At 43.1% G+C, this 144179-nt stretch overlaps 1 protein-coding gene across 2 annotated transcripts; it reads right to left on the bottom strand.

The window, feature by feature from the left end:
* Window positions 1-48574: 48574 nt before the first annotated feature.
* On the bottom strand, window positions 48575-136440 carry LOC116980779 (E3 ubiquitin-protein ligase DZIP3-like). 2 transcript variants are annotated; one of them, XM_033033363.1, is made up of 26 exons: window positions 136331-136440; window positions 126814-126859; window positions 121882-121916; window positions 117626-117675; window positions 113566-113880; window positions 111110-111415; window positions 109138-109788; window positions 108314-108361; window positions 100574-100621; window positions 99838-99926; window positions 96835-96888; window positions 95246-95313; window positions 90799-90869; window positions 77199-77359; window positions 75162-75215; window positions 74545-74694; window positions 72103-72242; window positions 64744-64812; window positions 62487-62583; window positions 62074-62177; window positions 61564-61654; window positions 60137-60235; window positions 58999-59126; window positions 54329-54431; window positions 51775-51870; window positions 48575-48805 (listed from the first exon to the last, which is right to left on the bottom strand). In XM_033033363.1, the coding sequence occupies exons 2-26, from the start codon at window positions 126844-126846 to the stop codon at window positions 48710-48712; spliced, it is 3156 nt and encodes a 1051-aa protein (XP_032889254.1). In that variant the 5' UTR covers window positions 126847-126859; window positions 136331-136440; the 3' UTR covers window positions 48575-48709. The 2 variants fall into 2 exon arrangements, with proteins under 2 accessions (XP_032889254.1, XP_032889255.1); XM_033033364.1 differs by lacking the exon at window positions 100574-100621.
* Window positions 136441-144179: the final 7739 nt, after the last annotated feature.

The raw sequence follows: 144179 nt of genomic DNA, 5'->3' as shown, positions 1-144179 counted from the left end.
TGAGGATTTGGTCCATTGGTACATCCAACTGTATTGCTGCCGATGTAGCTGCAGCCCTGGTGGAAAGAGATTTTAAAATATTAGTATCCACCCCAGCCTGTGTTAGCACCTGTTTCAGCCATCTTGAGATGGTCTGGACCGTCACTCTTGGTGTGGTTGCTAGTAGCTGACCAAAATGTGCCTTTTTCATTGCCTCTTAGGATATTCGTTTTCTCCATGTATAACGACAGATGTCTTACTATACACAGACGGTCATCTGTTGGGTATGACCTAATTGAATATTGAGGCCTGCTGATCCCTTTCTGTTCTGCTTACTAACTCATAAATATGAAACGTAATATTTTCTGTTGATGAAGTCATGTTGTCCAGTCTAGTTTTTGCAGTGACTGTATCCTCTGTGCCGTGACCAATACCATTAGCATGACTGTTTTAATGTCAGTCTGTGTAGGGACACACCTGTTGCTGGAGACCAATTCCTGAGCATCTGCAGGATTATTCTGACATCCCATATTTGGGAGTATCTGGTTCTTGGGGATAGTATTAAAAATTCCCCTCATAAGTTTTGTACCAGTGGGTGAGTCCCAACAGTGTAATGCTCTGTCCCCTGCCATAGGTAAGTCGATAGGGCACTTCTGGCGCAGTTGATGGCACTGTAACTGAGCCCCTCATCATAGTGGAGGCCTGCCAGATATTCCAGAACAGACGGGATGTTCATGTCTCTGATACCATGTTTGACGCCACTGGGAACCATGGTTGTGTAGACCAATCGGGTACTACCAATACCAGATGCAGAGTCTTGTTGTATTTCCTTAATACCCGACTGATGAGGCAGGAAAAGGAGGGAATGCGTAAATAAACAATCCCCCCCCCCCCCCCCCAATGCAGCGAACATGCATCTGTAGCCGCTGCCCGAGGGTCTGGTTCCCATGAAACATAATTTAATAACTGGTGGTTAAGTCTGGATGCGAATAAATCGATATCTGGTGTTCCATTTGATCAAGTAGAATGGCAGTATTTATACAAGGTACTCCAAAAATTCAATATGGGAGAGAATTTTATTAGATGGGTTAAACTACTTTACGATAGACCTACGGCAAGAATACTAACTAACAATACGCTATCTCCAAAATTTTACTTATCAAGGGGTAATAGGCAAGGGTGTGCCTTATCACCATTGCTATTTGCCCTTATGATAGAACCGTTGGCCAAAAAGATTAGAAATCACCCGAATATTCACGGATATAACACTAAGGACTCAAAGAATAAAATTTCACTATATGCTGATGATATCCTTTTATATATTACTAATACACAAACGAGTATACCCACCTTATTAACACTAATTGAGGAATTCGGCTCTTTTTCAGGATATAGAATAAATTGTAATAAAAGCGAAATTATGTCTTTAAAACCACAGGATTCGAAACACTTACTAAAATTCCCCTTCAAAATTGCAACAGAAAAATTCAAGTATCTGGGTATTCAAATTACGAGAAGACACAAATCATTATTTAGTGCCAATTTTATACCACTATTAAATAAACTGAATGATATGATTACATTTTGGAAAACGCTCCCGCTCTCATTGATAGGTAGAATTAACGCTATAAAAATGACTTTCTTACCACAATTAATATATTTGTTTCAAGCGATCCCAATATATATTCCAAAATATTTTTTCAAAAAACTAGATTCCACTATCACTAATTTTATATGGGATTACAGAACACATAGAATTCAACTAAAGCATTTGTGCAAATCTAAAGAAGTTGGGGGTTTATCATTACCTAACTTTATGTATTACTACTGGGCAGTGCATATTAAGAACATAATGTACTGGCTGGATAGTTCCACTCAGCAGTTGGAGTGGATAAGAATGGAGAAAGAGGAGTGCTATCCGCACGATATAGGAATGATCCTGCTCTCACCGATAAAATTGAATAGTATAATATATAAGAAGAACCCAATTATTCACAATATAATAAGAATTTGGAAACAAATAAAAGTATCCTTGAAATTAAATAATTTATCAGTACTAACCCCACTATTGAACAACCCCGCATTCAAACCTTCTCTCATCGGCAACACATATCAACAATGGGATAGACTGGGGATTAGGAAAGTAGGGGATATGTATGAATTGGGCAAACTGTTATCATTTCAACAATTAAAATTAAAATTTAAATTGAAGGATAATCAATATTTTAAATATATACAGGTATGTGACTTTATGAAGAAATATACACATAGATTTCAAACTATATTTTTAGACCCTTTAGAAGAAGCAATGAATATTAAGGCTGATTCACAAAAATTAATATCATACTTTTATAATAATATATTATATAGAGAATCACCCTCAACAGAAGCACTAAGGGAAGATTGGGAACATGAGCTAATGATAAAGATCTCGAAGGATAGATGGGAAAAGTATTTGATGAATACACATAACTGTTCTATTAATGCAAGACATAATTTAATTCAATTCAAATTATTACATAGACTATATTATTCAAAAACGAGGTTGAATAAATTTTATCCAAACGTCTCTCCCAGATGCGATAAATGTTTGTTTCAAAACGCTAATATAACACATTCATTTGTAGGATGTACAAAGTTGAATAAATTTTGGAGTGATATATTTGATATATTTACAAAGCTCTTCAAGTCAAGAATAGAACCCAAAATGGAATGGATTATATTTGGAATAATAGGAGAAGATACCAATTTAAATAAAGACCAAAATGTTTTTTTTTAATTATGGGTTAATAATTGGAAAGAAATTGATACTTAAATTTTGGAAAAATACAACCATACCAACTGTTAAAATGTGGATTAGGAATATGATGGACATAGCACGCCTTGAAGAAATGAGACTCCGACTAATAGATAAATATGACCAATTCTTAAGGAGTTGGTCTCCTTTCATCGACTTTTTGGAATCATGTGATGCAGCGGTACCATAAGGATTGCTGATTTCAGTTCATGACGTGGATAGATTTACATCTCCGAATATAGATTTGAAAAATTCTCTTTTAAGGGGCCTTCTCTTCTATTTCTACTTTCCACTTTTTCTTTTTTCTTTTCTTTTTTTTTTTTTTATATACACACTTCACGTTTTTCTACTCTCTACCATCTATTTTTCCACTTTTTCCCCTTTCTATCGTTTTCTTTTTCTTGTCTTGCTTACTTCCTTCTCATAACATAAAACTAGAGGTAAAATAAAAAAAATAAATTAAAAAAAGTCTGGATGCGAATAAATCGATATCTGGTGTTCCATATTTGCTGTGATATCAGCAAATACTATTTTATTCAACATCCATTTGGTGTTTTCATTAAATTTGCGTGACCTGGTGTCTGCCACTGAATTTAGTCTTCCTGGTAGGTAAGTGGCTAATATCCAAATATCTCTCTGGATGCACTATTGCCAAATTGTATAGCCAGATTGTCACATGATGTCGATTTGTTTCCACCCTGTGGTCAATGTATGCTACCCCGGTGGTATTGGTATTGGTGGCTCCCCACCCAAGTGCACTGGCATCAGTTTGTAGTACCATGGAAGGGTTACTGACAATGATTGGATTGGAACAAAGCCAGACGTTATCTATCCACCATTTTAGTTCCATTTTAGCTTGATTGGTAGTTTCACAGATCTGTCAAAGTGACCTGCATAATTTAGAGTGCTTGTATTTTGCTCTCTGTAAGTTTTGGTAATGTAGAGGTCCAAATTGTGTGGCTGGAAAGGCAGCCATCATTATGCCAATTACTTTTGCTACCAATCTGATGGATGGTTTGCTGATGTCAGTGAGGTTATTGCAAGCCTCTATTAAATCTCTAGCCTTTCCCTTAGGCAGAGTCACCGACATGTGAACTGAGTCAATGGTGAAACCCCAGATAGTCCATAGTAGTGGAAGGCGTTAGTTTAGATTTAACTGGATGAAAAATGAATCCCAGTTTTCCAAATAACATTTTTTTGTGGCTGTTACAGTTTGTTTGGCCAATTCCAAAGTTTTGCCCACAATGAGTATGTCATCTAAATATGCCATGACCATGTGTGTATGTTTCCGTAGAAACGCTAGGGCTGGTTTCAAAATTTTTGTGAAACAGCCTGGGGCTGATGATAACCCATTTGGCAGTGCTTTATACTGTCAGAGTTGTCCCATCCAGTTGAACTTTAAGTAACATCTGTGGTCACCTTGTATAGGCACTGAATAGTAAGCATCTTTTAAATCGATGCTGGCCATTGAAGTAACCTTTGGAAATTAATTGTTAAGCAGTAACAAAGGTATCTCTTTTGTCAGATCTATGATGATGCGATAACCATCATCTTTTTTGTTTTTGATAAATATATTGGACACGAATTCTAATGGTTCGTGTTGAGTTTTCTCAATTACACCTTTTATGTAAAGCCGCTTCAGTTCAGCTTGCGCTTTTGATTTTCCTTTATCAGAAGGCACGAACATTCGGTTCAGTTATCATGCTCCATGCATTCAGAAAAGAGTGTAATCTCCACCCAATCTCCGTGCTCCCTGTATATTGTAGGGAACCAGACCCACCTACCTCCATAGTTACCAGTGGCAGGTTTACTTTTTGTAGGTTCTTCGCTGCTGTTGTCGCGCTGGGTCTGGATTTTCGGTTTGGTTGGCGTTGGAGGTCCCCGCATCTTCCAAGAAGGCCGGCCTAAAAAGACTCATGTTTTGGGTACCGGACCTTCGAGCTTTCACCAGTTCTGCTGGTGGGTGCGTGGGGGTGCTGTCTTTGGCCGTAGTGGGTTCCAGTAGGTTCTCTTGTTCCTGCACCCCCTGCACACTTGTCTTTCCTTCTGCGGACCCCTTTTCCAGGTTAGCCCAGAACTGACCCGCAGTTCTCCCTTCTGATGAGGTAGAAGTACTGTGCAGCCCTTCAAGAGGTACTGCTGTGGGTTTATCATAGGGCCCACAGTGACCCGACTCCATCTCCCGGAGTCTGTCACATTGGAGCAAAGCTCCATACACCGCTCGATCCGGCCCCGGTGCTCACGGGCACTGGCCGCTCGCGGCTCCTCAAAGTCCGACTCATCTGAGTCCGGCATTCATGGGGTCTTTCTCTTCGCTTTCCCGCCCGGCCGAAAAGTGGATTTCGCCGTAGCGGGAGCGAAGTCGGGCACAGCTGACTCCAATTCAGGAGATTCCCGTGCCGTCGGCTGCTGCTGTTTCTGCTGGCTGACCGCAACTCCGCGGTTCTCCCCCGCCAGCTCTCCCGCAGCCTTCATGGATCCGGTTCATGTCTCCACCTAAAAGGTAAGTGGAAGGAACGCAGAGTCTTCTTACCTGCTGTTCCCGACTTTCAAATTCTGGAACGCAGAGTCTCCTTACCTGCTGTTCCTGGCTTTCAAATTTTGCCGCTAGGGGAACGTCGTTCCCCCTTGCTGTGACTTGCTGCAATGCGTGTAGCGATATGACATGCATGCGTCCTGGCGGGCTTCTTCACGTAGTCACTCACGTGACTCCGAAGTAAAATAGTGGGAATCGTAACCTCCCTCAACCTGGAGGAAGTATGAACCATACCTAACCCCCGATCTGGCAATGGGTTTATTCTGAATATTTGTACAGATTAATAGTTTGACCATCCTGCAGCCGCTAGGATGTGGTCCATAACCCCGCTGCTGAGGTATAGCGGTCCTGGTAGAGTGAGACTCAATTTCAATGTACACTCCTGTATATGCCAGACCCATTTAACCCTCTGGAGAAGGTTTGTAGTGATTACTTCTAACGAGGTTTTATGTAACTAACAATATTGCTAGTCAGAGTCTATGAGGCTCTTAGGGACCTTGACATACTGGTGTAAATGCGTGATCACATGCAACCCAAGGTCCATGGGATATGCAACATCTAGTTTGGTCTTTGTCCCTGTCTACTCTGCTTGACTAATCATAAACAAAACATGTTATTATAGCCCGCAGATATGATAATTCTATCCAGTGTAGCAATGACTGGACCCGTAGCCCTGTACTCAGCGCCATGGCATAACCACTAGTACGTGAGTTTGACCAAGGACAGGGATGTTGCTGGTGCCTATCGGCGAAGTGACGTAGCACAATGTTAACAACCCATATCTCTGCGTCCCTAGGCTAGGAGGTTTTTAGTTGACGATATCCTTCATAATCTAGACGTCAGAGGGTGAGACCGGAAAGAGTGGTTTATATTCTCCACAGCCAAATGATGAGGAGATACTTCAGGCACAGTAAATGGAATTTTAACTTGATGTTATAGTCCCATAAAACTGAATTTCAATGTGTCAGTCATCCGTGCCGAGTTAAACGTAAAGAAGAATAAACAATACTTCCCATCTCCTATGTGGTTTGCTGCTATTTGGTGCTATCCCTGCAATCTGCAGTGGGTATTCTTAATGCCTATGGTTTGACAGCCCGTGCCGCACGAAACGGTCTCTCAGAGTCTGTAAGTCTATGAATTGATTATATCATGCAGAGGATGGTTTCAACATCACAACTGAACCAGCATCTTTTTTGTCCGGAAATAACCATGTAAGGTTTTATGCTCATTCCCCACATCAGCGGGAATCATGGGTATATAACCCAGGCAGGCTCTATGAAAACCCGGAAGTGGGAATCTTGCTGAATTTTGCAAGACCCATCTATTGAGGCCAAATGGAGGAAGACATAAAAGAACATTCCTCCCATTCCCAGCGAGAATGCGCCCTTCCCCACTAATATGCCTCGTATTTTTTGCAACTGTAGATTGAGCCTGGATGCAAGCATCTCAATCGTTAGTGTTCCATTGATCCACAATGTTATTAAATGCTTTGTGATCACACATTCATTCTGTGTTGTCATTGATTTTGCATGATAATACACCAGTGCTAAATGCGGTTAGGTAAAACTATCACCGGATACTTTGATTTGATTGTACCTTTGTGATTAACATATACCACCACCAAAGTGTATCACCTTGGACTTGTGCATGCAGGTTATGCATATCCACATGCCCTTTAATGCACAGAATGCACCTGGTGTCCATTGGCAGTTGATACCATGACTTGATAACTCATGCTAATCCCATCTGCCTCCGTAACTAGAGATGGTATTAGTAGATTTCCCATCTTTGGGCAATAGCATCAGTTTGGAAATGACTGAAGATTTACAGATGAGAGGTTTTTAGTGGAGCAACGCTGAATACTGTTCGTCCATCAGGTGACTTTGTTAGTTTCAGCTGAGAATAGCAGAGGTCTAATCTTTTGTCTCAGAACTGATCCCAGACAAATAAATGGTTTGATTGTATCCCAATAATCAATAGTTTCAGTTGGTATCAACTTAATTTGAATTTAACTGGATGGGTGAGAACCTCAATTTCTCAAATATAGCTATGTGGCTGATAAGGTTAATTTAGTAAAATACAGTATGTTCAATATCATCTAGATCGGCCATGCCACTTATTTGTTAGCTCTGTGCAGTCGAAGCACTGATTGTAGTGATTTGTTAAATAATCTGGAAACTGAAGTTAGCCCATTTTGCAACGCCACTGAGTGTATCGTTGCCTCATCCAGTTAAATTTCAAATATCTTCAACCCTGTGAAAGGAAATGATCACATGGAAGTTATTCAGAAATGTCTATACTGCACATGCGGGTTGAGGCTGTTGGCAATGATCAGTCCACATCCCATATTATGAGCCTGCCTTGAAAGGCAACTCCACCATACCTGCTGTGCAGTATAAACTAATCTTATGTTATCCCAAACCAGTGTAAATATTCAAACCAGTTTAAGTATTGCCAACTTGTATCCGTGACAGGAGACATCATCGATGTGGCGCCATACCTTTATCGGAATGGGAGGACTTATGCAACCCGACCCAGGAGCTGCCTCAACCATGTGTGCATGATTTTGCACTTCTGCTCCTGGGAGGTAGAGGAGCTCGAGTACGGGGTTGGCGCATCTTCCAGGAAGGGCGTTCTGGGCTATGGCCTAAAAAAGACCTTTGTTCTGGTTGTATGGCCTTCAAGTAGCAATGTTACAAAATTTTGAGATTTTAAAAATCAAGTCTGTAATTTATCCCATCAGATAAAGCATAAAAATAAGTTTAATTTGACACCTAATTCACTTTCATATCTCAAGTATTTAAAAAGTTATGGCCATTTTCATACTCGGAAATGAGCATCTTGTTCCCTATTGATTTTCTATGGACATAACAAAAAAGTTGTGATCGTGAACAGTCAAAAGCCCATAACTTTCTTAAAAATTAAGAGAACTGAATGAAATTTTCAGTTATCATAGATTGAAGCATTCTGAAACAAATATAAAATAATCTTACTTGGATGACCTGAAATTAAAGCATATAATTAGTTAGTTACCTAATTGTAGCTAATTTCAGACTTCAATTACTAGATCTAAACATCTATCCATTTCTTAATAAATTATTAACATTTTTAAATAGCCTAAATGTCCAAATAATATTCACAAATAATTCACAATAAAACATGATTTTTAAATCTCATTTACATTAATTTATAGACCAAATGGAAGGAATTCAGTGTTCAATTGCTGTAAATAAATGCCCATTTAAATCAGCTTTCTAGTGGGTCCCTGTGGAACGCGCTGGTTTAGAACGTTCACATTGCGGTAGATTTGTGCCCCAAATGCCCAGAAAAATACTGCGCGATATAATGGGCCCAAATTGAGCTACTCGCAATATTAAATTTTGTATAAAGGGATCTTTAGAAGCCCTTTTTAATGTAAAAATATATAACCTACCTTCTGTGGTTTGCTTTATGAGACTCTGCGGTTGCTGGCGGTCGCGGGTTTAGAGATTGATTTTTAAACTACTATAACTATTATACGAGGCCTTTAAACCTAATAATAGCCTTTGCGACGGGGTCTTCCAGCGATTTTTCGTTAATAATTAACTAGGCTGAACATCTTCGATTTGAACAGCCTAGAGAAAATCGCGTTTTAAACCCGCCCCCTCTAAACGGCGCCAAAATCGCGCACACCCGCAACGGCAGATTTTCAAAGACGCTTCAGGTAGGCTTTGCAACATACCTACTTCAAGCTTTCACCAGCTTCAGTGCATCGTGGTTTGCTGGTGGGTGCATAGGGGTGCTGCCGCCGGAGATGTGAGGTCTTGTGTGATGATGTGGCCTTCCTGAGCCCGATGGCCCTCGTCGAGCTCCTGCTGCTGGTTGTGTTGTTCCTGCACCCCTTGCACACTTGTGTATCTTCAGCCAAACCCCTGTCTTCAGAGTCAGCCCAGAAGTGACTCCTAATGCTCCCCTCTGTCGAGGGAGATGCATTATGCAGCCCTCAATAAGGTGCTGCCTTGGGCATCCTAGGACCCCATGGTGACTAGACTCCATATACCGGAGCATGTCACATTGGAGCATCTGCTTCATCAACTGCTCCATGTGGGATATGCGATCACAGTGCTCCCGCCGGTGGTGAGTCTTCACAGCCCGACTTGACCGAGTTTTCGGGCCTGTCCGACTTTGCTTGGCCTTCCCGCCAGTCTGTGGTGTTGATTCCGACTGTGCAGGTGCCAGGTCGGAGACTGATGATCGATTTGCGGTCCAGGTGTAGCCAACCGCTGCTGACTGCCCGCACACCTGCGGTCCTCCGCAGTCAGTCTCCATTTGGACTTAGTCCATGGTTCCTTTCCTGTAGCACATCCTCACAGAAATAGAACTAAACAACCTGAGAGTAAAGAATTTACCTGCAGGTCCTGTTTTAAACCTTCTGCTGCGGGGCAACGCTCCTTTCTCCCCCCCTTCGAGCTTGGTCTCGAGGTCCTTGTATGCAGCCAGGGTTCCCTTGTAGTCGGGCCTTCCCCCCCGCAGTACTGGGTATCCCCGCGGTTCCTGCAGCAGGGATATCCCCGCGGTCCCTGTGAAAGGGAAAGCCGCGATATACATTGTTGGGTGGTATTCCCGCTGTAAAGGTGCCACTGGCACCAGTATGAAGCCGCTGGCTCCAATGCCAACGGCCCGAGAGACTTCTCCGCCGCCTGCTACCCATATTTCGTGGTCTTTCAAGCGGCTGTGTGTCGGGCTATCCCTGCTGTGTTTTCCCAGGTGCCGGTAATATGAGGCTGCTGGCTCCAACGCCAGCGGCTCGAGAGGCGAATTCACCGCCGCCCGCTCCTGCATTCCGCGGTCTTTAAAGCGGCTATATGTCGGGTATGCCTGAGGTCATGACCGGTATTCCCTTGACTGGGTCCTCCGGACTTCGCCCCGGGCTTTAACAGGATCTCTAAGTAGAGGTTCCTGCACGAAGATAAAACCTGGAAAAAGTTTAAAAAACTTACCTTCAGGTCTGACTGCTGGCAGGAGAATCGCATCCACCCTGCCAGTCGTACACGATGCGTTAGACGATATGACACGCATGCGTCCTGGCGGGTTCTTCACGTGGTCACTCACGTGACTCCGAAGTAAAATGAGTATTTTATTGTAATATGTATGTAAACGTAACAATGAAATTCTTAATTGCAGCAGGTTTGTAAACGCAGTATTCAATATATCATATAATAAACAAACAAAAAAGATCAATAAATAAAGAAAACCATATAGTGCCAAACAAAACATAGCCCAAAGTTACTAGTGTGACCAAGGCAGTTCGTAGTTCATAGTTTAGTTGCCATTCGTAGAGTTCAGTAATGGTCCTTGTGTGATTCTTATTGGAATGTTGCATCTGTGACTGAACTGAAAGAGTAAATGGTCTGTCCCACTTGGGCGTCATTTGCGCGTCACGCAGGTGGCGCGCGAAGATTGTGTGAATCCCCAAAATTCTGGGCGCCGCGCTCGACCACGCGTCACTGCCTACGCCACCACGCCTCACCACGCGCCATGCACGCGTAATGCACACCATGTGCGCGTCGTGCATCGTGACGCGTAAATGATGTCACGTAAATGACGCCCAAGTGGAACAGGCCCTTTATAGTTTATACCCGTAGATCTTGCAGATTCAGCTGCGGATTTCAAAGCAGCCAAGAACACCCTGTAATCGCCTATTGTCCTGAACTAAAACAGTACAGTCTAAGGTATGACCTTTAGTGTTTTGTATTGAGTGCAATGTGCATTGAAGCGTGAAAGCAACTTGTTGGAACTAAATAGGTTTCCTCTCAATTTCCACCCTTTTATTTTCCTACTTTGCTAGTGACACTGACTCTTGCTTAGGATCTACAAATGCCAGTAGGTCTCCAGTATTTCACCCATAATGAAAGTAGGCAGGCAACGTTCCACAGAGATTGCTGAAATAAACGGAATGATTTAAGTTACTGAGTGGGAAGAGCCCCATGCTGATGCCATGTCTTAAAAAAAGGAGCTATTTGGGGTAACGAGGTTTCTTGTCTTTTCTGTGGAACGTTTTCAAGTATATATCTAATTTCTGGTTAATGTCATTATGACTAAAATAAGACAAACGTAATTCCTCAGTCCAGATGTTCTGGGGTGACTTTCCTGCTGTTTGGGTCTCTGCAAGATCCAGGGGCAAATCTCGCAGGTGCAAGAGAGGTCTGGATTCAAGCAGCCTAACCCAGAGCAGGGGCAGGTTGGAAATCCTGATCCACCAGCCTACTGCCTAGCAACAGGGGTGCAGATGGCAAATCAACGGCAGAGCTTGCCCATTAATTGTAGGCATCTTGTGCCATGGGAGCTGTGGCAATGGTATTACATCCTGCTTTGTACCTGTGGGATTTTATCCGTATGATTGACCTGCTTTCTACTAGCTGGGCATCATAGATGCCACAAATTCAAAACAGAGGCAACAAAGGAAGTTGGACATGCACTTAAAGGAAAATACTTCACTCTGAATTAATTTTCAATGCTATTTACTATGGGTAAAACTGAAATTGGTTAACCTAAACTAAGGTACTAAGCATTGCAATCTCGAGGTAAACTCTATATTTTTTTGCATTGCCTTGCTGTTTCATTGTACACCTGTTCATTCGCTTTGCTGATTTACTTGGTCATGATTCTTGAAAACTTAATAAACCTGCAGCCATCTGTTATTTTGCATGTTTTCTCCAGGGATATTTCATTGTCTGCTGCACACAGCATCAGTGATTTCCCTGTACACAACAATGTCTGCAAGTGGGGGAGAGGGAGACAAAGAGCTAGATTACTAGATCGATGCCTTACCAGCTTGCAGAATGATTTCAGGTGTGTCCTTGTGCCAATACAGGTGTCTGTTTGCCTGTTGTATCTGTAAAACAAAATTTCTATTTAGCATTAATGATTTTCAAAGTAGACAATGTATACTGTGTATTACTGTATATTCTTCAATTTGAAGACTGCTTCCTGGACAGTCATTAAAAATAGCAGGAAAACTAAAGATGCTGAAAATCTGAAGAAAATTAGAAAATGCTAGAAAAACTCAGATTAGCCAGTTTCTGTGGACAAAAAAGGTTAATATTTTATCTTTAACACACTTTCAATGAACAGAAGAAGAAATAAAATAAGTTAGCATCTAATTACAGAATATCTGTGATCGAGTGAGGCCTAGGGATTAGGTCATTTGGTTGATAGTTTAGGAGGACATTTAGAGAAAGAGAGCACGACCCTTCCCTCACGATAAAATGAGGACCGTTAGAGTGAGAACAAAGATGAGGGGACGTGAGAGGGCTGCAGGGGGCGTTCAATTTTATGAACTTTACTTGCCCCCCCCCCCCCCCCACACACACACACACACTTGTACAAGACATTGAATAGGAAATTCTGAAGTCAATGGAAATGTTTAAAAAAAAAGCTTTTTGCTGGTATCAGGTGCAGTTGGAAGGTATCGATTGGCAAAAACCTTCCTGATCAACCTAAGAGAAGACAAGGAGCAACATGCACCAACTATTCTTTCAATGCTTCCATAATTTTTGTAATTTATTAGAGCCTTCAGGTCAAATTTGGATAGGTTGGAATAAAAGGTTCCTTTTAAGGGTAATGCCATCCTTTCAACCAGACCAGCCCTCGAGTGTGAGTGATAAAGTGTGTTAGCAGTTGCTATACAATTTACATAATTGAGCACATATGTATCCGCTTCATGAATCCCTGAGGATTCATTTAGAAACAATTGGCAACCACCTCTCTCATCTTTTTTTAACGAAATAATACTTACGAAGAACACTGGGATAAACAGTAAGCGGCATGCATGTGAAAGAATAAATATATAATCAAATTACTTCTATCCAATCTAGTTAACAGCACTACTTCATGTTCTGTTCACCTTACTTCTTTTAGGAAAGGTAAAAAAAAAATTGCAGCCAATTTAGAAAAGAAACAAACCAGAGATATTGCTTTCAAACATTCAACTGCACCTCTAGGTGATATGGGATTTATTTATCAAACATTTATTTATCAAACTGATGGCTCAGCCAGTTTTCACACACATTCACAAGGGAATACTTTTGGGACAACATGTCTCCATTTCAGCTTGGACAGCAGAAGATTGAAAGAACATAGTAAAGGGCATCTGGGAAAGTACCTTAAATTTCCTCTCACTCTGCTGTAATTCCCATGGATAATGAACACAAAATACTGGAGTAACTCAGCAGGACAAGCAGCATTTCCGGTTACAAGGAATGGGCGACATTTCGGGTTGAGACCCTTCTTCAGACTGAGTGTCAGGGAAGAGGGAGTTACACAGATAAGGAAGTGTAAGAAATCAAAAGGGATGCAGATCAAGGAAAATGTAGAATAGACCAGTGTTAGTTGGGAGAAGGTGACTCCAAAGCAGACTGAGATACAATGTAATCAGACAGACAGTCAGACTGGTTGGAGAACTGAGAATGGGAGGGATGGAGAGAGAGAGGGAAAGCAATGGTTACTTGAAGTTAGAGAAGTCAATATTCATACTGCTGGAGTCTTCTTTGGCGTGCACAGCTTAAGTTGTAGGTCAACTTGTTCTATTTGATCTTGTTTGTGCACGTCGGGTTGATTGTATTAGTCAAAACAGGGTGGACCACGTGAAGGTTGCAATCTCCCAAAGCTGTAAGCTGCCCAAGCGAAATATTTGCATGGGCCTCACTCTGACAGTGGAGGAGGCCCAGGACAGAAAGGTCAGTGTGGGAATGGGAGGGGGAGTTAAAGTATTTATCTACCTGATCTCCCCCTTCCCAGTTCTCTGACCAGTCTGACTGTCCCTCTGATTACATTGCATCTCTGTCTGCTTTGTTGTCACTTTCTCCGAGATAGCAATGTCTATTCTACATTTTCCTTGTTCTGCATCTCTTTTGATCTCTTATTCCCCTGTCCCACTTAGGAAACCTGAACGGAAACCTCTGGAGACTTTGCACCCCACCCAAGGTTTCCGTGCGGTTCCCGGAGGTTTTTGTCAGTCTCCCTACCTGCTTCCACTGCCTACAACCTCCGGAAACCACCTGCAACCTCCGGGAACTGCACGGAAACCTTGGGTGGGGCGCAAAGTCTCCAGAGAAAGCACATGGAAAAACAATACAAAAAGCTGAGGAGGAAATATGACATGGTGGTGTCATTTGTATGCTGAAAAGATAATTATTTCAGCATTCAAAATGTTCCTTGCCCCTGGCTGGTGGAGGTGTCAATTATCCAGCCCGCAGAGCACCTAGTAAAATGCACGGGAAACTGAATACCCAGACAATATTTAATTGTCCTGCTGGAGATTAAATAATGTATGTATTTTAAAACACATTAGCACAGTAACCTGACTCTCACGGGAAAAAATTAAGAAAAACATACAATGATCTTTAACATTATTGGCTATTATTTTAAGACATTGTTAAAAATACGTGAATAGGCTATTTTAGTCATGCAGAATATCAATCTGCAAAGGTCTGAAAAGCACTTGCACGTGGGATGGATTATAATTCTGTAGTGATTCAAGATCCAGACCAGACACACTAAACTCCAGTAAACTTCTTGTACTACAATTGAGTAGCTACCATCATCATATTTAATGTACTACAAACATATTCCCCTCTCTATAAAACACATGCATTCGGAAGTGAGTCTGGTGAACGGAGCACACTAGCAGATTTATGATGGGATTTAAAATTATAACTCCTAAGTGAAAACCATCTAAATGTATACTGATTTGCACTTTAATGATTCCTGTAAAAAGTTTAAAAGATTTATGACATGATAATTAGCATTAGACACTAAAATACTCCTTTGATTTTCTGTCTGATTATATTATCAATCCACTGAAATTCTAAAACAAAACTGAAAGCCTTATAAATATTGTAGCAAATGGACAATTTTTATTAGCCCAAATCAATTAGCACAGCTTCTGGTTTGAAATGAGCTAATGGTAGCTAAATTACATCCTGTCAATATCTAAAAGCTCAGGACACAAGGACGTGGATAAGAAATTAAAATAAAGTAAAACTGGATCTATATTACAAATAGACATTTAAAATGGCAAAATATCTCACTTCCTATATTCTTAGTTTACAGATTTTACTTAGAAGATAAGAATTAGTAAAATAGGAACTGTCATTTGTCATCAAAATTAGCAACAAAGATGTTTTGAAATGCTAATCAAATGGTTACAAGAAGACAATGTGAATTAGCAAACTAACACATCAAAGCATGGAACAGAGAAACTAGGTTAAAATGTTATTCAGATTGAAATATGATTTGTGCTATATATATGTTCAAAGGAAATTAAATCTTTTTATATCGGGAAGAGAACATGTGACAAGGAAATTTGTGGATCTTCCTCGGCAGACAGTTAAAAGACCACCACGTGGAGGGTGGAAACTGACATTATACCTGCTGTGGCAACATCAAGTGATAAAAGGAAAATACATTTAGTTTAACCCTATTTATTGGAAGGCAACTTTCCTCAATAGAAAACAAACTGCTAGATTGCATGACACCAATTCACCTCTACAATGGCGTTATGGAATGTTGGCCATCAGACCAACCACCTTGTCAGCACCATCAGGGGCAACAGATGGATACTCAACGTGGAACATCAGGAAAAACAGATGGGTGCCACTCAATAATTTTGAAGAGTCAGTTTGCTTCCTTCTGGCTACCCATAAGTCGTTTCCCCCTTTTCCCATCCCCCTTCCCACTCTTTATTTTACGATTAAATATAAATGTGCAAATCTAATGTCCACTTGTGTTGCTATGTCAACAGCCATTGTGCCAGCTGTTTGGCTACCATTTATACAACAGCAGGAAAATAATTACAGAACACATGGCAGCATACATAAACATGCATGAGTTCATTACATCAGGTTGATATAATGTATTCTTTATGAGTTCTTGATATATTTTAAAGAAACAAGCTATCCCAAATCCAAAATAATGAAAATGGCTCAAAATGTTACCCCTAAGTTTCTGTAGTGGCCCAGTGTGTACGTGTACAATGTGGTGTGAAGCCAAGGCACCCAGTCCAGTAATGTCTCATCTGTCATTCCCTAGGCTAGAAATAAGAAGCTTATTCCAAGTGACTTTACTGAGAATAGGATGAAAAGGCCCATTTCTGACAAGTCTGTCAGCACTCTCTATCCACACAACAATGCAAAGGACTACTTGAGAAATTACATTGATAGAACAGCATTGTATCTTGGTGCTTTCATAAGCTTAAAACTAAGAAAACACTCCTACCAACATCAATCAATTGATCAAAAAAGCCATGTGTTATTTTTTATTGGGTTGGAAGCTTTGCCTGTACTTTTCCCCATGTACGCTAATCTTGTTTTTTGACTATTGGTAAGTAACAAGTGTTAAGAATGTTATCAGCAAAGGAGACATGATAGTTATTTATAACCGTTCATGTAGTACTAAGCCATACAGCCCAAGATACACACTTGATTTTCAGGGTATAGCTGAATTTAAGCTGGGATAAGAGTGCTGCAGGTGAGAACAACTTCATTAGAGTCATAGTCACCCAGCACGGAAACAGGCTCTTCAGCCCAACTTGTCCATGCCAACAAAATATCCATCTAAGCTAGTCCTATATACCCCGTATTCAATACATCTTTTCTATCCATATATATTTAATGATACTGCTCTCCATCCAGACCATGAAGGAAAAGGTCAGTCAGACTTCCTAGTTCTGATCAGTGATGGGTCTTTACAATGTTTAGATGCTTTAAGAACAAGTACACCATTTCATCAATAGGCTCACCTGCTTTGGTTTTGGAACGTGGTCAACCTTTCAGTTGATCAAATGGAGAGTAACCAAGATTTAGAGCGTCACAGGTTTATGTCCAGGTGTTTTTTTCAAAACTTTTACGATTATTTTTTAAAGTACAATTTAGGGATTAAATAATTGAGATATTTGGTGCAAATTAGAGCAACCATAATGCAAGACAATAGACAATAGGTGCAGGAGTAGGCCATTCAACCCTTCAAGCCAGCACCGCCATTCAATGCAATCATGGCTGATCATCCACAATCAGTACCCCGTTCCTGCCTTCTCCCCATATCCCCTGACTCCGCTATCTTTAAGAGCCTTATAAAGCTCCCTATTGAAAGTATCCAAAGAACTGGCCTCCACCGCCCTCTGAGGCAGTGAATTCCACAGACTCACACCTCTCCGTGTGAAAAAGAGTTTCCTCATCTCCGTTCTAAATGCCTTACCCCTTATTATTAAACTGTGGCTAAATTTTTAGAGTAACAATTGAACACGCATTGCTTCAAATCAGTCTCACTGTGCCATCTACAGTTAATGTTATGAGATTCTTTGTTAATGCAACCATGTTATGTAAAGCCCTGTAGGAACAGTCAGATTAGGCTAAAGGTATAACACCCATTAATATACCTTAATGAAAAACTTGATGAAAGAATAAGTAATGTTGTTTTTGACTCTACCACAAGATATTAGCATGTTTGGCATTTATTGTTCATCGGCTTGTACTCGCTAGAATTTAGAAAATTGAGGGGGGATCTTATAGAAACTTACAAAATTCTTAAGGGGATGGACAGGCTAGATGCAAGAAGATTGTTCCCGATGTTGGGGAAGTCCAGAACAAGGGGTCACAGTTTAAGGATAAGGGGGAAGTCTTTTAGGACCGAGATGAGAATATTTTTTTCACACAGAGAGTGGTGAATTTGGAATTCTCTGCCACAGAAAGTAGTTGAGGCCAGTTCATTGGCTATATTTAAGAGGGAGTTAGATGTGGCCCTTGTGGCTAAAGGGATCAGGGGGTATGGAGAGAAGGCAGGTACAGGATACTGAGTTGGATGATCAGCCATGATCATATTGAATGGCGGTGCAGGCTCGAAGGGCCAAATGGCCTACTCCTGCACCTATTTTCTATGTTTCTATGTCTATCCCTAATTGTCCATGATAACTATTTTTGGGGGTTAGATTAAACAATGTTCTATAGTTCTAGAGGCACACTTATATAACATAGAACAGGTAAGAACAACAATAACTTTTTCTAGAGATTAGCAGTGAGCAAGTGGGTTTCATGGTAATTTCATGGTAATCATTACTAATAAGTTCATGGTGCTTTACAATAACTTCATGGCTGCCATTTTATTTATTTAATTAAACTTTAGACTTTAGAGATACAGCACGGAAACAGGCTCTTCAGCCCACCGAGTCCGTGCTGACCAACGATCACCCAGTACACTAGCACTATCCTACACACAAGGGACAATTTACAATTTTACCAAAGCCAATTAAGGTACAGACCTATATGTCTTTGTGTGGGAGAAAAGTGGAGCACCCAGAGTGCAGACGTACAGCACACACAGTCAGGATAGAACCCGGGTTTCTGGCGCTGTAAGGCAACAATTCTACCGCTGCGCCACCGTGCTGCCCCAATTAAACTTAAATTGTCAAGCTACTATAGTGGTATTTGAACTTGTGCTTTTCAGAATGACTAGTTTGTGATTAAATTACTGTGCTAGTAATCCAGAAATAAACACTAGTGAATGCACATATCAATGGAGAAATTCTTCACTAACCCCAGCAGTGTGCCAGTATAGCTTTGAGTCAATGGAGGAAAATAGTATTTGAAATCAAGACCTCAGACCCAACACTAATGCCAGAGTCTTCTCGCAGGACAGCATCCATAGCAATGAGCCCTTAGTTGACTCAGTTGACTAATTTGGACAGTCCAACGCCAGACACCCAAAACAGACACTTTTATTCCTTTTCTCCAGAGATGCTGCCTGTCCCGCTGAGTTACTCCAGCATTTTGTATCTATTTTCGGTGTAAGCCAAGATCTGTAGTTCCTTCCTGCACATTTTAGCTCTTCTGTGCTCACTGTGTGAAAGATTCAAGGATGTGTTCAAAACTTTCTTTCATCCTCTTGCACCTATTTTCTATGTTTCTATTAGTGTAATAGTAAGATTAAACGAGCTTACCAGTTTGAAGTTTGATCTTTATTTTATGAGGAGTTACGACGAGGGATTACGTGAAGACCCCGCCAGCACGCGTGCGCGACATTCTTCAAAGTAGCGGTGTGGAATCACAGTAATAGTAATTGAAATAAACATAGTAAGATAAGAAGAAGTAATATACCAGTCGACCTTTATAATAGAGGGCGGGAGCGGAGGGCACGTAATCCCTCATCGTAACTCCTCATAAAATAAAGATCAAACTTCAAACTGGTAAATGCTCGTTTAATCTTACTATTTTACTTCGGAGTCACGTGAGTGACTACGTGAAGATTTTAAAGCTCTGTGATTTCAAGCCGTGGAACAGTCCATGCTTCACTCACTGCCGAAGTTATTCAAGGGAGGAAGTATGTTATTGTATTCAGACATGCATCCAATTCAGGCAATAACAATTTATTTAAACAAAATAATCCTCCCTAGAGCTAATATATTACAGAATTCAAACTTGATTTTGGTTTGGTTATTGGCTTATTATAAAGAATTGGAAGGCCTTTCTCTAGACCATCCTGCTGTAGCCAGGATATGGTCCATAGGCACTTCCTTGTCTCTAGCTGCCGGTGTTGCTGTTGCCCTTGTGGATAGAAACTTAAGATGTCAGTATCCACCCCAGTAGCTCCCATGCCTGTCTGAGCCATCTAGCAATGGTTAGTGCTGATACTCGACCATTAGGCTGTTTATGGCTGCCCAGAGTGCTAATTTACTTCCTCTTAAGTTTTAGTCGTTTTTAAGGTATAATAGAAGGTGTGTCATTACACATAGTCCTGTCCGCCAGCCCGGATCTAGCATGGTGGACTATGGTTCAGAGACTATGTCCGAGACCACAGGGATCCATGGCTGTGTAGGCCAATCAGGTACTTTCAAGACACTTGATGTTGAGTCCATATGTGTTTTTGCTTAGGATCCGACTGATGAGGCAGGAGGGAAAAACATTGTAAACAATTATTCCCCATTCAGTGAGTAACGTCCATTGCTGCTGCCCCAAGTGTGGTTCACAAGCGGCATATGTTGGTAACTGGCGATTGGGTCTAGATGCAAATGGATCGATATCTGGTGTCCCTCTTTTGGTAATATCAGCAACTGTTTTGTGGTCCAACAGCCATTCGGTGCTGTCATTGAATTTTCATGACCTGGTGTGTGCCACTGTATTGAGCTTACCTGGTAGGTAAGTTTGCTGATAGCCAAATATGTATGTTAACACACCATAGCCAAATATATTGGCCAGATTGACACATGATATCGATCTTTTCTCCCATATGATTAATATATGCCACCACTGTGATATTATCAATTCGTAGGTGGACATGCAGATGGTGCATTGTTAGCAGTAGGCTTTTAACCCATAAACGCACCCAACCCAAGTGTTTTTAGTAATTAATTTTGTTGTAGGCTTCCACCAAGTCTGTTTTACTCTTTGGCAATGTTACAGACATATGGATAACGTTAATTGTAAATCCCAGAAAGTCCAGTTGTGGATGCCGTCAACTTAGATTTATCTGGATGGAGATGACCCCAAAGTTTCACCCAATGTTTGGTAGCTAAAACTGCTGATTTAGCTAGATCCAGGGTTTTCCCCCACAATTGATATATCATCAAGATATGCCATGACAATATGTTTTTGTTTCTAATATTGCCAAGGCCCGTTTTAATATCTTGGTGAAAAGTCTTGGGGCTGAAGTTAGGCCATTAGGCAACGCTATACCCTGCCATAGTTGCCCCATCCAGTTAAATTTTAGGTATCGACAATGATCCCTCCATGTCTCCCAAAACAAGTGTAATATTCCCCCTGTTAGTACAGGTCGTACACCTTTGTGTTCTGGAAGGAACCAGATCCACCTACCTACCTGGTTGCCGGTGGTACGTCCCTTTCTTCAATTTCTGCCTCTTCTGTGGAAGAGGCGCCGGAGTGCGGGGTTGGCACGTTTTCCATGAGGGTCACTCTGGGCCTTGGCCTAAAAATGACCTTCATGGTGCTGCGCGTCCCTCATGCTTTCACCAGCGTCCTGGTGTTGATACCTGCTGGTGGATGCATAGGGGTGCTGTCGTTGCTGATGATGCTGTTCTGAGCCCGACGGATTTAATCTCTTCGTCGAGCTTTTTTACTTGTTTAAACAAGTTTCCCCCCTGGTTGTGTTGCAGCTATTTCGCACAACCTTGCAAATGTGGGGTTTAGTGCAGGTTTACTGTGCTCTCGCAAGCAATTGATCTCATGGTGGGTATTGTGGAGCAATGTCAATCCTGCTGTCATCTCTGTACCATCGTCTGGGCGAGCAACCAATGATATGCCCGCTGTTAGAAGCTTTGAAATCTTCTGTAGTTTGACCTCCTGGGTTTTTGTGTCAGTCCCACTGTACCCCCAGATCGCATTGTTTGCTGCAGGCATTTTTAACGAAGTAAAGTTCACAGGAGGCCTATACTTCTGCGTAATTTCGTTGCCTGTTCCTGCAGAAGATGGAAGTGCAGGTAGTCGATGCTGGCCGCCAGCCTGGTCTGTAATGGTACTTTTCGTTGATCCGTAATTTTGGTAATCACTCCCAGTAGAGTGCCACAGGACAGCGCCAGTCGAGGGGGCGCTGTCCTGTGCGCGGCTGCCCTGCCAGCAGTTGTCTGTCTTTTCACCGTTTTATTTTTATTTTTAGTTAGTTAAAGTGTTTTGTTTGGAGGTCTAGACTTTTTTGTGTGGGGGGTGGGGGGGGGGGGGGGGGGGGGGGGGGGGGGAAGGGGGAAACTGCCTTTCAGGGTCCCTACCTGGTCGGAGAGGCAGCTTTTCTCCGGGCTGCAGCTTCGACCCGTCCTCGCGGCCTACCAGCGGGCCTGGAGCGGCGTTTCCTGTCGCGGACCGCCAGAACCTCGGCTTCGGCGGTGGCACAGCGCTGGAGCACTATCGTGGAGCGGGCGATGCCTTGCCTGGGTCGCCGCGCTGGAGCTCCGGTGAGCTGAGACCGCCGGGAACAACATCGCGGAGCTGCGGGACTGTGGAGCGGCCAGCTGCGGGCGGCGGCACCGAACTTTACACCGGGAGCCTGGGATCTCGCGGCGAGATCGCCAGTTGTGGAGCTCCATCCGGCGCGGCCTTGTTGGCTTCGGAAGCCGCGGCCCCCAGTAAGGAGGCGGCCGTTCCAGGGTTCCCATGCCGCTGTGAGGACTCTCCCGACGCTGGAGCACCACCACCCGGCGAGAACGGCCAGGAACATCGGGCCTCTGTAGAGGCAACTGTGGAGGCCTCAATAGGCCCGACTATGGGTGAACTGGGGTTGGGGACTGGACTTTGTGCCTTCCCTCATGGTGGGAGCCATTGTGGGGGGATGTTCTTTGTGTTTAAGACTCTCATTGGTATTATGTCTGTATTCTTTTGTGTACTGCAAAATGGCAAAAAACATTTCACTTCATTACACCTCGGTGTATGTGAATGTGACTAATAAAAACCTTTGAATACTTTGAATAGCTCCTTAGGATTCTGCACCCCCTGCACACTGCCGTTTCCTTCAGCCACGTCCCCTTCTTCCGGACCAGCCCAGCCCTGGTCCACAACGCATTCCTCTATCGAGGGAGATGCATTGTTTTACAGCCCTCGATAAGGTGCTGTTGTGGGAGTGCGAAGACTCCCATGGTGAGCTTGCTCCATCTCCCGGAGCAAGTCACGGGCGGACCTCTGCTGCACTCGGGCAGCGCCCCTCTTCGGCCGGACTCAAATGAATATGATCGGCCGGGCTGAATCCTGCTGGTCTTTCCCTCCAGCCTGCTGCGCTGCTTTGAGCTGTACGACTCATGGCACTGGATTCAGCTTGGAGTCGGTAAGTGGACCTTAGTAACCACGCTAACGGTCACTTTCACTGCCCTTGGGCAGTGCGTCCTCCTGGCCGGATTCCCTGAGTCTATCGGCCGTACCGACTCCTGCCTGCCTGCAGCCCGCTGTGTTGTTTCCAGGTATACAGCTCGCGGTGCTGGGCTCAGCCTGCGCCGGTCGTCCCCGGCTGTCGGCTGCCGGGACCTACCTGGTTCCCCACAGCCTGCGGTCCTGGAGCCGCTGGTAGCCCGTGGTTGTTGGCTGCCGGGACCTACCTTGTTTCCCGCAGCCTGCGGTCCTGGAGCCACTGGACGTCTATGGTTGTCGGCTGCCGGGAACTACCTGGTTCCCCGCGGCAGCCTGCGGTCCAGGTGTCCGTTTTTTCTTCCCCTTGTCCAACGTGCTGTAACATAAAGCACAGCAAGGAGAAGAATACAACTTCAATTTTCCTTACCTTGTAGGTCCGTTTGAATTTTTCCCGCGGGAGCGCTCCACCCCCGCCCGTCGCTGTTGCACTGCGTGAGATGCTATGACGCGCATGCGTGCTGGCGGGGTCTTCACGTAGTCACTCACGTGACTCCGAAGTAAAATCAATGGATATGGTGGGGAGAAGGCAGGCACGGGTTATTGATTGGGGACGATCAGCCATGATCACAATGAATGGCGGTGCTGGCTCGTGCACCTATTTTCTATGTTTCTAAATCCCCACTGAATCTGGTGAGTCTTGATCCATCAATGCTCAAATTGGAGAAGGAATGTTTGGATGGTGTTGAGAACCTTATGGCCATGGGTCAGGAACACACCAAAAGCCAGCAAGGGAGGAGCTCACCACGTCACAAACCACTCACATGTATTCATCATTCACTCTTGCCCCTTCTATGGAAGAGTTTGCAGATCCCACATTGACCTCGCTAGCTACCTCAGAACCCACTGGATTTGACACAGCAAAATGGTCCAGAAAGCCCGACCCACCTCTCACTGGCTTCTTACCCAGCTATAACAACTGCAATGTGGACCACTCTGCATCACTCTACAGAGCCTGGGGGGATCGGGCCACACGAGTCTCATCATCACACACACATAGTCATGTATCCAGCTCTCACGTGCATGGATGACACCAGCAGGAGAGGTACCACAGCTCCCTGCTAACAACTGGCTGTGCTAGTAAATTTATTATTAAAGGATGTTAAGAGATATGGAAATAACCTTTCCAATATTTTCACATTCAATGCACACAGCAACCTATGTTTTGAATACTAATGTGCAGAATTATACTCAACAATAATAAATCTAATAACTTGCCTTAATCAGAGTCTGACTCCTCAAGTGTAATCAACTCCTTTTTAATGAGGTGTGAATATAATTTTGTGTCAGTGAAGTTTTCAGTAACAGCTCCTGCTTTGTTGAGAACATTAATCTGTTCACTGTCATGGGAGTTGATGGTCCTTTGCGTAGAATGTGCCAAATTTATATATCTGTATGCACTGCTACTGGCTCTGGGATTTGAAATCCATGAAAGGTACCAGTGAACACTTAATCCCACAAAATAAGGCTAACTCAGTGGCAACACGAGGCAGAGTAAACAATACGATAGAACTTTATTTATCCCAGGAGGGAAATTGATCTGCCAGCAGTCATAAAAGACAAGGTACATGAATCATGAAATTAAAGTGATGAGTGGAAAGGTTTGGGGATGTGCAAAGATTGGGATGGGGGGGGGGAGTCTACATCCATGATAGAAGGGAGAGGATTTGCACAAGATGAGTTTGTTAATCATGTTGGCCCTGCTTCCCCAGCACACCACATCTCTTCAGCCATTAAAACAGATCTCAATTTTTCAACGGTATTTTTAGGACGTGGGGTGGACTTTGTGGCACTAATGTCGCACTGCACGATGCCTGGATAAAGGTCGGTGCTTGTCCTACCCTCATCTTATCTGGATTTGCCAACATATCAGCTGCACATATCCTGCAACAGTAGCCTGACAGCCCCCTCTGCATGACACCCCCTCCGCTCCACCTGACACCCCCCTGCGCCTGATACCCCACTCTGACTGACAGCCCCCTCTGTCTGACACCCCTCTCTGCCTGACATACTTGGATAATCATAATTTATTATCCAAGTACGTTTTGCAACATACGAGGTTTGCCATACAGTCATAACAAAAAAAGCACGAAGACACACAACTACATAAAAATGGACATAAACATCCACCACAGTGGCTGCTCCACATTCCCCACTGTGATGGAAGGCAATAAGGTCTTATGTTCTTTTCTCCTTTCCTCCCGTGGTCGGGGGAGTCGAACCATCGACAGCTGGCGATCAAGCTCCCACGCCGGTGCGGTCTAAGCTCCCGCATCGGGGCAATCGAACTCCTGTGGCTTGGAGTTCCCAAAATCGGTCCCTAGCCAGGGACAGCGATCTTCACGATTTTAAAGTCTGCAGCTCCCGCAGGTTGGAGCTCCAAAGGCCGACCCCTGGCAAAGAGATCGCCCGCTCTGAGATCTTAAAGTCCGCAGGCTCCATGGTTTTGGAGCTCTAGAAGTCCCAAACAAGAGGCAGCCAGCTCCACGATGTTAGGCCGCAGTGCAGACGGAGATACGGCACGGAAAAAGTCGCATCTCCATCGAGGAAAGAGATTTTTAAAAGTTTCCCCCAATCCCCACATAATACAAAATTAAAGATAAACTAAAACATACATTTTACAACAAATTAAAAACACAAAGAAGTAAAAAAACGAAGGCAGGCCGTTGACGAGGCAGCCCCCTGGTGGTATACAAAAAAAGCATGTAATGCTGAGGCTCTATAAGCCGCAGGTAAGGCCATATTTGGAATATTGTGAGCAATTTTGGGCACCATACCCGAGGAAGGATGTGCTGCCTCTGGAGAGGGTCCAGAGAAAGTTTACAAGAATGATCCCAGGAATGAGTATGTTAACCTATGTTGAGCGTTTGTCAGCACTGGGCCTGTACTCACTGGAGTTTAGAAGAATGAGGGGGGACCTCATTTGAACATGCAGAATAGTGAAAGGTTTGGATAAAGTGGATGCGGGGAGGATGTTTCCACTAGTGGGAGAGTCTAGGACTAGAGGTCATAGAATTAAAGGACTTATTTTAGGAAGGAGATGAGGAGAAATTTATTTAGTCAGGGGGTGATGAAACTGTGGAATTATTTGCCTCAGAAGGGTGTAGAGGCCACGTCAGTGGATATTTTTAAGGCAGAGATAGATAGATTCTTGATTAGTACAGGTGCCAGAGTTTAAGGGGAGAAGGCAGGAGAATGGGGTTAGGAGAGCGGATCACCTCCCAGATCAGTTGCCCATCCAACTCTCCCGGTTGCCTTATGCTCCACACCACAGTAAATTACATTATTTACATCCTTTGCAGGGAATGCAGTTACTGGGATACCATTCACACCTGTTACTCAACACATTTCATCACTCTTGGATCTCCTGAGTGGATATGCTCATTCATCCCATTCAATGTCATCTCAATTTAAACAGACAGATCTGTGGATAAAGTGCCTCCATGGCACATGTTCTAGTTTCTGTCTATTTGCTGCCTCTGGTGAAACAGCAAAGTAGCCTTAATATCAAAGTAAAGGCATGGTTGAAGTAGCCGAACTATGTGGTGTAACAAAACCCTTTTCAACGATCATCATTTCCCTTTGGAGAGGTGCATTATACACAGAAATGTCCCTTGGAGGCAAATTATTTCTGTTTCAGGAAACGTAATCTCCCGTTTAGGGCTAGAATGAATGTAATCCTCTTTTTGTCTTTTGAAATGACTGAGTTGTGAGAGTCAGCAGTAGGGAACAACTGGCTTTTCATTTTAATTTTTAAGATGTGGCACTTTTGTTTGGTTTTCAATAATATGGGCTGTGGAGTTTAGTTTCCCACTGGGGTCTCAGTCTGGTGCAGCTGAAGTATTTTGGCAGGTGCTAGATCTGTACCATTCGTGCTACAGATTGCCACTGTGCAGGCTGGCTGGGAGACTCTTCCACCCCACACTGAATGAGAGACAGACCACTGAGGAGTTGGCCTGATGTTCTCTTGGTTGGCAAAAGGTTAGCAACTCTGCTTATCTGGCACTGTCCAACATGAAGAAAAATGCTGATAGTTATAGCAGTAACTGTCATGTGTTGATGCGCTGGCAATCGATGGCGGGCGAAAGCAGTCGAGGCCACGGGCGCTGGCGGTTGAGGATGGGACACGTGGGTGCCGGAGGTCAGACGCGTCGCTGAGAGCAAAGGAGGACCACAAATGGAATGTGTTCAAAATATTTTTTGTTAAAATGGGATACTTGTAACTTTGTCAGCATCCTTTATGTGGAGACTCTTTGCATGCCTTCTGAATTTGAATGAATACCTTGAAAGAATGATAATAAAGTCTCATTCATTCATTCATGAAGGAACAGCGATATACTTATGTAACATTTGTTTGACCACAGCTGGAATATTGTGTGCAGTTCTGTCTGCCACATGGTAGTTGTAAATGGTTGCACTGGAGAAGATGTAGAGGAGTGTCATCAGGATTGCCTGGGATGGAACATTTCAGTTCTAAAAAGAGAACGAGTTGGCTGTGTTTGTCTTCCTTGGAGCCCAGCAAGCTGAGGGGCTTCCTGATGAAGATGTATAACATTAGGCATAGATAGTAACAAACTTTTGCCCATGTCAGAGGTGTCTTAGGCCAGAGTACATTGGATTCATTTTATGACTAACAGATATAGAGCGGGACTGAGAAAGATTTTTTTCATTCAGAGAATATTTGCAATCTGGAACCTACTGCCTGAGAAGATAGTAAAGTCAGGTATCCTTACAACATTAGGAAGCGGCTGGCTTGGATTTTTAATTGCCAAAGCATAGTCGGACCAAGTGCTGGCAAATGGGATTAGTGTACAGGTTCTCCTTAGGTTACGATATGGTTCAGCTTGAGAGAACTGTTCATATCCTGAACAATCTGAATGTTGGAAATGTAGCTGCTGGGCAAAATGTTTGAATAAAAAGACAGGCCAACCATGGGTAACACCTAGTTAGACCAGGGTGCTTAACGCAACTATTCATATTTTAATATGAGTTGCAATGATATTGCTGCGAAACAAGTCCCATATGGCAGAAGATGCCAGCAGCCCCACAGCAAATCCGTCCCCCTAGTCTACAAACCCTTGTTCATAAGTATGGACTGTACATCAATCTGACGTTGGTAACCTGCCAGTTGTGGATGTCCGTTTCAACCTTAGATGATGGTGGTGGTGAGGGAACTGAACTCTTAGCATAGGCTGAAACAATTACTATGTTCTTCAGACTAAAGATAGACACAAACTACTGGATTCAGTGGGACAGGCAGCATCGCCGAGAAAATTGATAGGTGGTGTTTTGGGTTGGGACCTTTCTTGAGTTTGATGACCCGAAATGTCATCTACCCACTTTCTCCAGAGATGCTGCCTGAACCACTGAGTTACTCCAGCATTTTGTGTCTATCTTTGGTATAAACCAGCATCTGCAGTTCCTTTTCATTACATTATGTTCTTCTGACTAGTTGGTTGGATAAAATTTGATTCAAGAGCTGGTAATTTGAATACAATGGGAATGTCAAATGGGGGGAAGGTGAGCTAGAATTGCATGTTTTAAGCATGTAAGTGGGACATTATGTATTTTTAGATGTTGTTTAAGGGGCAAATATAGATTACAAATATAAGAGGTGAACTATAATCCATGGGCACATACAGAGATTATAGCATCAGAATGTAAAATGAAGCCATTGCTTAAGGGCCTGTCCCACTCACAACCTAATTCACGATCTTTTTTACTCATGGAAATTTTTCATCATGCTAGAAAAACGCCCCAACCTACTTGATGCGACGAGTACCTACAACTAGCATCACAGCCTGCTACGACCTCCTACGACCTCGTGATGACCATGCTACGAGTATGAGTCAAGGGCAAACTCGGCAGAGGTCGTGAATTAGGTCGTGAAAGTGGGACAGGCCCTTTAGGTGCTACAGTTCCTTGTGGATCCAGAGATATGTGTGCATCACAGAACTAACTTTGAGCACTTTCCTCTGTAGGTGAAATCATTTTTATTTACTGGTGGACATCATTTACAGCCTATTAAACAATCTTCTCTTTGGCTGCTTATGTTGAAATAAAGTGGCTGAAAACCAAAGCAGAAGCTTTTAAGGTGGTCTCCAGATGAAATGAGACCAAAGAAATATTAATTTATCTCTCCCCATCCCCGCACTCGCAACAAGGGCAGAGTCCCCCTAGTCCTCACCTTTCACCCCACCAGCCGGCAAATACAACAAATAATCCTCCGCCATTTCCGCCACCTCCAACGTGACCCCACCATTCGCCACATCTTCCCATCTCCCCCTATGTCTGCCTTCCGCAAAGACCGCTCCCTCCGCAACTCCCTTGTCAATTCTTCCCTTCCCTCCCGTACCACCCCCTCCCCGGGCACTTTCCGTTGCAACCGCAAGAAATGCAACACCTGTCCCTTCACCTCCCCCCTCGACTCCATTCAAGGACCCAAGCAGTCGTTCCAGGTGTGACAAAGGTTCACCTGTATCTCCTCCAACCTCATCTACTGCATCCGCTGCTCTAGATGTCAGCTGATTTACATCGGGGAGACTAAGCGGTGGTTGGGCGATCGTTTCGCCGAACACCTCCGCTCAGTCCGCAATAACCTACCTGAACTCCCGGTGGCTCAGCACTTCAACTCCCCCTCCCATTCCCAATCCGACCTCTCTGTCCTGGGTCTCCTCCATTGCCAGAGTGAGCAACACTGGAAATTGGAGGAACAGCACCTCATATTTGATTGATTGATTGATTCTTTTAATGACCACACAGCCAGGCTGGTGGAATTTGTTATGCCAATGCAGCACATAAAAAAAGAATACAAACATGACAATACTAAAGAACTTTAACATGAAAACATCCCCCCACAATGGTTCCCATTATGAGGGAAGGCACAAAGTCCAGTCCCCAACCCCAGTTCCCCCATAGTCGGGCCTATTGAGGCCTCCACAGTTGCCTCTACGGAGGCCCGATGTTCCAAGCCGTTCTTGCCGGGTGATGTTGTTCCGGCGTCGGGAGAGTCCTCTCAGCGGCATGGGAACCCTGGAAACGGCCGCCTCCTTACTCGAGACCGTGGCTTCCGGAGCCGACAAGGCCGCGCCGAATGGAGCTCAACTGTCAATCTCATCGAGAGATCCCAGGCTCCCGATGGAAAGTTCAGCGCCGCCGCCCGCAGCCGCTCCACAGACCCACAGCTCCGCAACGGACCCAGCTCACCGGAGTTCCAGCTCAGCGACCCAGGCAAGGCACTGCCCGCCCCGCAATGGCGCTCCAGCGCTGCACCGCCGTCCTCAGACCCGCAGCTCCGCCGATGCCGATACTGATGCCGCCGATGCCGATGCCGGTGCCGCCGCCGCCGATGCCGGTGCCGATGCCGATGCCGAGGTTCTGGGCAGTCCCCTCAGGAAACGCCGCTCCAGGCCCGCTGTTAGGCCGCGAGGACGGGTCGAGAGTGCAGCACGGAGAAAAGCTGCATCTCCGACCAGGTAGGGATCCTGAAAATTAGTTTCCCCCTTCCCCCCCCCTCCCCCACACATAAAAAAGCTAGAACTCCTAAAACAAAACACTAACTAAAAAAAAGAAAAAAAAAGATGAAAGGACAGGACAGCTGCTGGCTGGGCAACCGTGCACAGGACAGCGCCCCCGATATTCCGCCTGGGTTGCTTGCGTCCGGATGGCATGAACGTTGAATTCTTCCAGTTCTGCTAGCCCTTGCTGCCTCCTCCCCCTCCTTAACCCTCGAGCTGTCTCCTCCCATCCCCCCACCCTTGGGCTCCTCCTCCTCCCTTTTTCCTTCCTTCTCCCCCCCACCCCCCATCAGTCTGAAGGGTTTCGGCCCAAAACGTCGCCTATTTCCTTCGCTCCATAGATGCTGCTGCACCCGCTGAGTTTCTCCAGCATTTTTGTGTACCTTTAATTTATCTTATGTTGATTGGAATGACAGAAGATGAGTAAACTTGGAATTTGTAGGAACATTTAAAGGGGATGAACAGTCTCTCAACGGTGAGTACTTATGAGACCTTTGCTCCATTGATTCTTTTTCTGAACTGACCTGGGCTTTAAGATCCACCATTCCTCCCAGTCTGACGCTTTTGCATTTTTCTGGCTTTTAATAATAAAAGTAAACACTTGAAACAAACCAATATTTTTAAAAATTGACACGAATAGAAAGGGCCATAAACATGAATAATGGAAGCAGATTCAATGGTATGTTTCAAGCAGAAATTTCTTAAAAACTTTAAAAAGGAAATCTATAGAACCTGGGGAGTAAGAGCAAAGGAGTGAAATTAGTTGAATAGCTCTTAGATCGACCTAGAAGAGTCATGATGGGCTGAATGATCTTCTGTGTAGTATCATTCCCTGATCATCTTTAATGCCTTCTGGAGAGATGAGGACTCTGGAGAGAAAGATAATACAATAGCAGCAGACATCAACTGGAAAACAGATATGATTTCTGCTTTGTATATATGGTTTTTAACATTAACAACAGGAAAAAAATGTTTTTGTTGAGGGAAAAATGCATTTTTGTATTTAATAATGTATGATACAGTAATCTTCTTTTACTTTTTGTTGCCATTTATCCAATGTGCAATCACTGTCAAAAAAGCAATGCTGAAAAGCAATATCTTAGCAGATCTATTTCATTTCAGAGACCTAGTTATGTTCTCAACAAATAACAGCATAATCTTTAAAGTCATTTTCTGGGTGATGATAGTACCAAAAATATCTACATATTAGCATTGTGCAACAAATTTATCCACCAACAGCTTTTATTTTTTTTATCATATTGCCTTTAAATCATCATAAATGTTCAAAGATTTTCAAGGAAGCATGAGGAAAATTGTACACAGTCAACTAGGAATGAGAGCTATGGGCTTGGTCAAGGCTGGTGGCCTTAGCAGGAGGGAAGGGATGTGGAGAGGTAGAAATTCCCTGCAGAGTTCCAGTGCTTGGCACCAAGTTGTCAAAGGCACATCAGCAAGCATGGAAACAATGTGTAGGAAGGAACTGCAAATGCTGGTTTAAACCAAAGATAGACACACAATGCTGGAGTAGCTCAGCGGGACAGGCAGCATCAGTCTGAAGAAGTGTCTCAACCTGAAACGTCACCCATTCCTTCTCTCCAGAGATGCTGCCTGGTCCGCTGAGCTACTCCAGCATTTTGTGTCTATCTATAGAAACAATGGGAATCGAGGATGGAGGTAGAAATGGATTGAATCAGAAAAGTGCAATTCATGGGATAGAGGACAATGGATAAATGCCATCAGAAATTTACAGTCGAATGCTGCAGCATTACAAAAGTGAAAACATAGATGTTGAAATAACCGTGTATTTGTAATGGTTTTAAGTAAATTAAAGTTTGTAATCAACTTTATATTTGACAAATGAAAAAGACAATATGCACTGTAATTTTCTCAGACTCTTGAAACACATCAGCTACTTTGGTAGTCTGTGTACATAATTCTGTGGCTGATTCTTCTCCAATGGTACAATCTAATCTACACTAATGTGGGGAAAGCACCCTGGGGGCATTTTTGTTGTTCCCAATGGATAGAGAACAGGTCGCACTTCAGCATTCCCTTCCAAGAAACATCCTCCAAATCCTCATTTGTTCCGCACTTATCTAGAATAGGTAAAATAAACGAGTAATGTTGATGTTGGACAAGGTTTCAGCTTGTCCAACGTCAGAGCACATCCTGAGCATTCTGAGAACCTGGTTCTGAATGCCAGCAAGTATTCACTGCTTGTGGCCATTTCCCAACGAAGACATTCTAAAGTTTTATTGCTTCAGGATCTGTTACTTTTGATTAGAACATTATTTATTAGCACCTAGACTGTCGGATCCATTGCTTGATAATACCAAGGCCGACAACATTGTAACCAGTGCTAATGCAAGCATAAAATTAAGAAATAGAGCAATTAAATGGAACAAACACTCACAAATGGATTTCAATTTTAACAAATACAAGACCATTTGTACCTGGAAAATAATTGATTGCTGCAGTTAGAAGCAGAGGAATACAGATTTACGGTTTCATACCAATAGGCCATTAAACTTCCGCAGTAAGACACAAATCAAATATTCAAAGAGCTAGAATAGGAGGATATATTGACCTGAAGCCCAGCAAGGATTAATTATTGGTTACCAAATTAAGATCATTAAGGATTACTTTCCTCAACTACCTCTTCTGGCAGCTCATTCACCCTATGGGTGGGAAAAGTTTCCCCTCGGGTTCCTATTAAATCTTTCCACTCTCACCTTAAACCTATGTCTCCTAGTTCTTGATTCCCCTACTCTGGGTCAAAGACCGTACATTCACCCTATCTATTCCCCTCATGATCTTATACACCTCTATAGATCACCCCTCATCCTCTTGCGCTCCAAGGAATAAAGTCCCAGCCTGCCCAACCTTTCCCTACAGCTCAGGCCCGCCTGACAACATCCCTGTAAATCTTCTCTGCATTGTTTCCAGCTTAACAACTTAAGGGCCTGTCCCACTTGGCCGTCATTTGCGCTCCATTTACGCGAACTGGTAGCGTGTGGGTAGCATGTAGGTAGCACGGGACGGGTGCATGGAGTGGCGGAGTGTGGAGTTGCACGTGGTATCGCGCAGCGCGCTAGGATTTCGTCCTGTACGAAATCTTCACGCGCCACCGGCCTGTAGCGTAAATGACGGCCAAGTGGGACAGGGTGATGTTTCGGGTCGAATGGGTGTACGGGTCGAAGGGGGGAAGGGGAGGGGGTGTGTGGGGGAGGGAGTGTGTGGGGGAGGGGGGCTGTGGGGGAGGGGGTGTGTGGGGGAGGAGGAACTTTCAAAACCTTCATAACTTTTGTACTATTTCACCGATTGGAACAAAACTTATTTGACTTGCAGCAGAGGAGAATGGTGAGTAAGGTGGCGAAAAGTCTTGGTGCTATGGGGCTTTGATTTTGCGCAAATTTAATTACAACGCAGACAAGAAGTGGTCAAGATGAGAGTTTTAATAATATACCAGACTAAGTGGGACCTATTGGGTCCCAGCATCACACGGGAGGGCTGGTCCCCCAACGCAATATTTCACCTCTCCAATTCCAATATTGGTGGCCAGTGTGTGGGGGGGGGGGGGGGAGCTTTCTGGAGTGCTAGTATGGGTGTTGTGCGCTGAAGGGACTGGTTTCCAGAGGGCTAGTATGGATATTGTTGGCCAAATGGATTATTGGGCTGGCGGCTCAGTCACTCAAGCCTGTTGTGCTGGCAGCTCACTCACTCACCGCTGGTGGGCTCGCAGTTGACTCACGGCTATTCCTTGAAATTCCATTTCAAGCAGGGTGCAAGGGCACCAAATTCAAGTGCAGTTTCATACCATTTCAAGCAGGGTGCAAGGCCACTAAAGACAGCAAGTCATGACCTCTCCCTCCCCCATCTTGCCTTCATGGCGTGATTGACAGGAGAGAGAATCTCACCATTTTTTAAACACTAACAACTCTTTATTTTACATCGATGGGAAAAATCCTCGGCACCTGATCAGCGGAGGGGGACTCTGAATAAGATGGCCAAAAATCACAGCCGTACGTGGTAGCGTTTTTTCTAAAATCAATATAAAGTGCACACAGGAAGTGGTCAAGATTTAATTATATAGAAGGCAAGGCAGCTCTAATTAGGCAAGGCAGCTCTAATTAGGCAAGGCAGCTCTAATTAGACAAGGCAGCACTAATTAGGCAAGGCAGCTCTAATTAGGCAAGGCAGCTCGCTTTAGCACTTTCAAACCCAAAGGCAGGCAGCTTGGTTTAGCACTTTCAAAACCAAAGGTAAGGCAGCTTGCTTTAGCACTTTCAAAACCAAAGGCAACACAGCTTGCTTTAGCACTTTCAAAACCAAAGGCAACTCAGCTTGCTTTAGCACTTTCAAAACCAATGGCAACACAGCTTGCTTTAGCACTTTCAAAACCAAAGGCAACACAGCTTGCTTTAGCACTTTCAAAACCAAAGGCAACACAGCTTAAGCACTTTCAAACCAAAACACACTTTTGCATTTTCAAACTACATTATCAAACCACATTAAGGGCACTGACAGGTTAGTAAAACCACTGACAGTTTAGCCTTCTGAGTCTGAAGAAGGGTTTTGGCCCGAAACGTCGCCTATTTCCTTCGCTCCATAGATGCTGCTGCACCCGCTGAGTTTCCCCAGCAATTTTGTGTACCTACAGTTTAGTAGACATGTGTTCAGTGTTATTCACAGCTCAGACTGAGAATTGTGACCTCTCGCTCCACATCTTGTGGAGAACTGAGGTACCTCCACACTTCGGGGTTTTATAGTCCCTCCCGAAGGGGAGTGGCCTTCAGGAGAGAGAATCTCAACATTTTTTAAACACTAATAACTCTTTTATTTTTCATCGATGGGAAAAATCCTCTTGTCCTGATAGATATAGATAGATGGCAAATGCACTCCTAGACTCCTCTTCTCCATAACACTCTTCAAGTCTCTGCAATTCACTGTGAAGGTCCTGTTCTGATTTGATTTCCCAAAATGCGTCACCTCGACCTTACCTGCAATAAATTCCGTTAACTATTCCTCATCCCACTTGCCCAACGGATCAAGATTGTGTTGCAGTTTTTTGATAACCATCTTCGCTATGATATCATCCACTTTGGTGTCATCTGCAAATTTACTAATCCTACTTTGTACATTTCCATCCAAATCGTTAATATGAACCACAAGAGCAATGTGTCCAGCACCGATCTCTGAGGCACACACAAGTGTTTTATAGCCAATGGAACTCTTCTTAAGTGTTGTCACTGGTGCAATATAAAAAGCAACGGCCATTTTGTGCAAAGCAAGATTTGAGAAACAGCAATGAAATAATTGACCAGATATATGTATTAATTGAAAAAGATCAAATCAGAACCTCCATCCTTATATTTTAGCAGTTTACCTGAAAGGCCAACCAAAGGTTTAATTTACCATCTCGTCTGAAATAAGAAAGCTGTAACTGTGCAAAATGTCACCATTGAAAATGTTCTGAGATTATTTGCTCAAGTTTTTTGGGTCTTATTTCTTTAAAACAAAGTAGTTAAGGCTGAACTCGCTTCAAAATATTATTTTACCAATAACTATATTACAGAAGAAATAATGAAAATATTTTATGGTACAGAGTACTAGAAATGTTTGATGTAATCTATAAAGAATAGTATGTTAAAACCTTACTTGCATCATATTCATGAGGAAGATTATCAAAGTATACATCGGGATATAGATTAGCTGGAAAAATGGGCTGAGAAATGGCAGATGGAGTTTAATCCGATCAAGTTTGAGGTATTGCACATTGACTTGTCAAATGTAAGTGGAAACGATATAATTAATGGCATGACACTTAACATCAATGATGTTCAGAGGGATCTTGGGGTCCAAGTCGATAACTCCTTGAAAGTAGCAACACAAGTAGATAGATTGGTAGAGAGAGCATATGGTAAACTTGACTTCATTGGTCGGGGCATTGAGAATAGGAGTCAGGAAGTCATGATGTAGCTTTATAATTTTTTGGTTAGGCTGCATTGGCTTTTTGCGTACAGTTCTGCTCATCCGATTACAGGAAGGATGTGGGAGACAGGAAAGGGTGCAGAGGAGATTTACGAGAATGATGCCTAGACTAGGGGTATTAGCTACCGGGATAGGTTGGACAGACTTGGATTGTTTTCTCTGGAATGCTGTAGGTTGCAGGAAGATATGATAGAAGTGTATAAAATTATCAGAGGCATACATAGGCTGGACAGTCAGAACCTTTTTCCTAAATGGATATATCAAATACCAGAGGGCATAGCTTTAAGGTGAGAGGGGCAAAGTTTAAAGGAGATGTTCGGGGTAATTTTTTTCATAGTGAATGCCTGGAGTGCGCTACCAGGAGTTGTGTTTGTCGCAGATTCAATGGTGGCATTTATGAGTATTTTGAATAGGCACATGAATATGCAAGGAATGGAGGGATATAGATTATGTGCAGGCAGATAATAGGTGGGCGGCGCGACTCACGTCGCAGCGGCCTCTGCAGTCCGTCTGTCTTTTTTTTTGGTCTCGTTTGAATGTAGTGTATAGTGTTTTTTTTAACTGGGTATGTGTGGGGGGGGGGACCTTTAAAAATCTTTTCCCTGTACGGAGGACCCAACCTTTTCTCTGTCGGGTCTCCATTGTCGTTGGGGCCTAGCACCGTGGAGTGGCCTCCAACCGGAACGACCTGGGGGCTCCAGTCGCGGAGCCGGCGGACTACTTACCATCGCGGAGCTGATCGAGTTCAGAACGGGAGGAGCTGTGGCGGCGTGCGGCTGCGGCCCGACTCCGGAGATTAGGATTGCTCCAGCCGCCGGCCCGGTGGATGGTGACATCGAGAGCTCGCGGGTCCCTGGTGGGAGACCGCTTTTCGGAGCTCCCGCAACGGCTACTTCTCCCGCCCGAGTTGCGGGGTTGAGGATGACCTGGAGCGGGGCCTTACATCGCCCGCCGTGGCTTTAAAAGGCCGCGGGACTTGCTAGCGCCCACCGGGGGCTCCAACATCAAGACCCGGAGTGTGGCCTTGCATCGCCCGGCGTTGCTTTAATGGCCGCGGGACTAATTTACCATCGCCCGCTGGGGGCTTTGACTCGGACATCGGGAGGAGAATGGGGAGTGCAGGGGAGAGATAAGACTTTGCCTTCCTTCACAGCGAGGAGGAGATTCGCTGTGATGGATGTTTGTGTAAATTGTGTTGTGTCTTGGTTCGTCTTCTTGTTTGTATGACTGCAGATGCCAAATTTCGTTTGAACTCAATGAGGCCTGTTTGTGCGCTGTGCTGTTCTGTGGTCTTTGTTGTAATATTTGGCACAATGAAAACTCAGATAATTGCTGTTCTGCCATTCAAGGACATTTAAGTTTCTGTTCTGTGCCACATGTTGCTGATTCATCATCCAAATGCTCTAAAAATCCAAGGGCCTGTCCCACTTAGGCGATTTTTCAGCAAACTGCCGGCGACTGTCAAGTTGCCAGCAGTCGCCTGAAAAACCAGGAACTGGAACGTCGACTGTCAGAGTGGAACACACACACACATGCACATCGCTTCCTTCACCAGCCCGTGTGAAGTTTTTAGACAGCGCTCCCCCCGCTTGCCCTGTCTAAAAAATTCACACGGTGCAAAGCCAAGGTGATAGACACACACCGCGATGAACAGGAAGGTTGGCGCTGTAATTAAGATGGCAAAAGTACAGTGTACGGTAAGTCCTTTAAAAGAGGCGGGGACAGGGGAGAGAAGAAGTGGTGACAACTTTTAAGAAGCCAGAGAAACACGGCTGTGAAGCTCAGCGGACATTTCTGAAAACTACTGCTTGCCTTTTTTTCTCCCAATGAGCCAATGAAATTCACCGGTCAGCACCAGCTACAACCTCCGAGAACCTCCGAGAACCTTCAACCTACTGGCAACCCACTAGGACCTCCTGCCGACCCACCTACGGCTCGAGACTTTTCGCTACTCTCCATGGCGGTTTCATTCTAGCCGCTGCTGATTTTTCAACATGTTGAAAAATTCACGGCGACCATAATGAGGCCGCAACTGGTTCCCAGAATGCGGGAACTCCTCACGACCATGAAGGTGACTCTCTGGCAATCACCCACGAACATGTGGTGACCATGTGGCGACTGCATAGTCTCCTGCAGTCGCCTAAAAAGTTGCCTTAGTGGGACAGGTCCATAAATTTAACTTGGAATGGAGTTTTACAGACAGATTCATTTTTCCTTACTAAGGCACCCACAAATATTACTTTGCAAGATTGGACGGCATGTTTACTTTTGCATGCAATAATAAACACATTTGGCAGGGCTTATCTCAGATTGGAACGAACTATAGCAATAAGATTTCATTTTCTAAAGATATGTGTAAAACCTGCCAGACCACATGTGGTTGAATAGATTTTATTGCAGTGAATGTAAAAGCAATTATTTATAGCTCAATAATATTTGACTGTTTCTTAATGTTTTGAGTAACACTATTTCAAATGTGTATTTATTTGCTTTCCGCCTCTCCTTGCCATTTAGATTTCACACTAAATTCTTCACGTCATACTGAGCAGGATTCAGTGGAGAACATCTCTTGTATTACATCTCATGCATTCCAAGTATTTGCAAATTGCTAATCACGAATGCTGCAAAATATTCTTTGGCTTTTTCTCAGGCAGTCCCTTGGGTTTGATTGAGGATGTTTCCACTCCAGTACCTTTGATTCTAACATGACTGACGAAACAAATGTTGGAACTGCAGACTGGTTGAGAGGTAGGGGATCAGGAAGTGTGCACTCCTCTGGACATCTCTGTGTTTTCATTGAAGGTACTCGAGTTCTTAATGCCATCTTTAATGTCCCTTCTCAATTTTGATACAGTAGGCTTGAAGATTCCTCGGAATCAGTGGGGATAACGTCTGAAGAAGGGTCTCGACCCGAAACATCACCCATTCCTCTATCCAAGATGCTGCCTGTCCCGCTGAGTTACTCCAGCAATTTGTATCTATCTTCAGTGGGAATATTACATTTTCTCAAAGGATCTTTGGGACATCCTTGAATTATTTTGTCTGTTTTCCTAGTAATCGCTTGCAGAGGCAGAATTTAAAGTTCTGTCTGCTTTGGGAGTTTGGTGTTGGATGTGCAAATGACTTAACCTACTGGACCGAGCTGAATGTAATGATGGTGGTGGCAACTGAAATGCTAATGTTTAACCTGCCAGTGTATTTAGAAGATTCTACAGAGAGAGCTTGGTAGTATCTCTCCAATGCTGTAAAATGAAAGTTGCAGGTTGTCTATATCTCAGAAGCATACCGGAGAGGGAGTGGGGACTGCTGCTAACTGTAGATCATATGCCAATGAGGTCTTGATATTTAAATACTCTTTTTCTCAGGGGTCAAGGAAAGAGCGTTCACGTCGCGGCCCTGTTTCTACCAATCTTTCCACCACCACGCACAGAAGCGCCAAGACAGACACCATTGTGCAGATGCCGAGAAATGTGTTCAGCTCTGGCTGAACAACTTCTAATCTTGTGTGTGGACTCGATAAGAAGACTCTTTTTCTTAGATGATCAAAGGTTGTATTGGTGTCACTATCAATGCATGTATTCATCAAGGTTCAGATTAGTTTATTGTCACATAGATCAGGTTGCAAGGAAATTCCTTGTTCACATGAAGCTCATGGAGTAAACAGTAAACCTACAGAAATAATACTTACAGCAACTAATGCAAACAGTGGAAAGATGCCAAACTGTAGTACAGTAGTACAAAATAATATTAAAGTACATCAAAAGAATAACCAAATAAGCAGTGTTAAGAATAAGGGAACATGGCAAAGTGTTCTTTGGGATCTGGGAGGAAATTATATTAATCACAACGGCAGAGGTCCCAGCACAGATCCCCACGGAACTCCACTGGTCATACACCTCCAGCCAAATAGTTACCTTCCGCTATAACACTCTGACTTCTATGAATTAGCCAGTTCCGAATCCATACGACCAAGTCATCGTGAATCCCGAACTTCTTAATCTTCTGGACCAGCCCACCATATGAACTTATCAAAAGCCTTACTAAAGTCCATGTATACAACATTCACCACCCTGGGTTCACCAATCTCCTCAAAAAACAACCTGCCATGTACAAAGCCATACTGGCTATGCCTAACTAGCCCTTTCTGTTCCAAATGGGAGTAAATCCTATCTCAAAGAATTCTCCCCAATAGTTTTCATACCACTGACATGAAGCTCACTAGCCTGTAGTTCCCTGGATTTTCTTCACTTCCTTTCTTGAACAAAGGAACAATATTGGCCATTCTCCAGTCCTCCAAGCTTGCCTGGGGCTCGGGAAGCAACAAAGTACCATCATGCAGTCTCATTCCATTTATATAATAATTTCTTTATCATTCTTTCTTCCAATAAGGATAACCACACGTTTCCTCTCATTATACTCCATCTGCTAACTTCCTGTTGACTCCCTTCACCAATATACGCCCTTCTACAGGCTATTTGTGTTCTCACAGCTTGGTAACCCAACTATCATTGTATCATGAGCAGATTTTGCTCAAGTACACTCAATCTCACATCCAGTCATATGCATGATGGATGATTACATGGATAAAGCAGGGCAACAAGCTTGCATCTTATAGTTTAACATGGGAGTAAATGAGGAGGGTTGTAGAATTTGAAGCAACCATCTGGAGCCTTTGAGACGAGCTATTGATTTACCTTCAATCATCCCAGTGTTGAATTAGGATGGAAACAAATATAAAAGGACACCTGGTGCTGAAGTAATTCAGCAGGTCAGGCAGCATTCCTGGATAAAATTGATAGGTGTGGGAAAGAACTGCAGATGCTGGTTTAAATCGAAGGTAGACACAAAATACTGGAATAACTCGGGACAGGCAGCATCTCTGGAGAGAAGGAATGGGTGACGTTTCGGGTCGAGACCCTTCTTCAGACTAATGTTTTGGGTCAGGATTCGTCTTCAGACTGATAACCAGCATCTGCAGTTCCTTGTTTCTACATCTTGAATTATGGAGAGTTCTGGTTCTTTCACGTTTTATGGCATTCAGGCAAAATGAGCGGTTATTGCCAATGATAGCTGCATCCAAAGTTAATGTATGGAATTTATTCTCATTACCACTCATGTTACCTTGGACAACTCGCAAATAAGGCAAAAAGTGACTGTGGCTAGTATAGTAGGCCCCCTTCATGACTGAGCATGGGTGATGCATCCTAGTTTGCAGGTGATGTGTGGTTGGATGCAAGCCTGGGCGATGTCATATGGAGGACAGGCTGTTGCCCATGCAGCACGTCCCCCCTCTCCACGTCGCTGATTGATCCAAAGGAACAGCAGGACCGTTACAGTTTGGCACCAGCGCCGTCGCAGGAGCTGCCAAAGCGAGGTTGTAGACAACGACGAACTGCCTTAGGGGCTCTGACTCCGGAATCTCTTGAGATTTACTCCAGGAGCACTTTTCCATGACTGGATATGGCCACAAGGCAGTGGAGGTTTTAAATCAGAGTTTTCCCTCCTCGATGTACTGCCTTCCCAGGCTGACGAGCCCCATCTGCCCGAGACTCTTGGGGGCGGGAGCGTCTACCTTCCCGTGCAGGTCTATAGTACCTGCCCACTATGGTTACGGATGCATAAAGCACTGCTGCAGAAGTGCTAGCCGTGTTGGAACACATTTGTACCATTGAAGCGTTTACTTTCAGTTCTTCTTTCGTGTGGCATGCACAGCCTAAAGTTGTTGGACAACTTGTTCTATTTGATCTTCCATTTGTGCACGTCGAGTTGATTACATTAGTCGAAACAGGGCGGACCACGTGAAGGTTGCAATCTTCCACCCATACTTTCAGTTGATGACTTTTTATCTGTGTGAGATAGGTGAAATAGTTGACTTTTCTTTTTGTATATTTGAATTTGAAAACGGATTGATATCGATTGGACAGAATTAGGGAATATGATTAATTGATAATGACCTGTTGGGATAATTTGGACCATTTTTCAACTAATTTGAACAGCAGGGTTTAGCTTTTTAAAAATCAATTATTCATTCATGCTTTTAGCTGCTATTTACGCAGCTGCCTGAGTTTCCAGTCTTGTTCTAGCTCCTGGGCATAAACAGGAGAATACTTCATTACACGACGCATAGCTGGGGAAGGCATGTTCACATGTCAACCTTAGACATATTCATGTGTCTTGAGGGATTGTTTTTAATCAAAAAATGAATATAGGGGTAGATTAATTAGAGATATCAGAGTCAGAGTTCCTTTGTTATTAATGGAAATTGATCAGTCACAATGGCTTTGTTGGCAAGAAGGGTCCTGACTGATTAGGCCGTCACATTGTTGGCCAGTGATGAGTTACCTAATTCTTTTTTCTTTATTCATTCTTGGCATTCTCATGTTACCATTTACTGCCTCTCCTTTGTTGTCCTGTGAATTGGATGGTGTAATTCTTGGTAGCAAATCTGAACAACTGTAGGTTTTTGGCTTACTTCAGCTGCCGCTTGAGGGCCAGACATGATATTAATTTGCGTGCTTTTAATGTGGGCTTCAATGTGTCTCTCTAGTGATTATTGCAGAGTTTCTACTTGGAGCAGCTGACAACAAATCTATTTATACTGTTCATTGAGTTTTCTTCTTCCTTTGTTCACCTTTCCCATCCCTCCATTCCCACCTGGATCCATGTCATCATCATCCTCCCCACCCTATCTAGTTTCACCCATCTCTCCTCTCTCCTATCTCTCCATCAAACATCAATATACTGTCCAGCTTTCCTCTCAATCCTAATGTAGGGCATCAACTTGCACTTTTTGTCTCCAGAGATGCTGCCTGACCCGCTGAGTTCTTCCAATAAAATATATTTCAACAAAATATATTGATGAGTGATTGATGTAGTCTACTGTATATGGACTCCAGTAAGGCCTTTGATAAGGTTCATTATTGAAGGCTGGTCCAAAAAGTTAATCTTTGATATCCAAGGCAAGCTGGCAATCTGATCCAAAATTGGGTTGCTTCCAGGAGGCAGTGCATGAGGGTGCATTGTTTTTGTGCATGGAAGCATGATGTACCACACGGATCAGTGTTGACACCCTTGATGTTTGTTATTTACATTAACAGTTTTGTATATGAATGTAGATTAATGTAGAAGGTATGACTGATATGTTTGCAGATCAGGTGAAGTTGTTAAGAATGAGGATAGTCTTGATGGTATTGATGAGGTGGTAAAATAGGCAGAGAATCAGATGGAATTTAATCCCAATAAGTTTGGGGCACAGGCTGTTAGTTCACCAGAATTGAAGAAGGGTCTCGCCCCGAAACGTCGCCTATTTCCTTCGCTCCATAGATGCTGCCTCACCCGCTGAGTTTCTCCAGCATTTGTCAACATCCAAATATCTACTTATTGTAATGAATCAATGTTGGATTTAATATTTTCCAATATTTTCCCAATTAATTTCACTCCAGATTATTATCTTTAGGGATATCCCCACCTTAACCATTCACACGATCTGTTTATTCCCTTTACTTTTTTTGAGATGGGAAGTTTATATTTAAAATATTGTCGTCTGCTGGAACCAAGCTTTTATCTGAAGAGAATTATAAAACTGATGCCAGAACCTCTGGAATTATCATCCTTAATTCTCTCAACAACAAAGGTGACTAAAGCTTTACACTCTGAAGTTATGGTATCCAGTTTCCATTTGAGGAATTTCCACAGTCTACTCAAAATAATCAGACTTCCCGGTCCATTACGAGACAGGTGGCAACCCCAGGGGAATCCCAGTCAGACTGAACTATTCTCAATTCACCATTAAGGCAGTGCTTAACAGGACATACTTTATAATGTAACTGAATATCCGTCTCCTGTGCAGAACATTGGAAACTGACATGTGATCTAATTGTACAAAGATGTACATCAAGCTCAAATCTAGTAAAACACCGAAGAAATCTACTGAAATGATTTTATCAGGTAGAATATAAAATAAATCTTGCTTCTCTGACTAGTTTAAGCTGATGCAAAGTGAGATTACATTCATTTCCAGATGATCAGCATTCTCTTGGAAGCAGCTCTTCCATGCAGTGCTTATGCTGCCCCCTTCAGATGTGTGCTCAAAAACAGCAACGAGGCATGGATTGAGACCTCCACGCAAGAACTCATGTTCTGTAGTAGTTTTATTCAATTACATTTTCACTTAAGCAGAATTTTTAAGATAGCGTTTATTAGGAATAACTTTTATCTGATCCATTTTAATTAGTGTATTATTTATAATGCAACTACATTCCCAAGAAATGTTATTCATTTGGAAACAATACAAACCCAATCTTGGTTTGTAATGAGAAAAAATGTTAAAATATTCAGATAAAACTAATCACGTTCCTGTTTATGTTTTAAAAAGACTCATTCAGTATTTTTATTATTTTGTTTGGAACTTGGCTTTGCTGGCTTTGTTGTGGTCGAGAAGTGGTGGTGAGTCGCCGACTTGAACTACTGAAATGTTTCTAATGAAATAGACACAAAAAGCTGGAGTAACTCAGCGGGACAGGCAGTATCTCTGGAGAGAAGGAATGGGTGATGTTTCGGGTCGAGACCCTTCTTCAGACTGAAAGTCACGGGAAAGGGAAACGAGAGATACAGAAGATGATGTAGGGATATATAGAACAATGAATGAAATATGCAAAAATGTAAAGGAATCAGGCCATTGTTAGCAGGTTGTTGGGTGAAAACGAGAAGCTGGTGCGACTTGGATTGGGGAAGGATGGAGTGAGAGGGAATGCCGGGGTTATTTGATGTTCGAGAAATCAATTATTATACCACTGGGCTATAAGCTGCCCAAGCGAAATATGAGATGCTGTTCATCCAATTTGCGTTTAGCCTCACTCTGACAATGGAGGAGACAGAGGACAGAAAGGTCAGTGTGGGAATGGGAAGGGGAATTAAAGTGTTTAGCAACTGGGAGATCAGATGGGTCCAGGCGGACTGAGCTGGGGAGGGGGTGGTTTGGGTGGGAAGGGATGAGTTAACCAGGGAGTTCTGAAGGGAACGGCCTCTGAGAAAGGTGGAAAGGGGTGGAGATGAGAAGATGGAACTAGTGGTGGTATCCCGTTGGAGGTGGCAAAAATGTCGGAGGATTATGTGTTGTATGCAACGGCTGATGGGGTGAAAGGTAAGGACTAGGGGGAGGGGGAGCAAGGACGGAGCTGCGAGGTACCAAGGAGACATGTGTGAGGGCCTCATCTATGATGGGAGAGAGGAACCCCCGTTCTCTAAAGAATGAGGACATCTCAGATGTCCTGGTATGGAACATCTCATCTTGGGCGCAGATGGAGAAATTGGGAGTAGAGGATAGAGTCTTTGCAGGAAGCAGGGTGGGAAGAAGTGTAGTCGAGATAGCTGTGGGAATCGATAGTCTTATCTCCTGTGATGGAGACTGTGAGGTCAAAAAAGGGGAGGGAGATGTCGGAGAAGGTCCAAATGGATTTGAGTGCAGGATGGAAATTGGTCGTGAAGTTAATGAAGAAAGGGGAGGCAGGTCCAGGGACCCCGACAGTCCTTTCAGGATAGGCAGAGCTTCACTTGCACTTCCTCCAACCTCCTCTACTGTATCCGTTGTTCAAGATGTGCACTCTTATACATCGGCGAGACCAAACGTAGACTGGGCGATCGTTTCGCGGAACACCTTTGCTCAGCCCGCCTGAACCTACCTGATCTCCCGGTTGCTGGACACTTTAATTCTCCTTCCCATTTTCACACTGACCTTGCTGTCTGAGGTCTCCTCCATTGTCAGAGTGAGGCTAAACGCAAATTGGAGGAACAGCAAACGCATATTTCGCTTGGGCAGTTTACAGCCCAGTGGTATGAAAATTGATTTCTCTAACTTCAAGTAACCCCAACATTCCCTTTCACTCCACCCCCCGTAGCACCAGCTTCTCATTTCCATCCAGTCTACAGGCAACAATGGCCTGTTTCCTTTATCATTGTTACATTTTTGCATATCTTTCATTCAGTTCTATATCCCTACATCATCATTTATATCTGTTTCCCTCAGTCTGAAGAAGAATCTCGACCCGAAACATCACCCATTCCTTCTCTCTCTCGAGATGCTGCCTGTCCCACTGAGTTACTCCAACTTTTTGTGTCTATCTTCGGTTTAAACCTGCATCTGCAGTTCCTTCCTACACATGCTTCTAATGAAGGTCCTTCCACAGTAGTGTTGGGTTGGCAGTCCCAGCATTTAGACCAAAACAATCTGTTTCCAAAGATAGACACAAAATGCTTGGGTAACTCAGCGGGTCAGGCAACATCTCCGGAGAAAGTGGAGAGTCAGGGCCCTTCTTCAGACTGATCAGTATAAATCAGCATCTGCAGTTCATTTTTATTACAATATATTTCCAAGATAGGATAGTCTAGAATTTGAAGGTGGTGTTCCCGTACAAGCATAAGCAAAGGAGCAGAATGAGACCATTCAGCCCATCGAGTCTACTCCGCAATTGTTGCCCCTGTCATTCTTGATAGCAGATGCTACAGGTTCTGGAGGTACTGCCATAGGGGAACATTTCCATTTTAGTTTTCTCTCAATGAGGAGATAATTTGCTGCGAGTCATTAATTGTGCACCATTGTAAGTTCTCTAACAATAAAGAATGTGCTACCCAACAATATCTCTTCAACCAACAACACAAAATGGAACGGGCCATTAATCTGGATACTGTTTATAAAACTGTACTAATGCTACCACATTAACTCATACACCTTAATAGTTATTTATTGTGTATTAATGATTTTGACATTTCAGTTTGAAAAAGTACTGAATAAATACAATTAATTTTGAAAGTAACTGAATCATTATATTCTTGTTGAATAAATAAATAGATTGAATGGTATATAAATGAATCTTTCTCAGAGATGGTGAATATTTCAACTGATTTGAATATTAAATGAGTGACAAAGTGCAGGATCTGCCATGAGAGGGTAGATTCTTCAGAGGCTGCACTGTTTAATGAATAATTATGGAAATGCATAATTATTGTAATTCTCTCAAATGTATATCCACTCTCCAAAAACCACAGTTGGGTAAAAAGCAATTAAAATAATATATTGACATTAGTCGGAACTTTCTTAACTTCTACTTCTAACCGCGTCAAGTTTCCCTCAATTGTTTTGAGTAAATTTTCCTTGGAAATTATCTTGTCGGCTTGTGTCAATTTTAGGTTTCTCTTTTGTACTCTCCAAAGGAACAAATACAGTTCTGCCTTCAATTCAGATTCATTCACAGCAACTAACTCTGCTTCTGTGGAGTCAAGTGAGCTTGGCAGTTCATTGGAGTTTATGTTTAAACCCCTAGATACAAAGAAAATGAAAACAAACAGTTTCTGCATTTAAGTCTGAGTCAGAATACTTTGTTGTGTACTTTAAAACTAAAAATAAAGGAGAGATTGAATGTTCTCTCTATTTTCTACAATTTCTAAGTTCCTCTAGGGAGCAATGCACTGCTGATTCCAAAACACAACAACGGGCTATGAGAAACTAAATAAAATGACTTCCAGAGCAATCACAAGATAAATGCACACCAGGCATGGTGGCCCAGTGGTGGTGTTGCTGCCTTACAGCTCCAGAGACCCGGGTGCGTTCCTGATTACTGGTGCTGTCTGTATGGAGTTTGTATGTTCTCCCCGTGACTGTGTGGGTTTTCTCCGAGATCTTCAGTTTCCTCCCACACTCCAAAGACGTACAGGTTTGTAGGTTAATTGGTTTGGTATAAATGTAAATTGTCCCTAGTGTGTGTAAGAGTGTTATTGAACAGGGATCGCTGGTCGGTGCGGACTCGGTGGGCCGAAGGGCCTGTTTCTGCGCTGCATCTCTAAACTAAACAGACAAGAATCCAAGGATCAACAGTGAACAGAGATCTTCAAAATAGCACAATCAAGTTTTGTAATAGCAAATTTGAAAGAATAATTTTATTCTGTTTGTACATTTTAAACACAGTAACTTTAATAACCCAACAGTTATTTTTGTTTGCATATTGTTTCTTTTAAGATAACCTTATTTTTTTGGCAGCTGCGGGTAGTCCTCTGGCTTTAATACAAGAATCCTGCAGATAGGACATGTGCTTTGTTCCTTCAGCCAGTAATCAATACACTACAAGGAAAAAAGGTTTTCAGTTACTGTTAAATAATGCTTGGAGGCAATACAGAAATATCTATATTATAGTCACATTTCTGGAAGATCGATAACATTATTTTAACAAAATAAAGAAAAAAACCCACTGGTGTCTGCCAATGTACTTATATTGGCACTAAGCAAGTTATAGAACATGTTCTTTAGCTATTCTTTGTGGCTAAATTATTTAATCCAAGGAAATTCAGTTGACATGTTCAAGAAGGAACTGCAGATGCTGGAAAATCGAAGGTAGACAAAAATGCTGGAGAAGCTCGGCTCGAAACGTTGCCTATTTCCTTCGCTCCATAGATGCTGCCGCACCTGCTGAGTTTCTCCAGCATTTTTGTCTACCTTCGATATCCAGTTGACAATCTTCAGTGGTGACATGATACAACGTCAATCTTAAGTCCTAGGATTTATAATGTCCAAACATTTTATATAGTATTGATAACAAAATTAGTGAAGACAGTCTGTTCTTCAAAATATTTTATTGCATATGATAGAAATTATTCCTGCCTCATCTGTTTTAATTTCCTTATGCTCACCTCAAAATTCTACAGCATAATATTGTTCAATTATTTAACATGTACACAGAATTTTTAACTGTGTGCATAAAACAAGTATTACCTATTTTGTTTGACATTTCTGCAGGTTATTTGAAATGATTTTTTGGGTCAATTAACAAAGCATAAAACATCTTAAAAACCATTAAAAATTGTGTTCCAATTCAAAAACATACTAAATCTAAAATGTTTATTTGTAATATTTTAGAGTATTTACTTCTAACATCATTAAGATTAAGAACAAGAACCATCCCAGAACAAAGCAACCCACTTGATAGGCACCCTATTAAATATTAAAAAAAATATTTCCTCCATCACCATCACAGCGGCATTTACTACATAAAATGTATTTCAGCTGCACCCGACAGATCTTGATGTCCTGATGCAGGGTCTCAACCTGAAACATCAACTTTGCCTCCACAGATGCTGCTTGACCTGCAGTTTAATTTTTAATCTGATAGATTGTTGTTTGGCAGGTGTGATAACTAGGTAGGGAAGGTCAATAGTGTGTTGGAACACCACTGCGTATAGGGGTTCACCTCCAAGTCAAACACCTGCATCACTCATTATGCAGACGCTCCATGACCTACGTAAGGATTACGTCCTTGCATTAGTTGCATGTTATGCAAATCGAAAACAGATGTGCTACTGCGCATGAGTAAATGAACTATTCGATGTGGAGACCACTGGAGAGCTACAATACGGAGACCAAATGGGCATCAGTTGGCTTGAAGAATGCTTACATAAGTACGAGTCTATGCAAACCACCTATTACACAATTCGGGGGGGTGCCTGTATATGAATGTTCCTTCAACAGGCGCCGTACATGGCAGCTGTTTTGGTCTGTGTTTACTTGTATTATGTGAGGGTGGGGGAGTGGGTTGGGAGAATCTCTTTCCTCGACAGAGATGCGGCTTTTTCCATTGTATCTCCGCCTGCACTGCAGCTTTAACATCGTGGAGCTGGCTGTCCTTTTGTCAGGGATCGACTGCGGGAGCTCCAACCGCAGGAGCTTTGACCGCCCCAATCGCGGGAGGTTTGATCGTCCCGATGCGGGAGCTTCGATCGCCCCGACTACGGAAGTTTTGATTGCCCCGACCGCGGGAGAAAAGAAGGTATAAGTTATTTGCCTTCCATCACAGTGAGGAAAGTGGGGACTCGGAGCGATTGCTGTGAGTGCAGTGATCTCGGTGTTTGTGGGGACATCTCGCCATGAGAACATCCCAGAGTCTGGTGCGAGTGTGGACGGCTTTCTGACTGTTCGGGTGGACCGGGACTGCAGAGAGAGTGACAGCGGTCGATACAACTCTGGTCACATCATGGTGAAGGAGCGTGTGTGTGGCCCGGACATTGAACTGATGGCTGTGGGTCTCCGCTTATGCTGTGTGCCCTGGGGATTCTCAAATGCCGCTGTGGTGGCTGTTTATGTTTAATCTTTATGTAGTTATGTTTCTTGTTGCTTTTTGTATAAATGTTGGCAAATCAAATTCCTTGTATGTTTACATACTTGGCTAATAAATGAATTACAATTATTATTACAATTAACATGTGTCTAAATCCAGGGGCTGGGGTATGAGGATACCTTTCCCATCAAGGGGAACAGTAAAGAAATCTGGTCGGCCTGAAATTCTGGCCAAAACACACAGCTATACTTTTAATGCCACAATATTACTGTAACAATTGTTATTCTAAGTACAATACATAGCTAATTAAAGTTTAAATGCTGCTCCTTTTGGGAAATTTGCAGCCTGAAAGTACTTCTAATTATCGTTAAAGCAGATCAGGAACAAAGCACAAAAAGAATGCCTTTATCTTTCATTTTATCTTAGGGTGCAGTGTTTTAATCTCGGAAGATCCAACATAGATCTGGTCTGTCGCAGGATTTTCACATTTGATCTAATATCCTCAACGTCACCAATGAAAGACGTAATTACGCAATAAATATCAATTTACTTCAAGTGCATTGGAAAAATACATGCCCTCCTGGCTGACTGAATAATTTAGGTTAATTTAAGGATCTCACCTGAAGCAGAGGCAGTGTTAATTTGCAAAAACATACGCCTTCAAACAGGCAGTTACAAAAAGTCAAAATTCCCTGCTTTAATGCTAGACTGAATAATTTTGCAAGAGGCTGATTTGTTATTTGATTGAATAGCAACAGTGGTAATTTTCAATTATGCTCTCGATGATAAGAGGTGAGGCAGAACAATGTTCATCATGTAATAACATCACTGCGACATGCTCTAGGATACCATTCTCCTTAATTGTCTGTCATTGACATTTTAAGTATGTCTGATTATTTAAGCATTATTACATTTCAAGTTATTAACAACAAAAATATCGATGCTGAACAAGCAGTTGTGCAACAATTAAATGTACACCCACCTTTTTGTGGAAAATATGCTTGCATTCCAGTTGATAGCAATCTTCTAAGGGAACTAACTCTTCATGGCAAATGACGCAAGGATCTTCCTCAATACTCTGAGGAACAAAATTACAAAGTTAACATAGATTAAAATACTAAGAACCTTTGGGTTTAATAAAGTTTGAATTTCAGGCGAGAACGACTGTTGGTCACAGATATTTGTGTTTTCCTTGAAGTGAGGAACGGGTTGAAGTGGGCACACATCACCTGCATCAGAGATATCACAGTTGTTTGTTTGTTTGTTTGTCTTTTTGCACAATGTCTGCGAGCATTGCCACTTTTCATTTCACTGCACATCTCGTATGTGTATGTGACGAATAAACTTGACTTGACCCTTTTATACTCAGTTAAGGGCCCGTCCCACTTTCATGACCTAATTCACGACCTTTTTTACTCGTGGACATTTTTCATCATGCTAGAAAAAGGCCCCGACCTACTTGATGCCACGAGTACCTACGACTAGCATCACAACCTACCTACGACCTCCTACGATCTTGTGATGACCATGTTGCGAGTATGAGCAAACTCGGCAGAGGTCGTAAATTAGGTCGTGAAAATGGGACAGGCCCTTTACTGAACATCATCCACTGATCAGAGCCATGGGTCACCATGTACAACTACACATCACAATGCCTGGATCCAATCCACTTCGGCAACCAGGCTGCTTGTGTTGGCAACTGTTGCTCACCTATCATTCTGCTCTGTTGCTGCCATCCTCTGCAAAATCTGCTCAATCAAGAACATAAAATCTCCAAACTCTGTCCACTGCCATTCCACAACATTTATTGTAGCTGGACACAACTACTGCAAGTGAAACGCCCGATGAACTTCAGGTTCTTGGCCTGTATCTTCCGCAGGTCATGGGCATGTCTGAACTACATGCAAACATACCACGACAGGTGTTGACATGTGCAAATGGTATCTTCTTTCATAATTTTCTCTTATTTTATTCCCCATCTCTTCTGCAGACAGTTCTGAAGCTGAAGCATCAAAATAAACACACATATTCTGCCAGTAATTGGCCTGTGCAGTTTTTTTGACATGTATGTGTATAAATTCATTCAGTGAAAAGTGAATAGAGGGCATAGGCATTGCTTGCCTCCAACAGAAAATCAAGTTCAACTGTGGTCAAAGGAATATGCAAGATCATGCAGGATATATGTGGTTGATGTGATACCATTCCTCTTGCACTTTAATGATGTGATACCATTTATCTTGCACTCCCAAACCTAAATTTCACCCCATGGGCTAGAGCAGAGGGATCTAGGAGTGCAGATGCATGGTTCCTTGAAGGTCAAGTCACAGGTAGATAAGGTGGTCAAAAAGGCTTTTGGCACTTTGGCCTACATCAGTCAGAGTATTGAGTATAGAAGTTGGGAGGTCATGTTGCAGTTGTATAAGACGTTGGTGAGACCGCATCTAAAATATTGTGTTCAGTTCTGGGCATCATGTTATAGGAAAGATATTGTCAAGCTTGAAAGGGTTCAGAAAAGATTTACGAGGATGTTGCCAGGACTCGAGGGTGTGAGCTATAGGGAGAGGTTGAGTAGGCTGGGTCTCTATTCCATGGAGTGCAGGAGGATGAGGGGTGATCTTATAGAGGTGTACAAAATCATGAGAGGAATAGATCGGGTAGATAAACAGAGTCTTTTGCCCAGAGTAGGGGAATAGAGGACCAGAGGATATCGGTTCAAGGTGAGAGGGAACAGATTTGATAGGAATCCGAGGGGTAACATTTTCACACAAAGGGTGGTGGGTTTATGCAACAAGCTGCCAGAGGAGGTAGTTGAGGCTGGGACTATCCCATCGTTTAAGAAACAGTTGGACAGGTACATGGATAGGACAGGTTTGGAAGGCAAGTGGGACTAGTGCAGCTGGGACATTGTTGGCCGGTGTGGGCAAGTTGGGCTGAAGGGCCCGTTTCCACACTGTATCACTCTATGACTCAAAGTGCTGACTATTTCACCGTGGGGCGAAGTCAATATCCATTTCGGTTCAAATAAACAGTGTACTTTTGATCTGGAATCAGCGGACAGTAGTTACCAGCAGTGATCCTGGTTGATCTTGCTCTTCCTTACCAGAGTTATTGACGCCCAGTATAATTAATCTTCTGTAGCTTTCAAAAAAATCCCCTGAAGCACCACAAAACGATCAGCACCATTCTCTATGATGCATTTACTCCGGTGTTTTCATTATCCTGAAGAGCTTTTTCTATTTTTAATTAGTTTTTGAAGACAGTGGGGTAAAAATGAATTCATAATTTTATGTCATAAATGTGTGATTTAGTGGTTAAGCATACTGTGCTCCATTTTTGAAATTGCGTCTGGTTGGTTTCAATTTCTGAAGCGACACGACTGAGGGTAAAGTTCTATCCCATGGTGCCTACTCCACTGTAGCTTGTTCAAAAATAAAGAAATATAATGTATTCAGCTGAGCAGAACACAATATGTGGCTCATTAGCCATTCCAGTGATGATATTGTTGAAACATAATCAATAACAATTTTATTTCATACCTCCGGTCGTTGCACAATCTGGTTAGCGGCTTTGTGATATTCAAGACCCAACCACAAGTCCTGCTCCATTAGTCCTGGATCATCAAAGTTGCTCAACTCTGATCTAAAAGAGAAATTATATTACAGAATGTTGTACAGGCAAATGTCAAGGAATTCAAACACACCTTCTTTGAACAGTGAACCTTAAAGCCCCTGTCCCACAAGCGATTTTATCGGCGACTACAGGCAACGAGATTGTCGCCACATGGTCGCGGGGCGACGCCTATATGGCTGCGAGTAGTCTCCTCAAGTTGCCTAAAGAGTCGTAACGTTTTTCTGGTCGCCGCTGGATTTTGAAATGTTCCAAACTTTTCGGCGACTGTGGGCTTGACGTAGCTTGTCTTCTCCTGTTGTAGTTGCTGTTGTAGGTTGTCACAAGGATGATGCAGGTTGTTGCCAGTTGACATTGGTGCTGACTTCGGTGAATTCCATTGGCGGCTACCTACGTCAACCGGCGACAGGTACCGGCGACTGAATTGTCTTCAGTTAGCGACGACAGGGTCGTTGCGTGTCGTAGCTTGTTGCCTGTGTGGTTGTAGTAGGTGTGGTCGAAGGTGGACGTCCCAATGAGTCGCCGGTTGTCGGTAGCTTGCCGTCGACTAGGTGGTAGGTTGTAATAGCTTGTCGTAGACATTGTCTTGGGGGTGGGGGGGTTCCAGTAGCCACTTTTTCGGCGACCTGCTACGACTGTGACAGTCGCCGAAAAAATAGGGCAGGCCCTTTATTGCCCCCCCCACCCCACATCACTGGCCCTCTCCTCCCATCTTGTGGCCCTCTCCACCCTTCCTTCGGCCCTCTCTCCTCCATTGTTCCCGTCCTCTCTCTCCGCACTCCTCCTGTTCTCACACCCCACTCCTCCGGCCCTCTCTTGTGCGTGAACATCAGTTCCTGAGATCTAAGAACAGCATAATCATTGAGTTGGTCAACTATGGACAGTTCAAGGGTAAAGCAGGACTAAGGATTGGGTAGGTATTACCACAGCACCAAATCTGAAATCAAGAATGTGGACAATCATGGAGGCAGATAATCAGAGCAGGGTAGCACAGATCAGCATGGGAACAGCATGGGAACAGGCCCTTTGGCCCATAATGTCAGTACCAAACAGGATGCTAATTTAAACTAATCTTCTCAACCTACATGTAATCCATATCCCTCCAAATCCCTATACCTATATCAAGTCTTTTAAATCCCACAATAGTATCTGCTTGCCCCATCGCCCCCGGCATTATGTTTCAGGAACCCACTACTCTGTATAAAAAACTTGTATTGCACATTTCCATAAAGCGTTGCCTGCTCATCTTAAACCCATGTCATCTGGTCTTTCACAGTTCCAACCTGGGGAAAAAAGTACTGACCATATCTACGCCTCTCATAAGTTTATTTGGTTCTATCAGGTCTCCCCTCAACCTCTGATGTTCCAGAGAAAGCAATCCAAGTTTGTCCAACCGCTCCCTGTAGCTAATACCCTCTAATTCAAGCAATATTCTAGTTCTCTTGTGCACCTTCTACAAAGCCTCCACATCCTTCCTGTAATGGGGCAACCAGAACTGCACGTACTCCAAATGTAGCCCAACCAAAGTTCTATGAAATTACAACAGGACTTCCTGACTCTTATACTCATCTGATGAAGGCAAACATACCATATGTCTTCTTTCCTTCTCTATGCACTTCTATAGCTACTTTCAGAGAGTTGGGGACAGGGTGATAGTTCAGACAGGATGTGGTTGGTTGGGACAGAAACTTTGCTTCCCTAATTATGATATTAGGGAACATCAGACGAAGTGCGTAATTACCAGTCGGAATTATGCTCAATGAAGCATTCACATATTATTTCTGCTCCAAATAAAGTCACAAACTAAACATATTCACCAATCAAGACATGATATATATTAGCGGCACGTTCCTGCTTGCCATTGTGGAGGCTTGGGGCAGATGAATTGTTCCCTAAAGGGCCTGTCCCACTTTCACGACCTAATTCACGACCTTTTTTACTCGTGGACATTTTTCATCAGGCTAGAAAAAACGCCCCAACCTACTTGATGCCACGAGTACCTACGACTAGCATCACGGCCTACTACGACCTACCTACGACCTCCTACGACCTCGTGACGACCATGCTGCGAGTATGATTCAAGGGCAAACTCGGCAGAGATCATGAATTAGGTCTTGAAAGTGGGACAGGCCCTTAAATGATTAATTGCCAATTTTTAATCCATAATATCTAACTTATGTATCAAGTATGTCAGTGTATTACAATTCTTCTGCCACTGCCCCAACACCAGATATTAATTATGACCCTATGACATTATTTACTTAAGTGGTGAACTTAAAACAACTTAAGAATTAGGAAAATCTATTTAAATTCATTGTTGAGTCCCTCAGCTGAGAAAGAGCCTGCCTGATGGCATGGATGAGAGTTGAAATTTAAGGTGGAAAAAGTGATTACCGAGTCATGATCTAACCTTTATTTAGAAATTACATTTTATTTTCAGAGATATGAGTACATTCCAATAACTCATCAGTCACAGTGTCGAGCCAAATTCTGTTCTTATCTAACTGCCACACACAATCAATTCCAGGAATGTTCCCCAGAGAGAAATTGGCAATGGAACTTGGTCCTGTTAATCTCTGACTAAACTAAAAAAAATGAAGATAATTGTGATATCACTATCATTGACTGACTGAGATAATCAACTGAGTACAGATGACCAGTTGAACCTGTGATCTTTGTGAGCTTCATATATTATCTCACAAAAGATTATCCCTAAAGCACCAGGGGAACTAAGATGTGCTCATGGCCCTCAAGCCCAACAAAGAGAGGAGAAAAGGTGTGTGCCGAAAAAAATCACATCAGCCTTCCTGTCCATTCCAAATCGTGCACCGTATCAATAAAAAGCACACATTTTGTAACTTTTTAAATCTAATCAAGATTCAACTGTACACTTGATGTAGCAAGTCATTCAGACATAGCTGACTTCTAGTCCTGATTCGGATCCCAAGATGCTCTGACGAAGCCACAACGATGGCATCTACTTACACCAGGCACGCCTGTACATGAAAAGACAAATTCCGACAGGCCAATTTACCACCGTTACACCCAGGTGACGGATGATCAAACAATGTTCACATCTATTCACACCGCTTCAGATAATGATCACCTGTGCTTACATGCACACAAGACCTTTGCAATATTCAAGATTGGAGTTATAGGGCGGCACAGAGGTAGAGATGCTGCCTTACTGCGCCAGAGACCCGGGTCTGATCCTGGCCACGGGTGTTGTTTGTATGGAATTTGTACCTTCTCCCTGTGACCGTGTGGGTTTTCTCCGGGTGCTCTAGTTTCCTCCCACAGTCTAAAGACGTGCAGGTTTGTAGGTTAATTTGGTTTTGTAAATTGTCCCTAGTGCATAGGATAGAACTAGTGTACGGGTGATTGCTGGTTGGTGTGGACACAGTGGGCCCAAGGACATGTTTACATGCTGTATCTCTAAACAAAACTATGTATAATATTTGTTCCCCATTTCCGACAGATGAGAAGGAATTTTTTCTCTCTGTCATGAATTGTGGAATTCTCTGCCCCGGATATCTGTGGATAAATGGAGTCTTTGAATATATTCAAAAGGTAGATTTATAGACATTTAAACTGCGAGAGTGATGGGATATGGTGTTGAGGAGAAGACTGCTTCAGCCTGGACTGACTGGATGTAAGAATGGAGGTGCCACCAGACATTCACTGCTCCTGTTTTCTGTGTAGTTTCCAATATAATGATCATGCTACGAGTCTAACCTGCTTTGCCTTTAAAATTACCCACCATCACATCTTGGGATTAGAAACTTGAGTCAGGAGAATACCGCGACACTGAGGACAGGTACCGTGCAGCAAGTGACACACATTCTGACTCCCATAAACTTTACCACAAGGAGCAGTGTCATACCCACCAATTGCTTGTAAGATGGCTGTCTATGTGCCAATTCACTCCTTCCACTAACACTGCTATCTACAACCTGCATTACATCATCTCATTAAGCCTCTTTAAACTCATGACCTGCACAAGTGTCAAGGGCAGCATTTGCATTGGACATCCGCATACACTGCCTTCAGGTTACAGATTAGCACAGTCGGTGTTGCGTATGTGGATTGAGCTGCCAGAGGGTGGTTGAGGCAGGTACAATAACAACATGTAAAAGACATTTGGACGATTATTTGGATAAAAAAGATTGAGAGGGATATGGTCCAAATGCAGGCAAATGGGACTAGCTTAGATTGGGCATCTTGATCGGCGTGGATGAGTTAAGTGAAAGGTCTATTTCCATGTGCATGACTATTATCCTGACTTGAAAATATATTGCTGTTCTTTCATCAGATCTGGCCCAAGATCCTGAGATTCTCTACCTGAAGGCACTATGGTTGTCACCTTCATTATACAAACTGCGGTGGTTCAGGTAGCAGCACACTGACATATTTTCAAAGGACAGTGTTTGCCAAATGTTTAGTGACAACTAAATGCCACAAATCTAAAAAGTCATTTATGGAAGGAGGTCAGATTTCAATGGAATAGATCAAAATACAAATTAAAATCTATTATTAACAGGAACTATCTTAAAACATAATGCCAAACTTTAACACTTACCTGCTTCTGTGTCCATGTAACTGGCTGATTGTTGGAGTCACCATGGTAGCAGATGTAGCAGCTGAGTGCACCTGGTGTGAGTGTTGGGACAATGGTAAACCCTGAGAGCTCGTTTTCTTCCCAGATTTCTAAGAACAGAAGTAACATTTCATAAACCTGAATAAACTTGTATACAGATATGAAAAATAGAGATTCATAAGGTCATACATGTGGAAAAGGGCCCTATGGCCCAACTTGCCCATGCCGACCAATATGCCCAACTACATTAGTTCCACATGCCTGCGTTTGGTCCATATCCCTCTAAACCTATCTTATCCATGTACCTGTACAAAAGCTTTTTTCCACAATTGTGATAGTACCTGTCTCAACTACATCCTCCTGCAGCTCGTTCCATATGCCAACCACCTATTATGCAAAAAAAGTTGCCTCTCAGGTTCCTATTAAATCTTTTCCCTTTCACCTTAAAGCTGGTCTAAATCTGGTTCTTGATTCTCCAACTCTGGATAAAAGACTGTTCATTTACCCTATCTATACCTCCCATGATCTTAATGAGGTGTATACGATCATCCCCCATCTTCATGTGCTCCAAGAAATGACGTCCTATACTGTTCAACCTCTCCCTATAGCTCAGGCTCTCAACTCCTGGCAAATTCCTCATAAATCTTCTCTGCACCCTTTCCAGCTTAACAACATCTTTCCTATAACTGTGTGACCAAAACTGAACACAATACTCTAAATGTGCCTCACCACTGTCTTGTGCAACTGTAACATGACCTCCCAAACATTATATTCAATACTCTGACTGATGAAGGCCAATGTGCTGTAAGTCTTCTTGATCACCCTATCTACCCGTGATGCCACTTTCAAGGAACTATGCAGTATGAGGGAGATACCAATGAATGTCTCAGGTTGGCCACTTCGTACCAATTTTAACCAACATTTACACTCAGGAAGCACAGCCAGGTGGCAGTATTACAGATCACAACTTCTGTCTGTCTAGATCTTCTCTATTGTTCTGCTCTCTGTGGCCAGTAGTTTGACCTTGCAACGGTAACCCCTCTCATTCTTTTTCATGATAATTGCAATGAATTCAACCATTTAGCCAAACTAAAGAGCTGTGAGAAACCAGTCTTCTTACCAGAACATGCAAAGAAAGTGGTTCAGGATTAATGCGTTTAGGAAGATTACTCAATTTGGCTCCATTTTTGATCAGCTGAATATGGCTATTGAATTTTTTCTAAATAATAAAGACAAATGTTTCAAGTTAATAAAAGGACTACGTTGCATCAACATCTACAATTAATTCAAAATAGAGATGATGAGGGAGTGTCTGCACTGCTGGTGTAGTAACAGGACAATTTTAGTAACAATTTTCAGGCCTCATCCTGATCGGTATTAGTTAAATTAAGTGATCTGAATTAGTGCAAGAGAATGAGGCTTTAGGAAATAAAAGGTGAGAAAAAATGTGAATCCCTTTCGAAAATGACAACATTCTGGACTTATAAAAATGTAAAAACTCATTCTGCCACCTTATCATAAACTTGGAATGTGGATAATTCATAAAAGAAATGTCACTAAACCCACATTGCTATTCCACAATGCCTCACATTAATGGAGAAAGTGTCAGAGTAATTGAACAATTATTTTCCTGTGCCTTGAAATCCTAGAATTGTAAACTGCTTGGATACTACTGATTAAAACGTGACTAGCAGCTGGCATCTATTCAGAACATAATATTTCTGTTTCCATGGTCTCTGGTATTCTGAAAAGCCAACAGCCTCAAAGTGTGCCAGTGCTCATTAAATAACAGTGCACTGAAGAAACCATTTATTTAATCTTGACTGCTGACTTTTTGACGGTGCTGCCAAATTAATCTTATTTCTTTATTCCTTTTCACAGCACCACAAACTTTTCACTCGTTTTCAATTCTCCCCGACATATGTACATCGTTACAGAAGGTGAGTTGTCAGGGGAGGATTTCCAAAAGGTTGATTTTGTCAACTGGATATCAGAAGATTATAATGGGCAGCTAATAAGAGTCAAAAATATAAAGACCCACTGTCAGTTCTGTAGGATATTGATCCCTTACAAGACATGCATAAAGGTAAAGGTTTTAATAGGAAGTACAAATCTGCTTATGTAGCAGATTATTGGTTAAACCATACACCTGTTTTTTTTAACTATATTAACAAAGGTGATAACAAGATTACTCACAAAGAATAAGGCATCATAATGAAGGTAGATCCAAAATGCTGGAGTAACTCAGCGGGTCAGACAGCATCTCTGGAGAAAAGGAATAGGTAACGTTTCCGGTTCGAGACCCTTCTTCAGAAGTCTCGACCTGAAACGTCATCTCCAGAGATGCTGTCTGACCCGCTGAGTTATTCCAGCTTTTTGTGTCTATCTTTGGTTTAAACCAGCATCTTCCAACACATCATAATAAAGGTGTTGTTTAAAGAAATATATTCATGACAAATGGAATACATTGCAAATAACTTAGGTCAGCAATATTTACAAAATGATAATACAGTCCTAAAGCAAAACAATCTTGAAATGTGTGCGTACCTTTGTATAGTCAATCTTGCTTCTGATATCTGCCACAGCAGCTTCCCTTTTGTTCAGAGCGGCTTGAATATGTGATGGGTCAACAATTTGCCTAGAATTTATATGGGAAACATGTATACAAAATAAATCTCTAAGGCACCACACCTATTTTACAAGCTTCTCACATCAAACATTCAAGTGTGTTTAAGTCATTTAAGTCAAGGCTGAGAGGTTGGTGTCCAGGGCATGGAACAGAAACCATATTATGCAAATGCTGAGCTTAACAATAGTTTAAGCCCTCCTTTGAAGAACCGCGTATGGGAAGTAGGTTTACCTGTGGCTTAACCAACTGCCCCGAAAGGTACAAGAGCAGAAATGTTATTCCCGAATCCAAAATAAATAGATTGTCATCGGTCAATTTGATGATAGAGAATTAATAATTTATAAGGCTGATTTCATTCACAGGCAACGTTCATGGATTTGTATCCAATAGCGATTAACTTGCATTGAAATAATTAAAACTGAAGGTACCCCCTTGTCTGATCCATGACCACGCTTAGTTGATGATCGGTCTCCACCAGCGCTTCCTCCAAGTTTCTGAGTATGAAATCTCTGCGCATCTCCAGCAAAAGACACTGCCGGAGAAATAATTATTTTAGTCTGCATTCCTTTCACCCAAATCTAACTAGACATAAATTTAACTACCATCTGTTAGGCAGAAAATGAACAGGATATGACTTACTTTGGTAAATATTAGGTTAATCTAGTAAGTAATTCAATTTAAATAAAATCCTCTGTAATTGTGATTTTAAAGTTTTTGTTCATCAAAATTAAGAGTGTAAAACTGGCACTGAATCCTCCGTAGGCTTAATCCAGGGACTCATCCAACAAAATGTTAAGTAGTGATCAATAAATCTGTGGAAGCCTGACCAGATACCTCTCACCTCTTGACTGATTGTCTTTTTCATATTCTCCGTTTCGGTTTGTTTAATATTTGCAATCTCTTTCTCCAGCTGTAATTTTTCATGGGACCATTCTTTTCTGTGAAAATGTCAAGTGTATTTAAGACATTACATTCTGCAAATCTGCAGGTAGATTGTTAAATAAAAAGTAGTTAACTCTAGTATCACTCGTGAAAAGCAAAGTCACAAGAGAGATGGCAGTTTAAATGGATTCAAAGTGTCCCCAGTCTTATTATTTGATCCTTTTTAGTAAAATTCAAAGATCAGTCTAGCATGGAGATTCATCCATTGTGGTAGCCTAATATACATTTTACTAAACAGATATGAAGCTGCAACCACCCCATTGGAAAATATCAGGACAGTCACATGTTTTAGATCACCATTAATAATTTTTTGTGAAGTTACATCGACACAATCTATTTATTTCCATCAACATTACTATCCCATTTACAAGGAGGTACAAGAGACTACAGGTCTGGAATCTTGAGCATTGATTCACATTCTTATGAAATTAAATGTTAAGAGATTCAGACTGTGTGGTGGAGCTTAACATGCATCAATTTTAGATCACCGTAAACTGGCACTCGTCAGAAATAAGAGTGAATTGAGTAGATAACAGGGAAGTTAACAGCACTTCAAACCAAATTCTTCGCCTAGTTGCATTTTGTGATCTGAAAGCAAGACTGAGCTGGGATATTGGCCTCAAAACAAATCAGAATAGAGAAATTATTGTTAAAATAAGAAACCTTATCCATTATCTCAACAAAAGTGTCAGATCAAATACACAAAGCAGTCACTTGGTGCACAGATAATAACCTCTCACTTAACACATCAAAAACACACAAACTCATCATTGATTTCAGACGTAAGGCACAACCCAAGACCCCCCTACTCATCTCAGGCGAACCCATATCCACCACTGACTCATACAAATTTCTAGGCACCCACATAAGCAATAGCCTCAAATGGAAAATCAATTCTAATCACATCTACAAAAAAGCCAACCAGAGACTCTTCTTCCTCCGCCAGCTCAAGAAGTTTAGAGTAAGGAAACACCTCCTAATCAAATTCTACACAGCCATCATCCAAAGCATGCTCACTTTATCAATTACAGTCTGGTTCAGCAGTTTAGACACTCACTCCCGCAATAAATTACAACGCATAGTTAATAAAGCATCCAAAATCATCAGCACTCCCCTTCCATCAATAGAATCACTCCATCACAAACGGTCTGTGTCAAGGGTGAAGAAAATCATCTCTGATCCCTCCCACCCAGCACACCACATCTTCCACCTGCTCCCATCAGGAAGGCGCTACAGCTCACTGTCCGCCAAGACATCTCGATTTAAAAACAGTTTTTACCCACACGCAATCCGAATTCTGAACACACTATGATAACAGCACATATCCTCCCCATGCATGAACTGTATATTGTAAGATGTTGTGTTTTATGTTATGTTTGACGGGAATCAGCCTACCTTGTAACATCCTGTACTGAACCTGAATTCCACCAGCTTGACTGTGTGGTCATTAAATAATCTAATCTAATCTAATCTAATCTAGATCGAAGAAGATTTATTTTTGTTCAACAGGTGTTTCTCTAAACCTGTAAACAAAATCATTAGAAATTTGTACTTCCCTTTTTAAAGTGGCGTGCATGCTGTTATTCAGCTTGTAACTCCTGCCCTCAATCCTTACAAATAAATTGGTCAATTATGGAAGGACCTTCAGTTTCAGGAAACTCACTGTTTTATCTGAGATAAGATAACTTTCCCTTTCTCAGCTTCACTGCAGGGTGGGAGATTGCAACCTTCACGTGGTCCGCCCTGTTTCAACAAATGCAATCAACCTGGCGTGCACAATCAAATAGAACAAGTTGTCCTACAACTTTAGGCTGTGCATGCCATACGCAAGAAGAAGAAGCTTCACTGCAACATTCAAAAATCAGATCTTACATTTTGATTTTCCTTCCGAGAAATGAAACCCTTATTCGTTCTATAATTAAAGCTTGTATTTTGCCAGAAATATACTTTATTTGCTTATTAATACAAACTTTCGTTCTTCACCCCTTTCTTAATCTAACTAGTTATTTTGATTTTTAACCTAATTAATGCAGCTTCTTTGCCTGTTGGGTTTAGAAAAGTCAGACTTTCTGGTCTGGATCGCAGCAATAGTCCAGTCACAATTAATTTTATTGCAGTAAAAAGATTACTTGCGTTAAAAAAAAGAGTGTACTTACTGGTCATTCTGCAATTCCTTTTTTAGTTTCATCAGTTCCTCATTCTTGTCATTAATTGATTTTACACACCTTAATGAAAAAGAATCATGTAAGCCCCAATGAAAATAACTTGGGGATGCTGAAACAGTTGGACATAATGAAAATATTCAACAGTTTAACATCTAGTTTACTTAAGTACAAAGTTTGTAACCAGTTGAATTCTAAAGATACAACAATAGGCCTAGCTACCAAACACCTTTCCAAGAATATATTGGAATTTATTCCCTATTCCTTCAGATCAAGAAGGCAAAATAGTCATTACCCATGGAAATAATGGAAGGTTTTGTGACTTTTTTTTTTACCATTCCTCACTTTTCCACAGCTCTCAATAGGATTAAAAATGAAATCACGGAAGTAAAATGCAAGTCTGAAACCTCCTGATTCATAATTATCCTGTAGCCAATGAAATCAGCATCCTTGTGTAGGAAAGAACTGCAGAAGCTGTTTTAAATCGAAGGTAGACACAAAATGCTGGAGTAACTCAGCGGGTTACCCATTCCTCTCCCCAGAGATGCTGCCTGTCCATCTGAGTTAAATCAGCATCTTTACCTGGCTTGCCCCATGCAGATACAGAGCTGTTGGATAACTCCTATCAAGAAATCAATTTCGGGGGAGGCAAAAAATGGTGTTTCTTTCCAGCAAAACACTATTCTACAAGGAAATGAAAAGTTGAAATCTGGTCCATTTTTGAAGTAATTTTATTGCTGATTTATAGTTTGTGTTATTGGCTAGTATTAATTCTTCAGACAGATTATTTGTGATATATGTTTCTTTCAGATAAATTATTTGCAATACATTTTTCCTTGAATTAAAATAGCTATATGCTTTTCATATCTACATCTCCATTTGTCAATTTGTATGTCAACTTTTATAATAGAAACAATTTACATAAGGTACACACAATGGCAACTGTTGTCAAATGACAGACGATCAAGGATCACTTTATTCATGTGCAAATTGTACACAACATCTGAGAACCAAATCTGTTAAGATCTAAGATGCCCTGCCCCTTAAAAGATTTTGAAACCAGAATGTCACCAATGGTTTCGACATTCATCCAAATTATTTTACATGGTTTAATTTTTATTAGTTTTTAATCAAACAATTTCTTACAGGCTTAAAGCCCTTTCTTAGAGCTTTAGAATGTCAGAGCCATTCAGTTTTTAGACGTTTTTCAGCTAATTAAACTAGCGGTTAAGACAGGTGGAACCTCTACTATCTCAGTCATCTCTTCCACCCACCCTTGATGTCAATTATATCACAGAAAGCCTTGTTGACAACCCGCCCACGAGGACTGAAAGTAGAAACAAAGAACTGGAGGTGCTTGTTTAAATCAAAGATAGACAAAGTACTGGAGTAACTCAGCGGATCAGGCAGCATCTCTGCAGCGAAAGGGTGGGTGACATTTCACCTTGGGGTGGGGGGACCCCTTCCCTTCAAAGATGTTGCCTGACCTGCTGAGCTACTCCAGCACATTGTCCACCACAAGGTCTGGAGTTGCCTTCTCTCCATAAGTTCCCACTGGGTTGTTTTTGTGAGTTAAGTGCAGTCCTTGGACGTTACAAGAACAACTAGTTTTGGGCCACAGATTTTGGGGTGGAATCTCTGCTGTTCAATTACTTCTCAAACCTCAACTTTCCACACTGCATTGTTAAAGATTGTTTTAGCACAGAAAGCCTTGTGTGCAGAGATGGGCATTTGTGGTATGTATTGAGCATAAAGATGAAGAAAAATACTTTTATTGGGTTAGTGGCTGCAAAAGCTTTCAAAAACGGAATTCCTCTGACATTCCTGAGCATTACAAAGTGATGGAAGAAAGACAAACTATCAGCATATCACCAGTGTTTAGTCTAATGTGAATGACTTCAAATAATAAAATTGCTTACTCAAAGAATAAAAATGTTTACTCTTTCTTTACCCAGTTATCTCAAATCAGAGATGATATCCATGTTTCCTACTTCCTGGAACCATTAACAAGATCAAGACACAATTTGTCCCACTTGGGCGTCATTTGCGCTTAATTTACGCAACATCATTTACGCGTCATGACGCGCACGTGATGAACGCATTATGGCACGCGATAGCGTAGGCAGTGACGCGCGGCGCCTCAGGATTTTGGGATTCACAAATGACGCGCAAATGGGACAGGGCCTTAAGCAAATCTCGATTCACATATAATGTATCAGTATCAAACTATTTGATGCGTATGCCATGAGTTAAAAATCAATGACAACTCATCAAATGTTGGTCTGTGAACGCTAATTGATAACATATGATATAAATTTGGAAAGAGTACAATCCTATTCTGCAGTTTCTCTTGTTGAAACTACCCTGAACTGAGATAATTCCATTAACTTTTATCGTCACGGCAAAAGGATTCCAAAAATGGTCTAAAAGATGAAATAGACAATAGACAATAGGTGCAGGAGGAGGCCATTCGGCCCTTCGAGCCAGCACCACCATTCAATGTGATCAGGGCGGATCATCCCCAATCAGTACCCCGTTCCTGCCTTCTCCCCATATTCCCTGACTCCGCTATTTTTAAGAGCCCTATCTAGCTCTCTTTTGAATGCATCCAGAGAATTCCACAGACTCACCACTCTCTGTGAGAAAAAGTGTTTCCTCGTCTCTGTTCTAAATGGCTTACTCCTTATTCTTAAACTGTGGCCCTTGGTTCTGGACTCCCCCAACATCGGGAACATGTTTCCTGCCTCTAGCGTGTCCAAACCCTTAACAATCTTATATGTTTCAATGAGATATCCTCTCATCCTTCTAAACTCCAGAGTGTACAAGCCCAGCTGCTCCATTCTCTCAGCATATGACAGTCTCGCCATCCCGGGAATTAACCTTGTAAACCTATGCTGCACTCCCTCAATAGCAAGAATGCCGTTCCTCAAATTAGTGGGACCAAAATTGCACACAATACTCCAGGTGTGGTCTCACTAGGGCTCTGTACAACTGCAGAAAGACCTCTTTGCTCCTATATTTGATTCCTCTTGTTATAAAGGCCAACATGCCATTCGGTTTCTTCACTGCCTGCTGTACCTGCATGCTTACTTTCATAGACTGATGAACAAGAACCCACAGATCCGATTGTACTTCCGTTTTTCCCAACTTGACGACATTTAGATAGTAATCTGCCTTCCTGTTTTTGTTACCAAAGTGGGTAACCTCACATTTATCCGCATTAAACTTCATCTGCAATGCGTCTGCCCACTCACCCAACCTGTCCAAGTCACCCTGCATTCACATAGCATCCTCCTCACAGTTCACACTGCCACCCAGCTTTGTGTCATCTGCAAATTTGCTAATGTTACTTTGAATCCCTTCATCCAAATCACTGATGTATATTGTAAATAGCTGCGGTCCCAGCACCGAGTCTTGCGGTACCTCACTAGTCACTGCCTGCCATTCTGAAAGGGACCCGTTAATCCCTACTCTTTGTTTCCTGTCTGCCAACCACTTCTCTATCCATGTCAGCACTCTACCCCCAATACCATGTGCCCTAATTTTGCCCACTATTCTCCTATGTGGGACCTTATCAAATGCTTTCTGAAAGTCCAGGTACACTACATCCACTGGCTCGCCCTTGTCCATTTTCCTTCTTACATCTTCAAAAAATTCCAGAAGATTAGTCAAGCATGATTTCCCCTTCGTAAATCCATGCTGACTCAGACCGATCCTGTTACTGCTATCCAAATGTTCGGCTAATTCATCTTTTATAATTGACTCCAGCATCTTCCCCACCACCGATGTCAGGCTAACTGGTCTATAATTCCCAGTTTTCTCACTCCCGCCTTTCTTAAAAAGTGGGATAACATTAGCTACCCTCCAATCCACAGGAACTGATCCTGAGTCTATAGAACATTGGAAAATTATTACCAATGCATCCACGATTTCTAGAGCCACTTCCTTAAGTACCCTGGGATGCAGACCACCAGGCCCTGGGGATTAAACAGCTTTCAGTCCCATCAGTCTGTCCAACACCATTTCCTACCTAATGTGGATTTCCTTCAGTTCCTCCATCACCCCAGATCCTCTGGCCACTACTATATCAGGAAGATTGTTTGTGTCCTCCTTAGGTGAAGACAGATCCAAAGTACCTGTTCAACTCATCTGCCATTTCCTTGTTCCCCATAATAAATTCACCTTTTTTGGTCTTCAAGGATCCAACTTTGGTCTTAACTAATTTTTTCCTTTTCACATACCTAAAGAAGCCTTTACTATCCTGCTTTATATTCTTGGCTAGCATACCCTCGTACCTCATCCTTTCTCCCTGTATTGTCTTTTTGGTTATCTTCTGTTGTTCTTTAAACATTACCCAATCCTCTTGCTTCCCGCTCATCTTTGCTACGTTGTACTTCTTCGCTTTAATTTTTAAACTGTCCCTGACGTCCCTTGTCAGCCATGGTCACCCATTTCTCCTCTTGGAATCTTTCTTCCTCCCAGGATAGAACTGATCCTGCACCTTCTGTATTATTCCTAGAAACACCTGCCATTTTTGTTCCACTGTCATCCCTGCTAGTGTATCTTTCCAGTCAACTTTGGCCAGCTCCTCCCTCATGGTCCCATAGTCCCATTTATTCAACTGTAACACTGACACCTCCGATCTACCCTTCTCCCTCTCCAATTGTAGATTAAACCTGACCATGTTATGGTCACAACCTCCTAATGGCTCAGTAACCTCGAGGTCCTTTATCAAATCCGGTTCATTACAAAACACTAAATCCAGAATTGCCTTCTCCTGGTGCCGGTGCCAAAACACTCCACTGTGGCGAGCCTTAATCACTTCCGCCCAGTTGCACTTACTCCCATCATCACTAAGTGCCTCGAGAGGCTGGTCCTGGCACACCTCAAAGGCTGCCTACCTCCCACACTGGATCCCTATCAGTTCGCCTACCACAAGAACAGGAGTACGGAGGATGCCATCTCAACGGCACTTCACTCCGCCCTCTCCCACCTCGACAACAGAGACACCTACGTGAGAATACTGTTCATCGACTATAGCTCAGCATTTAACACCATTATCCCCTCTGCAACTGAGCACCAAACTCGGTAACCTGGGCATCGACCCCTCCCTCTGCAACTGGATACTGGACTTTCTAACTAACAGACCCCAGTCTGTTAGGTCAGACACCCATGTGCGATAAAAGAGCTAAATTCCAACAGAGAACGCTGGGGAAGCAAAATGTAATTCCAAGAAATGCCGCCAAATTCTTTTAAATTCTTTTAAATTCTTTTAAAATACCTATTTATTATTTACTAATAAGTGTACATATGTGTTAATGGTTGTCGTGTTTGTATTTTTTTCAACCGGAGATGTAATGGAATTTCGTTGCACAGTATTGTGCAATGACAATAAACGTATTCATTCATTCATTCATTCATTCACACCTCTTCAACCCTCACCCTGAACACCGGTGTTCCACAGGGCTGTGTGCTGAGCCCCCTCCTCTACTCCCTCTTCACCTACGACTGCACACCTGTACATGGTACTAACACCATCATCAAGTATGCAGATGATACAACGGTGATTGGCCTCATCAGCGACAACGATGAGTCGGCCAAGAGGGAGGAGGTCCAGCTCCTAGCAGCATGGTGCGCTGACAACAACCTGGCCCTTAACTCCAAGAAGACCAAGGAGCTCATTGTGGACTACAGAAGGTCTAGGGGTGGCACACACACCCCCATCCATATTAATGGGACGGAGGTGGAACATGTTTCCAGCTTCAGGTTTCTGGGGGGTCAACATCTCTGATGACCTCTCTTGGATCCACAATACCTCAACACTAGTCATGAAGGCTCACTAGCGTCTCTTCTTCCTGAGGAGACTAAAGAAGGTCCACCTGTCTCCTCAGATTCTGGTGAACTTCTACCGTTGCACCATCGAGAGCATCCTTACCAACTGTATCACAGTATGGTATGGCAACTGCTCTGTCTCCGACCGGAAAGCACTGCAGAGGGTGGTGAAAACTGCCCAACGCATCACCGGTTCCTCACTCCCCTCTATTGAGTCTGTCCAGGGCAAGCGATGTCTGCGAAGGGCGTGCAGCATCGTCAAGGACTGCTCTCACCCCAGCCACAGACTGTTACCCTCCTACCATCCGGGAGGTGCTCAGGGAGTTGCTGGACCAGCAGGTTCAGGAACAGCTTCTTCCCTGAGACTGTTACACAACTTAACTCTGCACCTTGGTGATTGGCAGTCACCCCCCCCCCCCCCCCCCCCCCCCCCCCCGGACACTCCTTCCCCCAGAAAAATGGCACTATTGCTAATGTATGTACATATATATATATTGCTGTTCCATTATTCTATGTTCGCTCTTCTGGGTGAGATGCTAACTGCATTTCGTTGTCTCTGTACTGTACACTGCACAATGACAATAAAGATTTAATCTAGAATCTGAATCCCTGGTAGACTCCAATACAAGTTGTTCTAAGAATCCATCACGGAGGCACTTTACAAAGTCCCTTTCTTGGGGTCCAGTACCAACCAGTTCCAGTCTACCTGCATGTTGAAATCTCCCATAACAACCACAGCATTACTTTTGCTACAGGCCAATTTTAACTCCCCATTCAACTTGCGCCCTATGTCCAGGCTACTGTTTGGGGGCCTGTAGATTAGTCCCATTAGGGTCTTTTTACCCTTACAATTCCTTAGTTCTATCCATACTGACTCCACATCACCTGTTTCAATGTCACCCCTTGCAAGGGACTGAATTTAATTCCTCACCACAGAGCAACCCCATCCCCTCTGCGCACTTGTCTGTCTTTTCGATACGAGGTATACCCTTGAATATTCAGTTCTCAGCCCTGGCCCTCTTGCAGCCATGTCTCAGTAATTCCCACAACATCATAGCTGCCAGTTTCTAACTGAGCCGCAAGCTCGTCCATTTTATTCCTTATACTTCGCACATTCATATACAGCACTTTGACCTCTGTATTCACTTCCCCCCTCGCACCGCTCGCAATTGGCAAAATATTTCACTATCTTTGAAATAAAGTAATGCTCAAGTATCGAACTGCTGATTATTGGCTGCAGTATTTTTGCTTGTGTAATTATGAATTGCAAACAAAAATATAAGCAACTACAAGATCTGACAGCATATTTGACACCTTTAGATGTTTGCAGGGAGGTGGAGAAGAATGCTGATCTTGTATTCATGAATAATATGTTTGCTTTGCATAAGCATGGATCAAAGTGAGTAGAGGGGGGGTGGAGATAGGGGAAAGTAACACAAAATCAAGAGACATCTCTATAATAAGCATAGATGTTTTTATGAACTGATTCATGGCTGTAAGGGATTAGAACTATTGCAGTACCTTTCACATTGAGCTTTTTTGACTTTAATTAATTCCTTGACTTTCAGTAATTGCGTTTGATGATTTTTCTGATCCTGAACTACCCTGTTAGATTCTTCCTGGAGTTGATGTTTGATACCGAAAATTTCTTGCTGGAGGCCCTGCAGGATGGAGTAAAAAATTCAGTTAATTTCTGAAACAATTTCTTATTGTAATGTGAAATTTACAAACAAAATATGTTTGTCCAGGAATTTAACAGTAAATAGCAAATGGAGGAAGGAAAATTAACTAAAGCACTAACAAGGAGCTGTAGGAGGCAAGAATCTGATCTCAGATGGGTTACATGATGACCCTTATTGAACTTTCCACCAATGGAGAAGAATGCTGATCTTGTATTCATGAATAATGATTCATGAACACCTCCTTCTGTGTTGCTTGAGTCTGGAATATGCCAACACCTCCACTCCAGTCGGTGGTTCCACATGGGCCTGCTGTCTTCCTATATGTAAAATCCAGCTCACTAAACTAATGTTGAATCTATCCCCTCACGATTGGGAAAAACCGATCCACCTGATGCCTTCTGGAGGCGCTGCTGAGAAGTCGAGGTTGGAGCCCGTGCCTCGCAGGTCGACGAAGCCCACGGCCATCGGTGCCTGGGTCGGTGGAGCCCATGGCTGGGCCTGGGTCGGCGCCACGCACGTGTCCGGAGAGGAATGGAGCGGTCGGTGAAGCGGTCGATGATGGCGCCGGCCGATAGACACGTGGAAGTGAGGACGTCGCTGTCGGGGGAATGAACAAAGAAGGACCTAGCGTGGGAGAGGAGGAAGACGAATGGGAACCGGGCGTAGGGGGACTGCCATGAGGGAGGGGGTGGGGTGAAGAACAAAGGGGGACCAAGCGCAAGGGTACGGCGGCTATTCGCAAACTTTGTGTATGCAAGCAAAGAATTTCACTGTGACTTGTCACATGTGACTATAAAGCATTAATTCTTCAAATTGCTCCTTCTACCAACAATGTCAAACCACCATTTGGCCCGTGTCCATATTTTCTGTTTCATTACAAATTAATGACACTACAAAACGTATGATTAACTGTGCTGCACTTTGGATGTCTACACGCCACACAAGGTTTGAAATAAACTGAACGATATAACCTCATAATGCCTCATGAGCTCGCTCTTACATTCACTGAGATCACCGTTAATCCTCTGCCCTTGTCCATCTAAAACTCTGCAGATCTCGGCCATGCACATGAAATCACTTTTTCTGCTTTCCCAGCAGTGAAAGTGGAGCTCAGTTAAGTATGTTTGATATAAATTCAAAAGCCATAAAAGAGTGGTATATAATTAGAGCACTTAAATTCTTTGCATTTTTAATAACACGTATAAAACATCTAAAAGCACTTATGAATAATTAAAAATAATGAACTAACTGAATTGAAATGATTCATAAAGGAAATTACCTTTCTTTTGCCTCCTAAATCACAACCCTACAACACCCATTAAAATCAATCAGGTTGCTGATCTTAACACAGGGATCTAACTCAAATCCACACAGTGAGTTCAGCAGTAGATCAACCAGAGGTTAGGTGTCCTGAATCTGCCTGTATCTTTTAAATATCTGCACTTGACAATCAACAAGAATGCAACAAGAACCGCTGGCATTCACCAGCATGGTCAGGTCCCAAGAACTATCAGGGATTGAAGGTCAGCAAGAGGTTTTGTTTCAATCTCCTCTCTCAGTATTCAGTACTGTGAAGCTGGGGATATCTCTGTACTCCACAGAGAGGTGCGTCTCCTAAATAACAACATCAGAAGGGCCTGTCCCACTGTACGAGGCAATTCAAGAGTTCTCCCAAGTTTCCCGATTCGAACTCGGAGAATTACGGTAATAGCCGTTCGTAGGCACTCGGGGCTCTCGTGGACATTTTTCACAGTGCTGAAAAAACTTCACGAGTTACCGCATTTCCCGAGTACCTGTCGTTAGCATTACGAGCCGCTACGGGACATCCACGAGCTCCAACGTACCCGCTACGTACTTACCACGAGTTCGATTTTTTAAAAACTCGGGAGAACTCTTGAATTACCTCGTACAGTGGGACAGGCCCTTTAGCGCTTTTTGTTGTACTTTAATATCAGAGATATAAAGAGCTCATTTTATTGCAAAATATATTTAAAATTATTAGATGTGCTCAAAATTGGGTTTTTACTCATCAAGAATTTCATAATTTACAACAATCTTATTGATGATTAGTAGCTGCAGTGGAAGGCATTCCCATGGCATATCCATGAGGTTTCAAAAATTGGGCGACTGTTTAAGTATCCCGTGTTTTCCTTCCTTATCCTAAAGTAGTGCTGCAGCCCATTGTACTTTAATTATAAATTCAATGGGCTGCATTGCATTTGCATTGCAATATTGTCTCTTGCCCCTTTTTGTTTCAATGGCGAATGTAAGGGGCACTCACCGCATTTTCTTTCTCTCGCTCTTGAATTCTTTGTTTCCAGGCTTTGATATCAAGATAGCTTTCATTTTCGATTTGCTTGCAGCTGTCACGTAGATCTTCAATGCAATGAATCAATTCAATCCTCTCTGCCTCTATTCTTTTGAAAGTCTCCTACCGAAATGAAAATAGAACTTCATGTAACAGAAACACGTCAGATTTCAGCCGTTTTTTTAGAATACATGACACAGTACATAATTAACACAGCATCTAAACAGATTGGATTTAAATGCCTATTTCTGATCACATGGAAAAATAAGGTCGTCTTAAGAATAAGAGAAAAACAGTTGGATTATATGTGCATATTTTGTCTTCTGCTTCTTGCTCACCAGCCTCTCTGACTGCAGGTGGCAAAATATGGGCACTTTGGTGCTGCACTCATTTCTAGTATGAACTGAGTTGAAACCACTGATCTAATATCCTGCAGAGCCCAAGGGGAGGAAATTTCAGCACGTCAATCTAAGAGGAATTAAAACACAGAGCTGAAGAATAAAACTCCATGATAACTAGATAGTTTACTGTTGTGGAGAGAAGAGAAAAGACTAATAAGAATTCAATACTGTAATAAATAATTAGGGTACCTTGAAATTAACGTCATCAGTGTTGACATATGCATTAACCATTCCGTTCAAAACCTGCAAACAAAATAGAATAATATGTGAGAGAACAGCAGAATATTTTTCTAGATCCTGCTATGGGATTGAATCGATTGAAAAGACCAGGATCCTGCAGACTCCGCCATAAATGTGGCAGGTTGTGTGAGTGAATATTTTGTGCTATGTTCCTTTCACCATTTATGCTGGGTTTCTATGTGCTCCAAATACATGGATTAGGTTTTCCGTGCTATCCTAAATTCTCCTTCTCTATTCTCAGTACTTACGAGACAGGGATTCCCAAATCTCGGCGGGAATATTATATTTTTTCAAGGAGGCTTTCTTGAATCTTTTCCTTTGACATCCCATGCCAGACTCAGAATAGAATGTAGACAAAAGTGCTGGAGAAACTCAGCGGGTGCGGCAGCATCTATGGAGCGAAGGAAATAGGCAACGTTTCGGGCCGAAACCCTTCTTCGGAATAGAATGTCTTATTCAGGAGACTGGTGTCAGGCAGGTAAACAATGACATCGCAGAATGATCAAGTAGGTAAAGAGAAAGCTTGCTGACATTTTTGCACCAACTTGGAATTGTTAATAAAAACTATCTCACCGGCAAGTTAGTCAGCAGGTTAAGAAGAGCCTGATATTTGCATGTACAATTTGGTATTCAAATCTTTCTACATATGACACCAATTTCACTCACCTACACCATTGTGTATTTCAATATGTAGGTTGTCCCCACTACATGGACACCTGTTCATCCAACAAGCTCCCAAATTTCTAAATTAAGTAGTCTTGTGTACCTACATTTGTTCCTGTGAATGGCAGATCTCACTTCCTCTCTCTTCACTTTTAGTAATTGTTCTTTCTGATCTGTCACATGTGATTCTGATGCTTCCAATTTATGGACAATCTCAGCTTGTGGATGTCTGTAAAAACAGAACCTGCTTTACCCAGAGGCAGCCTGCATTGTCTCAGCCACTGGTTTTGTCAGAGTTCAGAACAGGTTCAGGCCGCTCGGCCCACCACAATCACACAACGAATGTTCATATCTGTACTGGCACCATGTATCTGCATTTGGTCTCTGCCTTGGAGCAGAGACTCATCTTCAATGCAGTGAGGATACCTGCTTACACCTCCTCTGGCAGCTCATTCCAGATTACAATCATTCCATGAACATATTCTCCCACAGATTACACTAAACCGCTACTTCTCAATGTATAGCTGTGCCAAGCTGCCTTAGTCAATCCCACCAATGGAAAAGGATTCTTACCATGTACCTCTCTACTCCCCCAAATAATGTTGTATACCTGAACCTCGTCCACTGCATGGAAAATAAAATCAGCTACAATCCAGAAAACATCCTAGTGAATCTCCTCTGCAGCTCCTCCAGCACAATCATATCCCTCTGACAGTGTGGTGACCAGAACTAAGGTGTTACCTAACCAACGTTTTAAAAAGTTATAACATGGTGTCCCTGACCGTATATTCTATGCCATGGCCGATGAAGGGTTCTATGGACTTGTACCTCCAGGTCCTTTTGTACATTAACACTCCTGAGACCCCTTCCATATACTACCATCTTGGACCTTCAAAAATGCATTACTTAGCACTTCAGTATTACATTCCATTTGACATTGCTCTGCCCAACCTCCCAGCTGAATCCTGCAACTCCAATAAACTTGACTTGACTTGATCTATAACATGCTAAGCCTTAAAAATAATCTTCCACACCATTTCCAACAATAGAACATTTTGTTAATCTGTGAATAGATGTGAAGTAACATACTTTGGTTAAAAATAATGTACTTGTATAAGCCTCCTTGCAACTACCCTGAAGAAGGGCCCCGACCTGAAATGTTGTCTGTTCATTCCCAACACTGATGCTGCCTGACCTACTGAGTTCCTCCAGCACTTTGTATTTCACTCAAGCTTCCAGCATCTGCAGTTCCTCATATCACCTTTGCAAGTACTGTTCTTTAAAATGCGCATGCAAGTAACATTTGAACTATGTGCGACTTACCTCCAAATGGCTAGATTCATTTTCAGACTCATCTTCACTTCTCTCTTTGGAGTTGCAGGATTCAGCTGGAGAAGCAGCAGGAACAAGATCAGGTCCAGGGACTTTCTGATTATTCTCAGGATCAGGTGTGCTTGTTAAATTATTCTGCACAGATTTCAAAGCTAAACAGTATTGGAGAAATAAATGAAAAAATACATAAAAAAGATTAAAACTATATTTCATTGGTTGGGCATTTACATTCCAATGCCTCATGCAAATGTTTACACTTGGCAAATGACAATAAATTGAATACAATACAATCTACACCTTTCAGCTATTTCCATTCATTATCTCCAGCAGCTGATAAAGACGAGACTTGCCTCATCCTTACCATTCAATTTATTTGTTTAAAATTATTGACTTTTTTAACCATTAAATTGATACGATTTTTTTGTATGAAAATTTAGTTTGAGAACGAAGCAGAATACATGTTTCCGTTGTGAACTCATTCTTTGGCAGGGTCCGCCCAGCAGGGTCAGCGTGAGGCCAGAGTGGGACCAGAACTGTGGGTGGTCGAAGCTACTGTTGGGTCCAGAATACCACCACGGACGTTAGTGCCACAGGTCGATAGTCATTGAGCACGTCACCTTACTCTTCGTGGGCACCCGGTATTATTGATGCCCTCTTAAAGCAGGAGGGAACCTCAGACCTCAGCAGTGAGAGATTGAAAATGTCCGCAAAAACCCCAGCCAGTTGGTCAGCACAGGTTTTGAGAACTCGACCGGGTATACCATCAGGTACAGGCGCTTTCCGAGCGTTCACCCCGAGGGATCTTCTGACATCGGCCTCTGTGACTGTGACAGTAACACCATCAGTGTTCTCCCTATCAAAGCATGCATAGAACACATTGAGCTCTTCAGGGAGTGATGCTTCACTGTCGCTTGAGCTGCCTCCTGAATTTGCCTTGTAAGAGGTGATGGCATTCAAGCCCTGCCACAGTTGCCGAACATCCGCCCCATCCTCCAGCTTTGAGCGGAAGTCCCTTTTGGCCTTTTTGATGGATATTGGAAAATAGAGACTTATATTGCAAAAGGGATCTTTCAGGACGCACTGGTATCATTTTGAGCATTTTCATCAGGATTCATACCAATCAGGTGTCAGCTAAAGCAATATATTTAAAAATCATTAATTCTTAAATGAAATAATCTCTGGGCAATCAATAAGGTATCTAAATGCTGCATCACATCACTTCATACTGGAAATTGTAGATTCTGGTATAATATCTGAAGATACAATTATTTAATAAGTGGACGTGCAAAGAATTAGGAAAAAAGTTACAAGCTGAAAGAAGTAAGCAATTCTCATTGTTTATTTACAGGGTGGAATAAAACCTCGCTGCGTGGTTGTGGTGCTTATGATGTAACGGTACAAATGCCTCTGCTGAGAGTGGGAAGGCAGTCGGTGTTCGGGGAAGACCAGCCAGGTGGAGTTGCCAACCATCCTATGTCATGCTGGTTCTGTGCCTTAAAGGCTGTCCCACCTGATTTTTATACTGATGCTGTTGGGGTGAGGGCTGTGAAACTGATAGTGGAGAAGGAGGAGTGGGGACAAGGGGGAAGGGGTCGCAGGAATTCTCAGGCTAGTCCAAGCACAATAAATAAGGCGCCTGATAAGATAACCATGCAATTTATGGTGAACTTCATACCCTTAAACCACACATGAATGTTGCCACAGGTAGAGTTTCTTACAAATTATAATCACAACCTTATGATTGACTGCTTTGTTGACTGAAATCCTGCACTCCTGATTTTCTGAGCTCTAGTGCTTATGCATATAAAGCACCATTGAACTATATCTTTACTCTCGGTCTACTTCAATGTCATAGCTAGACCCATCTTGGGTGACTGAAGCCCAACAAACGTTGAACCTGGAGGCAAAGGCTGGGAGACTCTGGAGATTGCTGCTGCCGGCATCTGCTATCAGAAGTTCTGGGATATTCCACTGGGTCGCTGAACCCTATGAGTATCTCAGCAGCACAGCAGAATTCCCAGGCAAACTGCACTGCTTGAGTCAGGTTATTAATGAATGGGATCAGAATTTGATCATCCACATAATTTCTGATTAGAAAAGATTGTACTGATGGTAATTAAGGAAGAAAATGCTGGCAGGCCTTTGCATGGTTTAGCTCATGGTAATAGAGATATAACTGGGTACAATCATGCCTTTGACAAGCCCAGTTTATAACTTATGCTTCTGTATATGATTAAAATGAGGCTCCCTTCAATATGGGTTTTGCACAGCTATTCCCGTGATACCCAGGTATCCGTGATCACTACTGTACTGGTTAGAAGCTCGTGTGAAAAGTAGAAACATGACGATGCAGAGAATCAAATATCGGCAACAAGTCTGAGAAATGCCCAAAATAGACATATCTGTAGAAAGAAATAGAATTAAAACTGGAATTGAAATTAATGCACTGGGATTGGCTGGCATGTATATTTTCTATGCAAATAGGGCAAAATATTCGGAGATAGTCAAAATAAAGGAAAGATTGAGCTCTCTTTTCCACGTTTATCTACTATTCTGCCGAGGCTGTGGTCATTTGTGGCCTTAGAATTTTACATACATTTTACATATGGTATCTGTTATTTTGCAAATGAGTTCAGATAGATAGAATAGTTTTTCATTCCCGGCTATCATTTTGTAGATAGAGCAAAGCACCATTTTTAACTAGAGCTGAGAAAATAGCTGTGACTTTGTAGATCTGATGAAGGTTTTTCAGGTAGCTAGCCCTCCCCAATTCTAACTCTTGAAATAAAACTTAAATACACACTGTGAGATGCAAACATGGCAGGGAATCTCAATGTAATCACACAAATGCAAATAGAACATGCTCAAAATGACGAATTCTTCTCATTATGGGTAAATGCTACTAAAGCAGCTACATGGAAATAAACTCCACAAGCACTTAACAGTCATTTTGATGATGAATGGGAAACCGAATATTAAATACTTAGCCCCTCCTGCTCAACTTCGAAAGAGTTGGCACCATCTATGGTGAAAATACATTAGCTCCTTCACATCTGATAACCTGCAACATTACTGTGAAATAATCACACTCTACAGATTAGAAACATTTGCAAATTTACAACTTGTTCTTCACAGAAACCACAGAAAATTAAAGTATCCTTTTAAATAATTTTCAAACATAAATGGAAACACAAAAAAAATCCATAACTTATGGAGCATTTATAATGCAGCCACCAATCTGAAATGCTGTTTATATTCCCTCGTGTGAACAGCAATTTTCCCTCAATGGAAAGTGCACAGTAATAGCAGCACTTATCTCTGTGGTTCAAATTTAAATGTTCATAATGTACAATTTTCAGCATGTGCACTAAAAGTTTACAATGACTGCAGGTGAAATAATAAGTGCCGAGAAACAAAGGTTGCTCTCATGTCAGAATTTTGAACAAAGCAATGTCAGATGGCTTCATCCTGAAACTACAAATAGTGCCCTCTATAATGTTGGGGACAAAGACCCATCATTTATTTATTTGCCTCTGTACTCCACAACTTGAGATTTGTAATAGAAAAAATCACATGTGATTAAAGTGCACATGGTCAGATTTTAATAAAGGCCATTTTTATACATTTTGGTTCCATCATGGAGAAATTACAGCAGTGTTCATACATCGTCCCCCCAATTCAGGGAACCATAATGTTTGGGACACAGCAATGACATGTATTTTGTTGCATATCCTTTGCATGCAATGACTGCTTGAAGTCTGCGATTCATGGACATCACCAGTTGCTGGGTGTCTTCTTTGGTGATGCTGTCAGGCCTGTATTGCAGCCATCTTTAGCTTATGCTTGTTTTGGGGGCTAGTCCCCCAGTTTTCTCTTCAGCATATAAAAGGCATGCTCAATTGGGTTCAGATCGGGTGATTGACTTGGCCACTCAAGAATTGAACATTTTTTAGCTTTGAAAAACTCCTTTGTTGCTTTAGCAGTATGTTTGGGGTCATTGTCTTGCTGTAGAATGAACTGCCGGCCAATGTTTTGAGGCATTTGTTTGAACTTGAGCAGATAGGATGTGTCTATACACTTCAGAATTCATTATGCCACTACCATCAACAGTTGTATCATCAATGAAGATAAGTGAGCCAGTACCTTCAGCAGCCATACATGCCCAAGCCATAACAACCCACCACGGTGTTTCACAGATGAGGTGGCATGCTTTGGATCTTGGGCAGTTCCTTCTCTCCTCTATACTTTGCTCTTGCCATCACTCTGATATAAGTTAATATTCGTCTCATCTGTCCACAAGACCTTGTTCCAGAAACGTGGTTGCTCTTTCAAGTACTTCTTGGCAAACTGTAACTTGGCCATCCTATTTTTGCAGCTAACCAATGGTTGCATCTTGCAGTGTAGCCTCTGTATTTCTGTTCATGAAGTCTTCTGCGGACAGTGGTCATTGACAAATCCACACCTGACTCCTGAAGAGTGTTTCTGATATGTCGGACAGGTGTTTGGGGATTTTTCTTTATTATAGGGAGAATTATTCTGTCATCAGCTGTGGAGGTCTTCCTTGGCCTGCCAGTCCCTTTGCGATTAGTAAGCTCACCAGTGCTCTTTCTTCTTAATGATGTTCCAAACAGTTGATTTTGGTGAGCCTAAGGATTGGCTGATGTCTCTAACAGTTTTATTCTTGTTTCTGTCTCATAATGGCTTATTCGACTTTCATTGGCACAACGTTGGTCCTCATGTTAATAAAGAGCAATAAAAGTTTCCAAAGGTGATGGAAAGACTGGAGGAAAGACTAGGTGCTGAGAGCTCTCTTATGCCTGCATTAAGAAGGCATAAACACACCTGGGCAATTACAAACGCTTGTGAAGCCATGTGTCCCAAACATTATGGTGGCCTGAAATGGGGGACTATGTATAAACACAGCTGTAATTTCTACATGGTGAAACTAAAATGTATAAAAATGGCCTTTAATAAAATCTGACAATGTGCACTTTAACAACATGTGATTTTTTCTATTACAAATCTCAAATTGTTGAGTACAGTGGCAAATAAAAAAACAATGGGTCTTTGTCCCAAACATTATGGAGGGCACTGAACATGTTTAAATGTGGCTGATAGAACTGTTAAACATGCCATGCAAGTGCACACTTATACAAGGTACCTTGCTTGCACTTGGGAAATCTTCCCAGGAACAAAAGCGATTTGGAATCAGCATTAAAAGAGATCATTCTAGCACGGGGATGCATGCACTAGTCCCAGAATACTGGTAATCTGGCACAAAGCTCCTCCTGTCACTGATGCTCTTGCAGTACTGATGCACCCTCTGCTCAATGTGCACAGGCCACCTGTGACAACAGATGTGTGCTGGAATGAGCTTAATGGTCACTGTTGAAGATGTTCCCATGGTCTCCAGGCCATGGACAACGGTGCAACTAGACAAAAAGAAGGGGAGGCAGCAGCCTCCATCATGAGCTAATGAAACAGTCCAATCCAATTTAATGCCACCCAGGTAAGCCATCATGTTTGCGGAGAGAATATACAAACACCACACAGAAAGCACCCAAAGGCAGGATTGAACCTCGGTCTCTGGTTATGGGGCAGCAACATTAAGTGCTGCACAATGTGCCACCCCAAATATATAGAATAGAATAGAATGCCATTTTATTGTCACTATACACATGTACAATGAGATTAAAAGCAGCTCCTACTCAGTGCAGACATGTAATTAGTGCAAAAAACAAAAAAACAAAACAAAGGGGGGGGGATAAGGTGCACAGTTCTGCGGCGCTATATACATATCTATAAAAAGACAATGGATGAATAAATAGGATTCCTATATACAGTATGGGTTATTGCACATATTTAAAAAAAAATTACAGTTACAGTACAAATTACAGTAGGTGGATAGATGGAAGTCCAGGGGTTAGGCTGTGAAGTCAGTACATGTGTGAGTTCAGGGAGGTTATGGCTTTTGGAAAGCAACTGTTCTTGAGTTTGTTTGTCCTTGTTCTGATGCACCTATAGCGCCTCCCTGAGGGCAGCAGGTCTAACAGGCCAAATGCAGGATGGGAGCTGTCCTTGATGATGTTCTTCGCCCTGCTGAGGCAGCGGGAGGTGTAAATGTCCATCAGGGAGGGGAGAGGGCAGCCAATGATCTTCTGTGCTGCCCTAACTACCCTCTGAAGCCTCTCCCTGTCTGCCATGGTGCAGCTGCCGTACCATGCTGTAATGCAGTATGTCAGCAGGCTCTCAATGGACGAGCGGTAGAAGGTTAGCAGCAGGTTGGAGTCCAGGTTGTGCTTCCTGAGGACCCTCAGGAAGTGCAGCTGCTGCTGAGCCTTCTTGATGACCGCTGTGATGTTGTCTGTCCAGGAGATGTCAGCGGAGATGAGGACGCCGAGAAACCGGAAGGTGTAGACCCTCTCCACACACTCGCCGTTGATGTATAGGGGGGCTAAGTCGGTGCTGTGCCTCCTGAAGTCGACAATGAGCTCTTTTGTTTTCTTGGTGTTCAGAGCCAGGTTGTTTTCTGAGCACCAGGCTGTCAACTTCAGGACTTCCTCTCTGTAGGCTGCCTCGTCTCCCCTTGAGATGAGTCCAACTACTGTAGTGTCGTCAGCAAACTTGACGATGCGGTTGTTGTTGTGGGCCAGACTACAGTCGTGGGTGTAGAGACAGTATAGGAGGGGGCTTAGCACACAGCCCTGTGGGGAGCCGGTACTCAACATGCGAGTGGAGGAGAGGTGGGGGCCAAGTCTCACAGTCTGGGGCCGGTTGGTGAGGAAGTCCTTTATCCAGGCACATGTGAGAGTGGGGAGGCCGAGAGTGACCAGTTTGTCGATGAGAATGTCCGGAATGATAGTATTGAAAGCTGAGCTGTAATCCACAAAGAGCATCCGGACGTAGCTCTGCCCCAGCTCCAGGTGGCTCAGCACAGAGTGGAGAGCTACGGTGATGGCGTCTTCTGTGGCTCTGTTTGGGCGATAGGCGAATTGGGGGGGGTCGAAGTCTGGAGGGATAGTCCTTGATGTGCTGGAGGACCAATCTCTCGAAGCACTTCGTGATTACCGGAGTGAGGGCCACGGGACGGTAATCATTTAGGCTGGTGATGGGAGACTTCTTCGGCACTGGGACGATTGTGGCTGATTTTAGGCAGGACGGGATAACTGCCTGGTCCAGGGAGAGGTTGAAGATTCTGGTGAAGATGACGGTGAGCTGGTGGGCACACGCTTTGAGCACCTTACCAGGTACTCCATCTGGGCCGGCAGCCTTCTTGGGGTTCACTGCCAGGAGCACCCGTCTGACATCGTGCTCCCTTACAGTGAGTGGAGTAGTACAGGAGCCAGGTGAGGGTGGGAGCAGGGCTGTAGCAGATGAGTGCTGCTGTTGTGGTGTTTCAAAGCGGGAAAAGAAGCAATTTAGCTTCTCTGCCAGCAGCGCACTCAGGTCTTCTGTCGTTGTGGCACAGCCTCTGTAGTTTGTGATGTCTTGTATGCCCCGCCATACCTCCCGTGTATTATTGCTGGACAGGTGGGACTCTATGCTCCTCTTATGGTCCGCCTTGGCTTTTTTAATTCCACTTTTCAGATCGGCTCGAGCAGCCCTGTACAGAGCTCTGTCACCTGACCTGAAGGCAGCATCGCGGGCTCTGAGGAGTGTGCGGACCTGGCTGGACATCCAGGGTTTCTGGTTTGGGAAAACCCGAATGTTTTTGTCCATAGTCACATTTCCGATGCAGAACTTGATATAGTCCAGTACCGTTCCTGTGAATGTTTCCAGATCCTGGTGTTCGAATATGTCCCAGTTTGTCTGTATGAAGCAGTCCTGTAGTTTGGAGAGTGCATTTTCAGGCCAGGTTGTAACAAACTTTATGGTGGGTCTGGCACTGCGTCTGAGGGGGGTGTAGGCAGGGGAGAGCAGGAGGGAGAGATGATCTGACTGGCCGAGTTGGGGGAGGGGGATGGCTCTATACGCATGCTTAATATTGGTGTAGACATGATCCAGCGTGTTCTCCCCTCTAGTAGAACACTTGACATGTTGATAAAATTTCGGCAGTACAGTCTTCAAGTTGGCCTTATTAAAGTCCCCTGCAATTATGTGAACACCTTCGGGGTGGGCCCGCTGCTGTTCATTAATGGTGTTCAGCAGAAGAGAGAGCGTCGTGTTTACATTGGCGTCGGGTGGAATATACCCAGCCGTGACAATCACTACTGTTAGTTCTCTTGGTAGAAAAAAAGGCCGGCATCTTACAGACATGTACTCGAGGTCAGGGGAACAATGTTTGTCTATGATTGTCCCGCTGTTGCACCAGTTCTCATGCACGTAGATACAGAGGCCCCCTCCCCTCCCCTGTCCATAGTCCTGTCCCCGCGGAGCAGAAAGCGTCCTGCTAGCTGCATGCTAGCATCAGGTATCCCCGGGTGAAGCCAGGTTTCGGTGATAATCAAAACACAGCAGTCACGAACATATCGATTTCCAGCGAGTTGTAATTCCAGGTCATCCATTTTATGAACCAGGGATCTGGCATTGGAGAGATACAGGCTCGGTAGAGGTGGCTTATGTGGTTGTTTTCTTAGCCTTAGCAAAACACCGGACCTGCAGCCTCGCTTCTGCTTCCTCTCCCTCCTCCGTCTGCGCCGCCTCCTAGACCCGACAACAATCCACGGGGAGCCCGATGGTCTCGCTATGTCGTCTGGGGTGTTATGCGTGTGATGAAAGACACTCGAAACAGATGTTTGATGCTGGTCACCGATGTCCATGAGGTTCTGGCGGGTGTAGCGGATGTTCGCAGAACCGATAGTGAAGACGTACACGAACAATAAAACGTACACGAACAACAAGAAAGAGCACCGAGACGGAGAGCCGTGAGCCGCTGCGACCGTGCGCGCCGCCATTTTCTTCCATTTTCTTCCATATAGATATAGATTTTAATCACCTTGCATATATATATATAGTATGTACTTAAATCACCATATTTTCTAGTGCCATTTGCACTGATATGTTTGTTACAACACAGATTTTCAGGAGGCCTTTGATAAGGTGCCGCACGTGAGGCTGCTAAAGACGATGGGAGCCCAAGGTATCACAGGGCAGATTGTAGCATGGATAGCAGGTTGGCTGGATGGCAGAAAGCAACGAGTGGCAACAAACAGGGCCTTTTCTGGTTGGCTGCCAGTGACTAGTGGTGTTCCGCAGCCGTCGGTGCGGGGCTGTTAATCTTCATGTTGTATATCAATGATTTTGATGAGGGCATTGAAGTCTTTGTGACCACGTTTGCAGATGATATTGTAGGGCCGAGATGTCCTGTTTCCGTGCTGTAATTGTTATATGGTTATATGGTTATGATATGAAGATAGGTGGAAGAGCAGGTGGTGTACTGTAGAGAAAGCAGGGACTTTGTAGCAGGACTTGGACAGGTTGGGAGACTGGGCAAAAAAGTGGCAGAAGAAATACAGTGTTACAAATTGTGGAGGCATGCATTTTGGTAATAGGAATAAAGGCATAGACTATTTGAGAGTATTCAGAAATTGGATGTGCAAAGGGACTTGGGAGTGCTGGTACTGCATTCCCAAAATGTTAATTTGCAAGTCGAATTGGTAATAAGGGCAAATGCAATGCTAGCATTTATTTTGAGAGGACTAGAATATAAAAAGAGATGTAATGCTGCGGCTTTATAAGACACTGGTCAAACTGCATTTGGAGCGTTGTGAGCAGTTTTGCCCCCATCTCTGAGGAAGGATGAGACAAAGTGTTCAAACAAAGTCTGAAGAAGGGTTTCGGCCCGAAACGTCGCCTATTTCCTTCGCTCCATAGATGCTGCTGCACCCGCTGAGTTCCTCCAGCAATTTTGTGTACCTTCTGAGGAAGGATGAGTTGGCATTGGAGTGAGTGTAGAGGAAGTTTATGAGAATGATCCCAGGAATGATTTGGTTAACATAGGATGAGCATTTGATATAGGCACTGGGCCGGTACTCACTGGCTTTTAGAAGGATGAAGGGAATTGAAAAATTACCGAATAGTGAAAGGCCTGGATAGAGTGGATGTGGAGAGAATGATTCCACTAGTGGGAGAGTCTAGGACCAGTGGCCAGAGCCTCAGAATAAAAGGATGTACCTTTAGAAAGGAGTTAAGGACAAATTTATTTTGTCAGAGGGTGGCGAATCTGTGGAATTAATTGCCACCAAAGGCTGAGGAGGCCGTCAATTGATAATTTTACGGTGTAGATCTGACAGATTCTTCATTGGTACGGGTGTCAGTGGTTTTGGGGGAGAAGGCAGGAGAATGGGGTTGAGAGGGAGAGATAGATCTGCCGTGATTGAATGGCGGAGTAGCCATGATGGGCCGAATGGCCTAATTATGCTCCGGTAACTTATAAATGAAAAGCAGGTTGCAATAAATAACATGAAATTAATATGATCTCGACTGTGGAGAGATGACATGGTCAATTATTTAAGCAGCTCAAAGTTTATCTCTATTATACAGTATCTGTACAAGAGATAATTGAATAAAACACTCCTCGGCTTATTACAGGTACAGAAGAAAGCAACAGTTCAGCTTAATGGCAAAAATAAAGATCATTATTTCTGCTGCAAAATTCTAAATCTCTGCTGCAGAATTAAATCAGACATCTGCATGGAAACCAACGGTAATCAGTGGTTACGTTTTCCCCGACGGAATACACATTACCACAAAAACAGGGCATCTATGATAAATTATTTCATGCCAGATTTTCATGACAAATTACGAAGGGAAAGTGATTAGACTGCAAGCAGTAACTGATGTTGATGTCTTTTAAAAAAAATACATGGAATATAAGTATCGGTGTCGATGCCAGCATTTTATATCTGTTTCTAATTTCCCTTGAAAAGATGGTAGTAAGTCACCTTTTTGAATGGCTCTTGTCCTTGTTATGAAAGTATTCACATTGTGCTCTTAGACAAGGGAGTCTCCAAATGTTAGCTCAGTGATAAGAGGACAGACTAAAGTCGACATGCCTTGGGAATCAACCAGTTTTGTCAACAACAACCCACACTGTGATGGATATTCCAAGTGTACATTCTCAGCACTTGTATCCCTCAATGTTTCTTCCCAGTTACGTCCAAAGTGAAAAAGCAAGATATGTTCTAACAAGGTTTGAAGTAATGATGTATGAAGATGGGATCTGGTGTTCATGTGGAGGATGTCCAGGGCATCTTCCCACTGTATCCACTGTGCTTGCCAGCTGTGGTGGGCTAGTCATGCTGGCAGGCAGAGCATCGCAATTAAGATGCCCAGGACCTTAAGCTGAAAATCTGGATTGCCTCAGAATTCTACTTTGTCAGATAGACACAAAATGCTGGAGTAACTCAGCGGGACAGACAGCATCTCTGGAGAGAAGGAATGGCTGACGTTTTGGGTCGAGACCTTTTTTCAGACGGAAAGACCTGGGAAAGGGAAACGAGAGATATAGACGATGATGTAGAGATATGGAACAAATTAATGAAAGATAGCCAAAAAAGTAACAATGATAAAGGGAACAGGCTATTGTTAGCTGTAGCTAGGTGAGAACAAAAGCTGCTGTGACTTGGGTGGGGGAGGAATGGAGAGAGAGAGGGAATGCAGGGGTGACAAAGTGAGAGAAATCAATATTCATACCCCAGGGTTCTCAGCTGCCCAAGCAAAATATGAGATGCTGTTCCTCCAATTTGCATTTAGCCTCACTGACATTGGAGGAGGCCTAAGACAGAAAGGTCAGTGTGGGAATGGGAAGGGGAATTAAAGTGTTTAGCAAACGGGAGATCAAGTAGGTCCAGGCAGACTGAGCGAAGGTGTTCAGCAAAACAATCGGCAAGTCTACATTTGGTCTCACTGATGTATAAGAATCCACTACTTAAACAATGGATATAGTAGATGAGGTTGGAGGAGGTGCAAGTGAATCCCTGCCTAACCTAACTATGATGGAAGAGGGGAATCCCTGTTCCCTAAAGAATGAGGACATCTCGGATGTCCTGGTATCGAACATCTCATCTTGGGCGCAGATGCAGTGTTGACGGAGGAATTGGGAGCAGGGGATAGTCTTTGCAGGAAGCAGGGTGTGAAGACGTTTAGTCGAGATATTTGTGGGTCAGTGGGTTTGTAATAGACGTCAGTCAATAGTCTATCTCCTGTGATGGAGACGTGAGGTCAGGAAAGGGGAGGGAGGTGTTGGAGATAGTCCAAGTGAATTTGAATGCAAGTTGGAAATTGGTTGTGAAGTTAATTAATTCCTCGAGTTCTGCATGGGTGCAGGGGGTAGCACCGATGCAGTCGTCAATGTAACGGAGATAAGAGTTCGGGGATAGGGTCAGTGTAAGCCTGGAACAGGGATTGTTCAAAGTATCCAACAAAGAGGCAGGCATAGCTGGGGCCCATGTGGGTACCCACAGCTACGTCTTGGACTTGGAGAAAATGGGAGGAGCCAAAGGAGAAGATGTTAAGGGTTAGGACCAGCTCCTCTAGGTGGAGGAACGTGTTAGTAGTTACTTTGAAGAAGTTCTCCTCCTCCGACGGGTGTTCTACAACACCCTGTCTCGCTGCTCACCTTCTGTGATTCGTCCGACTCTCATTTATTTTATATTTCGCTACATCATTGTCTATATCTCTCGTTTCCCTTTCCCGTGACTTTCAGTCAGAAGAAGGGTCTCGACCCGAAACGTCATCCATTCTTTCTCTCCAGCGATGCTGCCTTGTTACTCCAGCATTTTGTGTCCGTCTTCGGTTTAAACCAGCACATGCAGTTCCTTCCTCCACACGTTGTCTACTTTGTCAGGTTTGAAACATTGAAAACTAAATTGAAAGATTTTAGTAGCAATTATTTTCATACATTTTCCACTTACATGAAAAACAGTAATTTGGGTGGCACAGTGGCAAGCGATAAAGTTGCTGCCTTACAGCACTTATACGAAGCACCAGTCCCGGTTCAATCCCGACTACAGGTGATGTCTGTACGGAGTTTGTACATTCTCCCCGTGACCGTGTGGGTTTTCTCCGAGATCTTCGGTTTTCTCCGACATTCCAAAGATGTACAGGTTTGCAAGTTAATTGGCTTGGTGTAAATAAAAATGGTCTCTAGGATGTGTAGGATAGTGTTAAAGTGTGGGGATCGCAGGTCGTTGTGGACTAGGTGGGCGAAAGGGCCTGTTTCCATGCTGTATCTCTAAACCAGGGTTCAGCATCCTCCGGCCCACTGGCCGAATGCGGTCCGTAACCCGAATTCATCCGGCACGCAGGTGGATTTTTGTTCCCCGTAATCATTCGGCCCGCCGAGCGCAGCCAGCACCTTCTGTGAACACGTTTAAGAAAGATCTGCAGATGCTGGAAAAATCGAAGGTAGACAAAAATGCTGGAGAAACTCAGCAGGTGAGATTGCATGAGGCTGTCTCACCCGCTGAGTTTTCTAGCATTTTTGTCTACCTTCTGTGAATGCATGATTTGATGCCTGCCATCCATGTGTCCACGTGATACATGTGGCCCTCCATCCGCTCACAGACATGCGTCCTGGCCCCTATGCAGAACAAGGTTGCTGACCCCTGCTCTAAACTACACTAAACTAAACAAAATGTCAGCTCAATACCTGGTTCTGTTGATTTCTGTGCGATTCCTTGAGTCTGATCCTTTGGAATTTCACTGTTCTGAGTTGATGTACTGCAAAAATACACAGAACATAAAGTATTAGTGATGACAGACGATCTTGGTTGTTTTCCAACATAATAATCAAATTATTAGCAAAGTCTCACTGATAGTTGGCATGTTGTGATTATGCGTAAAATAATAAATACAGTGTAAGTTTTTTTGCAAAGATTTCACTGTCAGAGCTATTCAGTTTTTACATTGTGTTTCATTGACGACAATTCAGAATTCCAAACTAAGGGCATAAAATAAGAAGAGCTGCCAAGTTTTGTCAGAGCATTTCAGTTGTCTAGTACCTGAACATCAGTATTCTGGTACCTGAACATCAGTATTTTGCTGAGGAAATCAGTATTTTTACAATGCCATTTTGCTGAAAAAAGTTATTTTTTATATGTGCTCATACTCATGTAAGAGTACAAGAATGCATAACTTTGATACCAATTGACATGTCTTCTACACACCCTGCTTGACAGTGCATTCATTGCCATCTCTTTGTATACTGCTGTTTGAACGGCTGCTTTCTGCTTTTAGCACCAGATGATGATGTAGAAGCCATTTTGGAAGCCTCCCTCTCCCTCCCTCGCTCTCTCTCCCTCCTTCCTCTCTTTCCCACCCTCTCCCTCTCGCCCTCCCTCCCTCACTCGCTCCCTCTCTCTCTCCCCTGCCCTCTTTCCCTCCCACCCTCCCTCTCTCTTCCTCCCTCATTCCTACCTTTTTCCTCCCTCCCTCTCATATTCCCTCCCTCCCTCTCTCTCTCTCCCTCTTTCCTTCTCCCTCTCTCCCTCCCCATAGCGCTGTGGCCATAGCACTGTGTAAAGCCCACAGCGCTATGTATAAAGCCCATAGCGCTGCAGCTGGTAGCGCTATATTTAGAACCCATAGAGCTGTAGCCGACGGCTCTTCGTTTAAATTCCCACATGCTAAACTGACAGCACTGTTTAAACCTGGCGGGACAGGCACATCAAAGCTTACAAAAATTATCATCCAGATCTTGAAATTTAAAATACAAATAGATTTAATCTGCTCTAATTTTTAGAGGTACAGTATGACTTTTTATATCCTTGCATTTTTTAAGCAGCAAGATGAAACAGGAAGTCCAGCCGATTTAAATAAAATCCGTATTTAACAAAGCAAAATCGTATGTCCGTATTCTTATCGCATTTCCGTACAAAATCCGGAAAATCCGTACTACTTGACAGCTCTGAATAAGGCAGTGACAGTAAATCCTTTTACAAATTTAAATGATAATACAACTACCTTTACAATTAAATCATATAAAAAAATTAAAGCACAAGATTCAGGGAGCTGCGGTCTTTGTTTCTTTCTATCATACTTACACAATCAGATTTTTAAAAATCTGTTTAGATATTTAATTTGTATACAAAACATTAAAAAGTTTTAGATACTGGTTTACTAATGATGTGCTCCACCTGGAACAAGTTTGGCCAGCATTTGTTTCCTCATTAAACAGTTTACTGCCAAGTATTTCATTGGACCACAACAAATTGGAATCGCTGTTGTATCTATGAAATACTTTTGATGATAGGCATTACAATGGAGATGTTGTTGGTGTACTACAATGGGACATTGCAACACTTTGTTTTGTCAAAAAGAGGTGGAAAGGGGATCAGAGGCAGGTTTGCTTTTAGATAACAGTTGAAAAATCCTCAGTGGCAAATGCTGCATCAAGGAATACAGTCCCAAGGGCCATGTTGCATTTCTTGGTTAAATGGCCACTGTAAATTGCTCCTGGTATGCAGGCCAGTGGTAGAATCAGGAGGGAAGTGGATGGAAATGTGGGGAGGATTAAAATGAGTTAGTGTGGCATGGTGTAAATGGGTACCTAGCGCAAACTTGGTATGCGGAAGACCTGTTTTTGCACTGTATAACTCTTATTATGTTTTCCCCCAAACTTGAAATTTCATCTTGAATTCATCAGAAACCATATAGCAGTTCCAAATCTCCTCTGAAGCTCCCATGAATTCTTCATTCAAACATAGCAACATGTTAACACCTTGATCCAACTACAGTTGCAAGGATTCACTCTTAAGTCTTGTAATTCCCGTGGATGAACCTTTGCTTCATTGGGTGGATTACTGGGCCTTGGAGACCTTTAACAAGGTTTTTTTTATCCCCATAGAGAAACTAGCCCATAGCTAGAGATAGATAGAGCTGTCAAAAACGATCAGAAATTATGTGAAATGAGGAAGCACAAGATTTGACACAAACAAGGTAGTGGAACACTCTTCTATGGTACAGTGGAGTTCAGTGTTAGATTCTGAGTGAACTACAACCTATATTGATAATCAGGACTGGGGAATTTACTGTAATTTATCTAAATTGGTGAAAATATCAAGATGTGTGGGCATCTGAATTGTGATTAGGATGCTGAGAGGCCTCAAGGGAACCTAGTCAGGCTAAATGTGGGACAGATGTGGGGGGGGGGGGGGGGGGGGGGCAACATGGTGTTCTTCTCCTTTCATTTCTTACCTAGTGTTGATTTCAAGGAAATAACACAATTTCAAAAGAACTGAAGCTTCTCATCGAACTTGACAAAAGCAGCTAAAATTCATCCCTTCCCCCCCGAACCACCCCCTCTCCGGGCACTTTCCATTGCAACCGCAAGAAATGCTACACTTGTCGCTTTACCTCCCCCCTTGACTCCATTCAAGGACCCAAGCAGTCTTTCCAGGTGCGGCAGAGGTTCACCTGCATCTCCTCCAACCTCATCTATTGCATCCGCTGCTCTAGATGTCAGCTGTTCCACATCTGTGAGACCAAGCGTAGGCTTGGCGATCGCTTCGCCGAACACCTCCCTCGGTTGGCAATATCCAACCTGATCTCCCAGTGGCTCAGCACTTCAACTCCCCCTCCCATTCCGAATCCGACCTTTCTGTCCTCGGTCTCCTCCATGGCCAGAGTGAGGACCACCGTAAATTGGAGGAGCAGCACCTCATATTTCCCTTGGGCAGTTTGCACCCCCAGCGGTATGAACATTGACGTCTCTAATTTCAGGTAGTCCTTGCTTTCTCCTCCCCTTCTCAGCTCTCCCTCAGCCCGCTGGCTCCACCTCTTCCTTTCTTCTTCCCACCCCCCCCACTCCAACATCATTCTGAAGAAGGGTTTCGGCCCGAAACGTTGCCTATTTCCTTCGCTCCATAGATGCTGCCTCACCCGCTGAGTTTCTCCAGCACTTTTGTCTACCTTAAATTCAATAATTGATTGTAGCTGCTTTATCATCAATAAAGCTCAGATAATTTGGGGATCATTGTGAAATGGATACAGTTGTCAGAACACCCCAGAAAAGAATGCATATCACTGTTGGAGGCTCAATGTTGTGAATCATTGGAATTCTTCAGAGGGCTATGAACAGTCAAGCATTCAGTCCAACCAAGGGTTTTGATTATGTTACCAAAGTGAATTTGAGGTCCAGTAGTCATAATCTTAATGAATGACTAGGTTTAAGAGATTGTATGGTTTCTTGCTCACATTTCATATATCTTCTCCTACCTTCATCTATCGTTATCTCTCACAAGCAGCTGTGAGAAGGAAGAAATAATATGGGTCTCAATCACACATCTAATCACAAGCACTTCAGTTCTGAAGTAGAATTGGATATGGAAAGTTCTGGAACATTATATAGAATCACCTGATATGCTATAAAATTTGCAAAATGAGTACCACAGGGCAGGCAACAAGTCTGCATTCCCATTAATATGATAAATCTCCTCCTCATCTCACCTGCTGAAGGTTTCAATAAATCCACACATGAAAATCTATCCCATCTTTCACCTGCTCATCCCATGCAAATCTATTTTATAAAATCACTTCAGGTAAACGATTTCAATTGCCATCCAACATTCAGACAGACACATAACTTTCTGGGGTTGACAGTATATGATCTAAACCTTCAACATTTGACTAATAATTCCATTCCTCTCCATGTAAATCCACTTCAATAGTGCCTCCCACATCACAAAATCCCACAGGTTATGAAGATAAGAACTGAAGGCACGCCTGTCAATTATGAAGCATACAAACGAGGCCAGAGTTCGTAGAATAAAACAATTTCAAAGTAAAGGATGTGAGTGTCAGTGGAGCTGAACGATGTTAAGATGATGGAAATTGGTGCTCCTGGTGATTCTACACTACAATTCAATCAATGTGCCACATAATTGAATTTCTCGGCCGGTGGAATCCACAGAATAGCAGTAAGTCATCTAACCAGATTTAAAAGTCAAAGGTTATTACAGCAAAGATCCAAAACGTTCAATGAACGAAATTTTTTTTATAATCATCTGTCTGAAGTGAACGATAATCTGTTTATTAACGTCTCACAAAAAAACATGGGGAAATATTTTATGCTCAGAGATACAATGAGAGATTTGTACCTTTTTAATTCTTCAAGCACACCAGCATCCTGCGGTGGTGCCTGGGGACCAGCTTCTGACTTTTTACCCTGCATTCACATAGTAATCACGTTAATGGCTGTACTTTAAACTATGAGAGATAGACAAAGTTAATGCACAAAGAGGTTTTCTTAATGATGAATGAACATTCAGAGATTGGAATCATATTTCACAGTGGTTTGATAAGTGGCATGTAATGAGCACTCAAAAACACCCACATTAACACTGACTGAGATTTCACGTTTGGAAGCTTTAGTTCGAGGCACTAATCTTTTTAAAAGGAACACCACATATTGTAAAGACACTAAATGGCAATGCTGCAATAAGTTTCCATTATTCAACGGTCCAGACAATATAGTAAATGCTACATCTACAAGTTCACATCCAACAAGATCTGGGAATCTCTCAAAAAGGGAACGTAAGATTTACATTACTGGTTAATGTATTCAAGTTATTTCCCTTAGTTCTGGAGATGTGAATTACTGCTAAACTCAAAAAATCCTTTTGGGAAATGTGTGCATCAATTTACAATATATCCTACAACTGGCAGTAAATTATATGAGATTGGTAATTAAATTATCACACATCGTTAGAATAAATTACCACTGAATCACAAGATATATTTCTTGCAACTTCAATTTGATCAGCCAAATCTGCAAAATATTTGTCGTATTTTTAGGGATTTTTTTGTAAGTTAGGGATTCAAATTATCAGATGTGAGCAGGTTAAAGTCAATTGCATTCATGGTAACCATATAACCATATAACAATTACAGCACGGAAACAGGCCATCTCGACCCTTCTAGTCCGTGCCGAACACATAATCTCCCCTAGTCCCATATACCTGCGCTCAGACCATAACCCTCCATTCCTTTCCCATCCATATAACTATCCAATTTATTTTTAAATGATAAAAACGAACCTGCCTCCACCACCTTCACTGGAAGCTCATTCCACACAGCTACCACTCTCTGAGTAAAGAAGTTCCCCCTCATGTTACCCCTAAACTTCAGTCCCTTAATTCTCAAGTCATGTCCCCTTGTTTGAACTGTAAGGGGCTGTACTAACAAAAAATCTCCTCAAGTTTATTCACATGAAATTTTCACAGCCAAAATCTAAAGCTGCTTTACTATATGATGATTTAAAATGTTATTTGGTATCTTGACCATGACTGAATTTCAACTGAGAAACACAAACTTATTTACTGTGAGTGCTGTGTGCAGCCACTAACTTGCCTGGATGCAGGCAAAGGTCTGAGGTCTAGAAAACAGCATTATTTTCCCACTGTGGTTGAAATAATAGAGGCTATTTCCTCAGCGTTTATATCAATCTCCAGTGGAGTCTAAGATAACTATGTCTGTGCATCTTTTTCAAAAGCAGTTATATTTTGGCACTGATGCTGCATTGGAAATGATTTGTTTTCCTGCAATACCTGACTAGGAGGTCTGTATCTGTCAAAAACAATTGAAGCTATCGTGATTTTTCATTACAATCAACAACGGCTTCAGTAACATGATTGTTCAGGAAGAGCATTACATTTAAAGTAGTCTTCACAACATTGCAATATTGTACCTTTTTCCCTCTTGACTTTTTTCGCCTTTTCTTTGATCTCGAGTCTCCAGTTGCCTATGAGCACAGAAATGACAGTGGATTATTTTATTTTAAACTTTATGCATTACTATAAGGTGTCCCATTTAAAAAAACCCCATATTTTGTGGACTTGCAGACACAAAGTTACAGAGTCAAAGTCAGCAAGCGCGGAAACAGGCCCTTCGGCCCAACATCCCCCACACCGACTAACATGTCCCATCTACATTAACTCCACCTGTCTCCATTTTGCCCATATCCCTCTAAACCTGTCCTATCCATGTACCTGTCTAAATACTTCTTAAATGATGCGTTATACCTTGCCTGAACTACCTCCGGCAGCTCGTTCCATACATCCACCACCCTTTGTGTGAAAAGGTTGCCCCTCATTCCTATTAAACCTTACCCCCTCACCTTAAACCAACGTCCTCTGGTTCTCGATTCCCCTACTCTGGACAAGAGACTACCTACTCTATTTCTCTTGTGATGTTGCACTCCTCTATAAGACTAAGTCATGGAGTCATACAGCACAGAAACACGTCCTTTTGGCCCAACTTACCCATGCCGACTATGATGCCTATATATACGAGCCCCACCTGCCCACATTTGGCCCATATCCCTCTAATCCTTTCCTATCTATGTACCTGTTCAAATTTTCTTTAAATGTTGTTATGGTACCTGCCTCAACAACCTCCTCTGGCAGCCCATTTCACCTGATGTGTGTAAAAGTTGCTCCTCAGGTTCCTATTAAATCATTCCCTTCTCACCATAACTCTATGTGCTCTGGTTCTTAATTCCCCTACTCTGGTTAAAAGACCTATCTATTACCATCATGATCTTATGACCTTTAAAAGGTCACCCCTCACCCTCCTGTGCTCCAGGGAATAATATCCTGGCCAGCCCAACCTTACACTACAAATCTGACCCGTGAATCCTGGCAGCATCCTCTGTACCCTTTCTGTACCCTTTCCTGCTTAACATCTTTCCTATAGCAAGGTGACCAAAACTGAACAAAATACTTCAAATGTGGCCTCACTAATGTCTCGTATAACTGTAATCTTCTATACTCAATACCTTAACTGACGAAGGACAATGTACCGAAAGCCCACTCTATCTACCTGTGACGCCACTTTCAAAGAATTATGTACCTGCACACTTAAGTCCCTCTGCTCTACGACACTCCAAGTGCCCTGGTTTGACTTGAAGTGCACCTGATTTTAATCCAAGTTCCGCGATTACTTTTAGAAAAACCTCTTCTAGGCTTGGTTGCCAGAAGATGTGAGCAAGGACATAGATAAAACTGGAGCTGCCATCTCTTCCTGGACCGATGTTATGGCCAGGTCATCTCAACCTTCCAATGTAAAATGGAAAGTAGTCAATGACAGAATTCCTTTTTCAAAAACTATAAATGCAAAATAAATATCAAGTATTCGTTCCAAATCTTTAAGGACACTTTCTTAATTATGGACATATTCTATTTTGACATATTTGGACAAATGCTGTTCAGTTCTAAAACTGTCTGCAAATGGCCACAATAATCATGAAGAATGATCTTCATGCTACTAGATGTACTCAGACTTGAACTCGGCGAGCCGGGTGGACTGTCAGTCATACAGTGTGGAAACAGGCCCTTCGGCACAACTTCCCACGCCAACCAACACGGCTCATCTACACTGGTCTCACCTGCCTGTGTTTAGCTCATATTCCACTGAACCTATCCTATCCATGTCCAACTGTAATTTACACGTTGTGATAGTACCTGCCTCAACTACTTCTGCTGGTCGCTCGTTCCATACACCTACCACCCTTTCTGTAAAAAAGTTGCCCCTCAGGTCCCACTTGGTCTAGTGTTTCTTAAATGTTGCGACAGTATCTGCCTCAACTACCTCCTCTGGCAGCTCGTTACATGCCCCCACCTGCCTTTGTGTGTTTCAGTTACCTCTCGGGTTCCTATTAAAACTTTCCCCCCACACCTTAAACCTATGTCCTCTGGTTCTCAATTCCCCTCGTCTGGGCAAGAGAGTCTTTGCGTCTACCGGATCTATTCCTCTCATGATTATGTACACCTTTATAAGATCACCCCTCATCCTCCTGTGCTCAAAGGAATTGAGTCATAGCCTGCTCAGCTTCTCCCAGTAGCCCAGGCCTTCTGATGTTGTCAGAGCCCAGGCAACATCCTCGTAAATTTTCTCTGTACCATTTCCAGCTTGACATTTCCATCTTTCCTATAACATGAATAGGAGGCCGCAGCAGCAGACGCCTCCCAGGAGGCCACAGAGAAGTCGGGTGGCAAGGCCTGCTTGGGCTGCTGGAGCCTCGCGGTCGCAGCGGAGCCTCGCGGGTTGATGGGGTCTCACGGGCCGACCCGCAGTTGACGGTGCGGTGGTCGATTAGGGCGCGGGGAGACCGCCGTGTGCGGGGAGGGGAGGGGAAAACAAAGGAGGACCTGGCGTGGGATGCTTTGTAACTGTCAGCGCCGTTTATGTGGTGACTATTTGCATACCTTGGGTATGCAAGCAAAGAATTTCACTGTGCCTTGTCACATGTGACAATAAAGTCTTCTATCCCATTCCACATAGTGATCAAAACCGAACAACACTCTACATGCAGCCTCACCAACATCTTATAAAACAGCACCATGACCTCCCAACTTCAAGAGATAGCATGTGTCAATTCAAGAAGGTAACTCAACACCACCATCTCAACAACAATTGCAATGAACAAGAATTGTCGGACTAGACAGGAAAGAAAAATACTACTTTGTTTGAGGATCAACAAAAAAATAAAGAATACTGACGTTGTACTGGAATCAAGCATCAGAGTAGCTTGCTTCAAAGCTCTAAATTCTATACACTGTACTGCGATTGCTTGCTTGCAAGTAGTCCTGAATGTGTTTACAATAGCATCCAATGCATGCCTCTAGCAGCGATAAAGAGATACCAAAGTGTGTGCAATTCTATCTTAAGATTCAAAAAGTCACCAACATACAGCAGCAGGTACTGCAAATTCATCGTCTGAAGTATATTTTCCTTTCTGCTCTTCTTTAGTATCGGCCACTTTAACTTCAAGCTTTTGTCCTAAAGTACAGAGGATTCATTATTTTTCAGTATATTACAATTTGAATAAAAGGCATACTGTCTGATAAATCTGGATTGCTAACTTGCATCAACTTTTGCTGGAACCACAAGTACACATATGACTCCTTGTCTGTGAATATAGGAAATACAAAAACCAACACTTTGATGTAGTGATCTATAGATCTGTTCTTTAATGGATAATGAATTCAATTGATCAAGGTCGGCAGAGGAGCGGCAGTTCAAGGAGCAAATGTGGGGATTGGCTGCCGAAAGGTAAACCCTTGGTGAGTTTTTTCACTATTTCTCAGTGCGAGACAATGGACAATAGACAATAGGTGCAGGAGTAGGCCATTCGGCCCTTCAAACCAGCACCGTCATTCACTGTAATCATGGCTGATCATCCACAATCAGTACCCCCCTCCTGCCTTCTACCCATATCCCCTGACTCCGCTATCTTTAAGAGATCTATCTAACTCTCTTGAAAGCATCCAGAGAATTGGCCTTCAATGCCTTCTGAGGCAGAGAATTCCACAGATTCACAATCCTCTGTGTGAAAAAGTTTTTCTTCATCTCCGTTCTAAATGGCTTACCCCCTCATTCTACCCCTTACATTTAAAAACCAGTCAGGGCCAGCCTGCAACACTTACCTTCAAGGTCGGCAGAGGAGTGGCAGTTGAAGGAGCGATTGCCGAAATCTAAATTAGTTAATTGGTAAATTAGTTCATTAGGAAATTAGTTAATTGATCAGCAAATAAAAGTAGGGCCTGCGCTAGGGGAGCAGCCTTGTTGAGGTGATGTGCCCAGGAATGTGAAGTGCGAGTCTTTGGCTCAAGAGTCTTCGGCGAGGACGCTACACTTGATTTGGTTCTGCATGTGTCTGTTATTTAAACTTGTGACATATTGCAGTGCAGAAGGAGGCTACTGGCAGCAGAGAAGTGAATAGGTTTCACACACCTTTGAGTGTCAGGTGCAGCTCCTGAAGGACCGTGTTAGCAGCAGCTGGATGACCTCAGGACCATCTGGGTAACCAAGAGTTTTCTGGACAGGACCGACAGTGAGGTTATCACACCGAGGATACAGGAAGAGCAAAGGTGGGTGAGAACGAGGATGAGAAGTAAACGTGGAGTGCAGGAGTCCCCGGTGACTGTACCTATTGAAAACAGGTACACCCCCTTGGGAGCAGTCGACACGACAAGATTGAGCGGCAGCCAGGGCTGTGACTCCAACCCTGGTGCTGAGGCTCAACGGGGAAGAGTGACGTCAGGCAGAGCCATAGTGGTGGGGGACTCCATTGTCAGATTCTGCGGCAGCAGGTGAGACTCCACGATGGTGTGTTGCCTCCCTGGTGCCAGGGTCCAGGATGTCTCGGGGCGGCTGCACGGATCCTCAAGAGTGAGAGGGGGCAGCTGGAGGTTGTTGTGCATGTTGGCACAAATGATATAGATAGGTAGAGGAAGGAGGTTCTGCAACACGGGTTTACGGAATTGGGAAAAGACTGACAAGCAGGACCTCCAGGGTAGTGATCTCAGGATTGATTCCAGTACCTCCTGCTAGTGAAGGTAAGAATAGTAAGATAGGGGAAAATGAATGTGTGGCTTAGGAGTTGGTGCAGGGGGCAGGGATTTAGATTTCTGGATCATTGGGATCTCTTCTGGGGCAGGGGTGATCTGTACAATAGGGACGGGTTGCACCTTAACTGGAGGGCAACCAACATCCTAGCGGGCAGGTTTGCTAATGCTACACGGGAGGGTGTAAACTAGATTGGCAGGGGGTGGGATCTCGTACAAGACAGAGGCACATGAGAGGCTAGAAGTTGGTATGGAAGGTGGTGTGGGAAAGGTTAGTGGACAGAATAGGCAGGTGAAAGGCGAAGAGCGAGGAAGGAGGGTTGGTTTAAACTGCACGTATTTTAATGCAAGGGGCCTGACCGGTAAGGCAGATGAGCTTAGTAAATGAATAGGTACGAGCGACTGGGACGTTGTAGACATGACTGAAACCTGGTTAAGGGAGGGGCAGGACTGGCAGATCAATGTTCCGGGGTACAGGAGCTTCAGGAGAGACAGGGGTGAGGGGGAAAAGAGGAGGGGGGTGGGGTTGCATTGTTGGTTAAGGAGGATGTCACGGCAGCAGACATTACGGATGGTTCGTCTAGTGAGGATTTATGGGTGGAGCTGAGGAACAAGAAAGGGATGGTCACCTTGTTGGGAGTGTACTACAGACCCCCGAATAGTCAGCGGGAATTAGAAGAACAAATATGCCAGGGGATTGCAGACAGCTGCAGGTCAAATAAGGTTGTTGTAGGGGATTACAACTTTCCCACCATAGACTGGGAAAATTATAGTGTGAAGGGTTTAAATGGGGTGCAATTCCTCAAAAGTGTTCAGGAGAGTTTTCTTAAGCAGTATGTGGAAGTCCCCACATGTGAGAGGGCAATGCATTGGCTCCATGGAAGGAAGCAGAGTGTAATGGTAGAAGGTTGCTTCTCGGACTGGAGGCCTGTGACTAGTGTTGTGGATCGGGGTTCGGTGCTGGGCCCGTTACTGTTTGTCATCTACATCCTCTTGCACTTTAATGATGTGATACCATTTATCTTGCACTCCCAAAACTAAATTTCACCCCACGGGCTAGGATCTAGGAGTACAGGTGCATGGTTCCTTGAAGGTCAAGTCGCAGGTAGATAAGGTGGTCGAAAAGGCTTTTGGCACTTTGTCCTACATCAGTCAGAGTATTGAGTATAGAAGTTGGGAGGTCATGTTGCATTTACATAAGACATGGTGAGACCACATTTAAAATATTGTGTTCAGTTCTGGGCACCATGTTAGAGGAAAGATATTGTCAAGTTTGAAAGGGTTCAGAAAAGATTTCCCAGGATGTTGCCAGGACTAGAGGGTGTGAGCTATAGGGAGAGCTTAAGTAGGCTGGGTCTCTATTCCATGGAGCGCAGGAGGTTGAGGGGTCGGATCTTATAGAGGTGTACAAAATCATGAGAGGTATAGATCGGGTAGATGCACAGAGTCTCACAGATACCAACATAAAATGCCTTATCCAAAACATTACCGAAGAAAAATTAAAACTATTCTATTTGTGTTATTTTGCATAGATAAGCAAATTAACAAAATCTAAATGATATGGTCAAAATATATAATTTAACATAAATAAAACTACACAAATTTACAGTACAGAATCTAAAAAATTCTGAGACATGATTTATCTTCATTTGGAATCAGGGATTGATTATGATAGTCAACTTAGGTTTGTTTGTGACCATCATGTCTCACAAATGTAATTGAAAGTTTAATAAGCTAACAAAGCATATTGATGAGGAGAGTGGAATGGACGCTGTCTACATGGACTTTAATAAGGCCTTTGACAAGTGCCTGCTGAATCCAGACGGTTAGAGCCCAAAGGATCCAGGGCAGGAAGGCAAATTAGATCTAAAATGGGTTAGTAATACGATGAAGTGGTAGTAGTAGAGTTGGTATTCTGATTGGAGGTATGTGAGCAGTGGGGTACTACATGGATCACTGGTAGGATGATTGTGATTAATGATTTAGATATGAATATAGGAGGCAGGATCAGTAAGTTGGCAGATGATACAAACATTTGTGTTCTATAGTACAAAAATTGTCCAAGGATACAGCATGATAGTGATTAGCTAGAAATCTGGGTGGAGCAATGGCAAATGACATTTAATGAGGCATTTGGAGAGGGCAGACAATTGTACGGCCCAGAGAGTGCTGGTGATCAGAGGGATTCTGAGTATGTCCATAGATCCCTGAAAGTGATAATAATAATGAATAATGGATGGGATTTATATAGCGCCTTTCTAATACTCAAGGCGCTTTACATCGCATTATTCATTCACTCCTCAGTCACACTCGGTGGTGGTAAGCTACTTCTGTAGCCTCAGCTGCCCTGGGGCAGACTGACGGAAGCATGGCTGCCAATCTGCGCCTACGGCCCCTCCGACCACCACCAATCACTCACACACATTCACACACATTCACACACAGGCAAAGGTGGGTGAAGTGTCTTGCCCAAGGACACAACGACAGTATGCACTCCAAGCGGGATTCGAACCAGCTACCTTCCGGTTGCCAGCCGAACACTTAGCCCATTGTGCCATCTGTCGTCCCATGATAGCACAGTATGCTTGAAGCATCCCATATGCTTTCTTCACCAAGAGCATAAAATAGTACAGCACAGAAACAGGCCCTTTGGCCCAGAATTTCTGAGCCAAACATCATCCAAGGTTAAATTCCTTTGGCTGTACGTTATACATATCCCTCTATTCCCTGCATATACATGCACCTATCCACAAGCCTCTCAAACACCATTATTGGATCTGCCTCCACCACAACAACCCTTGACAGCGCATTCCAGGCACTCGTCACTCTGTGTAAAAAGCATGTCTCGCACATCTCCTTTGCACTTGCCCCTCTTATATTAAAGCTATGCCCTCTAGTCTTTGATTTTCCCACCCTAGGAAAAAGATTCTGGCAGACTACACTTGTAGAAGGGCTCCCTGCAACATCCGGCATCCCAGAGAAAATAATCTAAATCAGTCCACCCTCTCCTTGTAGCTAGTACCTCCTGATCCAGGCGGCATTTTGGTTAACCTCTTCTGCGGCCTCTTCAATATTTCCACACACTTTCTGCAATGGGGCAACTAGAACTACACACAATACTCTAAATGCTGCCTAAGCTGGGTTCGAATGAGCTGCATCATGACTTCCTGACTTGTATTAAGAGGGGATGTGAGGGGGATTTTTTACCCACAGAGGATGGCTGAAGTCTGGATGGTGCTGCCTAAGGGGTATTGTGGGCAGATACACTAAGAACATTTAAGAAACATCTAGACAAGTACTCTGCAAGATGGGGGAGCGACAGGTCACGACTCTCAGTCTGAGCTGTGAATAACACTGAACCCATGTCTACTAAACTGTGAGTGATTTTACTGACCTGTCAGTCCCCTTAATGTAGTTTGAAAATGTAGTTTGCAAATGCCAAGGCAGAGAAAGCTCTGGAACTAATGTGGGGAAGTGGGATTAGTGAAAATAATGGGTACAACAGGTAGCATGGACACAATGGGCCAACCTGTTGGTGCTGGGACCCCAGTTATTTACAATATATACTAGACTAAGTGGGACCCGTTGGGTTCCAGCATCACACGGGAGGGCTGGTCACCAACGCAATATTCCACCTCTCCACCAATTCCAATTTTGCTCGCCAGTTGGGGGGGGGGGGGCTTTCTGTTGCGCTAGTATGGGTGTTGCGGGCCGAAGGTACTGGTTTCCAGAGGGCTAGTATAGACATTGTGGGTCGAATGGATTCGCGGGCTGGCAGCCAACTGTTGCAACGATTTTAAAAGCCAAGCCCAGGCAAACAATTTGGCTGCAGCCACCCGACAACCAAAATTCATTTTGTGAACACAAACTTTTTTTAAAAGGCGAGGCAACCAATTGGGCAGTAGCCACCCGACAACCAAAATTCATTTTGTGAACACAAACATTTTTAAAAAGGCGAGGCAAACAATTGGGCAGCAGCCACCTGACAACCAAAATTAATTTTGTGAACACAAACTTTAAATAAAAAGGCAAACAATTTGGCAGCAGCCACATCGAGGGGACTCACCGTGGAGTAGACGTGCGTTCAGTGTTATTCACAGCTCAGAGAGCCGTGACCCTCTCGCTTCCTGGGTCTGGCAGAGACTGAGTGAGGCACGACACTTCCGCGTTTTATAGTCCCCGCCCCTCTCCTCCCTGCCTCCAGCAGGGGCAACAGAGAGAATGGGGAATTTAAAAAATATATTAATATATCTCTGATTTTTCATCGATGGGAAAAATCCTCTGGTCCCGGAAGGCGGAGGGGGGCTCTGAGTGAGGTGGCTAAAAATGACGGCCGTAGGTGGCAGGGTTCTCTCGGAAATCGCAGCACAGTGGGCCAAAAGCGGTCAAGATCAGACTTTTAGTAATATAAATTAACGATTTAGACGGAGTTAAATGTAACATAGAATTCTTGCTATCGAAGGAGTGCAGCGTAGGTTCACCAGGTTAATTCCCAGAATGGCGGGACTGACATATGATGAATAAATGGGTCGACTGGGCTTATATTCACTAGAATTCAGACGGGTAAGAGGGGATCTTATAGAAACATATAAAATTCTTAAGGGTTTGGACAGGCTAGATGCAGGAAAAATGTTCCCGATGTTGGGGGTCAAGAACCAGGGGTCACAGTTTAAGAATAAGTGGTTAAAAAAGAACTGCAGATGCTGGAAAAATCGAAGGTAGACAAAAATGCTGGAGAAACTCAGCAGGTGAGGCAGCATCTGTGGAGCGAAGGAATAGGTGGCATTTCGGTTCAAGACCCTTCTTCAGACTGATGTGGGGGTGGGGAGGGGGAGAAGAAGGAAGAGGTGGAGAAACTGTGGTAGGCCATTTAGGACTGAGATGAGGAAAAACCTTTTCACCCAGAGAGTGTGAATGTGGAAATCTCTGCCACAGAAGGCAGTGGAAGCCAATTCACTGGATGTTTTCAAGAGAGAAATAGATATAGCTCTTCGAGCTAACGGAATCCAGGGATATGGGGAGAAAGCAGGAATGGGGTACTGGTTTTGGATGATCAGACATGATCATATTGAATGGCGGTGCTGGCTCGAAGGGCCGAATGGCCTACTCGTGCACCTATTTTTTAACCTATACCCTCCATGACTAAGATTCAACTAAACAGGTCTCTTCCCACCCCACTTTATCTCAAGCTATGAACATACCCTCCTATTGTTTTCTCTCAAATGTGCTGATCTACTTTATCTATATAATTAACACTCTGATCTTGACCACTTCCTGTTGCACTTTATATTGATTTTAGAAAAAAACACTATCACTTACGGCTGTGATTTTTGGCCATCTTACTCAGAGTCCCATTCTGCTGTGCAGGCCAAGAGGATTTTTCCCATCGATGAAAAATAAAAGACATTAATGTTTAAAAAATGTTGAGATTCTATCTCCTGTCAATCACACCATGAAGGCCAGCCCCCTTCTGGTGTGAGGGGGAGGGACTATAAAACCCAGAAGTATGGAGGTGCCTCAGTTATCTGCAAGATGGGGGAGCGACAGGTCACGACTCTCAGTCTGAGCTGTGAATAACACTGAACACATGTCTACTAAACTGTGAGTGGTTTTACTGACCTGTCAGTGCCCTTAATGTAGTTTGAAAATGCAAAAGTATTTTTTGGTTTGATAATGCAAAAGTGCTTTTTGGTTTGAAAATGCAAAAGTGTTTTTTGGTTTGAAAATGCAAAAGCGTTTTTTGGTTTGAAAATGCAAAAGCTGATTTTGGCTTATTAAAAATACAAAAGCTGTTTTGGGTTAATGAAAATGCAAAAGCTGTTTTTGGCTTATTGAAAACGCAAAAGCTGGTTTTGGCTTATTGAAAATGTGGTTGCTTTGAAAATGAAAATGGTGGTTGCATTGAAAATGTGGCTGCTTTGAAAATGAAAATGGTGGTTGCTTTGAAAATGTGGTTGGTTTGAAAATGTAGTGTGAATTTCAAGGAATAGGCGCGAGTCAACTGCCAGCCCACCAGCTGTGAGTCAGCTGCCAGCACACCAGGCTTGAGCGACTGAGCCGCCAGCCCAAGAATCCATTCGGCCCACAATGACCACACTAGTCCCCTGGAGACCAGCCCCTTCAGCCCACAACACCCATACTAGCACTGCAGAAAGCCAACACTGGCCACCAATATTGGAATTGGTGGAGTGGTGGAATATTACGATGGGGGACAAGCCCTCCTGTGTGAAGCTGTGACCCAACGGGTCCCACTTAGTCTAGTCTTTAAATATAGCTATGATATTCTCTTCCACCATTTTAAATGGAAGCTTAACATTCTCTTCTTTCTAGGTAAGGAATTGTGTCCTAGTCTATGTGCCAGTGATGTGATTTTTCATTGTACCCGTACCTCACTGTATGCATACATATATATTACAATAAATTTGTGCTTGAACAAATAACATTTTGGAATGGATTAAGCCACAGATGAAAGTGTCAGTAGTTTTCTGTTTTGGTCTGATCATCGGTTCTGAGTGTGATTTATTGAAAAAAAACTATAATTATGTAGTTCAATATAAATCTTTTTAATAATGGGGATTTTCCATTCTCTTGATATTGTGAAAAGTAATTAAACAATCAGTGTGGAGATGAAATATCTGCCATCTCCCATGTCTCATTTTGCACTACTGCCAAAATCACTGACTGGAGAAATTTCATCTAAAATCTGTATAATCATATTGATCCAATATACATTATACACAGATGAAGCACAGTTGAGGATTAGTGAGAATGAGTTAACCATTTCTCTAAAAAAGCACACATGACCACAGCAAGGCCTACCTGCAATTGGATCCTTTGCCAATGAACAAGCACAAACAGAATCGATACCTAAAAAAACAGGAAGACAATATCACACACAACATCAAAGGCTATACCTATCTAGGTCTGCTTGAGCAAGAATTAAGCTTTAAATCCATGCTAATGTTGCAAGAAAGTTTAACTTTGAAGCAAGTAATTAGTCAGAGGAAGTCTGCTATTCATTACAATCTTATTAAGTTCAACCAATTTCACGTAATCTATTAGTTTAGAGATACAGTGCGGAAACAGGCCCTTTCAGCCTACCGGGTCCGTGCCGACCAGCGATCCCCGCACATTAACACTATCCTATACCCACTGGGGACATTTTTTACATTTACCAAGCCAATGAACCTACAAACCTGTATCGGAGGTAACCGAAGATCTCGGTGAAAACCCATGCGGGTCACGGAGAGAACATACAAACTCCGTACAGACAATCTTTCCCCTTTCTCTACAGGTGTGACTTTTATGTCAGCCTAGGACAGTTTTTAAAGTAGTTATTAACTTGGTAACTTTGAATGGCATCCAACCAGACAATCCTTTTGTTTTTTCTGCCATTCCCTCTCATTCCAACTTACAATATCTCACTTTTCCATTCTGATAGTGTTTGACCCAAAATGACTCTCCAGAAGGGTCTTGACCCGAAACGTCGCCCATTCCTTTTCTCCAGAGATGCTGCCTGTCACACTGAGTTACACCAGCATTTTGTGTCTATCTCCCATTGATGGTGCCTAACCTGCTGAGTGTTCCCAGCAGTTTATAATTTTAGTTGGTTGGTGCTTAATATATAAATGAACAAAATTTACCTCTGTGGAGTTTAACAATAAGGTTTTCCAAAAGTTCAGACAGTGGTTTATTGAAGTACTTCTCCATGTATCTCCTTTCAATAAATACAACGCTCATTGGCTGCATCCGAAGTTCTTGCAACCTCTTATCATCAACACCGAGCTGACCAAGTATCTCTGCAGCTTCATTCCACATTCTGTCAAATTTTTCATAGGTTAGTTCTTTGTGCAAGATGTCTTTCAGAAGGTGCTCTCGCATCTCACAAATACGTCGCAGATAAGCTCCAGGAGAAGTGTCAGATCTTGCAAGCCTGCCAGTCCAGCCCTTTTTGGGACGGGGAAACTTCTTCATAAACGCAGCAAGAAATTGAAAAAGAGGCAGTGAAAAATGCTGAGTTTTTGGTCTGTCTGCTGAATAAATAATATTGATCCATTTCTTTTTGAAGTTACTAAAATCTGGTCCCTCCAAACGATTCTTGATCAGAACTTTATTCTTTGTAATTTCTTCTTCCAATTCTTCTGCTGAGACGTGGGCTTCAAAAATTTTCCGAACTATCTCTGTGCCTTCCACATGTATTAAATGAAGAAGGCGATAAAGATTAACGTAGCACCTCTTTTTTAATAGTGGTTTGACTGGCAATTGAGGATCAAATTGTGGACAGAAAGGCCCAGCTAAATGAAAAAAAAACAATTATAGGTCACACATACCTTTCTTTAACAACATGCTTTCTTTAACGAGCTTGATAGAAGAAAACGATTTGCAGCAAGTCTGTTTGCAACAGGATACTATGTTTGCCAGATCAGATTTTAAACTCTTCAAGCTCAAAAGCTAAAGAGCAGATTGGTGACCTTAATCCGCCTGAAATGCCATTACAAGGGTGAAACTTAGTGCCCAAATAATGTCCATTGCATACCTAATGTAACAACTTTCTTTCAAATTTAAGATATCACAGCAGTTGTGTGTAGGAGTAATATATTAAAGGGTATATATATGGTTGCAATATATTCCACCAGGGGTGCCGCACGATTGGTAGCCCGGCCAACGGTCTGCCTGTTTTTTCGCCTATTTCTAATTATTTATTTATTTATTTAGTGTGTGTTAAAAGTTTGTGCTCTCCACTTTGTTTATGTGGGGGGAGGGGGTGGGGGAAGGGGGAAACTTAGTCGCGGCCTCATTATGGTTGCCGCAAATTTTTCAACAGAATGAAGAATAGTGAGAATTCTCGTGCCGTAGGTGGGTCGCCAGGAGGTCCTAGTGGGTTGCCAGGAGGTCGAAGGTTCTCGTAGGTTGTAGCTGTTGCTGACCGCTGAATTTTATTGGTTATTGGAAAAAAAAACATAAGCAGTACTTTTCAGAACCAAGGATAACCGACTGGTAATGTTAAATGTCTGCCAAGTAACTCCACTCCTTCTCCCCTCCCTTTCTCCCCCACCCCCTCTCTTAAAGGACTGTGCTTTAGCCGTCTTAATTCCAGCGCCACCTTCCTGTTCATTACGGTGTGTGTCTGCATCACATTGGCTTTGAATTTCACTCAGACAGCGCTCCCCCCACTTGCCCTGTCCCCAGCCTGCATAACGGGCTGGTGAAGGGGTGTGTGTATGTGTTCCACTCTGACAGTTGCCGTTCCAGTTGCCGGTTTTTCAGGCGAGTGTCGGCAACTTGACAGTCGCCGGCAGTGGCCTGAAAAATCCCTTAAGTTGGACAGGCCCATATGGGAAGAGATTTGAACTTTTTTCCGCCTTCCATCACAGCAGAGGAATGCGGAGGAGTCACTGTGGTGGATGTTTATGTTAAAATGTGTTTTGTGCGTTCTGTTGCTTTTTATTTGTTTGACAGACTTGGCAAATGAAATTCCTCGTACATGGTGCAAAACACACTTGGCTAATAAAGTATTATTGTGATTGTCATATATATGGCTCAAAGTATTACATCATATTTTGCAACCAAAGGAACTTCAAACCTCTAAAATTAGACAAAAAACAATTCAATTACTTTGTTCATCAAATGCTTTCAGGAAACTGTTGATGTATGGTCCTAGGTAAGGAATATCATGCTGATGTTCCACTAATGTAAACCACATATCTGCTACACACAGAATGGTCTTCTTGGTGAAGAGAATGTGCATAAAACGCTCAGCTCCTTCTTTATAACTGTACTTGCATAAATCCTTGCTCTCCGATTCCATCAGCATTCCAGATTTCAGGAAGTATTCAGCAAAGGTCTTCACACCGTATTCCTCCAATACGTATTTAAAAACATCGGCATATTTCTTAATGAAGAACATGCAGCAGCTGTCACCTACACAACATAAAGCCAAGGGTCACATAACTATTGAAATAAGTTATTATAGTCATTGAGCAGCTAATTTACAGAACCTGATGTTTAGCACAACAAGGTATTCACCCAATATCTGCCATTTACCTCAAACAGATCTGGATCAGTATTGTTTGCAAGCACCAAAGAGATATAAAGTATTATTTGCATATTGAAGAAGAAGCAAATAACCTGCTTGAAAGATTAAGCAGATTTTTCTCTAGCTTATGTATTATGCAGAAATGATTAAACAGCAGCTGATTTCAACACAACCCTAGTTTCTCCCCTACATCCAATGGCAGTACGTCAAGGTCACTGTGAATGCTCAAAATTTACCGGTAGGAACTAATGTCAAAGTACCCTTATGGGCCTGTCCCACTTTGGTGACTTTTTAGGCGACTGCAAGAGACTATGCAGTCGCCACATGTTCGCGGGTGGTTGCCGGGGAGTCGCCTTCATGGTCGTGAGGAGTTCCCGCATTCTGGGAACAAGTCGCGGCCTCATTATGGGCGCCGTGAATTTTTCAACATGTTGAAAAATTAGCGGCGACTAGAATGAAGCCGCCATGGAGAGTAGCGAAAAGTCTCGAGCCATGGGTGGGTTGGCAGGAGGTCCTAATGGGTTGCCAGGAGATCGGAGGTTCTCGGAGGTTGGAGCTGGTGCTGACCGGTGAATTTCATTGGCTCATTGGGGGGAAAAAAGATAAGCAGTAGTTTTCAAAACCAAGGATAACCAACTGGTAATGTTAAATGTCCGCCAAGCATCACAGCCATGTATCTCTGGCTTCTTAAAAGTTGTCTCCAATCCTTCTCCCCTCCTCTCCCCCCTCTCTTAAAGGACTAACTGTACACTGTGCTTTAGCTGTCTTTTTACAGTGCCAACCTTTCTGTTCATCACGGTGTGGGTGCTTTATCACCTTGGCTTTGCACCGTGTGAATTTTTTAGACAGGGCAAGCGGGGGGAGCACCGTCTAAAATATTCACATGGGCTAGTGAAGGAAGCGGTGTGTGTGAGTGTGTGTTCCACTCTGACAGTCGCCGTTCCAGTTCCCGGTTTTTCAGGCAACTGCCGGCAACTTGACAATCGCTGGCAGTCCGCTGAAAAATCGCCTAAATGGGACGGGCCCATTAACCTATGGCACTATGATTTCATGGCACCTTAAAGCTTTCCTGATGCTGCATTCTTAGAATGTGTTAGATTTCCACTACCCCCAAGTATTCCTATAATGCCATGAATAAAGAAAGTTCAACAAAGTGATCAAACAACCTTGTCATTAAAATCTGCATCAAATGCAGACTTCCCCAAGCCTGAAAATACAAAATGGCAGAATGGCACCAAGAAAGTCTGTAATTCACACCTGATGCAAAACAAATCTTTCCTTCAAGGGAGTGTGCTCCAAGGAGAAGAGAATATGGCCTTTTATCTAGGATAAAAACTGTGGTGCACATTTCATGGCTTTATACAACACAGCAAAGATGGTCACATCTGCACCATTAGGATAATATTTCAGGCAACTACTGTGCAGTGCTTTCCCTGAAGTCAATTATAAAATAATTTACATTTGATTGTCACTTTTCATATCTTCATGATGTTCCAAAGTATTTTCCCATCAATTATTTATTTTGGAAATTCCGCCCCTGTTACTTTCGTAATGTGTGCCAATTAGCCACGATACTTTAGGTCATCTTATTAACATCTGCGTCTCTCCTGATTTACGTTGGTGAGGTGCAGGTTCACTTACTATTTGGAGTTAATCTACTGAAAAACACAGGATGAGATAAGATCAGACTACATGCAGACATTGCACTGGCTGGGTGTGCATATTACTCTGGCTAAACCACCTCTAAATGGAGCAAATGGAACAGCTGGATAATCGTCTGCAGCCATACAGTAATGCCTGGTCATCAAAAAAGGCATCTGGTTTAATTAAGGTGAAAGGAATCTAATCCCAGGATGAATCTTCAAAATTGAAGGTCATTTAAAAAAATAAAACTGATAAAGTAGAAATTAAACAATATGTATTTTATGATGTTTTTTCATATGCAATGTATTTTTATGTAATGTTGTCCCTTGTCTGCACCTTGAGTCCGAAATAAAGTTTATTCTTATTATTATTAAATGGAAAAGATACTCACTGCATCCTTGCATGTACTCTGCCCAGTTGAGTGCTTCTGCATTTAGAATCACCGAGTCCCGCATGTGGGAAACAAACTGTCTTAAAATTCCATTGTTGTTAATCTGTAAAAAGTGATCCAGCAGAACTCGAGTCCGGTCATTCCTGACTGGATTTCTAGTGATGTGATTCAAAGAGATGAAGTCCAAAACCCCAGATGTGAAGAGTTTGAGAATAAGGCGATCAACATCCAGCATTCCTTTTTCAATAGTTGCTCTCTCTGCAGTTAGTTCCCGCAGTAAATAACACTTCTTAGACTCCTCCGTTAAGAAAATCACTGCACAGAAACAAACATAGAAAGATAACAAGGCAATTTTCAATCATTATAGCAAACATTTTATTGGATTTCCAGAACATCCACAGAAAAAAATGCATTATAAAGTGGCCAATAAGCCACTGTAAAAAACAAACTGATGGAGAACTCAGTGGGTCAAGCAGCATTTGCAGAGGCAAAGGCACAGTCGACGATTCGGACAAAGACTTTGCATCAGGACCAATATGTATGGGATCATGGGATTTGTATACTTTCAGCAAGATGCTGCCCATCTCCAATTGCCTGGAAAACGTCATGTTGAGCCAAGAGAACTGCTGACAGCCTTCTGGTGAAGTGACAGCCATAATACTTTGAGTAGGGAGTTCCAAACATTTGACCCTGTGACAACAGGGGAATGGCTACATGGTCATCCTTGATTTGAAGGGATGCTCTTATCCTTTATCTGGATTCATCATGGGTATAAAGAGCCAATACATCTTGTGGATGATACACACTCCAGCACTTACTTTCCAGCAGTAAGGGGTGTAACTGTTTCGGAAGGTGGATGGGTATCAACCTGCTTCTTTGTCCTGGAAGGTATTGAGCTTCTTCATAATTGTGGGAGTTGGAGACATTCTCTTGTTGATGAAGAAGGGTCTCGACCCGAAACGTCACCTATTCCTTCGCTCCATTGATGCTGCCTCACCCGCTGAGTTTCTCCAGGGTTTTTGTCTACCTCTTGTTGATGATGGTCATTGCTAGGCACTTGTGTAAAACAAATGTGATTTGATGCTTCTCATGCCTGAACATTGTCCAGATCATGCTTTCTTGAGGCAAAGACTGCTTCATTTTGAGATCATCAATAAACTTTCCCACTTCTGACCTTAATAATTGAAAGAACATCATCAAAAGATGTTTGGCTCTCAGACAATGCCCTGAGGAACACCTGACTTAATGTCTTACGGTTGAGGTTACCAATTTCCAACCATAACCATTTATCACTGTACGACATATCAGAACGTTTCCTTCAATTATCACTGGCTTCAGACACTGCATGACAATCTCAGTTCACCTATGGATTTGAGCTTCATTTGTCCATGTTTGGAGCAAATTTCATCCTCATTGCCAATGTCAGATCCTCGCCTTGATCAGAATATAATAAACACACTCCAAGGACACTGATCACACACAGTTTTATTCCACCATTTCTTTACAAGCCGGCAACATGTATCCTCTAACCTTTCTGACTCATAGTAACGTGAAACATTTAAACATGACAAGTTGCCATGACATCCCTCCCTTATCAAACTAAAAGGGTTTCCGCATCATCATATTATATACTGAACATTCCAACACCTATTTAGGATATGGCATTGTTACAATGATAACATGTCATTTTCACATGTCGACACATTTCACAGTCCTCATATCTCTTGGATATGACGTTTTGGTCTGGCCACTGGTTCTGTCTGCACTGGATTATGATACGTCATGTCCTGTTCCATCAGTTCATTATCTCGATTCTGGCTTCGTATAGTCTCCTCTTCAGACTTGTGTATTCTTGGCTCCTCAATTTGGTAGTCTTGAGTCTGATCCCCACAGTCTCAATTTCAATCTGCAGTGCTCCTGGACTATCACAACAGCGATACCTTTTCCACATACAATGTGTTTCTATCATATTTGACTCCTTCTGGCGACTAGACTGTCACCTTATTTATTTGTCTGGACACCACTGTGAATGGTTGTGAAAAGAAGGGTGTGTCCATTTTGCTTGGACTTTCTCCCCTCACTACCACGTCATCTCCTGGCATATTATCTGATGGTTCGGCACCTCATCTCCTGTCTACATAGAGCTTTGATTCACATTTCTTTTCTGCATCATGATCTCTCACTTCTTGGTCATTTACCATGTCACTAACCCATGGTATCTTCGTCTGGATTTTCCTGCAAAACAATAATTCTGCCGGACTCTTCCCTGTTGTGGTGTAGCTCTACATGCTGCAACATATGATAGGAGCATCTCCTTCCAATCTTTGCCTTCTGCTTATGTCTCCATTGTAGACCCTTGCGGCTTCTGGATAATGAGTCAGCTATATTCCAGCAAAGTGGATTGTGCTTTCCAGCAATGTGGATCACTTTGGATTTGTACTGCTGGGAGTCTAAGCATCCATCTTTTAATCCGGGCACACGGTTTGGATCGAGGGGAGTAGATTGGCTCCATCGGTTTGTGATCTGTCCACAACTCAAACTCGATGCCATACGAATGTGTTCACATGGCCACACCAAAGCCAAAGCCTCATTTTCTGCCTGGGAGTATCTTCCGTCAATTACCTGCTTGCCTACACTATGACTCTCAATTGTCCCACATGCTTCTGTACAAGTATCCCTAGTGCCTAGGCTTCATCCATCCAATTTCATGGTCTGAAACTGGGTTTCCACGGCTTCAAATGAACAGGCAATTGTCAGTGTTTCCACTAAGATTAGTGTGTCATCTTTCTCCAAGAACTTGCGACTCAAGCCATTTGAATTGCAACTATGTACAACCTGAACCCTGATTTGTTTCTCCAATTCAACACTATAGTTACAGCCCTCAGAAACTTGATGCAATCTTGTGACAAACAGAGCAATGCTTTCCCCCTCTCTCTGTGTCGTCTGCCGAAATACATGTCATTAAAATGTAGCATTTGTTTGCACCACATAATGCTTCTTCAAAGCGGCAACAGCCATCACATAATCTGTTACCATGACATTAGTTACCATGACATTGAGGTCTGTGGATGAGTGAGTGGTCCTTGCAAAATCCAAACTGAGAACTGATGAGAAGAGTATTGGTAAGAGCATCTTCTTATTACTGTTGATTACAGCTTCTGTCACTTTGCTATTGATTGACAGTGGATGGTTTTGTCTTGCTTTTTGTGAACAGGATATACCTGGGCAATTTTCCGCATCTGTCCGCTAAGTGACAATATGGTAACTACAGTGAATATGCTTGGCCACAAATAATTCTCCAGGTCTTTACATCATCGGAAGAATGCTTTATTGTCCTATAACCATTACTGTCAAATGTTTCTTGACATCACATGGAGTGATATAAATTGGCCAGAGACCAGATTCTATAATGTCAGAGACTGAAGGAAAAAGCTGAGATGGATCAAAGACTTGCTCCGGATTTGGTTGCAGATGGATGTGTCAGACTCATCCTTGGCACTCATGCTAAGCTGTGCCACGACTGGGGATGGGGATATTCATGGAGCCGCCACCTCCTTCTGCAGCTATTTAGTAGCTCACGGCCATTTATAATTGAGACGCAAGAAACTGTAGATGCTGGAATCGTAAGCTAAAACAAAGTGCTGGAGAAACTCGGCGGGTCAGGCAGCAACTGTGAGCAACAGACAAGGTTTCTGTTCGGAACCCTTCATCGGACTACATCATCCGTGTATCACAAGTTACATTTAAATCAGGGCACTGTTGGAATAAATTTTGATCCCCTTGTTCATAAATGAGATTGTGGATTCTTAGCTGAGAAATTCCAAGGGTGCTTAAGGACGGATATACTTAGAATATTTCCCCCCTCTTGGGGGAAACTAGAACTTGGTAGGGGACATAGTTTCAGAATAAAATCATCCCATCATTACCTTGCAGTTGGAATGATCATCTAACATATTTAACATTAACAAATAATGGATAAATGCTTAATATTGTCAAACTGAAATATGGTTTAGTTAAAACAAAAATCTCACGGAAACACAACATGATAAAGATTTATTACCTCTCCTTGGTTGGTAAGCCTCTCTGTTTGCATCAGATGCTTGCTTTGTTCTAGGAAAGATATGGGAGAAAATTTTCATTTAATTTCTCAACTAACTCAGCAGAGACTGAATCTCTGACCTTCTCATTTCATCTCATTGACTCTATTAACTCATTGACTTTATTTGTTGAAGTTTCATGGAAAATATGAATTACTTTCTTCTGAGACCCTGGTGCTGCTTAAATCAACATTTCCCAACCAGCTTTTTAGAATTAATTAATGGGATAAAGGCGTTGTCAGCAAGGCTCGTGTCTATTGCTCGTTACTAGTTGCCTCGAGAATGTGATTAGCCTCCATGAACAGCTGGAGTCTAGCATTTTGCTATATCCGAATGGATTAATACCATAATAGAAGTTAAATGTCAACCTTATTACTGTGGGTTTGGAGTCACAGTGAAACATAGCAGATTTTCTATCCTATAGAATATCAGCAAACAATTTTTTTTAAATAGTCTAGTGATTTCACAAGACCAATACCGATACTTGGATTCCATTCATATTTAATTATTGAGACTTTAAACTTCTTGACTATCATGCTGGGATTGGAAATTACATTGCAGAATCCACAAAATACGGACGTAAATGGAATAAAAATAGCAAAGGTCAATACTGTTAAAACCCAGTCATAAGCTATTTGATGAATTTACATAGTCCATTTACATAGTCCATCTTTGTTTTTGTAAGTATTTAAACACAAATTAAAGCAAATACTTTTATAATTGGATCTGTAGCTATTAGTATATAAAATTCATTTTTGATTCATTTCTGATTATATTTCTATCATCATTGTATTTAGTACACTTACTCAGATGTTTTAAATAACGTGCATTATTTCAAATTTAATTCAGAGTCCCAAGAATGATTCTAAGTACCTATGTTGACCATTCACTAGAACTATAATAGTGATCATTTCCCTTTTGGAAAGATATCCTTGCTCCTGTACACAAACAATCCTGCCATGAAGGCTAACATTTCATTTGGCTTCTTAACTACAGTATTTGCTGCATCTGCAGGTTTGCTTTCAGTGACTGATGTACAAGAACACTTAAGTCTCCATTAGACCACCATATTCCACACTAACAGCATGTAAATAATGCATTACCTTTCTCCTTTCCCTGTTGAAGTGGATAAATTCACACTCACCATATTACACACAATATGACAAATTTGTGCTCGCTTGTTGAATCTGTCAAAGTTAAATTGAAGCCTCTTTGCATCCTCCTCACCATTCATTACCCACCCAATTTTATATAATTTCCAAAGTTTGAAATATATTCAGCGATAAACAATCAGCTGGAGAAACACAGCAGTACCAATGCAACTGTGCGGATGGGGAACAAATATTAATCTTTTAAGTCAAAGCTTTGCACTCCCGAAGTAATTACAAATTTCTCTCCCACCAACAAGAAAAAAGGGGGTAAGTCAGAGTAGGGAGGAGAGAGTAGTGAGCAGATGGAAGACGGGAAAGGAATGAATAAGTTTATTGGTCAAGTATGTACACATACAAGGAATTTGCCCAGGTGCTCCGCTTGCAAGTAACAACACGACATACAGTAAACAATTAAGAATAAAACATTAAAACATCAACAATAAAACATTATAGTTTAAACATGTGAATGAAATAAAATACGAGAGCAAAAGGAGGCTACAGACTGGGTTATTGAGTAGAGCTACAAAAAGCTGTTTTTATGTCTGGCTGTGGCAGCTTTGAAAGTCCGGAGTCGCTTACCAGAGGGAAGTGATTCAAAGAGTTTGTGGCCAGGGTGAGAGTGGTCAGAAATGATCTTACCCGCTCGCTTCCTGGCCCTGGCAGTGTACAGGACATCAATGGGGGTAGGGTTACAGCCAATAACCTTCTCAGCTGATCGAACGATTCGCTGCAGCCTTCGGATGTCATGCTTGGTGGCTGAGTCGAACCAGACCATGATGGAGAAGGTGGGGATAGACTCTACGATGGCAGTATAGAATTAGACCATCATTGCCTCTGGCAGATTGTGTTTCCTCAGCTGCCGCAGGAAGTACATACTCTGTTGGGCCTTTTTGACTGTGGAGTCGTTGGTGGCCTCCCATTTAAGGTCCATGGAGATGATGGTTCCAAAGAACTTAAATGATTCCACAGATGTGATTGTGGTGTTGTTGATGGTGAGTGGGGGGGCGGGGGGGGAGCTCTCCTAAAGTCTACAATCAATTCCATTGTCTTAAGAGCATTGAGCTCCAGGTTGTTACAAAGGCACCAGGATGCCAGCTGTGTCACTTCGTGTCTGAAGGCAGATTTCTCCCCATCCTGGATCAGGCCAAGCAGGGTTGTGTCATTCGCAAACTTGAGAAGCTTGACAGAGGAGTCTGTGGAGGTGCAGTCGTTGGTGCAGAGAGTAAAGGAGAGGGGAGAGTAAACAGCTTTGCAGTGCTCCTATGCTGAGGGTCTGCGGGTCCGAGATGTGCTTTCCCAGCCTCACATGCTGCTTCCTGTCTGTCAGGAAGTTGGTGATCCATTGACAGAGGGGTTCAGGCACCGTCAACTGGGAGAGTTTGGAGTGTAGTAGCTCTGTTGAATGCAGAGCTGAAATCCACAAACAAAATCCTTGCATAGGTCCCCTGGCGGTCTAGGTGCTGGAGGATGAAGTGCAGGCCTAGGTTGACTGCGTCATCCACTGATTTATTGGCCCAGTATGCAAACTGCAGTGGGGCCAGCAGGGGGTTTGTGATATTTTTCAGCTGAGCCAGCACAGAGGTCAGTTCGACAGGCCTGTAGTCATTAAGACCAGTAATCCTTATTGTAATGTAAATGTAATGTCAATGCCAGCGCCCCTTGAGGTCAGGAGAGTTGGCCAGTGCCTCGTGACTGAGGTCAAGTGACCTTCTAGAAGTTTCTGTTAGTTGTTGGAAATAAACGCTTCTTACAAGATGTGGTCGGTGTCGGACATGTATTCATTGTGCTAGCCACAACAGGGTTATACACAGACATTACACTTATCTTTTTGGGCACAGGGACAATAGTGGAGACTTTGAAGCAGGCAGGGTCAGTATAGGTTTGCAGGGACTGGTTGAAAATGTCTGTGTAGACCGGTGCCAGTTGCTCAGCATACAGCTTGAGAGTAGAGGGGGAAACATTGTCCGGTCCTGGAGATTTCTGTTTTTTCTGTCTTCTCAATAGCGTCTCCTCAATTTCTATTGTTGGTGATGGAGAAGTGGCCAGATTGATGTTGGGCAGCAAGGAGGGGGTGGGTAGTGGATGAGGGCCCAGTCTTTGCAGACTGGAGTGAGGCTGTAAGTAGGTGTGAAGTGATAATTGGGGAGGAGTGGATGGGGAAGGGTCCAGTCTTTGCAAACTGGAGTCAGGCTGTGAGTAGGTCTGAAGTGGTGATTGGGGAGGGGGGTACCAGGGTTATGTTTCTGTTTATCGAACCTGCAGTGGAACTCATTCAGATCGTTGGTCAGCTGACGATTGTCCAAGGAGCGGGGGGTTTTCCTCGTAGCTGGTGATTTCTTGCAAGCCCTTCCAAACTGAAGAAGAGTCACTAGCTGAGAACTTGCTTCAACTTCTCAGAGTACCTTTCCTTGGCAGCTCTGATTCCTCTTCTCAGCTTGTACTTGGCCTGCCTGTAGAGGTCTGGATCCCCGTTCCTAATCTTTAGGCTTCATCTTTAGACTGGCGGAGCTGTCTGTAAACCAGGGCTTGTCGTTGTTGAACCAGATCCGGGTCCTAGTGGGAATGCAACTGCCCTCACAAAAGCTGACATATGATGTCACAGTGTCTGTATACTCATCGAGGCTTGTGGTTGCTTCCCTAAAAACATTCCAATCAGTGCAGTCAAAGCAGTCTGAAGAAGGGTCTCAACCCGAAACGTCACCTATTCCTTTCTCCAGAAATACTGTCTGACCCGCTGAATTACTCCAACCTTTGGTGTCTTTCTTTGGTTTAAACCAGCATCTGTCGTTCCTTCTTACACAATGCTTGAGCGATGTTTTCTTCGGTTCCTTCACTCAGTCAAATCTCTTTCTTCGTCTCACGAATGTCGTAGATTTGCACCGTGGACCATAACATCCTCCTCTTTGGATTTACTCTCCAGGCTGGAAGAGATTCCTCACCCTGTCAGTCTCTAGCCTCTTTCTCCTGGCTGCAGCGGAAGTATCCAATCCCCCCTCACTACAACCACATTCCTTTCACTCCCACCACTAGAACGGCAACTCTTTATTTTTTGCGAATGCATATCTTACCTTACATCAGTTGAACTGCATATACGAGAATCAATCTGAAGCAAAGACAACATTGTGATTAGACAGCAATATATCGTCCAATTTAATGAATATATTTGAGCTGAGCTCAAAAAGTTTTCAAAACAACTTTGCCATACATAATGCTTCATCTATGTTTCCAGAACTAGCAGAATGGAAGATGGTTCCCTCTCACGATGTATCGAGGAGCGATACAAGTCGAGTTTATTGTCATGTGCACATGCATGGTGTGATACACATACAATGACAGTCTTGCTTGCAGATACAACTCTGCAATAATGATTTCCTACAAAAAAAAAAAAAAACAGAAAGGTGTAGGCCAAAGGGCACCCACATGTGTTTTGTCATTTGGTATTGAGGTTGATCCCATGCCTCTAAGACTCTCCTGCCTTATTCCATATCCTTTAATCCTCTTTATGTTAGTATTTTATAATTTGAAACTTGATTGAGCATTCATGCCCCTCTATGATAACGTCAAAGATTTACAGGTCTGCTGATATCATTAACTTTTTGTGCACAAACATCCGTTAGTTTTCACTGTTTAAAATATAGTTTTGTGCTATTCTACACAAGCACATTCAACCATGATGTGCATGATCTCATATTTTCCCACATTATACTCTACCACTAGCTTGGTCATTTACATAATCCAACTCCATCCCTTCACAGCTGTTTCACCTCTTTCCCACAGTTCACTTTCTCACATAAAATTAATAACATTGCATCTATGGCACAAATATGAACTTTGAATAGGCAAGGGTCCCTGTGGTTCACATGAAGGCCTATGAACCAAAAAATCATTCATTACTCCCATGCTGCCTCACGTTAATGTTATGTATAACTTCATGAATCCTTTTGTGTGATACCTTATCAAATAAGATATGAAAACCCAGCTATACACCCCGTGGTTATTATATATTCCCCTGCTGGTTACATTCCCAGCTTCATTGGGTTTGCAAAACACAATTTTTCCTGCACTCAGCCTAATCTCATGATTTTCTAAATGCCCTTACACTGTGACCTGTAAGATGTATTTTACTGACAAGAGCTGTCAAGACGACTGCTCTTTTCTCTTCTTACTTTCTTTAAAAATAGCATGTCATGTTTTAATCTACTGAACACTTCCAGAAACTAGAAAAGATCAACACTGATGCATCCTCTATTACTGCAGCCACCTATTTGGGATTTGTCCAGTTTTAGCCTCCTTAATTTATCCAACATGATGAACTAAATATAGGAAGAATGTTCATGGAGTCGGGTGATGTAGGTGATGCAAAGGAGTAAACAATCATTTTGCATCTATTTTCACCAAGGAGAAGAAAATGGAAGACAGTGAGATCAATGTGGAGAATACTAATATGCAAGGGCAGTTTGAGATTAAGGAGGTGTTGGGGCTCTTGAAGAGCATTAAGATGGATAAATCCCCAGAGCCTGATGGGACCTATCCCTGTTATTGAGAGAGGCAAGAGAGGAGATTGCGGGAGCCTTGACCAAAGATCATTGCATCTTCTCTAGCTACAGGTGAGGTCGCGGAGGACTACAGCGTAGCTAGACACAAATTGCTGGAATAACTCAGCGGGTCAGGCAGCATCTCTGGAGTTAAGGAATGGACGACGTTTTGGGTCGAGACCCTTCTGAAGAAAGGTCTCGATCCGAAAGGTCACCCAATCCTTCTCTCTAGAGATGCTGCCTGAGCCGCTGAGTTACTCTAGCATTTTGTGTCTACCTTTGATTTTACCAGCATCTGCAGTTTTTTCTTACACACTAGAGTGTAGCTAATGTTGTTTTTTTTATTTATTTAAGAAGAGTACTAGAGGAAATCCAGGGAATTACAGCCCAATGAGCCTCACATCAGTGGTAGGGAAGCTATTGGAGAAGATTGTTCAGGAAAGGATTTACTCCCATTTGAAAAATAATGGGTTAAATAGGGATAGTCATCATAGCTTTGTACACGACAGGTTGTGTCTCACTAACTTGATTTGAGTATTTTGAGGAGGTGACAAAGGTGATCAATGAGGGTAGGACAGTGGATGTTGTCTACATGAATTTGACTAAGGCATTTGATAAAATTTCCCATGATAGGTTGATCTAGAAGATTAAGATGCACAGGATTAACAGTGATTTGGTCGTCTGGATTTGGAACGGTCTTGTGATGGAAGGACAATATTTAGGCTGGAGGTCTGTGACCAGTGGAGTTCCACATGGATCTGTGCTGGGATCTCTGCTGTTTGTGATATATCTAAATGACTGAGACATAAATGTAGATGGGATAGTTAGACAGTTTGCAGATGACACCAAAATTGTTGGGGTCGCAGACTGTGAGGAAGGCTGTCAAGATAGTCAGCGGGGGTAAAGATCAGCTACAGAAATGGGCGGAAAAATGGCAATGGAATTTAATCCAATTGAGTGGGAGGTGTTGCACTTTGGGTGGTAAAATGTAAGGGGAAAATTTACAATTAATGGCATGACTCTTAACGGCATTGATATATAGATGGATACTGCGGACCAAGTCCACAACTCCCAGAAAGTGGTCACACATAGACAGAGTGGTAAAGAAGGCATATAGTATGCTTGCTTTCATCGGTTGGGGCATTGAGTACAAAAATCAGTAAGTCGTGATGCAGCTTTATAGGACTTTGCTTAGACCGCATTTGGAGTACTACGTGCAGTTCTGGTCGCCCCTTTACAAGCTTTGGATAGATGCAGAGGAGGTTCACCATAATGATGCCTGTTTTAGGGGATATTAGCTACAGAGTGAGATTTGCAGACATGAATTGTTTTCTCTAGAACAACAGAGGTTGCATGGAGACCTGATAGAAGTTGTAAAATTATGAGAGGTAGACAATCAGAACATTTTTCCCAGGATGGAAACATTAAATACTAGAGTAGCTTTAAGGTGAGAGAAGCAAAGTTTAAAGGAGATGTGTTTATTTTACACAGAGGGTGGCGAGTGCCTGGAACATGCTGCTGGGGGTGGTGGTTGAGGCAGATACGATAGTGACATTTAAAAAAACATTTCGACAGGCATGTGAATATGCAAGGAATGGAGGTGAATGGATTATGTGCAGGCAGATAAGAGTTGATCTTGGCATCAGTACGGCACAGACATTGTGGGCTGAAGGGCCTTTTCTTATGCTATGCTGTTCTGTACATTTGACCGTCAAAAGTTCAATAGGTAATTGGTAGTAAATCAGTTCTTTAAGCATTATCTTAGTGCTTATTACACGATATGAAAGTTAAAACTAACATACAAAGCTTAATTAAAAAATATTTGAAAAAAAAACTTTTGATAGACTTTTTATAAGGAAAATATTTCCTGTTGGAAAAAAAAAGAATAAGGTCATACAGAACTAAGGATGATTAGAGGTTAGGAACCTTTTTGTCACATAATAAGTAATAGAAATGACAAATTTCTGGAAAGGCTCTGAATATTCTGACAAAGCTTTCAGGACTATATATAGGCAAGCCTATTCAATATAATTCAAATCTCCAACCATTTAAGATCAAGTGCAGTTTAATGGTTTCAAAATTAAACTGATGTTAGCACAATTTATTTACCCTGAATTTTCCAATTCCGATGGAACGGAGTGCCAAAGTTGCTGACATATTTAACTAATCTCATTTGAAAGAGATACAAATAGGTAAAGGGCAAAAATGATTATTTTATTTATGATCCCTTGATAAAAGATCTTGAGCCACTTTAGTTAAGTTTTGTTTGATAATGGTATGGTTGAATCACTGCATTAAACAAATATTCTAACAGATGAGGCAGGTTTTTAGGGGTGCCTCAAAACAAAAATAGAGGCAGAGCACTAGGGTGGGTGGTGGACGAGCAGGTATCTCAGTATCAAGGTCGGTGCAGCTGAAATCATAGCCAACAACGGTTAAATTATTAAAATATGCCAAATGCAAGGGACTAGAATCAGAGAGATGAATAGCTGGAGTAGCAACTGGAGAAAGGGTTGATGTTAATACCAACATAAACCATTACTCTACACATGGCATGGAGCTAATGCTACAAGGAATGAGCATCAATGTGAAAAGATGAGGTTAAATCGAAACAAATAAGTGTAAGCATTAACTCTAAAAGGAATAGGACATCAGTCTAACAGTGGAGTTACACCAAAAGGAACCTCTGTCAGAATATGGGTTGGAGTATCACACACACAAAAAAAGTCTTCCTTAAAAATTAACTGTAAAAATGAACAATTATCAGACCTGTTTTGCAGTACTAAAACCTTTGGCAACATCCAAGCATAAATTTCCTTGTGTCTGCAAGTAATCTACTGCACAAAACCAAGCCACTCAAAACCACTTCTCTATTCCTGTATTAACACTCCAAATAATACATCGCACCATGTCTGCACATCTCTCCACGCCCTTCCTTCTCAAGGTTACATCAGGCCTCCACTTAAATGCATCAACACTGTTTCAATTCTTATGTATCAAGTGCTCGTCATTCTCATCTCTGTGTTGTGAAATTATTCCAAAATTTGTGTTCTCATGTCAGGAATCAGCACAATTGGGCGGCAGGGAGGCGCAGTAGTAGAGTTGCTGCCTTGCAGCGCCAGAGATCCAGGCTCCAGGTGCTTGTCTGTACGGAGTTTGTACGTGCTCCCAGTGACCACGTGGGTTTTCTCCGAGATCTTCAATTTCCTCCCACACTCCAAAGACGTAAAGGTTAGTGGGTTAATTGGCTTGGTATAAGTGCAAATTGTCCCTTGTGTGTATAGGATAGTGTTAATGTGTGGGGATCATTGGTCGGTGCGGACGCGGTGGGCCAAAGGACCTGTTTCAGCGCAGTATCTCTAAACTAAACTAAACTAATCGCTAAAATATACTACACAAAATTTGTACATGCTCGTCACATTCATCCATAACACTTGTGTACGGTATACTTAAAAATGAACTTACAGAAGATTTTTCTGACTTTTTCTTTTCGTCCATCCTACTGATGACCCTGAGAAACATGATTAGATATTGACAATCAGCAAATATGAAAAATAGCAAATGGCTGAGAGAATTAGACAATCACAAAAAGGCATTTTGAAGACACAGGGAACTGCAGATATTAAAACCTTGAGCAAAACACAAAGTGCTGGGCGTGGATTACGCTGTATCTAGAGGGAATGGATAGGCAATGGATAGGTTGGGACCTTTCTGCCAAAGAAAAAGTATTTTATTCATTTTAACTAACCTTTCCCCCTCAGTCCATAACTAAGCCAAGTAAGTAATTCATAATGCATAAGTAAATAATGTTTATAGCTGTCTTCATGCATATTCAAATTCCAAAACATTTCCATTGTTGCATGCACTAAATCTGAATTCATATCGCTCATGCAAAGCTACCACTAAAGAATATTTAGATTGTCATTTCTAGGTCATTGTGGACAGTACTAATAAAAATGATGTGCGGCAGAGAATGTCTGAAACAGTAAGGTTAGGCAGCCTTTATGGGAACAGAAATACAGCCAGCATCTCATGTAAATGACCCTTCATCAAACCAGAAAAATGTGAGATACAAAATGCTGGGGTAACTCAGCGGGACAGGCAGCACCTCTGGATAGAAGGACTGGGTGACATTCCGGGTCGAGACCCTTCTTCAGACTGAGGTAAGCGGGTAAGGAAGGGTAAGGTGAGATACAGAGATAAGGAAGGGTAAGGTGTGAAAACGAGACAAAGGGGATAGAGACCAAGGAAAATGTAGAATAGATCATTGTTAGCTAGGCAAATGTAACAACAAAGCAAACAGAGATAAAATATAATTGAGAACAGTCAGACTGGTTAGAGAACTGGGAAGGGGGGAGGGGATGGAGAGCAAGGGTTTATTTTGGGCAAGAGCAAATTGGAGGAACAACACCTCATATTTTGCTTGGGCAGTTACACCCCAGCAGTATGAATATTGACTTCTCTAACTTCAAGTAATATGAAGCATGGTGAGATTGCAAAGTTCAGGTGAGTTAGGATCTACATAAATGATGGCAGTATAAAGCTCAAAAGATGCTCTGATTTGAATTCAGGTGGCATAAACACTATTTAAGTTTGAAAAGAAACCTGATTGCTTCTAAATAAAACCTTAGCCTGTCAGAAACTTGTCCAATTATGCAGATTGCCCTTTCCTGATCCCATCGAGACTTATTTGGGGAAATTTGTGATCAGTCTGAAGATGGGTCTCGACCCGAAACGTCGCCCATTCCTTCTCTCCAGATGCTGCCTCACCCACTGAGTTACTCCAGCATACATTGCATCAGTAGGCCAATGATGAGTGAACATTAATATTGCATTCAGACATGACATTGATATAGACATGTTGATGCTATTAATGAACAATTGTGATAATAGTAACCTCCCTCAACCGGGAGGAAACATGCCTAACATAGAGTTGGCAAATACCCCCGATCTAGCAATGGGTTTGTTCTGAATATTTGGACAGATCAATAGTTTGACCATCCTGTAGCCGCTAGGATGTGGTCCTGGTGGAGTGAGACTCAAAATGTCAATGTTCACTCCTGTATATGCCAGACACATTTTAATCCTCTGGAGAAGGTTTGTAGTGATTCCTTCTAACGAGGTTTATGTAACAAACAATATTGTTAGTCAGAGTCTATAAGGCTCTTAGGGACCTTGACATACTGGTGTAGATGCGTGATTACACGCAACCCAAGGTCCATGGGATATGCAACATCTAGTTTGGTCTAATGTCCCTGTCTACTCTGCTTGACTAATCTTAAACAAACCATGTTATTATAGCCCGCATATATGATCATCCTATCCAGTGTAGCAATGACTGGACCCGTAGCGCTGTACTCAGCACCATGGCATAACCACTAGTAAGTGAGTTTGACCAAGGACAGGGATGTTGCTGGTGCCCATCGGCGAAGTGACGTAGCACAATGTTAACAACCCATATCTCTGCGTCCCTAGACCTGGGAGGTTTTAAGTTGACGATACCCTTCATAATCTAGATGTCAGAGGGTGAGACCGGACAGAGTGGTTTATGTTCCCCGCAGCCAAATGATGAGGAGGTACTTCAGGCGCAGTAAATGGAATATTAACTTAATGTTATAATCCTATAAAACTGAATTTCAAGATATCAGTCATCCGTGCCGAGTTAAATGTAAAGAAGCATAAACAATACTTCCCATCTCCTATGAGGAATGCTGCTATTTGATGCTATTCCTGCAATCTGCAGTGAGCACACCCAATGCTTTAGGTTTGACAACCCGAGCCGCAGGAACGGTCTCTCAGAGTCTGTAAGTCAATGAATTGATTTTATCATGCAGAGGATGGTTTCAACATCACAACTGAACCAGCATCTTTGTGTCCAGAAATAACCATGTAAGGTTTTATGCTCATTCCCCACATCAGCGGGAACCATGGGTAAATAACCCAGGCAGGCACTATGAAAAAGCCGGAAGCGGGAATTTTGCTGAATTTTGCAAGACCCGTCCTATGAGGCCAAATGGAGGAAGACATAAAAGAACATTCCTCCCTAGTGTAGAGAGAATGCACCCTTCGCCACTGATATGCCTCAATTTTTTTGCAACTGGTGATTGAGCCTGGATGCAAGCATCTCGATCGTTAGTGTTCCATCGATCCACAATGTCATTAAATACCTTGTGATCGCACATTAATTTTGTGTTGTCATTGATTTGCATGATAATACACCAGTGCTAAATGCAGTTAGGTAAAACTATCACCGGATACTTTGATTTGATTATACCTTAGTGATTAACATATACCACCATCAAAGTGTATCACCTAGGACTTGTACATGCAGATGTGCATATTCACACACCCTTTAATGCACAGAACGCACCTGATGTCCATTGGCAGTTGATACCATGACTGAACAATTGATAACTCGTGCTAATCCCATCTGCCTCCATAACTAGAGATGGTATTAGTAAATTTCCCATCTTTGAGCAATAGCATCAGTTTGTGAATGACTGAAGATTTACGGATGAGAGGTTTAGTGGAGCAACGCTGAATACTGTTCGTCCACCATTGTGACTTTGATAGTTTCAGCTGGAAATAGCAGATGTCTAATCTTTTGTCTCAGAGCCGAATCCCAGACAAATAAATTCCAATAATCAATAGTTTCAGTTGGTATCAGCTTAATTTAAATTTAACTGGACCGGTTAGAACCCCAATTTATCAAATATAGTTATGTGGCTGATAAGGCTAATTTAGTAAAATTCAGTATGTTCAATATCATCCAGATTGGCCATAACACTTATGTGTTAGCTCTGTGCAGTCGAAGCACTGATTGTAGTGATTTGGTAAATAATCTGGAAACTGAAGTTAGCCCATATTGCAACGCTCTGAGTGTATCATTGCCTCATCCAGTTAAATGTCAAATATCTCCGAACCCTGTGAACGGAAATGATCACATGGAAGTTATTCAGAAATGTCTATACTGCACATGCAGGTTGAGGCTGTTGACAATGGTCAGTCCACATCTCCCATAATTGTGAGCCTGCCTTGAAAGGCAACTCCACTATACCTGTTGTGCAGTATAAACTAATCTTATGTAATCCCAAACCAGGGTAAATATTCAAACCAGTGTAAATATTACCAATTTGTATCCGTGACAGGAGACATCTTCGATGTGGCTCCCTACCTTCACACGGGGAACTTCCAGGAGTTGCCTCAATCAGCTTCATCCTTCCACATCCGAATGGGAGGACTTATGCAACCCGATCCAGGAGATGCCTCAACCATGTGTGCATGATTTTGCACTTCTGCTCCTGGGAGGTAGAGGAGCTCGAGTACGGGGTTGGCGCATCTTCCATGAAGGCCGTTCTGGGCTGTGGCCTAAAAAGACCTTTGTTCTGGTTGTACGGCCTTCAAGCTTTCACCAGCTTCAGTGTATCGTGGTTTGCTGATGGTTGCGTAGGGGTGCTGCCGCCGGAGATGTGAGGTCTTGCATGAAGATGTGGCCTTCATTCACAGTCTGCGCCTACTGCTGGTTGTGTTGTTCCTGCACCCCCTGCACACCTGTGGTATCTTCAGCCAAACCCGTCTTCCGAGTCAGCCCAGAAGTGATTCCTAATACTCCCCTCTGTCGAGGGAGATGCATTATGCAGCCCTCGATAAGGTGCTGCCATGGGCGTCCTAGGACCCCGTGGTGACTAAACTCCATATACTGGAGCATGTCACATTGGAGCATCTGCTCCATCAACCGCACCATGTGGGATATGCGATCACAGTCGCTCCCGCCGGCGGTGAGTCTTCACAGCCCGACTCGTCCGAGTCTTCGGGCCTGTCCGACTTCTGCTTGGCCTTCCCGCTAGTCTGTGGTGTCGATTCCGACTGAGCAGGTGCCAGGTCGGAGACTGCTGATCAATAGCGATCCAGGTGCAGCCTACCGCCGCTGACTGCCCGCAATTCCGCGGTCCTCCGCAGTCAGTCTGGATGTGGTCCATTCCTCTAACATATTCTCACAAAATAGCACAAAACGACCTTAGAGTAAGGAATTTGCCTGCATGTCCTGTTTTAAACCTTCTGCTGCAGGGGCAATGTTCCTCCCGAGCCTGGTCTCCTGGTCGTAGTTGTTGCAGCTGGGGTTCCCTCTGTGGTCCTTGTAGAAGGGCTTCCATTGTCGGGTTATTTCTCCCCCGAGCTTTACCTCCGCGGTCCCTATAGCAGGGCTTCCCCCCCACCTCCCCCCCGAGCTGGGTATCCCCGCAGTTACTGCAGCCGGGATATCCCCGTGGTCCCTATAAAAGGGATAGCCGCGATTAGCAAAGTCGGGGGCTGGGGGGGTATCCTGCTCTGGGTGCCACCAGCACCAATATGAAGCCGCTGGTTTTACTGCCAGCGGCTCGGAAAGCGACCTGCCGCCGCCAGCTCCCCGCATTCCGCAGTCTTCCGAGCGGGTTCTCCACCTCCAGGTGTCACCGGCACCAATATGAAGCCGCTGGCTCCACTACCAGCGACCTGAAAGGCGAATCCACCGCCGCCCGCTCCCCGCATTCCGCGGTCTCCCGAGCTGGTTCTCCACCAATATGAAGCCTCTGGCTCCACCACCAGTGGCTCGAAAGGCGAATTCACCTCCGCCTGCTACCCGCAATCTGCGGTCTCCCGAGGGACTTGGTCCGTGGGCAGGCATCCCCGTGACCTGGGTTCCCTGGTAGTTCGTGACTGGGGTTCCCCCTTTGTCCCGACTTCGCCCCGGACTTATAGCAGGACCTCTAAGTGGAGGTTCCTGCAAGAAGATGAAAATCTGAAAAGTTAAAAAAAAAACTTACCTCAGGTCTGCTGCTGGCAGGAGAATCATGTCCACCCTGCCAGTCGTAACGCAATGCGATAGACGATATGACACGCATGCGTACTGGCGGGGTCTTCACGTAGTCACTCACGTGACTCCGAAGGAAAATGCTATATTTTGGTTTGTGTTACTGAGAGACAACACTTAGAAAATAAGGGAAAAAAGGGCTGAGGCTGGATCCTTGGAGATCAACACTGGTAAAGGTGCAAACACTGAAAAGGCGGTGGGGGAGGGATAGGGTGGAGGTTATAGGGCTAGGGGAGATATGAAGGTGGGGCAGCATGGGTGACGGGGTTATCGGGGTGAGGTCATTGAGAAGGAGGTATGGAGAGGGAGGTGTGGGAGACTGTGGGGAAGGGGGTTGTGATGGTGGAGCAGTGGGAGAGGGAGGTATGGGGGTGCAGAGGGGTTATGGGATGTGTGATAGAGATATGTGATAAAGTAATAGAGTGAGTGATACATCGTGTCCTTCGGCCCAATTTAACCACACCGGCCAACATGTCCTAGCTCCACTATCCATCTGCCAGCGCTTGGTCCATACCCTTCCAAACCTGTCCTATCCATGTACCTGTCTAATTGTTTCTTAAACATTGGGATAGTCCCTGCAAAACTACCACCTATGGCAGCTTGTTCCATACACCCACCACCCATTGTGTGAAAAAGTTACCCCTCAGATTGCTATTCCTGGCTGCAAGAGGGCCAGGGCTGGGAACTGAATATTCAAGGGTATACTTCCTAATGAAAAGACAGACAGGTGGGCAGAGGGGGTGAGGTAGGTCTGATGGTGAGGAATGAAATTCAGTCCCTTGCAAGGGGTGACATTGAAACAGGAGATGTGGAGTCAGTATGGATAGAACTAAGGAATTGTAAGGGTAAAAAAGACCCTAGCGGGACATCTACAGGTCCCCAAACAGTGGCCTTGGATATAGGGTGCAAGTTGAATCAGGAGTTAAAATTGGCATGTAGTAAAGCTAATGCTATGGTTGTTATGGGAGATTTCAACATGCAGGTAGACTGGGAACATCAGGTTGGTCCTGGACCCCAAGAAAGGGAGTTTCTGCAGTGCCTCCATGATGGATTCTTAGAGCAGCTTGTATTGGAGCCTACCAGGGAGAAGGCAATTCTGGATTTAGTGTTATGGATGACAGTGGAACAACAATGGCAGGTATTTCTGGGAATAATACAGAAGGTGCAGGATCAGTTAATTCCAAAGAGGAAGAAAGATTCCAAGGGGAGTAAGGGGCAACCGTGGCTGACAAGGAACATCAGGGACAGTATAAAAATAAAATTTGTAGCAAAGATGAGCGGGAAACAAGAGGTTTGGGTAATGTTTAAAGAGCAACAGAAGATAACTAAAAAGGCAATACGGGAAGAAAAGATGAGGTACGAAGGTAAGCTTGCCAAGAATATAAAGGAGGATAGTAAAAGCTTCTTTAGGTATGTGAAGAGGAAAAAAAATTGTTAAGACCAAAGTTGGACCCTTGAAGACTGAAAAAGGTGAATTTATTATGGGGACCAAGGAAATGGCAGATGAGTTGTACAGGTACTTCGGATCCGTCTTCACTAAGGAGGACACAAACAATCTTCCTGATATACTAGTGGCCAGAGGATCTGGGGTGACGGATTAACTGAAGGAAATCCACATTAGGCAGGAAATGGTGTTGGGTAAACTGATGAGACTGAAGGCTGATAAATCCCCAGAGCCTGATTGGCTGCATCCCAGGGTACTTAAGGAAGCGGCTCTAGAAATTGTGGATGCATTGATAATAATTTTCCAATGTTCTTTACATTCAGGATCAGTTCCTGTGGATTGGTGGGTAGCTAATGTTATCCCACTTTTTAAGAAAGGCGGGAGAGAGAAAACAGAGGAATTGTAGACTAGTTTGACTGACATCGGTCGTGGGGAAGATGCTGGACTCAATTCTAAAAGATGAAATAGCGGCACATTTGGATAGCAGTACAGGATCGGTCTGAGTCAACATGGATTTACGAAGGAGAAATCATGCTTGACTAATCTTCTGGAATTTTTTGAGGATGTAACTAAGAAAATTGACAAAGGAGAGCAAGTGGATGTAGTGTACTTGGACTTTCAGAAAGCATTTGATAAGGTCCCACATAGGAGATTAGTGGGCAAAGTTAGGGCACGGTATTGGGGGTAGAGTGCTGACATGGTTTGAAAATTGGTTGGCAGACAGGAAACAAAGAGTAGAGATTAACGGGTCCCTTTCAGAATGGCAGGCAGTGACTAGTGAGGTGCCGCAAGGCTCGGTGCTGGGACCGCAGCTATTTACAATATACATCAATGATTTAGATGAATGGATTCAAAGTAACATTAGCAAGTTTGCATATGACACAAAGCTGAGTGGCAGTGTGAACTGTGAGGAGGATGCTATGAGAATGCAGGGTGACTTGGACAGGTTGGTTGAGTGGGCAGATGCATGGCAGATGCAGTTTAATGTGGATAAATGTGAGGTTATCCACTTTGGTAGCAAAAACAGGAAGGCAGATTACTATCTAAATGGTGTCGTTGCGAAAAGGGGAAGTACAACGGGATCTGGGGGTCCTTGTTCATCAGTCAATGAAAGTAAGCATGCAGGTACAGCAGGCAGTGAAGAAAGCGAATAGCATGTTGGCCTTTATAACAAGAGTAGTTGAGTATAGGAGCAAAGAGGACGACCTTCAGCAGTTGTATAGGGCCCTAGTGAGACCACACCTGGAGTATTGTGTGCAGTTTTGGTCCCCTAATTTGAGGAAGGACATTCTTGCTATTGAGGGAGCACAGCGTAGGTTTACAAAGTTAATTCCCAGGATGGCGGGACTGTCATATGCTGAGAGAATGGAGCAGCTGGGCTTGTATACTCTGGAGTTTAGAAGGATGAGAGGTAATCTTATTGAAACATATAAGATTATTAAGGGTTTGGACACGCTAGAGGCAGGAAACATGTTCCCGATGTTAGGGGAGTCCAGAACCAGGGGCCACAGTTTAAGAATAAGGGGTAAGCCATTTAGAACGGACACGAGTAAACACTTTTTCTCACAAAGAGTTGTGAGTCTGTGGAATTCTCTGCCTCAGACGGCGGTGGAGGCCGGTTCTCTGGATTCTTTCAAGAGAGAGCTAGATGAGGGCTCTTAAAGATAGCGGAGTCAGGGGATATGGGGAGAAAGCAGGGACGGGGTACTCATTGTGGATGATCAGCCATGATCACATTAAATGGCTGTGCTGGCTCGAAGAGCCGAATAGCCCACTCCTGCACCTATTGTCTATTGCCTAAATCTTTTCCCTTTCACATTAAAGCTATGACTGCTGGTCATCGATGCCCCTACTCTGGGCAAGAGACGCTGTGAATCTACCCAATCTATTCCTCTACTGATTTTATACACCTCTATAAGATCACCCCTCATCCTCCTGCACTCCAAGGAATAGAGTACCAGCCTGCTCAACCTCTCCCTGTAGCTCAGACCCTCTAGTTCTGGCAACATCATCGTAAATCTTCTCTGTACCCTTTCCTGCTTGACAATATCTTTCCTAGAACATGGTGCCCAGAAGTGAACACAATATTCTACGAGAGGGTTACGGGGGAGGTATGGAAGGAGTGTGTTGTGGGGAGGGGGTTATGGAGGGGGGAGTGTGGTGGGGAAGGGGTTATGGAGGGGGAGTGTGGTGGGGAGGGGGAGTGTGGTGGGAGGGGTCTTGGCAGGGGGAGTGTGGTGGGGCAGTGCAGTTTGATGGGGTTAGTAGGAGTGTTGGTGGGAGGGGGTTATAAGGGGGGAGGGGGTTATAAGGGGGAGTGTGTTGGAGGGGGTTCGTGGGGGTGTGGTGTAGGAGGGGGTTTATCGGGGGCGTGTGGTGGGGGGTGTCGCGGGGCGTGTGGTGGGGGGGTTATGGATGGGGGAGTGTGGTGGGGAGGGGGTTATAGAGGGGGAGTGTGGTGGGGAGGGGGTTATAGAGGGGTAGGGGGGTGGGGAAGTGGTTATGGAGGTGGGTGTGGTGGGGGATGTGGGGTTGGTTCGGGTTACGTGGAGTGATATTGCTCCCGTTTGGCCCGGGCCACCCGCACCGCATTTCCGCCCATCTCTCGCAGCGCCTCCCAATTATCCCCATCATTGGCACTGATTTCCCATCAAGGAAGCGGACGAGACGGGACGCGGCGCATTTACCCGAGCTCGGCCTCCGCTGCGCGTCACGGCAACCCTGGCGACGACCAGCGTCGCGGCTCCTTCCTCAGCATCAAACTACCGTCCCCGGCGCCGGCCGCCCTCCACCGGCAGCGCCGCCTCACGGCGCCAGGTGTCACTGCAGGCGGACAGCCGCCCCCGGCAGCGCCGCCACACGGCGCCCGGCGCCACTGCAGGGTAAAAGCCGATGGTCACAGCGTGGGCGGGAAGCTCCGAGTGGAGCGGTGGCCGTCGACGCGCGATGGTAGAACTGTTTCCGAGAAGAGCGATGGGAATTTGTGGTGTCGCATCATAATGAAACTATTAGGTATTTTCCTTCTTATGTATGGTATCCCAATTCGCTGTTGAAATGTGTGAAAATCCTCACGTGTGCAGCCTCTTGCTATAAATGGTCTTTTCTCCAAACCATTACATAGCAATGTTACAAAATTTTGAGATTTTAAAAATCAAGTCTGCAATTTATCCCTTCAGATAAAGCATAAAAATAAGTTTAATTTCAATTCAAGAGAGTTTATTGTCATGTGTCCCAGAAAGGACAATGAAATTCTTGCTTTGCATCAGCACAACGGAATATAGTAGGCACGAATACAGAACATATCAGTGAGTCCATATACCATTATATAAATATATACACACATGCAGGGCCGGCCTTAAGCCGATTGCTCCCAATTGGGCCCCGCGCCTAAGGGGGGCCCCGCACTAATGTTCCGTATTTCGTACGGAAATACGAATTCTCTTTGTTAAATAAAGTTTTTTTTAAATTCGGCCATCCGGATTTTTTTTTTAAACGAACATGTATAACCAAAGATCTTTAGCAGAGCTCCACTATAGGATCTCTGTGTATAACAACCGCTGCACGGCCATCGGACACAAACGATTTGTTAACTAGTACTGTTAGCACTTCTTAACAGCAAGTACTTAACACGTTGTTATACAATGTCATCAATGCATCCATCCGCATTCCTCAGTAAATGTTATTGTGTTTTGAACAAGTATTAATGACGCCGTGTTCCTTTGAATAAAATTCACGCGGCGTCATTAATACTTGTTTAAAACACAATTACATTTACTGAGGAATGTAGGTCGATGACAAGTTGAGAATTTCTTTAAACTCACCATCATGAGTGAGGGCCCCGGACCGCGAGAAGGGGCTTCTTCCTGGTGTGCAGGTTAGTCATTCACCTACCGACCCACGTTGTGTCTCTCTGTGTTTTGCTCTCTCCCTCCCTCCCTCCCTCTCTCTCCCGCTCCCCATCTCGTCTCTCTCTAGCTCTCACACTGTCGCCTCGGCATTCCCGGAATCATTGACGTTTTGCGGTAGACAAAAATGCTGGAGAAACCCAGCGGGTGAGGCAGCCGTCTTGCCCGCTGAGTTCCTCCAGCACTCTGTGTTTTTTGTTTGGCTCTGAAGTTGAAGGTGGCTCAACGGGACGGGCATGGGTTCTGGGGAGAGGGTTGCGTTTCTGGTCGAGACCCTTCTTCAGACAATCACAAGTACTCTCACCGACGAGAGTTCAGTTTAGTCTGAAGAAGGGTCTTCTCTCCAGAGTCGCTGCGCTGCCTGTCCTGCTGAGTTACTCCAGCTTTATGTCTATCTTCAATTTCAGAGAAATACAATTTCTCACGGGGGGCTTATAACGTCTCTAAACCTCTCTGGGACCCTCTGAACACCTCTAAACCCCCTCTAGCCCCTCTAAACACTTCTAAACACACCTGAACCCATCTGAAGCCCTCTAAACATCTCTAAACCGTTTAAACCCCTCTAAACTAGGAGGCTGCAAGGTGACTTGGATAGGCTAGGTGAGTGGGCAAATGCATGGCAGATGCAGTATAATGTGGATAAATGTGAGGTTATCCACTTTGGTGGCAAAAACAGGAAAGTAGACTCTTATCTGAATTGTGGCCGATTAGGAAAAGGGGAGATGCAACGAGACCTGGGTGTCATGGTTCACCAGTCATTGAAAGTAGGTACGCAGGTGCAGCAGGCAGTGAAGAATGCAAATGGTATGTTAGCATTCATAGCAAAATGATTTGAGTATTGGAGCAGGGAGGTTGTACTGCAGTTGTACATGGACTTGGTGAGACCACACCTGGAGTATTGCGTACAGTTTTGGGCTCCTAATCTGAGGAAGGACATTCTTGCCATAGAGGGAGTACAGAGAAGGTTCACCAGACTGATTCCTGGGATGTCAGGACTTTCATATGAAGAAAGACTGGATGGACTCGGCTTGTACTCGCTAGAATTTAGAAGATTGAGGGGGGATCTTGTAGAAACTTACAACATTCTTAAGGGGTTGGACAGGCTAGATGCAGGAAGACTGTTCCCGATGTTGGGGAAAGTCCAGAACAAGGGGTCACAGTTTAAGGATAAAGGGGAAATCTTTTAGGACTAAGATGAGAAACACGTTTTTTACATGGAGAGTGGTGAATCTCTGGAATTCTCTGCCACAGAATGTAGTTGAGCCCAGTTCATTGGCTATATTTAAGAGGGAGTTAGCCCTTGTGGCTAAAGGGATCAGGGGATATGGAGAGAAAGCAGGTACAGGATACTGAGTTGGATGATCAGCCATGATCATATTGAATGGCGGTGCAGGCTCGAAGGGCCGAATGGCCTACTCCTGCACCTTTTTTCTATGTTTCTATGACTGCGTCCAACTGCTGTCTGGTTCGTTGATCGGTTTGCTAGATATGAACTGTTTTGGGAGAGCAAAATGCTCACCGCAGACCAAACGTGTTAAACAGAAATTGGTCAGATATTGAGCAATATCTCATGATATTAAATCATGTGAAATAATCACTGAATTTAATTTTAAATGAATGTACCTGCATGTTATACTGTTTAGTTTGGAGATACAACCAGATAGTCCACTGAGTTCGCACCGACCAACGATTTTTTGTTTTCCTATTTGACAATTTTATTTGGCGACCAATCAAACGCTGTCTCTAAGGGGGTTGCATTCAATCACCAACCAGTTGCCTTAAAATTCCCGTCCAATCAACAAATAGGTCTCCTCCCGTCCAATCAGCCGCTGTCTCCAAGGGCATTGTGTCCAATCACATAATTAGCAGCTACGGTAAATGTTGGAAGCCAGCGGAGCTACTGACAGTCAAACGGGAGGGAGCAGGAGAGATTCACACAGTGTAGAATCCAAAGCACTTAGTGTACAATTTCATAATATATACTTGGCTATTTCCTTCTCCTCCATAGATGCTGCCTCAAGCCCTGTCCCACTGTGCGAGTTCACCCAAGAGCTCTCCCGAGTTTAAAATCTGTGTAGCATCTCTGTCCCTATCTTCAAATTTCCACTTTGAAATAAAGTACAACTTTCGACTTAAAGATTTCGCAGCAGGATCGTGATTAGTCGATTCCCACGCATTTTCAATCATCGTTCGATTCAGTGTAATTTTCACACCTGGTTGATATAGTTTTTTTTAAAAGATACAGTACATTACAATAAATAGTTTCAAGCATACCCGATACTAAACGCACGAACATTAAGGTGGTTACTGATGTTACAAACGGTTATAAATGAATATAATTTCAAAGTGAAATAGGAGATTTCTGTGGAAAGAATATTTAACCAGAATATGGTGAGATCGCTGCAAAATGCTCACTTAAAACAATATGCCGTCAACTCAGGATTGTTTCTTAGCCCTCTGACAGGTGTTTCAATCTCACCTTGTAGCTTGCTGTTAATCGATTCATAGCTATTAATTTTCATTCCTGGTCCGTATCGAACTTCTCCAAATGCAAACGCTTCAAGTTACGCTTCTTGTGTGGTGGTAAGGGGGGAGGGGATGCTAGGATAAAATACTATATATTTGCATTTATATAGCGATCCTGCTGCAAAATTTTTAAGTCGAAAGTTGTTTTTTATTTCAAAGTGGGAATTTGAAGATAGGGACAGAGATGCTACACAGAGATTTTGATAGGAAGGAAACGTTACAGCAGCTGAGTAAAAGATCGGCCAAATGGTAGGTTCAATGAAGATTGGGCGAGGAGGATTGGGGGTGGGGGGAAAGGATCTATAGCTTGGGACTTGCCTAAATGAGTACTGAGATGGATTATCATTCCACACCAAATTTCTTTGACAATAATACCTTTTATGCAATTATCACAACAGTTTGTTGGATATGGATCAACGGACTCTGTATGGTACATGCTCGTAAATTAGTAAAACAAATGTTCTTCTTTAAGTATTGTTGTTTCTGGGATGGGGTGACTGATAACAAATAATCTACATTCTATATTTTGTCATAATATGGCTGAAACAATGGCATATTTTGTGATATTTATTGAGATAGAAAGATACAACTGAGTTTGGGCAAGATATTATCTTGCAACATTCTGTATGTCTGATAGATATTGTGAAATGGAACTCAGAAATTATGGGAGGATTACATAAAACTACAGTTCAAATGTAATGAATATACAGAGTATTCTTATTTCCATCATGAACATACAATAGTGATATAGGATACCAGGTCCTACAGTAAACTCATGAGCTACTACGGTATGACTACGTGTTAAAGTATCAAATTTTTACATCCTGAGTATATTTTACTCGTGCACATTTTTCAACATGTTGAAAAATCTTCACGAGTTACTACATTTCCCGAGTACCTGCCGTTAGTGCTAAGAAATGGCATGTTGGCCTTTATAACAAGAGGAATCGAATATAGGAGCAAAGAGGTCCTTCTGCAGTTGTACAGAGTTCTAGAGAGACCGCACCTGGAGTATTGTGTGCAGTTTTGGTCCCCTAATTTGAGGAAGGACATTCTTGCTATTGAGGGAGTGCAGCGTAGGTTAATTCCCGGGATGGCAGGACTGTCATATGCTGAGAGAATGGAGCAGCTGGGCTTGTACACTCTGGAGTTTAGAAGGATAAGAGGGAATCTCATTGAAACATATAAGATTGTTAAGGGCTTGCACACGGTAGAGGCAGGAAACATGTTCCTGATGTTGGGGGAGTCCAGAACCAGGGGCCACAGTTTAAGAATAAGGAGTAAGCCATTTAGAACGGAGACGAGGAAACACTTTTTCTCACAGAGAGTGGTGAGTGTGGAATTCTCTGCCTCAGTGGGCGGTGGAGGCAGGTTCTCTGGATGCTTTCAAGAGAGAGCTAGATAGGGCTCTTAAAAATAGCGGTCAGGGGATATGGGGAGAAGGCAGGAACTGGGTACTGATTGTGGATGATCAGCCATGATCACATTGAATGAATGTGATATGAAAGTGAATTAGATGTCAAATTAAACTTTTTATGCTTTATCTGGTGGGATAAATTGCAGACTTGATTTTTAAAATCTCAAAATGTTGTAACATTGCTAGAAAATGTACCTGCAACTTGGAGGCATAAGGTTAGATTGTTAGCCAAGAAAGATAGACTTCGTTATCCCTCAGTACAGCAACATCAAGAACGATGTTGCTGTCCTGAGGTATAGCCAAGTCTATCCCTCATTGCTAGCAGCTGATGGGAAGCGGCTGTAAAGTGGGAAGCGGCTGTAAAAGGACAGCGCTGCTGGGGGAGGGGGGGGGGGGGAGTTCCTTTCAGAGCGTGTGGGTAGTCTGTCCAAGGGTAAACTTGCGGGGAGGGCAGGAGCGTTGAGAAGGAGGGGGACGGCCGGGGATCATCCAGCTCAAGAACAGGTCAGCGGGCGATGGATAACAGGCAAGCGGGCGGTGGAGCTTACTCCATATGTCAGTGCGAGTAACCTCAATTGATCCCTTGTTCGCGCTGACACAGCCCGCTGTTATCCATCACCCGCTGACCCGCTCCGCTCTATGATCTTTGCTTTTGAGCTGGTCTCCTCATTGTTCAGACGGAGAGCACTGCCATAGGTGAGCGGGCCGGCAGAAGGTGCTGAGATGGCAGTCGGTTCCGCTGTCCGGCGATGGAGGCCGCTCGTAGGCGAGCTGCTTCCCTCCCCGGCCACAATGCGGTAGCTCCGCGCCCGGAGCGCCGCGGCAGCGGTGAGTGAGTGTTACTGGTATGAACCCGACCCCCTCCTTCTCAACGCTCCAGCCCTCCCCGCAACTTTACCCCTGGCTAGACTCGCCACACGCTGTGAAAGGAACTCTCCCCCGAATTGTCATATTACTCACGACACGTGACTCCGCCCCCTATATTAAATAAAAATGCAATAAAGAAACAAACACAGCCAACTGTTTTAGTAATAAAAAGGAATGAGATGTATATGGCAGCTAGAATTACACTGAAAGTTTAATTTAAAAAATATCCACGGGAGAACCTTTTCAAAGAATTAAAAATCACACTGGAGCGGTAAAATCAGAGAATATTGTAAGTAATTATTATAAGATAAATCCTGTGAGATTGAATGAATTACTTACAATATTCTCTGATTTTACCGCTCCACTGTGATTTTTAATTCTTTGAAAAGGTTCTCCCAATACTTAAAAGACACCAAATAATAATATACTCCCAAAAATTTCGGTTGGCACGTGAGAAAATTTTGTATCAAAGATTTGTCCGATTTTTGTCACACACACTTGAAAAGCCTCAGCCTGCCCCCCCCCCCCTCCCCCTCCCCCTCTTATTGAAGTGATTTTTTTAAATTTGGAGTTTTTGTATATGTATAAAAGATCATTGTTGCATATAACATTTTGTTGCATCATTCACCAGGTGGCCAGATGTGGCGTGACTCCTTTACCATTCTTTTTATATATTTTTTCGAGTTTCGTTATTTTTTTTATCGGTAAACAATATCCAAGTTCAGCTACATGAGAGTTCAAACTTAGATATTAGAAAAACATAATTGTTACACCACGGTAGGCTCCAGTTATCCGTAGTAATTATCTGGTTATCAGTGACTGCATTGAAAATATTATATGAAAAGTTAATGAAGCCTGTTCTTCAGCATATGTGCTTAAACATAAGTTATAGTTAAAGCTATGTGAGAGGTATTATCAATATTCAGGATTTTTTCATATACATAATCTTGTGAATCATTGTTCTCAGTGATGAACTTTAAGTATCGTAATAGTAGTAGCCTTACGCATGAAACTAGTAGTGCTTGCATATCCCTCAAGGTTAACAAATATAAACCTGTGGCGGTCCCTGGGGGGTAGGCCACTCCTTGGATCATCCCCCTCGCCGATTGAGAGACAGGGCCATTGGTCTGCCACGGGGTTTCCTGACGACCCTGGGTTTAGTGTTCTCGAGGTGTGTGTGTGTGGTGTACTCTTGCTGTAGGGATTAAAAGACTACTGTTTGAACCCGCCTGGCGTCTGGCCTTTTCCTGACCTCGTCCAGGCCGCTACACTGGTGACCCCACGCCGTTCATCATGCGTCGTGATGGATAATAACGCTGTTGCGCTGAAGCTCCCTACTCTGTGGACCGAAGAACCTGACATCTGGTTCCAGCAGGCAGAGGCACAGTTTGCTGTGAGAGGTATTACAGCAGATGAGACAAAATACTATTACGTGGTTGGCGCGCTTGACCAAGCGACTGCGAGGCGAGTTAAGCCTTTCCTCAGGGCCCCCCCCCGGTAGCAAACAAATATAGGGGCCTTAAGGAATTCCTCATCAGGAGGTTTGGCCTGGGTGACGCTGAGCGGGCAGCTCGCATTTTCAGAATTGACAGCCTGGGCGACCGCCGGCCGTCTGCCCTCCTGGAGGACATGCTCACCCTAATGGGCGACCATGAACCTTGCTTTCTATTTAAATTTGCCTACCTGCAGCAGCTACCGCCCGACATCCGCCTGCAGCTCGCCAGGGATCCGTTTACCGACATGCGGGTGCTGGGTGAACAAGCCGACGAGCTGTGGATGTCCCGCCATCAGAACCTGGAAGCGCTGACCATCCTTCCTGCG

Source organism: Amblyraja radiata, chromosome 14 (genome assembly GCF_010909765.2).
Source record: "Amblyraja radiata isolate CabotCenter1 chromosome 14, sAmbRad1.1.pri, whole genome shotgun sequence".
In the NCBI taxonomy this organism is placed as follows: Eukaryota; Metazoa; Chordata; class Chondrichthyes; order Rajiformes; family Rajidae; genus Amblyraja; species Amblyraja radiata.
Note: the sequence above shows the minus strand (reverse complement) of the source record. Positions and strands in the feature narration are given on the sequence as shown.

Excerpts from the sequence above, each read along its gene's own strand:
- LOC116980779 (XM_033033363.1), bottom strand. The coding sequence starts at position 126,846 with ATGGACGAAAAGAAAAAGTCAGAAAAATCTTCT. Across the intron at positions 111,416-113,565 it reads AGAGTACATGCAAGGATGCA|GTGACAGCTGCTGCATGTTC; the intron begins GTGAGTATCTTT and ends TATGTTGTGTAG. Across the intron at positions 62,178-62,486 it reads AAAAGACAATCAGTCAAGAG|TGTCTTTTGCTGGAGATGCG; the intron begins GTGAGAGGTATC and ends TTTCTCCGGCAG.